This window comes from Salminus brasiliensis, chromosome 16 (genome assembly GCF_030463535.1).
Source record: "Salminus brasiliensis chromosome 16, fSalBra1.hap2, whole genome shotgun sequence".
NCBI lineage: Eukaryota > Metazoa > Chordata > Actinopteri > Characiformes > Bryconidae > Salminus > Salminus brasiliensis.
The window spans coordinates 25,804,701-25,948,879 of record NC_132893.1 but is presented as its reverse complement, the minus strand read 5'-3'; the positions used below and the strand labels follow the sequence as shown (position 1 = coordinate 25,948,879).

Here is a 144,179-nt window from a genome sequence, read left to right as displayed (position 1 = left end):
AGTCAGTCTTTCTGCCACTCAGTGGGCATGGTTGCAGTAAATTCCGCCACTGGTAATGGCATGTGCAGACCCTCTATTCCAATTATACTAATTCAAAGTTCATTGCTCTTTGAAATGGTGTGATTGCATTATTATGCCTTATATTAACATTATATGAGCAGCATAAAGAGGTCTTAAATGTTATGACAGGTACAGGGAATATCACTACAATGAACCATTTCACAAAAAAAGCCCTTCTGAATGACGCTGTTTACAGCTTAACCACTGATGAAAACCTGGTGGTGAAATTGATGGATAACGGTTCCCCTTTGAGTAAGATAACACACTGCTTGTGTTAAACGTGACACAAAAAATACACTGTTCTAAACCGGCAGCACTCGTTTCACTAAAGAAAAAAACACTGTGCGTACAGATCAGGTTAAAGCTCAACGCCTTCTTCCCTCCCTCCCCTTCACCATAGGTCCTCACATCAGCCGCAGGGCCACTTGCAGCAACGGCGTGTTGCTTTCAGCCGCTGTGTCCATGTCGCACACACTTTTTGCTGGTGGGAACCTCAGGCTTGCTCTCGACCGAATCAAGGTCACTTTTATAGTCCCGTCTTTTTCGATTGTGTGTGTGTGTACGTGCAGCAGGTGGATAATGGTGTATGTGTGTGTGTGAAGGCAGAGAGGGCTGATGAGGGCTGTGAGGGGAGTGTGAGGCAGCAAAGGGCTCAGAGCAGAGTGAGCAGAGAGACACTCTGAATGATAAATATATCAGAGCTGCAGCAGCGCTACTGATGCCATCGCCATGATAATCACTAACACACACACACACACACACACACGGACATACAATCTGAGCAGAACAAATTTTATTTTGCCCTGAAAATTTATTGCCTGACACCTAACAAGAGAATGCTTTTGCTGCTATAAATGTTTAACCACTTTTAAGGGTTTTATAAAGAATGATCTACAAGAGCTTTTTTCCATGTGTTTAATATGCAGGGGACACCATGAGAGATAAACTGATCAGGGGTCTTACTAGGGTGATTTGGGGGCATATTAAATCAGTTTAATATTATCAGAAAAATGACTTTTGGTGAGTGTGAAGAACCTTTACATCAAGTGATGAATCTTCAGACATTTACATTTACAAACATGGTTCTTAATGCAGTTTCCAGTTTTGCAGATTTTTGTAATCCTTGGTAGGTATGACAGTGGGGGATTCTCATCACAAAGTATGCCAAGTCCTGACTGATGTACTTGGTAGAACTGACTTGTCTTGAGGAAGGGAGGACACTGTATGCTCATTTTGCAACTGAAACAGCAGTCTGGTGTGCAATGCATTCTGGGATACTTGGCTGTTCCAAGTGTACATTGTGATGCATCCTCGATCACACGGGCGGTACAAGAACACATCTGGGCTTTCGGTCTGTACTTGGCTAGATGGGAACGTGGCTAGAATGGAACAGTACTTGGGTTGCCACTGATGACGTTTCACAAGTCAACTGGAACACAAGTACAGACAAGACCGCAGTTTGAGAATCAGCCAATCAACAAAATCCAGGACTGGAAACTGGCTTCAAGGTGCAGATTTAAAGATTCGGATTCTATGACATCGCTCTAAGAAGCTTTTTTTTTTTTTTTTTACCCAATTTTTCTCCTCAATTTTATATACCCATTCATGAGTACTCTCCCCCTATTACATGTTATGCTCCCAATACTGGGAGGGTGAGGACCGACATGCCTCCTCTGACACATGCACAACCACCCACTACCTCTTTTCGAACTGCCGCCAGTGCAACTTTACTGGGCAACCAACGCGCTCAGAGGAAAGCGGAGAGTACCCAGCTCTGATGCATCAGCTAGCAGACACCTGAGCCAGCCAGCATCACACTGAAGTCAATGTGTAGAGTGAGTAAGCCATCTACCCACTGGAAAAGCAAAGCTAATTGTGCTCTGTCTGGTCCTGGCTGCTGATGGCAGGCAGCACGACCCAGAATTCAAACCAACAACCCACGGGTCACAGTGGCAGTGCCTTAGTTGGCTATACCACTCAGAGCCCTGGCCATTAACATTAACTTTTAATTTATTTTGTGGAAATTCTCCCACTTTCTCCAAATGTGGTGCTGCCTATTAACCCACACTTCATAGCTCGCCATAGCACTAGTAGCAATGCACTCGACACTAAGAGGGTAAGTACTGATGCTGATGCCACTGATGCTGCATTGCTGGGCAGCCGACATGCTCGGAGGAAAGCGCCAGGTTCTCAGCCCCGCCACATCAGCTTGCCTGTGTATGCCTGTGCCAACCAACATCGACTCTGGCTGCTGATGGCAAAGTGGCATGGTTTGGAAGCCTCCAACAATATTTAGGAGGATGTGTTTAAACCATAATTTTTTTTAAGCTGACACAGCGTACAACAAATACACTCACTAATCGATGCAGCACCCTCACTCACTCATTCTCTCTCTCTCACACACACACACATATGTAGAATTACACACACTGCAGTTCCCTGACACTGGTAATCCATGCAGGCTGAAAGAATAGGGCCGCAGGTTATTTAACTGTTTACCTGTGGCCTACTCCCAGTCATATATCAGCGTCTGAGCGCTAATCTGCAGACAGATCAATACACACACACACACACACACACACACACACACACACACACACACACACACACACACTTCTCCACTTATCTTCACTCTACACACTGTTATCATCTCACTGCGTGTCTGAGTGGCCAGACTATGGAGGGAAATGGTCATTTAACACTTAACAGTTCATATAGAGAGCATCGGTTACCTGCTGTCCGAGAGGTTGCTTTCGCGTTAAGCCATTGTCGTGTAAATTTGTTCACTTTGAGTAAAAATTAACCGCTTTCCCCTTTTTTAGAGCTGGACATGACAGCTAATTACTAGCTCTGCATTGTCCCTCTTCATTAGAGGCATTTTAAGAGGCCTCATGCTACAATAGTGTGTTTTGCAGGTGGCAGCAGATCAGTCTGCCGGCTTCAGGCACTTGAAAGTATTTTGGCGTCACAATGGCCTCGTTCAAAGACAAAAGCCTGGATGCTACGAGGGTCTTTTGACAGCTCTAAAAAAGAAGAGCAGATGCACGCCGCTCTCATGCATAGCCAGGCTAATGGCTCTGAAGTATCTCCATCACTTGTTTGCATGACCCCCCTCTATTTCCCCTTAACTAAGCACCCGCTATCCACACAGTCATACTAAAGCACTTCAGCACAAAGACCCCCTTCACCTGGTTAATGAATTAAATCCGTCTTGGTAAGCAATGCAGAGCAGGTAAGCGCTTAAAGTGCGCTCGATAATCAAATGCATTGTCTGCTGTTCTAAATAGTAATGCAGTTATTACAGAAGCGTAATGAATCCTTGACACGCTTGTTTTTTCCCCCTCGCTCTTTGTTAATTAACACAACCAGAAACAAGAGAGAGCATGCAATTTCTGCTAATCCCTTTTGGGCGGCTCAGAGGTCTGTGTTTTATGTGTCTGCAGCGTGTGCATGTGTGTGTGTGTTTGTGTGGGTATGTGTGCTGAATGCTGAGCAGAACACTTCCCAGCAGCCCGTATTGGTGAAGGCTTAGCCTTAGATTGCCGGGTTCATATAGGCAGTGCTGTGGAATCAGCCAATCCGCATTTGTACAGAAAGCCTGTCATTTTTCTAGCAGATTCTTCAGCCGCAAAGGTTGTGTTTAGCAAAACAAGAGTGGATCTCTTTAGTGTTGTTAAGACAAGCAGCCCAATCCATGCAATTCCAATTTCTGGATGTGTTTTAGGTTTACCAGTAGGATTTCAGTAGTTATTCGAGGCGTGGCTGACCTCGGCATCTGAAAGCGCATCAAGATCCCAGCTAGATCTTTTGGTTAGTAGTACGTTATGAGAATGTTCTGAACTAAATTATTATTATCTGTATGTATCAGTTTTATCAGCGTTTTATTGTGTAGTATTCAATTCTTTGTATTTTTAGTATTGGCTAAAAATACAGAACTGTGGCCAATTAAGACTGCTTGTATTTTGTGTAAATTTTGTGTATATATTGCTATTTTTATTCTTAGATATTTGTTATTATCTCTGTTCATTTGAAATCTTCTTTGCTTATTTTATTTTATTTATTCTACCTTATATTCTATCCTGTTGCTTCATGTGAGTGAAACGGTTATTAAAGCATTGGATTTTGAAAACTTTGAACTTTGGCAAACTTACTCCAAATGTTTCCATAATGTCAATATTAACGTTCTAATAATGTTGTGATGTAAACCATTATTACATCACAAATGTTAAGGATGTTTCTGGAACATGATTTCTGTAATGTAACAAGCTAACCTTCCTGGAACCTTTTAAAAACATCGCTGATGTTCCTATACTGTTCTCCGCTAGTTGGAAAGGTTGGTGGTATACTTTCTAAGTTTACAACTTCTAGCTCCAATGCTGCGAGACCCTGCATCCTTATATGGGGACATTCTATTTCTGCTTCTCTGCACCATGTTACTTAATTTCTTAACTTTGACCCTTTGACCTCATACGAAGACATAGTTCAAAGTTCATAGTTTTAAAAAACGACTTCCTGTACAAAGACTAAGTTTAGATTTTATACTTGTTAGGTCCTACCAATCCCAAATAGGAGAAATTAAATTTCACACCAAGAAAAAGTCCAGGTCTCAGGACAACACAGAGAGTTTAAGCATGTAACTGTGACTTCTTAACAGCGGCTGAGACAGGAACAAGGGTTCACAAGGTCTACAGCGCAAATATAGCCATTTAACCTGCTTTCAAAATGGTGAGTGAATGTACGAGTGCGTTCTGAGTTTTAGATGTAATGTTAAAATAGTGGTAAATATAAAAAATATACTGTACTGGACTGTATTGTAAAGGTAAATTGAAGGTAAAATGTTCACTGGTTCTGTTGTAGAAGGGCAGAATATGGGGAATATGGCGATCGAGCATACTCAGTGGTTAGACCGCTGGGTTATTATTGTTTGCAAAAATGCATAGTGCACTTCATAACAACAGTCTTCCTACAATACTGCACATGTATCTTACAGCCATGCTGTTTGCACAATACCTACAGCAATGTTAACAGGACTAACTAACTAAGCTACCTATTTATGCCTACCTTGTATAGTGTTTATCTTATGTTGTAAAGTCTTAATAGCTTGTGTGTTTTAGAGAAGGACTAGCAAAGTAAGAATTTCATTGTACAGTGGAACTGCCTGTTTACTGTGCATATGGCAACATCTTAAATCTTGAATCTTATTCATCACAGGCCGGGGAAACGATATCCGTGTCCACAAAGCTGCCATTGGTGGGGCCTTGAGCAAGGTCTTTAACCCTCCAACTCCAGGGAAGCCTTAGTCTAGCAGGCCCTGTGCTCTGACCCCAGTTTTCCAATAGAATTGAATAGTAAAGGTTCTTTGAGTGATACCATAGAACAACAACTTTTGTTTTCCTAAAGAACCCTTTATGAAGAAGAAATGTGTGAAAGAATGTGAGAAACATTTAAACTGGCAGAGAACCTTTTTATCATCAAATGAAGGTTTTTTAAACCTTAAAATGTTACAATTAAACATACTTATAAAAAGAACACTGTGAGCATGTATCTAAATATGAACAAAAACTTAATCACAAGATCATGAGAGGTTTCAATTATCCATAGAGTCATAGAGCAGCAGTAATAAACATTTTAGGAGCATGTGTTTTGTGTAGTTGAGGGGCATGAAAAAGTTTGGACCTGAACTTTCCTAAGAAGTTCCCAGAACTGCTCAAGAGGAATAAGCAACAGATTTGCTAAATGGTAATTGATGGCAATGTTCCTCCAAGAGGCAGGAACTGGAATTGATCCGTCACCCTTTAAGCAGGTGAAATTTATCTGCCCTCCAACAGGTCTTATCTTTTCCCTTACAATCAATTCAAAGTCTACTTGCCCACAATCTCCAGGGAAACCAAAGGCACAAACACTTAACACCATTGCCTGTTCCAGTCTGCTGATGTGTTTATAGACACTGCACTCTCCATATTAAGCACACCTGGGTTTTTTAGGTGAAGCACAAGAAATAATCTGTTTAGCAGCGACAATCGATAAAAGTGATTCAGATAAGAGAATAATAGTAATAATATGAGGAGATTAACAGGAGAAGTTTGTGAAGAGGCCATAGTTTTGTTCCAGAGCAGCTGGAGTGTGACATTTTAAAATAAGGCTTCTGAAAGAGGATTACTAACTCTGGCTGCACGATAAGAGCATCTCATCCAGTGTAACGTGTGTTGGCATATCCATGTATATCGTCAGACTAAAAACTTGTGTTTTTGAGTATACAAAGTGCTGTACTTTTGGAGCATTTCTATTGGTCCATTCATCATGAAATTCTGACACAATATAACACAGAACAACTGCCAGATTCGCAATATGTCAAAAAGGGGAAAATGGAATTATTGGAGGCTTCCACGTGTCAAGAAGTGAAAAACATCAAAACATTGTTTGTGTAACAGCAACAATATTTAGACATTATTTGGAAATTAAAATGTTTACATTTCAAAATTTTCAAAATGTAACTTTTTTGATTTTTTTTTATAATTTGAAGGCGATTTTGTTGTAAGTGCAAGTATAACATTACTATTCCAGTGCTCAACAATCTCATGATATTCAACCAATAAGCAAGACATGGTTAAAAAAAAGAAACTATGGAAATGTTGAGATCGATACAGATGATTCTATTAAAGCTGACAAAGTGTATATGATCAGAAATGAAGCCAAAATAAAAACAATACCCAGATTACCTCTTATGGTGGTGGTGGCCAAATCCTATAGAAAGGACTTCAAAAATAGACTATAAAAATAGAAATACATAATTATTTGTCATTTTATAACTTGTTTTAATATTTTATTACACTGTAGTAATTGGATTGGATCTTGATTGAGTCAAAATAAATAAATAAATAAATAGGCCCATCAGGTCTGCTGGTATATAGCCTAGCAGAAGCCATTGGGCACTTGCTTCAGGAAAAGGCATTGAAATTATTAATACACCTCAATACCTTAATACCGAATTGTGACCAACGATGTTACAGATGGCAGAATGAGATTCAGCCGAATACAGAAGTATTTCATCGATATGAGAAGTGATGTAATACTTTTGAAAGGTGGGTTATATTGTTATGGTGTGGAAAATGAATGTGTGCGTATTCCTCATAGAATTCTAGCTGTACTGCCATTGAAATAAAGCATTTCAAAAAACGGGTAAGATGTAGTGTGACAGAGGCTGGCCTTTCCCCCTGGCTTTGGTGAAGCATTTCTCCAGCTAACGGCACTCTCTCTCACAGGTGCTGATAATGGCTGGACTGATTGCCTGAAGTGAGAGGGAAGTAAACAGCTTTGTTAGATGTCCTGGGAAAGGACATTCTGCAGACAAATCATGTAATACTGCAGAGTGAGAGAGACAGACAGAGAGAGAGAGAGAGAGAGAGAGAGAGAGACTCAAATCTTTGGGGGGCACTTGCTGCTCCAGGCCTGACAGTCCTCCATCATTACAGCTGTTTCTGTGCTGTTTTGCTTCCCCCCCACGGCACACACACAAAAGCGCGGCTGTGTTTTTCAGAAGCGTCTCTGAGGAGCTGTTTGAGGGCTGTGGGTTAGAGGGCGAGTACACAGGGATTACTCCGGCAGGCCAAGGGCAAAGTCACAACATGGGAGGAACTCCTCCTCTAACTTTAAGGAGAGGAAAGTGACTGCTGGCGAGGCAGACTCCATTAAACACTGCCCGCCTCTCTGTGCCATCATAGTTTTACGAAAGTTTCTTGTATCGCTGCTTGAATAAGAATGCAATAACAGCAGAGGCCATTCTAATATCTGTTAAACACTTATATACACTGGATAAAAGTATCTGCTATCTGCATTTTTTCTTCCAGAGGGTTTTCTACTGGATTTTGAAGCATTACTTTGGGGATTTGAATGTATTCAAAGGCAAGAGCATTACTGACATCAGGATGTTGGCTGATCACCACCCCACCCTAATCTCCAACTCCCCAATTCATCCCAAAAGTATTATATGGAGCACCAACCTCTCCAGCGCCATGCCTGACATTAGACATGATGCCAATAGGTTCATGTTTATCTGCTCCAGAGAGTTCTATTCTATTGGTAGTACTTCTCTACAGGGACTAGACAAGCTGCATGTGTGCATTTGCACATCGCTTTCAGCAATGGGTGCAACTTAATTAGCTAAATGCATTCATTAGAAGGGGTGTCCACAAACTTTTAACACTTTTTAAAATTGTTTTAGGTTTTCTTTTAATGTAATGAATAATAATGTGAGAATACACACCACCACATTTAATACTACCTCAAAAGCCTAACATTAGAATCAGGTGCAGCACATCAGCTGCAGCACATCAGCTGCAGATGATTAGATTTTAGAGGAGCCTGTCTTATTTAAACCTCAGACATTTAGTTTGTCTGCTCTTGATTGTTGAAGTTAGTGGGCTCACCAAAAGCAAAGAACTCTCTGAGGCCTTCCGAATGAGGGTTGTAGATGTTTATGAGTCTAGGAAGGGTTCAAAATAGATCTCAGAACACTTAGGAATCAGTCGTTCCACTGTCCACTAAACCATTTACAAGTGCATACAACTGCCAATATGGCTAGGTCAGGTCATCCTAGCAAGTCCAGCCCAAGAACAGACCTCAAGATGCGTAAAGAAGTGTAACAATCCGAAAATGTCATCATGGGATCTACAGGCAGCTCTTGCCACAGCTGAAGTCAAAGTACAGCATCAATCATCTGAAAGAATCCAAACGTGTTTGATTTTCACAGGAGGTGTGCAAGGACGAAACCGTTACTGTCCAAAAAAGACTAAAGTTTGCCAGATGAATCTTGCTTCTTGCCCTGACTTTGCACACTTCAGTCTTTTGCAGTCTCTTTCTGATGGTATAATACAGTATATACAATATAATATGGTATAATACAGTACTGTATAAGACAGTACATCTGCAATTTCTACAGATGGATGAGGGTCAGAATTAGGTGTCAACAGTAAGTCAACTCAGCACTAATAATTTCATCCTAAACATCCACATGTTGGACCATGCAATTTACTATACAGCGATCAGCCATAGCATTAGCACTACTCAAAGCTGAAGTGCCATCTGCCAAGGGGTGGATTTATTAGGCAGCAAGTAAACAGTCAGTTCTTAAAGGTGATGTGTTAAAAGCAGGAAAATGGGCAAGCATAAGAATCTGAGCCAATTTAACAAGGGCCAAATTGTGATGGCTAGACCACTGGGTCAGAGCATCTCCAAACCAACACTTGGGTCTTGTGCAGTGTTCCCGGTATGCAGTGGGCAGTACCTACCAAATGTGGTCCAAGAAAGAATAACCTGTAAACCAGTGACAGGGTCATAGTGTGGTCACCAAAGAACTTAAAGGATCCACTGCGAACGTCTTGGTGCCAGATACCACAGGACACATTTACAATTCTTGTGGAGTCCATGCCTTGATGGATCAGAGCTGGGATCTACTCAGTATTAGGCAGGTGGTACCAATGCCATGACCGATTTGCAAAAATGTTTCTTTAAGGGATCATCCATCAATGGTTCTATGGTTTTATGGGGAAAAAACAGCCAAGACACCCATTTTGTGTCTTTGTTATTAAGATTATAGGTGCGTATTTTTTTAGTTAGATGTTCATAGGCTTTTTCCTCATTCACTGAAACACTATTAAATGAAATCCACTCTCAGTCTTGATGAGTCTACAGGCTGGTAAACACATTTGTTCATTTTAGAAGGGACACTGTATGCCTCTAGCCCCACAAATGACTCTATCTAATGTGCAAAAAGATTACAATTACAACACACAGCCTATTTAGTGTGCCATTTGCTGCACACTGTCAAGAGCAGGCCATATTTAATTATTTTTATTCCTAAATAATCATAGCTTTTAATGATCTCATTCTGCTCTCTCATGCTGTAACGCTGGTGATCATTTCTCAGCACAAATACACAGGCCTTCATTACTGTGAGGAAGCTGGACAATTGTAGCATGTTTACAGCTGTGGATTTTAGCATGGCACTCAATGTCTCAATGCTGTTTTCATATCTTCTTTGATACGTAAAGAATATGATCTAACAAAGTCACAAACTAGCATTTCCAACAAGCAAGCATATGATTAGAAAACACTTAACATTTCAGTCTGTGTTTTTAAACCAACTATAATGGCCATTTGCTGGGCTGGGTTTCCTGAAAGCATCTCAGCACACAAACGATGCTTAAATGACTGAGTGAGCATCACACTGAACACTCTCTACCAGTTAAGGTGGTCTTAAGATAAGATGCTTTTGGCCCTGCATTTTTCTAAATTATCTCACACTTGCTGACTTGCTGATTTGTAAACTAGCATAGTGCATCCAACAATAAGGGCAGCATGCAGCTTCTTTTATATTGTGACACAGTAGCACAATTCCACACACAAATCCATTCAACAGCCAATGTGCTCATGCACATTTTAGAGAGCTCAACTTTCTTGAGGATTTCAAAGTACATTAATAAAGAATTTAATATTGTATGCTTGAAAGCAAACTAACCAGGCTGAGACGATCAGATATAGATTGTTGAGAGATGAACTTTTGATGTTCTGTCATGCATTAAAGAATTAAAATCAAGTCAGAGCAACATGCAGTTTATGTGAAGCAATGCGTTGCCTGTTTGATTATTTTCTTATACTTCCCACAGCGAAGCTATTACTACATGTGCTACCACATTTATACTTATTGTTCACCAAATATTTTTTTAGTATTTTTCCTGTTCATTTGTTGCTGTATATATAAACAGTACTTTTGTATTTGATTACCATCTGTGGTTCAGGCACCCTCAAGTGTGAAAATACAGTTTTAAACAGAGAGTAGCACACTGAGAAATGCCACCATGACGTTTAATGACTAACAACAGGACTACCAATACACTATGCTGTATATTTTGCATGACATAGTGATTTTACTTCAGTTTTGTTTTATTAATCTGGCCCAAAATTACTAGCTCAAGTAGGCAGACCCCAGGTCCCCAGGTCTACAAGTTACTAAAACATACTCTGAACATTAATTTTAAGGCTACTTTGCGGTAACATGTGTTTCGTATGCATATATGTTGGCAAATTTCCGTTTACACTTGTGCACCTGTCCAGTAAATTAAGGCCCTGTCACCATGACCAAAGGATCGCAGTCCCAGTCATGCTGCTAGCCATCGGCTGCCAGGGCCCCAAGAGAGCACAATTGGCCTTGTTCTCTCCACAGGTGGGTGGATGGCACTTTCTCCCCACATCACTCCTGTGCGATGCTGGCCGGCACTGCCGTCTGCTAGCCAATGCATCAGAGCTGAGTACACTGTGCTTTCCTCAGAGCGTGCTGGTTGCTGGCTGGCTGTGCACGTGTGTTGGTTTTCAGCCTCCCAGTGTCAGTAGCATTGCATGGGATAAGAAGAGAATATGTATAGGTTGGGGGTAACTAGTAATCCACATTGGGGAGAAAAGGGGTAAAAATAATCTGATCATAATCCAATCACAATGCGTCGTATGTGACCAAAAAAAAATGCGCAACTTGAACTTTAATCCGATTACTGAAACTGCATGTTAATGTAAGGTGTAAACAGCCCCTTTGGTTCTAATCCTACTGTAAAACTTAATCAACTAAGTTCCACTAGACAGCTTGCTAAAATTTTGAGCATCTGTAGATAATCTCGAGGGGATTATTCAAAGAGTCAAGTGGGGCTGTGTCATTTTTAAGAGATAGGGGGAGTCATGATTCATCTCGGCTTCAAAAAGGGGTCATGGGCTGAAAAACTTTCAGAAGCCCTGAAGTAGAGCATGCTCTTAAGAATGCCTATTGCTATTCGACTCACATCAGCGGAGCTAAATCCCACTCCCTTACCTCATTCTTCCCTTTGTCATGATGATATTGGGCAATCTCACAGCAATAAGAAACCTTTTTATCTCATCTGTTTTTTATCTATAGGCTGAAAGTGTGTGCGGTAGAGAGAGAGAGAGAGAGAGAGAGAGAGAGAGAGAGTATATAAAGAGCTCGCTTCATACCTTGGTCTTTACCAAGGAGCTCAACTGAGGCGCACCAGTGTTTATGATTCTACAGCACTTTGTCAGCAAATGCATATTTAGATAGCTTTGTCCAATTTGACATTGAAACAAAGTGAATTTCCCTGTACACACACACACACACACACCACACACACGCCACTCTCATTCATTCGTCCATTTCACTGTTGATTGTTTAGAAGCGTATAGATAACTGAAGTAAGTCCAGCCAATCAGTCCACTTAAACCACAGGACGTAACTCTGAATGCTAAAGAGTTGTGTTAGACATTTTGTAAATAAATGCTGTCCCCTCATTTTGCTCTGCTTGTCAGTGGCAGATCAGCATCCTTTAGCAATCCAAGAGCGCACATACGGCACATGGTTGTTCCGTTTGAGTAGCGGGCTAACGGGCTAAGTTTCAGAATGAGAAGAGTTAATGTGCGAGTGCGCTCTAAAAAATAAAGGTGTTACACAAGGTTCATTAAGCGATGCCATAGAAGAACCCCTTTTGGTTCCATTAAGAACCATTTTTATAATAGAGATGTGATCTTTAAATTGATACAGGACCTTTACACCAAGAGAAAGTTTTTTGGGTCTTTTAAAGGTTCTTCACACTCACACATCTTTATGACAAACTTGGTTAAAAAATGGTTCTTCTATGGCATCACTCAAAGAACCATTTGTAGCATCTTTAATTTTAAGAGTGTATGGTGGACCTGTCCCTGGATAAATAGGGTTGAGAGGGGCTGGCAAAATGTATAGCAACAGACTGGCTACAGTAGGTAATTGTAAACCTACAAACTACAAAGCGTAGGTGTGCCTGATTAAATGGCCAATGAAGGTACATACAAGGCAGATGGACCTGATTTAGCAGTAACACAGTGTAGGCCTCTATAGCTTAGGGAAAAGGAATAAGTCAAGTGAGTTAAGCTTTTCAACCCTGGATGTTTTATTTATTTTAGTTCGTAATAATAATGCAGTAACTACTATGAATTATTTGGTAACAGTATAGCATATTTTGTGGAGTCCTTCAGGGTTCTGTTTTAGGGTCTATTAAACTGATGTTAATTGTGAGTGGACTGCAATAATGGTGGGTGAAGAACTGAAGCATGGACTCATGTACAGAGTTTAAGCAAGTAGTTCTTTTTTTTTTTTTTTTGGTAAATATGAATCTCCAGTGTTCTGTGTGCTGAATCTTCTGCCTTTGGCACTGACAGACAGACAGACAGTCTTTAAACGCAGTGAAAGAACACCGGCCCAGGGCAAGGGGCTCTTTGATAGAAGCTCATGTTAGGAGTGAGGAAACTAGTTTAAGGGGTCCAGGCACTTTAGTGCTCAATGGGGGGGTTGACAGCAACAGCACACCACCAAACTTCAAGTGAATCAAAACCCAGAGAGCTTACATACTGTACCACCCTAGAGAAAACACTGACATGTCCCAAGACAAATCAGAGAGAATCAGCTAGCACTGCCAACACGGAACAACACAGAGCAGAACAGTGAAAAAAAAAACACCTCTGTGGAATCTCCAACACTGAATGCAGACTGAGGCAGATATTTTGACCCTTTTGAGGCATTTGAGTAAATTGATTAAACTTGCTTACACTTATAGAAAACCTGTGATGGGAAAAATGGCCTAATCTCATTTCGCTTCTATGCTGCATGATTGTCTTCCTCTTGATTCTTCTTCACACATAGAAAGACAATTTAAGATACAGCTGACAGCTTGCCTGTCAAATGAAAAATATACAAAGTTATGCGAAAGGCTGCAGAAGAACAGCTTCTATTTTTTTGTTAGATGTTCGGCCTGATATCAGAAATAAGCGGACGGCAACAGAAGGAGGCTGATTGCTCTTTCCTTCCTTCCCACTCCTCTATGCACTGTTTATCTGGATTTCCTTATCAATAGCCGGCAACCCTCCCGGGAAATAGGTGGGAAAAAGAATACTTCTGTAATTTAACAGACTTATACCCAGGAGCCATTCCACATCAGACAAACTAATGAAAAAATCACCCCCCTCCACCCCTGCCCAGCCAGCAATCTCTCTGCATTCAACAAACAGAATTTGTTTTCCTCAGTAGACAAAGTCACTCAATTGCTTCTCATCTTTATTGGAATGAATAGCCTCTTCACCAATTTGCGGCCAATCTACTGCCTGCAATATTGAGCAAAGGCAATTATGAATTGAGTACACTCCCTCTCATATCCCAGCAATGCAAAAGAGCATCTCTGCATAAATGGAGATCTCATATTACAGAGTCATTTGTGGTTAACATGAAACCAAGAGCCTGCAATCACAGTTACACAGTCTTGCTTGTCTCAAAAGGTTAGTTTGGCCAGTCATATGAGCTGAAAGATTAAAGCGACCACATCCAACATTTTTCCTATATTTCATTTTTGGCTGTACTTATGACATTTGTGTCATAAAAGCAAACAAAAACAGCCATAATTCATTTAATTTAAGAATCTTTAATAAAACCTGTTTTTTATGTTGTGCCTTGAGCAATAGTAAAACACAAGTTAAGTAGCTAATCAAACATAAAACAATAATTTTAACAAATCCAAATACAATACAGTCAAGAGTAGCCCAATTATCCATTTTTGACCACACCACCAGGTTGTAAGGTTGTTCGCAATTCAGCAACACTGCTGCACATTATATACTTGTACTAGTATCATTTACACACACACACACACTACTACACTCACTACCCTGCAAATCCTAATGAAAATCCAGGATTTGCTGGTATTTTCACGAATCCATTCCTCTTTCCACTCCACCAATGCCACTGGCAGCATCACAACCCAAAACTAGATCCACTGGATCCACCCCCATACTTCACCATTGGCAAGTTGTTCTTTTGTGAATTGCAATTTCTTTCTTTCTTCATATGTAGCTTTGCTGACGGTGGCCAAAGAGTCCCATTACGACTTCATTAGCGCACTGAACTTGTTTACAAAACTCATCTGGTTGGTTTAAGTATCCTGTAGGACACTTCCTAGGTCATATTTTGTGATGAGGTTCAGTTTCTTTCATATTACATTTATGTTCATACAAGCAACACTGCAGAGTGGAACTGTGTACCACCCATCCTGAAGGTTCCTGCTAGTCATATGGGGTTTTAATTTGTCTGCCATACCAGCAAACCAGCAGTTTTCTCTGAGATTTTATTGGTCTTCCAAATCTCATCTTGACCTCAACTGTTCGACTGAACAGACATTTCTAATAACATTCCACCATGAAGAAACTGAAAGCTGAAAACACTTGTCAATGTTCTTACAGTCTTCCCTGATATGTAAGGTTTAAAAAGTGAGAAAATATGGTTGTCCAGTCTTATCCGCAAAGGGCCGGTGTTGCTGCAGGTTTTCATTCCAGAACAAACAGAAACACAGGTGATCAGTTGTTGGCTAATTGATTAAACAAGTGAAATCAGGTGTGCTGATCGTTGTTTAGAGTGAAAACCTGCAGCCACACCAGCCCTTTTCGGACAGGATTGGACACCTCTGGCATTTTGCACATGCTACATTGATAATTTTTATATATTTTTAATGTTATGAAAGGCAGAGCAACCGTGAATTAGGATTTGCTGAATATACTGTTTTATGTCTGATTAGCTACAGAGGCTGAGTTTACTGCTTCTAAATCAAACAGAAAAAAGACTAATGTGTAATTTGGCTAGGGGTACCCAAACTTTTAGGGGCAGTGGTGGCTCAGCGGTTAGAGCGCCGGGATATCGATAACAGGGTTGTGGGTTCGATTCCCAGGCTCGGCAAGCTGCCACTGTTGGGCCCTTGAGCAAGGCCCTTTACCCTCTCTGCTCCCCGGGCGCTGGAGTTGGCTGCCCACCGCTCTGGGTGTGTGTGTGTACTCACTGCCCCTAACACATGTGTGTGTGTGAGTGTGTGTTCACTACCAGATGGGTTAAATGCGGAGGACACATTTCGCTGTACAGTCCACACTGTACAGTGACGAATACGTGCACCTTTTGCACCTTTAATTCCACCTGTAAATGCTCAGTGTTCTGACTGGTTGCCTTGTACTGAACTGTGTTTAAAAAGCAGTCTGGTCTAAAACAATCCTTAGAACTTCAGTGTGAATGGGTGGGACCAAACTGCTAATGGGAGGATATACACATAAATGCTGCTGGTGTGGCTTCACAAAAACTGTCAATTCAAAGAATGCAAGTTCATTTCCAGATTTCCATGTGCATATAGACTAAAGATAACCTGTACCAATATTTACATACTGCTTCTAAACTCTTTCATTTTAATAAAAGCATATTTGTACATGATCTGGGCCCTTTCAAAAATCCCTGAGTTGCACTGCTTACACCATCTACACTTGATCTCCAAAGCCAGCCTTGAAGTTCCGGCTGAGAGAAATGCACAACTGAGTGAACCTGACATCAACAAGACATCGCAACCTTTCTCATTACTCCACACAGTAAGAGTATATGCCAGAGGAGGCAGACGCATTTATTTTCATGAAGTTTCCTGCCTTGGATAATACTTATTACACAGAGCAGCAACATGATGAACCCACCCCCCCATCGCCCCTGCCTGTCTCCGTTCCGTCATTTTCATTAACTGCCGCAGTGGATCATTGGCCAAGCAATCAAATTCAATTCTGGAAGGAATTCTCCACCGGGGAGCAGGTCTAAATCTAAAAGTAAAGACCACGCAGGCATAGGTGGCTAGTGAGAGTGCCATTAGGCAGCAGAATCATTGCGAGGAGCTCTATTTTTGGTCACTGAGCACGTTACGTGACACAGAGTGCGCTGTTCATATATCATTCCCCAATCGGGCCGTCAGCTGGCAGGTCGCTGGAGCAACACAAAGCTTTTTCAATTAACCTGTCAGAGTCACAAATGGAAACTAATCAAACCTGCAAATCATTATTAAAATGCTAATGCAGAGGGTGTTACTCAGTTATATTCATAAGGGCTACTATGCCAGTGGGCCCAAACAGGCTGTAAGCCTCATTAATATTGCATTAGGGCTCCCGAAACAGAGAGGAGTAGGAGCAGGATGGGATTTTTTTTGGCAGGATCGAGGCACATAGGAATAGGGCACAGGTTGCTGGTTGTAAGGCACTTTTGTCTAAGGCAACAAATTATGGAAATGCGCTTATTGTCTGAAAACATCCTCTGCCTCAAATTCTATCATAATTTTACCACAAAGGGACATTTAAAAATGGTAAAAAAAAATACATTGAATAAAATTTCTTTACATCAATAGTTAAGATACATTTTTCCCTTTGTGACATAACTTAATTTTGCGAGATGGTCCACAGCCTACCACTTGGCCCTACTAAACCCTAATTCCCACTCCATCATTGCGGCAAGCAACAGTGGGCGGGAGGCACTCATTCAGTTCTATTCAGATTTATTTATATAGTGCTTTTCACAATGCGGGTCCAAGCCTCTTTTAAGCAGGCCAATGACGACAGTGGCAAGGAAAAAACTCCCTCACACTGAGAGGAAGAACCAAGACTCAAAAGGCAAACTCATCCTCCGCTGGTCCACACCAGATAGCACAACAAATAACAGAACAACAAAAAGGAGCCAGACAGAAAGAGTGAGCTAATGAAGAGCTATGGCTAATGTGAGAGGAGGTCGGGATGTTATGAGAATGTGAGTGAGTGTAGGACACATGTATAAGGGTAAAGTCTATGCTAGTGAAACAGTCACATGCACAGCTATAATGTATCTAGAGTGGTGTAAATGCATCAGTGCATGGATCCAAAGCAGGACAGCATCTAGTAGAAAGCCTTCCCTGCACAGTAGAGACAGTTACCCTTATAAATACCCTTGATTCAGGAATAAACAATGAATGATGTCCTAATACTTTTGTCGATACGGTGTATAATAGCATGCATATAGAAGCAATTATTCTATAACAGCTATTGTCTCACTAGATATTACACAAAATGAACACGTTTAGAGGCCATAAAGAACAAACAGTGGCAAGGGCATGGTAACAACACAGTCTAGTGTGTGTGTGTGTGTGTGTGTGTGTGTGTGTGTCCATATCTGTTATATTACACACCAGAATAAATAAAAAAGGCACTGAAGTAAATAGAGCTGTGGCAGTGGATGCATTAATCTATTGCTGAATTCTTCATTACTCTTAATATAAGAGAGAATCTAAACATTTGACATGCACAAGATTATTATTCACAAAATAGAGCAAGCACGTTATTCTGCTAGATTCCACTATTATCCCTCAATCCGTCCGCTAACATGAATGAATGAGAATGGATGGCGGGAGCACAAAGGAGGGCGGGAGAGAGTGGAAGAGAGCTGCTCATCAATTTGTTGCTGTTAAATTGAAGTTTATGGCTGAGCCACAATAAGAATTTATCTGGAGTGTCTGTGTAATTGGCATTTCGGTTAGAGGACACACTGCTGTGCTGCTTTGCAAATGAGACCAATGATGAGGCATTAAATCAGAGAGAAAAACAACAGGCTGTCAATGTTTCATTGAAGAAAAAGCGCTGAGGGACAACTGCCATTAAATAGCTTGAAAAGTTTATTTCTGCTAAGATACGACAGCTGCAGTTACACTCACAAAGCACTTTTTTTAGGAACACCTGTACATATATTAATGAATGCAATGCTCTAGCCAGTCAATGGTGTGACAGCAGTGCAGTCCTTACAATCATGCAGATGTACACACCAGCATCTTCAGGTAATATTCACATCAACCAGTCTTCAGAGATTCCTCAGAAAGAACAGGAATAAAAACATATGATCCATGAGCAGCAGTTGTGAGGAATTAAAGGCCTTGTGAATGAGAGAGGTTAGAAAAAGAATGGCCAGACTGTCATAACTGACAGAAAGGCTACAGTAACTCTGATAACCATACTGTAGAATTGTGGTGAACAGAAAAGCATTTTAGAATACACAATATATCAACCCTTGTCGAGAGATACAGTACAGACAGTACAGTTGGTAGACGGTGGAGTAATCTTACAGGATTTTACATAAATATGACTCGCGTTATGCAGTTCTCATGAGTGTTGTCCTGCCTGCTTCAGCAAAGTTACACAGTGCAGTTAGCAGTACACCCAGCCCAGTGCACCCAATAGCAACGAGAGAGACTGCATTCTCCTTTTTACAGATCAGTGGAGCTTCACAATAATTTTGAAAGTAAAAATGCTACGTAATGTTGCTTTAAAATAGGTAAGGCTCTTATTCACTTTACTGCAGGGTGCGCATCCATTGAAAACCCACACAGAACGCTGGCATAACTATCCAAGATTTGATCTCCCAGTTTACACAAAAAGGGGATAAATATGCTGCTATTAACTGGACATTTACTGGTTATTTGAACCTTATTCATGGGGCATACTTTGTACATGCATGAGTGTCAGTCAGATGGAAAAAACGGATGTAATTTTGAATGTAGTGGAACCTTCTCACCAACACATTTTAGCCTTCTGTGCTCTGTAAACAGGGCTAGAAACTCCATAGCTCTTATAAACTCCCACTCTTTCTTTTTCTCTGATTCCTGTCTGCTTTTGCTCCCCTTTATTTCATTCCTTTACACGAGTGCTCATTAGTGAGGGAAGCTATAGTTTGCAGTTCTTTGTGGACATGAACAGACTAGGATGTGCCTAAAAAAACGAGACAAATGGCTACATAAAGTCACTTTGCAGTTCTCACCATCACTCCCCCACCTTTCTGCTCTGCTCCACCATGTATTCTCTTTAACCTCTGGATTTTTATAGCCAGCGTGTTGCTGCTCGTCATATAAGCTTTGAGTGTGTTCTGCTACGAATAAGATGATGTGCTCTGCCACCGTATGGATGCTCATTTGTTTGGTCTGCAACCATGACAATGAAGCTCTGACTGGTCAGACTGATTTGAATGCATCTTTACAATGCAGGAAATAGAGCAGGCTCTAACTGAAAAGTGTAGGCAGTGCCGCAGTTCGTCAGTTTCAGACTCAGTGTGAAAGACATTTGTAATATACATGCATTCAATTTCAAAACCTGACATGCGTTTTTTTGTCTGTAAAAATCGGACTCAGTGTGAATAGGCCTTAAAACATGACTTTAGGTTCCCGGAGGCTTTTAGGAACAAGGTAATAAACACAACACTGACACCTGAGCAACAACTGGCATCAGTGACAGAAGACGAAATGGCAGGTTTCTCCATAGCTTAGCTGCATTTTAGACAAAACAAACACGGAATATAACAAAGAGAACCCGGACACAGATATCAGCTACATGGAATTACAATTTCTGTAAGGAAAGGTTGAAACATCAGCCTCACTGACACCTCCTGCCATTTCGACTTCAACTCGGTTTTACTTATTGATAAAGACAGCTTCCCACACCATGCTTTATTGGCTTTGCGTTGCTCAGGCACACTGCATTGTTAGCTAGATTTGCTGCGGAGAACGTTCAGCCTGACCTCTGCTGATGTTTCAATTCAATCTTGCTGGTCTAGCAGTGGATCAATGGAGGTAGAACTGAGCAATGCACATCTCTGGGAACACAACAAAGGGGGCTATCATTGTGGGCCCAATCAGTCATAGCGCTCACATAAGAGCACCTTTTGAAGCCTCAAAGCTTGGGCTCTCTTTAAAATCAGCCAATCTCTACCTCTCGTTTCATCACTCAATATTTCATATTTCACCCTGATTGGAAATGCTTCTAAGGTTACCTTTGACTAAAAAAGCTTTCAGCCCAGTGGCTTAACACCTGTACTCTTCATACACTTGAATATTTATAGGTGTCCTCGGCCTACGGAGATATTCGCACCTTCCAGGGAACGAACCTTGCTGGACCTTTACATCAATATTCCTTAACTTTAGGTGCCCACGACTGTGAGAAATCTCCTTGACAACCGGCTGGAGACACGACCCACGATCTTATCAGCCACATCCTGTACATATTTTAAGCACGTAAGGTCGTTATCAAGCGCGCCTGATGGAAGACGTACGAAGCAGCGGGATCAGTCAATGCCAGAGCGAAAAGGCAGTCAATTTAGCCATGGAGAGACATGGCTCCTGCCTCCATTTCCACTTCAAAAGATCTGCAGCAGTGAAAGCTGTTTGCTGACAAGAGCCTAGATCGGGCTTAAGTAAGCAGATGAAAGGGAGGCTGCTATAATCCTAAAAATGACCCCCTCTACAAGCATTGTGGTGAGCTGAAAGAAGGGGCTACAATAAATGCTCCTAGAATCACTCAACTCCGGCAGGGGATACCACAGATCTTATAATACATTGGCTTGTAATGATGCAATATACAGAGCAAACAATAAGAAAACCAAAGTGAAATATGCAATTTGCTGAGGGGACTACACACTGGGACCTTACATTATTCATGCACATGTACAGTGACTATAGAGGATACAGCCATTCTTCATCCTCTATATGTACATCAGTGTAACAGCATTGCAAAGAGTGCAAAATAACTGGAGACTCTTTCAGTAAGTAGTTAAAGAGCAAAATCATCAGAAAAAATCATAAGGGTACATAGCAACATGCATACACAGGGATTTATACTCACATATAATTTATGAAGATGATAAGAAACAAAGTAGTTGTATGAATACAAATGCACGAGATCTTCTAAATCTACCAAAGGGAAATTATTACAATCAAATCAAAGTAAATTATGCAATAGCTGAAGACAAATTTGCTGACCAAGCTACTCTGGGAACTCACCTTATTCATGCACATTATACAATGCCCATAGAAGATTATGCTCATTCGTTCTTTATCATTGTGATTGTATTGCAAACAGTGCCTCAACAAAGCCACTGGTGAACTCCATTCAGTTACAAGCTAAAGAGCAGAAATCACTGGGGAAATTCATACTGGTAACCACCAGCCTAATATTGTGTACATCCCCCTGATGCCACCACAACAGCTCTGACCTGTCAATTCATTGACTCCACAAGATCTCTAAAGGTGTCCTGAGAAATCTGGCATTAAGACGTTAGCAGCAGATCCTTTAATTCCTGTCAGTTGTGAGGTGGGGCCTGGGGCCTATATATATATATATATATATATATATATATATATATATATATATATATATATATATATATATATATTATGTATATGTGATATATATTATATTATATTAACTATATTATTATGTAGTTGTTAAAATAACTGTTGAGAGAAGGCTTCCTACTATATTTTTGAGCATTGCTTTGAACAAGAGCGTTAGGGATGTTACGATGTTAGATGATCACCACCTTACCTCATCCCCAAATCCCCAACTCATCCCAAAAGTGTTGAAAGGAGCAGCATCATTCCAGAGAACACACTTCCACTGCTCTACAGCTCAATGCTGGGGGCTTTATACCACTCTAGCCCTACGCATGGCATTAGGCATGGTGCCAATACTGCAAGGACTAGACAAGCTGTGTGTGTGCATTTGCATTTCTGTGTCATCAATTGGTGCAACCTAAAATAGCTAAATGCATTCATTAGAAGGGGTGTCCATGAACATTTGGACATATAGTGTGTTTTGTCTTTATTGCTGGAAGGCAAATCCCTCATATAGGTCACCTGATTCTTAATCAGTAGAATGCTACATGTGGAGAATTGTGAAGTAGGCCATATGAACACCAAGACACAAAATCTAAATGAAAAACAGAAATCAATGGTTCTGACGGAAACCCACAATCAGATAATGTGTTTGTGTTTTACATGGTTAATTCCTTGGAAATGACTGGAGGCCATTAGGTTTAACGGTACGTTGAAACCATAAAGAGCTGCATGTGGTCATTAAGGGTCCTTAGGGACATGCAGGGGCTATTGCAGCTTTTCTTCTTTTGTTCCCTAAAGAAAAGGGTGTTATCACAGTTCAGCAATGCCCATAGACCTTTCAGCATGCACAATTAGCTTTGTGGGCCTGCAATTATGGCACATAATGCTCCTTCATAACCAACACATGGCCATTATTTATACATAAATGCACATAAATACACACCCCCATTCACGTTTGTAGGACATTCTTGCAGATGTCCCATCTTTGGTTCCTTTGCGCTTCCTTATTCTTATTTTGTGCCACACTTCGGACCATATGGCTGTCAAAGATCTTGAACAAATTGCTCAGCCAGCGGATTGCTCTTTCTATCTCATAAAAAAAGCATATAATTGGGTTAGCATTGGAAGGCGAATCCCCCATGATGAATGTGCCTCTAATCGATGGATGTCTGAGACGAAAAGCCTCTTAAGGCGCATCCTGTACAGGGGAGTGGCCAACCTTTCCAGAGGTGGGGGTCAAAGTTCTCAGAGGCCAATAGATCAAGCAGGGCAAGGTGTAAAAGCACTTACTGACATAAACGCCACAGCAATATGAAATGTAATGGGTGGATTTTATCTTGTGGCTGTCTGCAGCCAAAAAGTGATGGACATGAAGATAAACAGCTTCATACCGAGCCGAGTGGAATTACAGAAAAGGGTGGACAGGTAATATTTAACGTAAGTGAAAAAACAAACACTGAGAATACAACATTTTCAGGGCCTTCAGTGAAGAACATTTGCATCAAGCTTCTTTAGACACACAGATTATTTCTAAAAAATGGTTCTTTAGGGAACCACAATTGAGGGACAGTACTATTTAAAAGAGCATAGAGTGTGTCCTGTGGCAATCCCTCAAACGAGTAAAGATATTCTGACCTTCTACAATAGATCAGTTTCATTAGACAACACAGTTTAAACTGAAACAGTTTTCCTTCTAGAGAAGACTGAAATAATTTTCCGTCCTCGCTGGAAGTCGTCACTCAGGAAAGGGGGGCAGCTGCATCACCGCTGGGGATCTTGAGGGAGGTGTGATCTATCAGAGTTTTATTCAAATGCATTTCCTGAGTAAGCACACACTCACTGAGTGGTATGAATAGCAGCGGTGACCGCCAATCGCAGCAGACAGCGGGGATCAAGCTGAGCCCATCCATCCACAGTGATTTACAGCGGACCCCAGCCAACAGCCCATTACAACCCTGTCTCTGCAACTGCACTAGGACTTACTGTCTGCTCCCTCTGGCACAGATACAGATACAACCTCTTACAACACCTGCATACAATCAGAAGCTGTACACAATGACTAAGTATTAGCATAGGTGGGTGACAAGTGGTAAAAATACAGCTCCGGATGTTTCCTCAATGCACAGTGTGTGCACCTTCAATATAAACATGTGGTTGAGGTGTGAGAAGAGATTGTATAACTGTAGGAAGGGAGAGAAAATGAAGGTGACCTTCTAAGCCTTAAAACAGAGAAGGTGTAATGATGAAACAAATTATAAATATATAATATTCAATAATAATTACATTTGTTTTTAAATTAACCAAATTGCAGAAATACTTTCATTTTACTGTTTGGTGGGAAATAAATCTTTAAAAAAACTTTAAACGCCAGTGTCTATATTTTCCTTTTTGATGTTTTGCCTAATTGGAAATCTTGAGTGACTCTTGTAATTATGTTTAAATGTCATGATTAACAGTCCAACAAAAACACCCCAAAATGAATTGGTTGCTAAATTGATTCCAAAACAAGTTTTTTGTTGTTGTTTTTGCTTCTCTTGTTCAGTCACTGTTTTGGTGATAAAAAGTTTTATCCCAACAGTATCGATTTGCTAAAGAGTTTCTGGCACTAACAAACAATCCCTATATATTTTTATTTATATTATCTGTATATTTTTTGTCTGTTGGATCGCTCTCATTTACATATCAAGTAAATTCAACAACATCAGTGTAGTGTCATGTTATTAATAGACAAAAGTAGATTAAACGTCAGAAATAGTGGCCATATTTGAGAGCCTGCGGAATAAGAAAGCCGTTAATGTGTCTTCTGAGATGATGGTGAAATAGTGGTAAATCTGAAGGAATACATTTTGGGTCTCTTTTGTTGTCAAAGATTTGGTGTAAAACCTTTCTGTGAGGTGCTTTAAGAGCCATTAAACTCTAGAATTTGGGTTCTGTTCTTTTCACTCTTCACATTTTCCAAACAGACTTTTAACATTTGAATAGAACTATTTTTAATTCACCAATTTCTAATTGAGCAGCTAATTGCATACGCTGCTATTAGTGAATCTGAATCAGTGAAGCTTCATGGGAACATGTGAGCTCGGTTCTGTAATCAGATTTAAATTATTTCTGAAATGTTCTTTGTGAAACTATTTAATGTGATGAATCGCACTGACAGATAACCTCAAACTGACAGGCACACACCGCCTCGAAACAGGTTTCCTAATCTGAATGGACAACACTGAACATTTCACCAGTTTTCTGGATTCTTAAAACCAACAGCTAAACAGGAGTGGAGGGGTTGTTAATTTCAAATAGGCAGTGTCAGATTTGTGTTTTAAAATGACTTGATATATATATATATATATATATATATATATATATATATATATATATATATATATATATCAATTTGTTAAACTGAAGAGTGCAAAGACAGACAGACAGGTTATTAGTGTTGAGTCACATGTTCATGGTATCAGAGCTGAGAACCACATATTACCTCATTTATCATCTGAGTACTGAATATAAAACTGGTAAACTACTGTTATTTACATTTAAAAGCAGAGATTAGCCCCCTAACACTCCAGGGCTTATTTCACTGTGTATTATTCAGTAACTACAGGGACTTCTGTACAAACTGGTGGAGCTATTCTTTGGTAGTAGAAGTCTGGAAGTAATAACACTTCCAGACTGCCAGCAGACCATAGGCTGTTTAAGGGGTTTAGATGTTGTATGAACAAATATTAGAAGCTATTTTTAAAGACATATGTTTACTTTTTTACTTACATTTTGAAGTAGGGACTTATATACCTTCACTTACTTACTTGCTTCACTTTAACTTTGTACTTTTACTTAAGTACAGTGGTGGCTCGGCGGTTAGAGTGCCGGGTTATCGATAACAGGGTTGTGGGTTCGATTCCCGGGCTTGGCAAGCTGCCACTGTTGGGCCCTTGAGCAAGGCCCCTAGCTCACTAGTGTGTGTGTGTGAGTGTGTGTTCACTATCACAGATGGGTTAAATGTGGAGGACACGTACACTGTACAGGGACAAATACGTGCACCTTTACCTTTTTACCTTTACTTCTTCCACCTCTGACCACCACCAAGAACATCAAGTATGACATGGACAAGCTGCTCTAAATGTCTTCGCAGAGGAGATTACAGTTATTCAGATACTGATGATGCCCATGATATGCTCATTAAAGTGTACTGTGATGTAATTATCACAATAACTACACCATGTCTTCATACTGGTTATCTCAAGTACATAGCTGACTAGCACATTTCCCTCTAAAGCCTCTCTTTCCCTGTCACAGAAGTAGACCACTAGGGATTAGCATGGCTAATAGAGATGTCATGGGGCAGCCTGCCACTTAACACATACATGAATAACTCAATCTAATTTGTTTGGTGGGAATACATTAGCATTAATGTGTGAGGCAGCAGGAATCTATATGTGTCAGCAGTTTGTGACATGTGATTGTGGGCGTAGAGTGATTTGACAAGAAGCTTTAGCCTTAGGTCAGGGATTAGCATAGTTGCTTGCACTCTGTATCCCTGTGTCTGGATTTAAAGAAGGGCTGCACTGTATGTCATGGATTGCTTCCTGTAGTCATGGTGGGGACTTCAAAGGCTCTTTGGGGTTTTTTTTGGCATGACACACATCAACTCAGAAAAACTGCTGTAGATCACAGAACCTTTTTTAAATGGTTTATAAAGCACCAAAAAGGGTTCTACTATCATTACCACATCAACGAAACCCAGTTTCAGTACCACATAAAACTTTCTGTCTGGTAGTGTACCAAAACCAACAAGAAAATATGTCAGTAACCCGATCTGAGAAATAGGAACCTTTTAGGGGGGGTAATACGATGGTAAGTTTCAAGACAGTCTAACTAAATTACAGTAAAATAATATCCAATATCCAATAATATCCAAATAGATTCTAGCTAGAAAGCTAGAAAGGACATAGTCATCACTACATAATTACAGTAAAAGGGTGGTGAGAAAAACATTCTGACACTTAAAGTCTCTTTAATGTCACGTGTTGAAGCTGAAAAGTAGGTCAGAATAATCAGTAAGTATTACTGCTTGATAGTCAGAACCTGTTTCAGTGAGATTTAGTTAGATTGTTTGGTTAGTTGCATTCATTTTATCCCAAACAATTCATACTTACTCAGTTAATAGGTAGTATCTGCTTGGCTTTTTAGTGAAATTTAGTTTAACTGTCTTGTTGTTTAAAAGAATTTCTCAGGTGAAGATGCATAATAATTGCATATTACAAACTCATAATAAAAGATATTTTTAGCATAAAGAAATGCTCTGCTCCTTCTCTATTTTGCAACACTCGTCACAGGCAAATTCCTGCACTCTGCCATCTAAACGCCACTAGCTTTCAACACTGAACAGCAGCACAGGTCGTCAACGTTCCTAAATTCAGCCATGTCACTCCACTGCTGCGTTCTCTTCACAGGCTTCCTGTAGCTGCCCGCATCAGATTCAAAACCCTGACGCTGGCCTACAAAGCCAAGAACGGACCAGCCCCTCCATACTTGATGACAATGGTCAAAAGCCGATCCGCACCAAGAGCCCTTCAAGCTTCAAGTACGGCTCGGCTCGACCCGCCATCCCTTAAAATTAACGAAAGACAAGCGTCCAGGCTTTTCTCTGTCCTGCACCAAAGTGGTTGAGCGAACTTCCCCTGGGTGTCTGAACAGCAGAGTCGCTCACTGTCTTCAAACGCAGACTGAAGAGCCACCTCTTCCGAGAGTACTTGGGCGAATAGTAGAGTGGTCTCCTAACTGACTTGTGTCTAGTAGTGTCTAAACTTAGAGGTATCTTTGAATTTTTAGCCTATTCAAACTAGCTGAGTTTTTTCTTGGGTAAATAGCAAAGCACTTTTGTAAGTCGCTCTGGAGAAGAGCGTCTGTTAAATGCCTTAAATGTAAATGTATATGAACACGTTCACTGCTGAGCTCCATGCAGTGACATGATTGCTGCCTGTTGAATGTGCTGAAGCCCAACAAAGATTTCTAAGAAAGGCTAAAACCAGTGAGCATTCTGTTAATGGTGCAGGTGGACGTTCGATAAAGGTACTGTTCAGAGCTGGATGTGACAACACAGTCACTGTAATGAAGGTCTATGAGTTTTCATTATCATCATTTTTTTTCTTTGAATAATTGTTTCAGATGTGAGTAGCTTCTCCCTTTTCATATCATATTGCACTGTGGGATAATAGTGTCTATTGTAACAACAACCTTCTGAGTATTAGTAATTAGTATGTAATTGGAATTGCACCCAGGTCCAAGTAGAACATGCTTTGAGTCACCTTCACATATTCTTATAGCACACAGTCATGTGTGAATTTGGACCATATTTGGACAGATGCTATAACACCTAAGCCTCCACCAGACAAACAATAAGAAAAGTCCATATCCTACTTATGAATTCAGAAAAAGAAAACTGTATATAAGTTTGTGAACTACAGTTTCATCAGAAACATACTTTATGGATTTTATGGGACTGATATTTGCTGTTCCACTTTGAGATTTCCAGTGTTTCACACAGCCTTTTTTCTCCTCTAATTTAGGTTGGACAGCTCATTTGGCTCAAACATCACAGGACTGTATTGGAAGAATTGAGCTTGTATCAATAAACCAGACTTTTAGCGACTGTTACAATTAGCCCCTCCATCTGCTATCATTAGGCCTGCCTATGGGTAAACTGTAAGTGTTTGCAGTCACTTCACTTACTACTGAATTGTTCTTAAACGGTAAGTTCTGGAAACAGTTTATGTTTGCTCTTGTCAGAGAGACATGTAGGTTGCTTGCTTGTATATTAGCTGGCAGTAGTATATAACAGTATTGTCATTATGATTAACAGCAAAATGTAATAGTAGTATTTTGCCCATGTTGAGCAGGCCTAGTTTAGAGGCACAAATCTAATGAGCCTGAATGAAAAGCCAAATGTGAATAAGAAAAGCAGAGCTGAATAAGCAGAAAAACATGGTGTGATTTCTTACAGCCAGTGGGCAAATGAAGCATTTGTATGCTAGCTATTTGATGCTAATGACTCGCTAGCAGTGCCAGTGATTACCAAAACCCTGCGCTACAGATGGTCAGAGTGTACCATAATCAGTACATGCAAATCTTGCTTTCTCTCTCTCTCAAATACACACACACACTTTCATTGCTTTCATGCTAAAGCTCACTGACATTTCACTGTTGCTCACTGATGAATATTCACAAATGACTGATCTGCATGACTGGGAACAGACACAGAGCAAAACACACACACACACACACACACACACACACACACGTACATTGCACCTGTATAATACAGCACATAAACAAAAACACCTGCAGCGCTGCACTACTTGACCAAACCGTGCACAAATGCCTTTGCATGACTTACACAAAAGGAGGTACTCATTAGACTCAAGTGGAGCGGTACATCTGCAGATTGCAGTAATGGCTCCGGCTGTAATGGGATAAAAATGGTGCATTCCGACTTGGACACCATGAGAATGTGTTAGGTGGCATATGTGCAGCAGATATTCGCCGTGAGCAGTGAGTGCACAAGGGAGAAAACAGGTGGTGCACCCAGCCGTTAGATACTGAGGATGTGTACTGTACCTCCATTACAGATGGATGTAAACATCACTATACGTGTCCAGTCCTGTTCACCGAATCACTGGGAGGATCACCGCTGGCCATGTTTCATCATTACTGTCCACTGGTGAAGTATAATTCTGCCATTACAGGTCTCAGATATAGGCCTCAGCCCCAGTGTATTTGGAAATGTCACAGCCATGACCATATCTATCAATCACCTTTACTACGTCTTATTTTGGCCACCTCTCTGTTCGTCCAAGCTTACATCAATCACTGCTTAGCCATCTATCTCTTTATTTACCACAGCTCTTATCCAGCCGTGCATCTTGTAGAATCTCTCTCACCTTCACCGTCATCTCTGAAATCCATCATGCATTCTACAGTTAAGCCCTTATTATTCAGCAATTAATCCTAAAGCTTATTATACAACATCTGCAGTAACTACTAAAAACTCACAATGTGGTTCAATATGGTGTCCATGTTTTTTCTAAGAGTATTTATAGGGAGCAGTGCTGCAGTATCAGCCTCAAATATACAGAAACAGTTTTACACTAGAAGTTATATTACTGTGGTGATGATTTTATTGCATTCAGCCACAAAATCACTAGTGGGGCGAGGTGCTGATGTTGGATGATTAGTTAAATAATAGGGTTGTAAATAGGCTTAGAAGATCATTTCTGGGCATTTGTCACCTCAACCAAAGTCACATACTTGCTATTTATACACCAAAGAACAACTTAAATGCATTCCTTGGCACCTTTAGGAACAGATGCCAGCTCTGGACCACTTCCATTGTCTAAAACATTCAGGCTTGCCCTCACTCAGATGTAAGACAGAAGCTGAAGCTGCCAGTTCTTACAAGGAGTCTTGTCAGCTTTGCTCTGAGGTCAATATTGATTCAGGCACCATCTATTTCTTCAAAGCCAGTGGGTAACCACACAGAGTTCAAAAGGTGGATTTACGGTGTTTGCTGGAGATCAGCTTTACACTACAAGTTATATTACTGTGGTGATGATTACATTGCATTCAGCCCCAAAATCATTAGTGGGGCGAGGTGCTGATGTTGGATGATTAGTTCTGGATCACAATGCCATGCCAACTCATCCCAAAGGTAATGGATGGAGCTCCATCACTGCAGAGAACACAGTTCTCCACATGGCTGTGGGTATTTTTACCTCTTTAGCCAATGTCTGGCTTTGGGCATGACGATCTCTTATGCCATATGCAGATACTCCAGAGTGTTCGATTCTATTGGCAATTGGACACCTGTGTGCTGAATAAGCTAATTAGAAGGGGTGTCTGGATATCTGGATGTACTAGGCCATTTTCAGAGAACATGTTGGGAATAACACAGTACTTGAGTCCTAGTCCTGGTCAAGTTCTGGTAAAACCAGTTACAAGTAAAGCCATAGATATTAGATACAGTCAGCTTCAGCGCTCTATACAAACTGCATAGATGTGAATGACAGAGCTCCATAACAGAGCAGAAGAATTATCCCTCTCCTCAAACCATGTCCTATGCTTATCCAAATGACTCTCCATTCAGCACTGTAGGGCTGGAGGATGCTGATGTTTGTGATCCATGCTCTGAAAGTGGAGATGGCAGTCTACACAATTACTAGGACATACTGTACATGTGCAGCACTTGGAAGTTTATGCCTGGAGGCCAAACCGGAGGTTTCCACTGTGTATTCTTGGAAACCAAGAGAATGTACATGTGCATCAGACATGCACACAGGAGAGACAGCAGTGATGCTCTCAACTGCCAAACATATGGGATACATATTTACACCATGCACAGCAGAACCACTACATGTAGACACTCTGCGTGCCCGTATTCCATTCATGTTGTGACCATGTGACAGACATCAAAGAAATATTGGTATTTGTGAAAACACACTGATATGCATTGCTGGCATATTTCAGGAGACTGGGTGGAGACTGAAGACATGAAGACATGACCGGAAGTCAACAGGAATGCTTGTGAGTAAAAATTGTTGGCAGTTACAGTTGCTGAACACTTATGTGGGTAGAGATAGTAAATCTGATACTGCGACTGCATTTGGACATCTTTCTACTTCAACTTATATCTACTTATATATTGAAGTATAGATACATTATATGCACAAAAGTACGAGGACACACTTCTTTAAATTTAATCATTAAATTCAGGTGTTTCAGTCAATCCCATTGCCACAGGTTACTTTAGCACCTTTGTCCATATAGTGTATAACATCAGTCATGTACATGATTTCAATGCTGATTCAATGGCCCAGTGTTTGTGGGGCTGTCTCAAATCAATACATGATTACAGCAGTGTAAAGTAGACAATAAGTGTGACCTAAATCATTCAATACCACCATACATCTCTGATTATACATCTCTGGGGACAAACATCTCTATTATTATGCTAACACTGAACGAAAAGCAATAGCCACCAGTTTTAAAGAAGCGCTAGAATGGAAAACTGTATTTAAGGGACACACTGTGGACCTCTGCTGTTCGTCCAGGATAGCAAATACAGGGATTGAAAACAGGCCACTTTCAAAACCCCCCAAAATTAAAAACACCTAGCCCTCTAGCCAAAGCTCTGTTAGCCCTAGTCAAAGCTGGTGAAACTGTAAAACGTGAAATTGACTTTGGGAGAATATGGTGTTGTTGATACTGAATAGCAGTTCATCAGTTATGGGAATGCTAAAAAGCAAAAGGCAAGGGGCAGCAAACTGACATCCACACTATTTTAAGAACTAATGCTAGCATCTGCACCCTAAAAAACAATTGTACTACTTTAGCTGACTACCAAACTGGACCTAAACACACATCAGAAGGAAAATCACCAGCTTATTCCTTTTTTACCAGTAAAACTTAACCCAAAGAAGTGAGTGGGAGCAAGACTAAAAGCTAACCCAGCTACAATTTCTTTAGCTTGCCAACAGGACCTTGTGCTAAGAGGACACAACGAGAGTACAGCAGCACTATCCAATAAGACTCAGGAATAATTACAGTGTTTTTCTTACAGTGTTAAAACCATGCTATAATATGTGGCTTCTGCAAGCCTTTGAAGGTGCCATTAACCAGCCAATAAAAGCAGAGCTTAGAGTTTTTTAAATAACAGGGTTGTAAATAGGCTTAGAAGATCACTTCGGGCATTTTTCACCTCAACCAAAGAACAACTTAAATGTATTTTTTGGCACCTTTAAGAACCGATGCCAGCTCTGGACCACTTCCATTGTCTATAAACATTCAGGCTTGCCCTCACTCAGATGTAAGACAGAAGCTGAAGCTGCCAGTTCTCACAAGGAGTCTTGTCAGCTTTGCTCTGAGGTCAATATTGATTCAGGCACCATCTATTTCTCCAAAGCCAGTGGGTAAGCACACAGAGTTCAAAAGGTGGATTTGCTGGAGATCAGCTTCACATGGTGCATCTGCTGTACATGCTAGTACTGGAATCCCCTTTCCTGAACCACAACAAATCTTGCTGTCAGGAATTTATTCAAAAACAAGCTGGGGGGTTATGGATAATGGAGCTTTATAAGGCCGGGTGCATCTCTCTGATGACCCAACAACAACATAATTAATCAGATGCCTCTGGGCTCTGAAAAAAAAGCACATTAACGTCCTGAAATGAGACAATTAAAAGCACATTTCCCCCAATCACAATTAACAACCATCCCCCAACACCACCTCTACCAAATGGGCAAAGTTCATCATGACTTTAAGTAACACAGAAGATACAAGGTTATTCATCCTTGTTCTTAATGAAGTGTCTGTTTATGTGATACTTGCAGCAAAGCGGGCACCTCGTGCTCTTGTACGAAGCATGATTAGTGCTGTATGTGGTGCGACTGATGATTTAGTGAAAACAACCTTGGAAAAAACAAAGGGGTTTAAATATGCATGCATGCAGGGTTTGCAATACAGTACGTGCTGTGCATTGAGTACAGTGAGACAGACGTAATGACATAAATTGGAATGTTCCAACGTTCTGTTGAACAGCACTCCATGGTGGTGTCTGATACACAGTGAACGCTGCTTACTCAGACAGTATTTTGAGGCAGGGAAGGTACCCAGTCATGTCCCAGAGACTTTATGTGTGTGAATCAGCACATGTGGAGTTGTACAGTAAAATTGTAATTGTAAATTACATTTAATTATAGCAATTATATTGGTATGTTGTTTTTCACAATATTCACACCGTTTTAATGCCAGATTTTTTGGTCTGATTGTATGACTCAGATGCATGGATTCCACATAGCAATGCAAAACAACTTTCTAGTGTCACAATGATACAAATACACTAGTAACACCCAATCAATCGCATGAGGTGCCACAGCAACTATTCAACACTGTAGCAAGCACTGTAGCAAGCACCTGAGACACCCCCAGACCACCTGAAATACCATAGCAACCACCTGCAATACATAAACTCCATAAACTCCACTGCAGTCTAGTAACCACCCCGGAATACCATAGCAACCACCCAGCAACACCATAACTAACACCTAGCAACACAATGGCAACCACCTAGCCTTGGACCATTCTGTTGAGTACAGAGGTGAATACAATTATGTATGCCTTTGTAGCAAACTTACTTTGTGGAGGGCAAAGTATACCATACCTTTCAGCCTGAAATGCCATAGCAACTCCTATGACAACCACCTGGATTTCACGAGCAACCACCTAACAACACCATAGCAATCTAGCAACCACCTAGCAACATCATAGCGACCACATAGCAACCACCTGAAAAACCATAGCAACCACCCAGCCTAGGACCATTCTGTTGAGTACAGAGGGCAATAAAAATATGTGTGCATATTGCACATTGTCACAAACTTACTTTGTAGGGGCAAAGTACATTGTATCCTGGATTCTACATTATTACATCTCTAGAGGAAAACAGTAAAAAAAAAATTATTTCATGCTGTTTGGTCGCTTATGTATTCCTGCAACGTCTCTCAACTCCCTGTATATGGATTCCTTTTTCCAAGCCATATTAATTTATATGAACAGGCTACAACAGGCTTCTCTCCACATTATTAGACATGGCTTCCTTTAGGAAATGACAGATTTTTTAAACATATTATTGGACTATATCTGTCTCACAGGGATTAATCTGATATGCTTATGCTGATGAGTGTTAATTAAAAAAATGTAGCCCAGCAACCTGTAATCTCCTTTATGTTTCATTAAGGCGAAGGAAACCCACCAACAATAGCTAAAGAATGGGTGAATAGGAGAATAATGGACTAGTGTTTCTGTTCTAATGGCAGCCGCTGAATCCGCAGGCCTTTGAGCCGCATGGGTCTCTGCAGAGACAATGTGGTACCACCGCCAGCTTTGAAGTCACTTGATGTGAGGATCCACTGCCACTCACAGGCTAGGTCTGGCTGTGTATTTGGGCAGAATAATGATTAAGTCAGGTTGAGAGAGAGAGAGAGAGCACAAGAGAGGGAGGTTCAGAGAGGTATTGCCGCAAATGTACTGCCTACAGAATTCCATCCATCATTCTAAGAGCAAAACAGTAACTGTGCTTATTGACATTCACACACTCAGAAAAATAAAGGTGTTAAAGGGTTCTTTGGAGTGAAAACTTACTTTAGGAGGGTTTCTTTAAAAAAATTGTAAAGAGCAAAAAACACTGTTCTGAAGTGTTGCAAATTTATGACATTAAAGGCTCTATATCAGTAAAAATGTTTTCCTAAAAAGCTCATCCAACACAGGAACCATTCAAAAACCTTCAGTTTCAAGAGAGCATAGACACAGATACAGAAATCAACACTAACATAAATAACAGTAATAACTACCCTAATGGCTAATTACCCTATAGAATGGACTGCTTGCCCAGATGGAGAACTGAACACCAGAATTCCACATGGAGGGTAGTAGTGTTGCCTACTGCTCTGTACCAGATGATGATGTAACAAAACTTTGAATCTTCAGAATAGTCACAGATTCCATGTTACAGGGTTTGCCACACATATAAATAAGCGAGCAAACCAGTCAGTTGTAGCAAAGGAAAACGATCATCAAGGGCACATGACATAATCTGACTGACCAAATTTGACTAAAAAGGCATGATAATAGGGTACCGGGCAAAGGGTAAGATCTCAGAAACCACTAACCAAGACCATCATTTGAACCATGTAGCCGTTCCTTTACATTGTGTATTATTCTGGGAGAACAGACCAATAGAAATGCTCGAATAAAACAAACTCTTATTTTACATGGATTTCTGTTTAAAGTTAATAACATGTTTGCCTTCACCTGTAAAGTAAGCATCTTACAGATACATGATTTTTTTAAAAAATTTTCGTTATATATATATATATATATATATATATATATATATATATATATATATTAATTAATCATTGGCTAAGAACATGCTAATTGCTTACATGAACACAGCTAAACTCTTAACAACTGATAGTGAACTATTATACAGTACTTTTAGTTTTTTGGTCATTCGATAATACTTTTGTGTTCCAGTTGCATTGGGTTGTGTGTTTGTGTGCGTGTGTGTGTGTGTGTATGTGTGTGTGTACTTAATAAAAACCATTAATTTAGTCTAGTTGATCCTATTTTCTTATTGGTTTCTATTCTTTCTGACAGATGGCAGATATGCAGGATTATGATTCATTATCGCGACTGAGGTTCCTAGTACTAATTGTTTTTTTAAGGGTGCGTCTATCTCAACTGTAGTTGTCATGTCTTTCTAAGACACTAGTTATTTTTTATTATATGCATAAAATTAGCTTGCTTTGTTTGATATAAGGCTTTGTCAAACATGTGCTGATAACCACACAAAGAGAATCAGATGCTTTAGCAGTTAATTACACAGTGATGACAGTAAGCTTTTACAGAAAGCCTCATTCACATACAAGTTCACAACTGTCTTTATGCTGAACAGTCTGAAAACAAAAGTAATCGATGTTCACAAGGCAGAGGAAGGCTGAAAGAAGCTGCAAATTTTTTGCAATTGCAGTTTCTACAGTTTCTGCAGTTTTTACAGAATAATGTAAAAGAAATGGCAGTTCAGGGGAACTGTGGAAGTCAAGATGAGGTCTGGAGGACCAGGACAAAACTCTCAAACAGGACTGCTCATATGTCGGTAAGACAGGCAAATTATAATATATATTATATATATAATATATATATATATAATATATATATATAAATATATTCCACAATATTTAATGGAGCAGTGAAGGAAAATTCTGCTGTTGCCAGAATTCCAGTAATGCTGTATTAATGCATGCAGCTGTTGGTCATGTACTGCTAGGAGCCACTAAATGGCATTTTATGCAAGCACAGCATTACTCTAACCATAAATTGTAAAACCCATATTATACAAGTCTGATTACAGTCTAGAACAGTACTTTGCACAAGAGCAAACAGAATACAATGGAACAGCAAACTAAGATTGAAACATTTTAAATCTGATAGAACTTCAGTATTTATGACACTGGGGCTATTTTCAAAAATCTCACTGTAGCTTCCCAGTCATTCAGCTGGCTCTCCAATGTACTGTACAGGTAAAAGAAAAAACCCCCAACAATAATCATATCAATACCCAAAGCAGCTGAACATGCGGAGATGAGGTAGTAGTTGACATCACTCAATAACCACAAAAAAGTAATGAGTAGGTAGGTATGTGGGCTTTTATTTATCTTATATATCACATATCAAAATCTGCAGACATGCAGGTCTGCCTGTGCACACCACTTTGCTTTGGCACTGCATGGAGAAGTAGATGAAGAAGTGTGCTGGTCTTTTAGATAAAGGTAGTTAAAAATCTCAATGGAATTAGGAAGCTCACAATATTGTCAGATTAATAAAATGGTTTTGTGAAAAAAAAAATAGTAGCAGATCTTGAGTAAAAATGAAGATGCAAACCAAAGCATGATACTGGGCAGGAGATTTCACTGCATGAATCCAATAATGAAGGCATGACAGTAGAAAGAGCAGACAGGCAAGTATAGTCACAGGTAATGAAAGGTAAGATAAAGAGACCATCATGAGCTGGCTATATTTAGATTTTACACAATATTATTTTGGGACACTGTTCCCAGTATGTATGGCAGTTCAAAGAGAGGAGTTTTGACAAGCAATATCTGTGCTGGATGATCAGTTCATGCTACAACTACAAAAACATTTTCCAGGATTGTTTGTGATTAATTTTCTGCCAGGTGGGCAGACAGTGACTTTTTAATAACATGGTCAGAGCAGGTACTACTGTGAGGCTCATAATACACATTATATGACTACACTGATGATCTGCTACTTAGTCTTTTAAACCCAGCATATAAAATCCATGTTACAGGTAGATTACAGTTTATTAGGCAAAACTACCATGTACATCCATTGCCAGAAATATTGGCTCCCCTGCACTTCTCCCGCCCTACACCTCCCTACCAGAATCCTGGACCACTATTCTTATGCCAACTGCTCCAGGTCTCTCAGGTTTGAAGGGTACCTTCTCCAACTGCTGATCTCTATACAGGCATTTTAGCCAAGTATATCACGCATGTCAGCATTGCTGTTTTTTTTTTTTTTTACTTAACTGCACACTTTTTAACTGTACACTTACTGGCCACTTTATTAGAAACACCAACCAGTGACTGTGGGTGTACAGTTAGACATCATTCACTAACCTGTCGACAGTGACATGATTTATTAAGGACAATGAAATGTTTATAAAAAACAGCAATGCTGCTCTGCCTGATACACTTACATATGCTGGTGCAAAACACAGTACTATACCACTGCCAGGTCAGTGCTCCCCACTCCAGCCACTGTGAAATATTGTGGAGTGGTGGAACAGATCAACAGCTGGGTACAGTTTTGGCCCATAGTGCTGCATACAGATTTTACATGGAATGTTGCATGGGGGTCACACTAGGCTCAGAGTTCAAATGCTTTAAGTAACCTGAAATGTAAGTGGTGTAACTGGGCTGTATTTGGTCCAGAATCATCTGCCATCTGGGTATGGTGGACCCCCTCTATCAGCCATTTCGCAACCTCTTTGTGGATTGAATCAAAAGCTGTGGAGCACAGGCAGTACAAAACTAGGCAACAGCCTGTTTCAGCAAAGAAAAATCAAAGCTAGCTCACACCTAAGCTTGATTTCCAGTTAACGACAATGTCCTATCTGAAGAAGACAGCAATGTCTTTTTCTACTGTGTCAAATAATCACAGAGATGTGTCAAGGTGGGACAGACTAGCCTTTGTTTTTTGATTGGTGTGCAACCAATCAGACCAGTTGTCTGTCATTCAGCAGTGAAACTGTATCAAATCCATCACTGAGAAATATGTGTGGCTTGGGACTCAAACCTCACCTTATACCAACCTCTGGAGTAAATGCTTAGAAGGTTTCTGTCAGAAGAATATTACCCACATGTGTTTAAAGAGCAGAGATGCAGAAAGAAGGGATTTCAGGATTGTTGAATTGGAACTGCCAATAATAATATTCATTTGACCACAGTCCAGTCCTATGTGTGCTTTTAGGGGGGATATTGAACCCTTCAGCAAAAACAGTAAAAAAAAAAATGCTGAGGTAGGAAGATCATTTTATTTTTTTTAATTGATATGATATTAATTCATTCTTATTATGACTTGTGACTAATAAGGTCAAAAGAGTTGAATTTCATTTCGAATTTCAGTTTGACAGCAAACCCCTAAGGAAATTACACGAATCAGCCATAACACATCACAACAGGTCTGACCCGTCGAGACACAGACTCCACAATACCTCTGAAGGCATCCTGTGGTATCTGGCACCAAGACATTAGCAGCAGATCCTTTAAATTCTGGAGGTTATGAGGTGAGGGCACCATGGACCCCATGACCCCCTTTCTTGGAGGTACTGACCACTGCATACCAAAAAAGGCCTGTCTCATATTTTGGAGATGTTCTGACCCAGTCATTTATAGCCATCACAATTTGGCCCTTGTCAAAGTGTCTCAGATGCTGCCCATTGTTCCTGCTTTTATCACATCAGCTTCAAGAACTGACTGTTGACTTTCTGTTCACAGTCCTAATATATCCCACCTATTGACAAATGCCACTGAAGATGGAGATAATCAATGTTTTTACTTCACCTGTTACTTATGCTATGGCTCATCTGTGTACATATATTTGTTTTATAACAACTATGTTAATGTATCTCAAACATCTCTTGGTTCATTTAAAAAAGCTATGGAGCTCCTGACCTACCTGAGAGGTGTAGCACTGGTTTGTCCACTGGAAGGCATCCAAAATGTCCATTTATAATTGTGTTCGACTACTCCATTCATTTGCCCAGGAGATGCCCTTAGTCAGGGTGACCTAGCAGCCTCATGCCTCATACACTTCATCCCCAGCGAGGTAGCCACTGAGCCTGTACTGATGAAAAACCTGCATGGCATCACGCGCCATCCTTCTGCCTGGATGAAGGTCAGCAAGTGCAGGAGTTCCGTTTGTGAGGGGAGAAAATGTCATAAATTTCCAATATCCCCCCCAAAGAAATGCTAGCTGTGTTGCTCAAGGTGGGGGAGCAAGGCGAAAAAGAGGATTCCTCTCCGAGTGAAGAGAAACAGACATGACATTTTCAAATCCACCCTGATCCAGTGTGGCTGAGCTGATGGCAGGTGGACTCAAGGCAAAGCAGATGAGAGGAATACTGCTAAGATATTCATGCAAAGGTGGACCTGAACTTGTCTACCCAATGAATCTGCTGGGAAATTGCTCACACAGTTACTGTCAACACTGCAAAGACGAAAAGATTATGAACCGTGCTCTGCATGAGCTATCAAAGAACCTAGAACTTCACAGCTCCATAAAAATTTCATTTCTGACAAAAGAAATGTGGGTCTGAGCAGATATTTCCTCTCAGAAGCGTAATCCCTCTACTTGAGAAGAAGAAGCAGACTCTTCAAGACTAAGCCCAAGAAGCAAAAATAACCCTTACCTTAAAGAATCTGTCAAAGCCAGCTTAGCGCTGTTTCTTGAAGATGGTATACTATAGATTTAGGAGGCACTAGACTAAATTCAATTGATTTTCAACCTCAGTGAAAGGGAAACTGAACATGTAGGGATACTTTAAAGCAAACTAACTGATTGGATGGGCTATTGTTTGCGAGGTCTCTGGGTGAAGAGACTTTCAAGCGATCTCACACAGAAATTAGACATCTGCCTGATATGGTGGCAAATACAATTAAGAGAATGCATGCTAAATGCTAAGTTAGCCATCATTACAATGATAAAATCTACTACAAAACATCAACAAGCAACTTTATTCACGTGATTTTCACATTGAACACTTTTAATGCGTCTTCAGCTTAACCACACCTTATTCAACTTGCCTGTTCGCTGAAAGTTGAAGTAGATAAGTTAGAGCAGGGAAACTATCGGCAAACTATACTAGACTCCAGCCCTCAGGTCCCCAGTAAATTGGAGCTACTAAAAAAATAGCTGGTCATTGATTTTGCAGAATTTAGGTGATCATAAAAGTGGCAGTAATAATAATAGGGATAGGCCAAATAAGGTCAAATCTAACACACAGAATATTTTGACCACCTACCTAACAATGGGAATTACCTCCCTTGGCTCAGATGACACTAGTGAGACGTTGTGGCATGGACTGTATTAGGTGATGGAAGATGTTAATTATAGAGGTTAACTGCTCCACAGTGGTGCGTCGATTGCTCTGCACCACTCACTGGAGTCGCCATTCTTCTCTGGCATCAATGGCCCGTGGGGCACCACTGTTATGCGGTTGGGAAGCACTTGGAAGACCTTCACTACAGCAACTCTAGAACAACCCACAAACGTAGTGGTTTTCGAGATGCTCACTTGGCCTAAGATGCTCACTTAGGTAGTGCACACAACACTCATCAACATCACCACTACAGGTTTGGTGACATAATAAACCTGGCAATTAACAGGTGAATTGAATTAGGTGTACACGACCGGAATTGCCCATCACTGCTCTCATGAGTTGATATCTAGGCAGAGTTTGAACTGTCTGTGGGTCACCTAAGATCCGCTGGACAGATCCCTACTGGCAACTGGATCTGTGTCTGTTTTGAGTAATTTGAGAGGGTTTGAGAATGATGCTATATAAACAATCAGCAGCTTAAAAAAAAGGTGAAGAATTTCGTTTGGTGTTTGGTTTTGAGCTTAAATCTCAGTTTCAGTTTAGTCAGGAATGATCATTTTGGGTAGGTTTTATTAGTGCTGTGATTATTCTAAATATCAATGTTACTACTATTATTTTACATATGTATGTTTTGAGGATATCACCTTATCATATTCTCATCCTCCAAATAGTCTAATTCAATTCAAATCAATTCCATTTTATTTATACAGAGATCCAGGTCCGAGCCTCTTTTCAGCAAGCTAGTGGAAACAGTGGCAAGTACTCCCTTGGGTCGAGAGAAAAAAACCTTGAGAGGAACCAAGACTCAAAAGAGGAAACCATCCTCCTCAGGTTGACACTGAATAATAATAAAAATCATAATGTCCATAATAAATAATGATAATAATAATAATAAAAGCAAGGAAAAGCAAGGAATGACACCTGAAGCCTGTAAGCGGGTGTCTTTTGTATTTCTGTGAATTAGGGCAGCACAATATGTCGCTTGTAAATTATTTTTGACATGTGGTTTTCCTGTATTCTACCACATTTCACGATCACAGTGTCTAACAATAAAATCACAGGATAGCTCAGTATTTCATCCATATCGAGCAGGCTTTCCACACAGACTCTGCAAATCTGTTGCTGCAGGAAGCGGTACGTTCCTGCTTCGTCCCAGAAAGGAAAAGGAGAAGATGAGAGGAAGCCCTCCATCCATCCGGTGACCTTCAGATCCTCACCATCAGCACAGCACACTCTCCCTCCACACACATCCCACAGCCCATCACTCGCCTTACCACTGTCTATCAAACCACCCCCACCTCCCTCTCTCTCTCTCTCTCCTTCTTTCACACACACACACTCACAAATTCACAGGCACATCAAACATGCGAAACCTTCAGCAAGGTCAAGGTAAAAGTTGAACATCTTGCTAAGTCAGCACAAGCTCTTTGCTAACGCTGTTTACCGTTTTATTAGATTAGAGCCATGATTCCAGACCTAACTCAGCAGAACCCAGGGCCACCCTGACACACACACTGACTCTCAATGGCTCCGTGCATGGATCTGAATACCCACCACAGGCCCAACAAGATTTACAGCCATTTCTACATCATGCTGACTTTCATAACAGCTAGATACTCGTGACCTTACATCTCCAGTGCAAACCGAGCTCATTACTAGCCTCACAAAATGTGAGCTGCATTTCATCTTCTCTACATTTTCTGAACACAGCGGCTGCTCTTGTGAAGTTGCAACTTAGGAGAAACCTGTGGACAATGACGATATGTATGATATATATGATGGATGAGCTCTGCATTTATTGGCTGATTTACAATCTTGCAATGGCTCACAGGAGCCACATATTATAGCATAGCTAGCATAGCATAGTTTTAGCGCTGTCACAAGAACATTGTAATTATACAATTCTAATAATTATACAATGAAGATAATGCTGCTGTCCTCTCTGTGTCCTCCTGGTGACCTCTTGGTGCAGTGTGCAGTTGGTAAAAGATGGTCATTTGCTACCATGGCTTTAGCTTTACAGCTCAGTGAGTTTGAGTAGCCCGTCCCTTTATTTTCCAAAGTCTTCCTTTATCTGATGTACATGCATGTCTCAGAAAGCTGACTGAAAGTACCTGGAATAAAACTGAACAGCTCAGTTGAGACTGTGAATGAAACTGCTAAAACCAACATTGTGTGCCATGCTCTACAGTGAAAGAAGTGCTAGTTTATTTCAAGTACATTTACATGACTTTCAGAAGCACCTACACTATACAGACTGTAAAAGTTTTGGGACACCTACTCAGTGAGCCCTTTGGAACGTTTTTCACAAATGTAGTTGTTCGGTTTCATACACCTAGGTGCTCGGTTTTAAACATCTATGGCAAAGGGACTGAATAAAACACCTGAAGTCAATGATTAAGAGGTGTGACCCATTACTTTTGTCCATATAGTGTACCATGATGAGACATCAGGGACCTTTGATATCGTACCTTCCTCCAACTTTGACTAAAACTACGTCCATCAGAGATTTTAAAATGGGATATTGCATGAAGCCAACCTACAACAATTAGGGTCACTGCACATCAAAGCACATCAAAAAGTCACAAATGTGACATTCTTGCTCATCAGTGTAGAACTTAGAGAGAAGGTGCACTCAATAATTCTATTTGAGGCTGACAGTGATCGAACAGAGGTATCCAGCCTTGTCCTCTCCAATGATGCCCCTCTTTTCCTATAATATGAAGCCTGTCACTGAACTATCAGGCCACGCTCAGATCAACCTTTAGGGTGAGGACAGCATGACATTTATCACTATACACAGCTAAGAATAAGCACATGCAGTGCTAAACATGTAGCAGCTTCAATGAAAGTGTATTTCCTTTGAATCGTTTGGGGTAAAATTGTTTAGATTCTTTCATCTTGGGCAAAATGACATGTTTGTCGGCTGAATGGGGCTAGGAGGCTAATGTAGCTAACAAGCATTAGAAAATCTATACCCTAGCAGTTAGTAATGTGCAAACCGGGAGACTAAGAATAGATAGCTAAAATAACGACACATATAGCTTCAGGCATTTGCCTTGTCTTGAAAATTATAGGAATAGTTCGGCCTAACCTTAAGATATTTTATGAAGTTTGGATGCATCCCAATTATGCACTACACACTAATACTGTAAGGTATCAACTATATACTAACCATAAAACTGTGGGTTTGAAAGGTAAGTATGTGACATTTTTAATATATTAACACGTTTGTGAAAAAGCGCTGTCATGACAACATATGTCACTGCAAGTTCTCCTGATGCCGTCCCTGCCGTTATCCGGCCATAACGGATAACGATAATTGTACCAGACGTGAGTAGCTCCTCCCTTTCCGTTTTGCGTTGCATTGTGGGATAATAGTGTCCATCATATCCACACCTGTATGTATAAACAGTGGACATCTGAGTATACTCAACTTGTATCTTACACTACATACTTCCTGTTAGTACAAAACAGGTCAGTACATCAGTATTTTGTGTACTAACCTGTCAAACCCACACTAACAAAATTGCTTCATAGATTGTATTATATAGAATAGTATTAGTGTGTATTACAAAATTGGGATACAGCTTCATGCCTTATATTTTGTATGCTCTGGAGCATGGAAGCTACAAGCTAACAAGTCATGTTAGCATACAATTAGCATGCAAACTTCGTACTTAGATCTTCACATATTTGCACCTAAAGCCACATGAAATTGGTTGTGGTTTCAGACACTGCATGACAGGGTCTATAGAAAACAACAGCACATTATAGAACTCTGCATTTCGCCCCTCCATATACTGTAGATAGCAGTATGTAATTCATCACATCACACAGCTTAAAGTTTGCTAAATATACACTACTGTACTCCTGAGACTCTTGAGGGTAAGTTCCTATCTTCTGTGTTCAAGCTGAAAAACTGAAGGAGTGTAGAAACCATAACAACAGAAGATAATGATTTCAAAGGGGGTAAAGCATGTTTGACGCTTCACAGGATTCATACCTGTAACCAAGCATCTGATAGTAAACCTTCTCAACTCTAACAAAGCCCAGGGCGAGCTCTCAAAGGAGGCAGGTGTCAATCATCCAGTTTCCTAGGCGACCAGTCCTTTCCAGATTTGAGAATGCATGCAGTGAGATGAACCTCTCCCATAATTACACCTGCTGCTCAATTCTGGGCAGAAATTACTGCTACACAACTACGTAAGACTACATAAAATATAAAATAATCTATAAAATTTGCCACAAAGGGTTCTTTGCCATAGTGATGCCATAGAAGAACCATAATTGTTTCTATGGAAAACTGTTTTTGCAAAAGAAATGTGTGTGAGAAACCTTTTAATTGATAAAGAAACCATGTAAAGGTTCTTCATACTCACAGATGCCATTAAACAGAATGGTTCATTATGGAACCAAATGTGATTCCTCTATGATATCACCCTTTGTAGCACCTTCATTTTTAAAGAAGTGGATGAATGGATATAAATGGGTTAATTATTGCTGCCCTTCAATGGCTTCCTGTAGCAGCCCACATCACATATAAAACCCTGACACTAGCCTACAAAGCCAAAAATGGTCCAGCTCCTCCTTACCTGATGGCAGTGGTCAAAACCCGATCCGTATCAAGAATCCTTTGAGCTGCAAGTACGGCTATATATATATATATATATATATATATATATATATATATATATATATATATATATATATATATAATGCATTCCTACCATTCTTCCCATTTCTTACGTATATGTGTACATTGCACTCTTTCTATTTAAATTTCAATACGTTTCTATTCTTCTTTTCTCTCATTACATCTGTATATATTTATATTTTATCCTTTTATCTTTTTGCATCTGCATATTTCATTATATTTTATTTTAATCTGGTTTTTGATCCATATATGAAAGCATTTCACTGCTAGTTGTAGCATGTATGACTACGTATGTGACAAAAAAGCTTTGTAGTTTGAACTTTAAAACATGTAACAGTCCATGTATCTCAAAATCTAAAATATGTCCATCAGTTTTGGAAAATTGATAGTGGACGTGGGGCGAAACAGATCCAAGTGGGAGATAATTGCACTTTTCCATGGCAGAACGGCAAAAATCCATGCTAATTATACAGGCAGCAGTAATGTGTGCAAGGATGGATCCAAATATTGATGAGTTCAGCTGAAGCCTGCTGATAGCTCGTCTAACATCTGGAACAATCGGTTTATTCACAGTTGATAATAATCACAAATTCATAGTTTGTACAGTTTCCTGTTTCTCCGCTCCACCTGTAAACATTACCAGACTATTGATTCTCATAGGCAGTGTAATTAAAACACTGAGAGTTTCTTGCAGAGCGGCTGATTAAGAAAGGAGGCCTTCAATTTGTTATGCACACAGATGCTGACCAAACCCTGTGGTCTCAGGAGGAATTCAGAAATGGAATGCAAAATCAAAGGAGTTCACATGCAGAGGAAAAATCGCTGTGATCTCCAACCCTGCCACCAGCAGCCCTAATTTTTCATTGTTTGTGTACCGCACATTTACGGGCATTTGCATTTATGAAATCTTTGTGGGAACTGGAGAAGCATTCGTTTAAGGTGCACTGAAAATATCATTTTAACCTTCCCCACCAGACCCAACCACTACAAATGGCTAAATTTCCCCATGATCATGATTTATCACAGAGGATGTTCTCCACATATTATTATTATTATTAATTAATCAATCATCTCGTCCCTGCTGAGTCAGTCATGGGTCAGCTCCGTGGGCCTCAGCTGTTCCTTCAGCTTAAAACGCAAAAATATCTGCTTACTGCCTAAAATACAGTCAGTCGACCATGCCTTATCTTAACAGTTCTTTATCTCTGTGGACAACACTAGCATTATCTGCAGCATTCTAAGAAAACGTGCACCAGCTACTGTGCTAATGTAAGGTCCATAATTCAACTGAAAACTCAAATATACGTCAGTTGTTTTGGAGGTAAGCTGAGCACATGTTGTCCATTACCAACTCGCCTCAAATTATGTCAAGTTGTTAAGTACTCTCAAACAAACTGCTTTTTTAAAATGGGTCTTGAGAGTCAATGACATACCATACCTGTCACAAGCTACAGAAAGCCTGTATAATACACACAAAACTTTACTGATTTAAACACAGTTTTCTATTTTCCATTTATTTTTTCAATTTTTGAGGCTGGCAGGGCTTTTCTATGTCAATAAAAACAGACTAATCTAAAACAATCAGAAATATCTCATCGCTGTGGTGCAAAAACCTTGGACCTACAGGAGAGGGAAGAAACCCTACTAATCTTCAATTTAATTTCTATTGGTCTAATCATTATGACATCTGGACATTTAAGGGCCTTTTTATTTATCCTGAGGGAAACCTGCCCCAGACCCCCTCCAGTAAAGGCTTACCTGGGATGCTTCTGTCCCTAGGCAGTGTATTGCTAACATGCAGCTGAGAGCTGTATTGGCTGATGCTGTGATGATACAGCACAGCGAGCTGTGAAACACACTTTCTCTGAGAATGTGAAAACCCATGAGATTTACATTTACGTCTGAGATGGCATCTAAGAAAATGTGAGTCTAGCAGGGAAAACTGGAGTCTTTACAGCTATGCACACGGTATAGCTATAGAACCAGATAAAAATGTGTAGAACAGAAAAAAAAATAAATAAAAAAAAATCAAGCAAACAAACAAGTAAACTTCAAACTTTAAGCATGTCTTGGCTGATTAGCTACACTAATGGTAAAGGGTGTGATTTTTAAACAGAATATTTTTATAGATTTATAAATCTACAGCCGGGAAGTGGAATTTGTGCCACCATTAAAAGACACATTTTACACAAGCTTTTCTGGAGAAGCTAAGACATACAGAACCAACACGGAAAGTGAAAGAAACATCTGGACTGAGGTAGAGTGATATTACAGTATTATACACAAATATGTATTCTACCTGATTCATCAAAGTGACCTGGTGCTGTTAGCAGCATGTTGAGGCCAGAGAACTGATGACAGTGTCAGTAAAGCATCACAATGATTTTTAAGCTGCTAGTTCAAGCTAAAATGTCTATATATTGATGCTTTAACTGCACATAACAATACCCATAATGAAAGAAGTAGCCCTGAAACGAAGCCTTTCAGAAGTCCAGCTTAGCCCCGTTCAGCTGCCAGTTCATTGCTGAGTAAGAAGGCGTGGCGTGTGGAAATGTAGGAAGGTAATGATGAATAATGTCAATCAGAGTGACGGAGGATGGCCTGGTAAACAGGGTGAAGGTTTGATGCGTCCGTCTTTGTGAGCTGGCGCTGGCTGTTCTGGGGCCTGACCTTTACCTGTAGGGAGCCAGACGTCCTTCATTAGCCTGGAGACGAAGCGTTCCGATAACATCCTGTTGTTCGGCCTCTCGGAGACTGACAGCTGGACAAAACAGCTCGCCGTCTGGAGGACTGGGCAAACAAACAGTTCCACAATGCCCCTACAGTGCCATGGCTGCAAACACCCTTTATGCTTGGGGCGGACAGCCAGCCAGGGCCTTTTGAAGAACTTGGCTTCTTCTCCTCTTTTTTGTGGGTTTATTTGTGATTTGGTTTCAATATTTCAATGCACTGGTTTATTTAGTGAAAGCACTGAGGCGCTGGCTTGCACTGTCGGTTGGGAAAAATATTCAAAAGTGCCTTCATTTGCATTGAAGCGATTAGGCTGTGGATAACAGGATGACTGTGATGTCGCTCATTTGGCTTAGATGAAAAGGTCCTGTCTCTTCAACAAATAGATGTGAAAGCTAAGATATCCACACGTAGGGCTGAATTACAATAGCTCTTTTCAATCAGACCTTAGCGTCATCCTTGGAAATAACAGGTCTTAAAATTAATGCCTTTTTAAGCAGGATCGCATCGATTTAAAAGACAGAGCTGGAATCTAAAAATTACGCCCCGCTTTTCAGATGTGTTTGCTCACATACCTGCAGGAGATTTAATTATTGTTTGAAGAAGTTAGCATAGAAAAAGCATTCGTCTTCCCATAAACTCTGAGCTTCTGAGTTTCCTTTCTTTCTCCTGAACACTCTGGCCTGTAGTAAAAGGGAAGAGGAGGCATGACATCCTTTATTAACTTATAACGATAATGTATACAATGGCTGTAACCATATAGAACTACTTCAACCATTATCCTACATTAGAGCACTACGTTGGTTGAAACAATATGTATGTAATATAAAAAAAAACGCAAAAGCAAATTATTATTATGAATTTTGCCCCCCTTTTTCTGCACTGGGCCCATAAGACCCTAGTTGCGCTGCTGCACACAGCCACGCCTCTACAGTTCTTCACACCGCTGATCCCCGCTCACCTCTGCTGTCCTGATGTGCACGTCTCTGCCTTTAATTTCAGCCATAAATCTTCTACTCCCCCACAAACCTCCCCTACCCCCTCAATACACACTCCTTTACTGCTCACCGTGTGTATGACTGCAGGAGAGTCAGAGCAAGAGGGCAGCAAGCAGAGAATGGATTGTGTGTGTGTGTGTGTGTACAGGGCTTTAGCTGATTCAGTGAATGAAGAGGGCTATGGGAAACACATATGCGCAGCTACAGCAAACACACTAGAATTACAGGCAGCAGCAGCACACAGAACATCAGGTACAGCATACATTTTACTCTAGATAAACCCTACAGTGCCACAGAGCATTTACTGATGGTTATTTACTTAATTTAAGTGTTTATTTTTATTAGGAGTATTGAGGGTATTGATGGCCTGATGCCACTCAAAAGAGAGAGAGGATACAAATACATTGATCAGCCATAACATTAATACCACCTCCATGTCACTATTCTCTTTTTCTTATCAGTTCCACTTATCATACTACTGTGTCACTGTGTCACTGTTGTGCCTGATCCACTCGTACCAGCACAGCACACACTAACACACAACCGCCATATCAGTGTCACTGCAGTGCTGAGAATGAGCCACCACCAGACAGACAGAGAGACAGATAGATACGGACGGCCGGATGGACAGATAGACAGATATACAGACAAATAGACAGATAGATAGATAGATAGATAGATAGACAGACGGGTGGACGGATGGACGGACGGACAAACAGATGGATAGATATACAGACGAACAGATAGATAGATAGATAGATAGATAGACGGATGGACAGACGGATGGGTGGACGGACCAACAGATAGATATATAGATAGATCTAGATAGAAGAGCACTAGCTCTTACCCTTGCCTAACCCCCGGTCAATTCGACCTGGACTGGAGTGTGCTCAAACTCATGACAAAAAAAAGAAAAGAAACAAAATTGGAAAATACTTCACTGAAGCTTTCATCTTGAAAACTATTACATTTTTATGGGCATCAATAATATTGATTGTGCTAAAAGTTGCACAAACAGCTCTGTACAATCACCTACAAGAAGGCTCCTGAAATCACCTCCACTGTAAATGTGTCATTAATGGAACAGAACACATGCTGTATGCAATATAATGACATTTTTATAAATGTTAGCCCTTACCTCAGCACTTACATAAATTAAAAATGCTAATATCATCACAGCATAAATGCACGAACGTATACACCTCTTATTACTACCCATCATGACCTTCAAATCAGCCATATGTTCACTTATGTAGAACATCACACTCAAACATCACCACCATAATTGGACTGCAACCAATTAGTCAATCAGATCTATTGCAAATTACCCCATTTGCAATCGATTCACCATGCTGACCTTTTCTCTTCACTAGCCAGGCTACTGAGATTCCACATATACAAGCTTAGACCCACCAAGACAATTAAATCTGTCCCAGACAGAAGCCAATCGATGCTTAAAACTGTGTAAAAAACAGCATTGAGCTGAGGAACCCGAGCAGCGCTACAGTGTATTGAACAAAGCAATCTAATGAACACATTCTTATACAGTTTATCAGCAACCCGAGAAAAATCATCTGTGGACCAACGTTCTCTCATAGTTCCACTGTATAGAACAAGAGTGCAGAAGCCCGATTTAACATTCAGAGGCTCATGAAGACCTCAATTAAAGAGATTGATTTCGTCTCGCTCCATGAAAGATGCCAAAAGGGTTTTATGAGGCAATGTCATCAACCCTGCTTCTGGAGATCTACTGTCCTACAGACATTAGCTCTAACCCTAATCGCCTGATCCATTCACTTACTGCCTTCAGAAGTCTTTGACTAGCAAACTGTGGTGTTAGAGTTGGGTTAGCGGTTAAACTGGCAGAAAGGTTGATCTCTGGGAGAAGGGTTGGTGACCATTGAACCTAAAGAACATTTTAATGTATGGATCCAGAGCTCAAAGCTCTAGCTGTCACATATGCAGAGCATATATACATGTTTTACATGTTTACATTTTTAAAATAACAAAAAGCATGTTTATTTAAGACCCATTGTCTTTGTTTCTTTACAGTGTAGATGATAGTCCCATGGCATTGCTCCACAGAGCTGTTCTGACACTTTTCTCAACATATTCAGAAACTATGATGCAAACAATGTCATTCAGAGTGGTTTGATGTGAAATTGTTAATTATAGAGACTCTTCTTTAATTCTTTACACTTTACAATTTCACTCGTCATTTTCGAATGCCATCCAATTTTTATTGCATGCTATGTTGGAATGGCTGATGATGAAGAATTGTCCACCGGGGGCACCATTAGACTCAGATAGCTCTGTTTTTTTAAAAAGTCAATCAACAGCAACATCTCACAAGTATACTCAGGCCCGCCTGATTAGAAACAAACATGGTAAGCGTAATTGTTTTTAGGCTATAATGCAATCCTGCTTGTAATCCCTCCATTTTAAAAAGTACCTGTGATTTTCACTGGAACTATAATGGATTACACTCGCTGGTTTTTGTATCCTGATTACATCACACTGTTACATGCATTCCCTTACTACCTGAGTTATAGTCTTCAGTCTGTTAGCTACATTAGCCTTGTAGCTCTAGTGCAAAACTTAAGAAGCATATTCCAGACAGTCTGTTTAGCAGGCTTAACCACAAGGAGGCGCTATAGGTACTTAGTACTAAGCTTTTAGTTCATTACATTAGTGATGCTTAGCATCAGAAGTATAAGACTGCTTGTTACAAACACATTCAAGAAAGTCTGAGGATGTCAAGAATGTCTGAGTCAGTTTAGCCACTGAACTGTACTGGAATTAAGCCTGGCAGGGAAGGCCCATTGTCCAGATATGTGGTCAGTGCAATCCACACAGATGCAGCGGCTGCAGAGCTCCTTGGTTATTACTTTAATCACTTTGCTCGGTTGGCCTGAGGTGAAAAGCCTAAGGTGGTTAATGGTGGGCAGTATTCCAATTTGCTTTCATGATAAATTATGTCTGGATACTCCATTCTGAGTATATTGTGATTAGTCAGGTCTTCTACAACACTGCAGATTTAGCTTAATTATAGAAAGCATGTAAATAACAACAACCAGCTGTAAACCAAGAAACCCGTTCACAATAGTAACAAGTGTCTGATTGGATGTCACTGCATAATGTTGTTACGTTTCCCACCCTTAAAGGAAATATGAACACAAGAGGAAAAACAGGCTCTATAGTGACTGATATTCCAGAAATGGAGTTTTTTCCTTTGGTTTTGTTGAAAAAGAAAATCCACCAATCCTCTGTGTCTACTTTTCTTCAGCTCAAAAGAAGAAAGTGATACAACAGCAGATTTACTCATGTGTGAAGTCTTGTATCAAGCCTAAACTATTTTTGTCTCTCTCTCCACACACACACACAGACATACAAACACACATCGCACTCTTTCCTCTCTACCCCCATCCTATTATCTCAAAGCACGTAGCCCTGGTGAAAAGGCTGTTGTCTGGCAGTGTGCAGGCAGTGTGCAGTAGCTGGCGGCTAGCGTTTGATCATATTTAGAGTGAGCTCGGAGGCTCGCGGCCTTCTGTTTTCACTGAGAGCACACATCCTTGCGGACGCTCTTTTGTTTGCCTGCTAAAGTGCCTGAACTATCTGTGCGCCGGTGTGGTGTGTATCTGAGGCTAGCTTACCCAGAGAGACTCTTCCTCTCGCTGTGTAATCGACCGAGCCTGAATCAACCCCTCCAGCTCCACCTGCTTCTGTCTCTTTCTGCCTCCGCTTCCCTTTGTTCCCTTCCTTTGTTAACAACATCTGGGTTTCACAACTGCTCACACTGTAGTAAAGGTCATTACACCATTACGACTGATCGCTGTCAATTAAAGGACCCATTTCATCACCGCTTTTGACTTTTTTGACATTATGTGAATTCTTCATGACGAATGGGCCAGCGCTCCAAAATGACTCGAAATACAATCTTTTTTCACACTGACTTCCACTGAAACCTCAGAAAGGTTTTTCCTTCTCCTTTTACCATTTTGGAGATACAAGGTTTTTGCATGCTACATTTTCTTGCAGTTGTATTTTACCACTAAGTTTGTATGGGTTTTAGAAACTGTCGCAAAGTATGTTTTTGATTTTTCACTCAAATGATGTGTGTGCTGGGAGGACAGATGTATGTGCTAGAAGGAGAACACTAACTGTCAGTTCTGTTACACCAGCAGACGTCTGCGATGGCTAGCATTGTGCTATCTGTGACATCACTGAAGATTAAGCTCACATCACTCATCTCCTGATGGTAAGGCCGTCCTCTTAAAATTTCACAAGCTGTTCTGTTACTGTACCTTCAAAACCGATAGATGTAAATAACTCTGGTCTGACTGGATGCCTCTTTCAGAATGCAGGCCAAAGCAGGTGGATATACTGTATGTAAATACACTATATGGACAAAAGAATTGGGACACCTACACATTACACATAAAGGAGATTTTATGACATCTCGTTTTAAATCAACAGGCATTAAAATTAAGTTGATCCCCCTTTGCAGCTCTAACAGCGGAACTCTGCAGTTATTGAGTCAGCAGAGCGTTGGCTTTGTAACTTTATGTGGTCTGTCGCTTCATGGCTGAGTTGATGTTGTTCCTTTAATAATACCCCTCACAGCTGATGGTGGTCATAGCTGATGGTGGAATATCTAAGAAGAAAAAAATTTCACCAACTGACTGACTTGTTGCAATGGTGGCATCCTATTACAGGAATTCAGTGAGCTCTTTGGAACAGCCCATTCATTAACTAATGTGTGTAAAGGCAGATGTGTGCATGGCCGGGTGCCTGATTTTATACACCTGTGGCAATGGGACTGAATGAAACCCCTGAATTCTATGCGTGAGGTGTGTCCCAATACTTTTCCATATAGTGCATGTTGCTTTTTGTGATGTCACAAAAACAATAAATTAAGAACAGGCTGTTTTTGCAGCTTAAGTTTTATGTATGGACTGTATAGACTGAGGAATGAATGGCACATTTTCATTAGCTTTTATTATATGCCCCCTTTCAATGTATGTGTGTGCTTACTGATCATCTTATACCTCATGCATTTAAAATGGCGCGTCTTAAATGGTCACCTCCTTTTGGATGGCATATAAATTAGTATTTGTGCCACATGCAGTGCAGTAGTGCAAATTCTTTCTCTGTACTTCCAGAGAGTCATACTTTATTTTTTCATAAAATAACCTAAACCTATAATCAGAAACCAACAAACTAAAATATGCTGATGAGATGATTACGATGTGGAGTCCAGTGGTGTGAACTGCTCTTCCACAACTACCTCCACTCTACAACAGCATGGGGGAGTCTGATTTGCATAATTACTCATTTTCATAATTCTTTGCATTCTTAATGAGCGCAATGGCTGGAGAAGCTTCCCAAAATGCCATTTTAACCAGTTTTTTTATTACAAACCTATTTTAACATTTAACAATTTATCATTCAACACAGATTATTTGTTTATAATGGGTTAACAGACAAGGAAGGCTTCAAGTTAGAGCTACATGTCACATATAGTTACCTGGAGACGTGCAGGTTTTTATACCACAGCAACAACTCTACATCTCCATCCTCTAGGGGAGACTCTGTATGGACTTTCCCATTTGATTTCCACCGCTCTGTCATCACACACACCTGCAACACCTTTCTGGACTCATTACTACCCTCGTATATGCACCAGTTTTCGATGCACTCTTTGCATAGTCTTGTCATGTGTTTATTCCCATGTTTGGATTCCTGTCTTTTTGACCTTGGCTGTGTTTCTGCATTATGGATCTTTTTGCTGTGCTCTTGCTCGCCTGTGTGTTGGCACTCGCCTGTTGAGATGCCCCAAGTTTGTAAATGTGACCTGCCATAAACCCTGTTTGTTACAGAATGTCATGCCTGTAATGCAATGCATTTATTATTTAAACTGGGGATGCATGGATATGGGCCAATATGATATTAGATATTTTTAAGTACATATCTGCAAATGCTAATGAACATTTATAAAATGTGAAAATTGGGACTACTGCATCAAATATTTAATATTAAACTACAGAAGTGCATTTCTTGGTGAAACAGAACGGTTGAACAGCATAAATGGTTCCCACATCCAGGCCTTAGTTTCATTTTACATGACCATAGGTGAAGCTGTATTTGCTAAGTGGTTGCTATGGTGTTGTTAGGTGGTTGCACATGATATCACAAGTGGCTGCTAGGTTGCTAGGTTGCTAGGGTTTTTCCAAATGGTTGCATGTGCACAGCAAATTTGCCAGTATTGAATCAACACTGATATTGTTACTTAACACAGTGAGTGTTAAACTTTAACACTATCAGTGTTGATTTAACACTGGAAAATTTGCTGTGTGGTATGTGTGGTGTAGTTGCAGCATAAGAAGAGTGTACAAATGCTTATAACCAATGTCCAATTAAAAAGCTGTCTGAATTACAATCTGTGCACAATTATACACTTGGAATGGTGTTGATATCTCAAAAACCGTGGGATGAATTATCTAGCCAACATCTGGCTAAAACAAATACATATTTTTAAAGGAAGAAGAAAATTCAGTGGATGACAAAACAGTTTCAGTCTGGTCTAACCATTTTCTGATGCATTCATTTTTAAGCCATATCTGTTGATAGAAACATGATTCCAATATTACAATGTCTTAATGACAGCTGATTTAATAACATTCCTACCTTTTTACAAATAAACTAATTTATATTGCTATTTACTTGTTTGTTCACCTCAGGATTTCTGCATCTATGTTTTTTGCTATGCATGGTTACCATTTCCTTTAGGGGATTAATAAAGTTTATGTTGTCTAAGCACTAAAATGCTTTTTTTTTCTAAGCTATTTAATAAAATGCCATACCCCTTCACTGTGAACCGTTCTAGTATATGATAGGGGCCAAAAACAAATGAGTCTGGTTTGCAGCCATTAATGCGTGGAATCAATGCAGCCTCCCAGTAGGTAAAGAAGAGCATTTCTAAGGAGCATGCACACCATTTAATTTCCTTTTGCTTATTACAAGCATCTAATTATGTACGTCAAACAAAAGGAGGAGCTTTACCCAGGGGTGCTTCTCCAAATCATTTGAATAAACCTTATTAAAAAGTCCAACAGTTCTGCTTTAGGGTTGAGTACCGAAATTCAGTACTTTCGTGACACCATCTGAATTACAGAACATTCTTTCGTTCCATTCCAAACACCTTAGTAGTTAATCTTATCAGCATCAGTAAACCAACAAGGACACTAGTTCCCAAATGGCCACTGTCTAAATTATATTCTGTTTGTATGTTATTAACACTTTTCATATTCCTTATGATGCTCCTTTGACTTAACCACAGTCTGTTCACAAATACAATTAGCACCCCTACTAGAGCCTCTGATCACTCCTACCAGTCTCTGTAAACCCCAATTACAGTCTATGAACAGCCCTACTACAATCTTTGCCACATGCAATTTTTACTACACACAAATAGCAATCTAGACAGCAATCTAGACAGTGATCTAGTCAGCATTCCAGTCAGCAGTCTAACCATTTATCTTGTCAGCAATCCAGCAGATGATCTAGTGAGCCAGCCAGTAATTGAGTCAGAGATCTAGCCAGTGATGTAGCCAACAATCTAGCTAGCAGTCTAGCCTGCGATCTGGTCAGTGATGTAGCCAACAATCTAGCTAGCAGTCTAGCCTGTGATCTGATCAGTGATCTAGCCACTGATCTTAACAATAATTTAGTCAGCAATCCAACCAGTGATTTACTCAGCCATCTAGCCAGCAATCTAGCCCCCAATTTAGCCAGTGATCTAGTCGGCAATCTAGCCAGCAATCTAGTCCCCAATTTAGCCAGCAATCTAGTCACCACTTTAGCCAGTGATCCAGTCACCACTTTAGTCAGTGATCCAGTCAGCAAGCTAGCCAGTGATCTAGCCAGCAATCTAGTCCCCAATTTAGCCAGCAATCTAGTCACCACTTTAGCCAGTGATCCAGTCACCACTTTAGCCAGTGATCCAGTCAGCAATCTAGCCAGTGATCTAGCCAGCAATCTAGTCACCAGTTTAGCCAGCAATCTAGTTACCAATTTAGCCAGTCATCTAGTCGGCAATCTAGTCAGTGATCTAGCCAGCAATCTAGTCTCTAGTTTAGCCAGCAATCTAGTTACCAATTTAGCCAGTCATCTAGTCGGCAATCTAGTCAGTGATCTAGCCAGCAAACAAGTAGATCATTTAACCAGTGCAGTCCTGTGATCTAGTCAGCAATCTAGCCAGTGCAAACTGAACGTGATTTTATGTATGATCTGGGACATTTGTCTGCAATCTCCAAAAGCTATGGGCGTTTGGACAATCACCAATCACCGTTTCCACCTGTTATTACATTCGAACTATGCTTGTGTTTATGGACTTCATAGAGCTGTGGGTTTTTAGAAAGCTAAAACTGTGCACCACTTTCCAGGCATTATATCAACATGCATTATTCCTACTTATACAGCACTGATACAGCATAGAGACCTTATCCAGTCTCCATAGAATCTACATCCCTTGTATATGCAGGGTATGCAGACACACGTACGCACTCATAAGTGACACACACACTGCTCTGTGCCTGGCCCGCAGCTCCAGTTCCCAGCACATACACATGCAGCATCTGCTGGGACAGCTGGCTGCAGAGTTTTTCTTGTGTCTGCACATCCGTCGCAGGGATTAGTGCGGTTCATGCAGTGCCCTCCGTCTGAACGCCCACACTCCCTTCCCTGCCGAGCCCCGTTCCCCCCCGACCCCCAGAGGACCACCCGCCTAATCCTCTCTCCCAGGACCAGACTATTGCTACTGCTCCTCCCAATACCCTTGCATGCATTCAACTCAGCCAGACTAGCTAATGAATGCTAAACGGAATGGGATGCACAGCCATAAAGACACATTTTATATGCCACCCCTAAAGGTTCAGCACAATATCAAATTCAGTCTCCTTGGCCCAAATGTAGCCGACCAGCAAAGATCAGCAGTTGGCATAATAATAATAATAATAATAATAATAATAAATGCTGTATATAAGCTTTAATGGCCTGTTGGCTATTTCAGCCTGGCAGCTTGAGTATATTGGCTATTAACATCCACATATTTGGCGAGGGGAATAATAGTAAAGTGTAAAACTATTACTTTAACATTTCCTAGCATGTTAGCATTCTGAAACTCTAGGCATGCCAGTGAAATCTCTAGAAGGCATTTTTGACTTAAGAACAACTCAGCAAGTCTGAATGGTTTTCCATGTAGTAGTAAGTCCTATGATAGAGTAAGCCTTTTTTTAAGATCTAAAACATCCATAGGCACATTTAATGGCAAGCGGATTAAACGTCTCAACCACAAGGCCAAAGAAAATTGAAGATAATTTTTAAGCACTACACAGAAGAACGGAGATCCATATATTATGCAGCACCTGGTTTCCAGTTGCTTCCAGCTTATGGATCTCTGAGGCACAAAAGCTGCTGCTTTAAGGCTATAAGGGTAAAACAGGCTAATGTGGATACACCCAGATAGTCCCAGAGATGTTTATTCTGCCAATCAGGTATTTTCTTCTCACACAGAATACTAAAACAGCACTACCTGGCTCTCACTCAATGAAAGCACAGTTCGTGATCGCCCCCTTCTGGCGTCTTCAGCTAAGAGAACTGTACGGATTGGTATGTGTGCCACTGTGAGAGCTCTGCTAAACCGCTTGTGTATGGTAGTTTCATAAATGAGATACGCTACATGTCCAATGTTTGTGGACACCCCTTCTAATGAATGTATTCAGCTACTTTTGGTTGCACCCATTGCTCTCTACGGTTTTTGCCACTGAATGCAATCAAATCCTCACAGCAATGCGTCACAATTTAGTAGAAACCCTTGCCTGGACAGTAGAGACAATTAACTCTTTTTATTACCCTTGATTTTAGAAGAAACAATGAATGAACAGGTGTCCCAATACTTTTGTCCATAAATGGTCTCTATCCTCTATATAGATATGTGCCGCATATCTAGCATACATGCTACAGAGGAAAAGGGCTGAAATTACAAGCACATACACAATATGTCCAAATGTTTATGGACACTTCATCTTCTTATTAGTAAATTTGGCACCATTAAGGTGCTTCCACTGCCAGAACACCCACATGAACCACAAAGTTTGTATAATGTACGTAGAAAGGCATTTGCAATAGAATGGGATGCTCTGTTGGAGACACACTTGAGCCAGGGTTGGTCACCAAGCATTGGGTTCTGCCATTGGAGAAATGCATTCTCTAGAGTACTGGAAGTCCACTCAATACCTGAGTGCAATCAGCAATGCTCACAGCAATGTTTCACAGTCTACTAGAAAGCATTATCCAGTCTGGGACCTGTTATTTAATAACTTGTAATATGAAAGAAACACTGGATGTACTACAGATTCCCTTACCTCCATGAAATCCCAGGCTTATTACATCCTAAAGCTTATTGTTCAGTAGCTACATGGAAAACAGTCCAAATTGTGAGAGAGGTACGGAAGCTTGGATCTTCCGGCAGCTCCTGGTCATTAATGGGGTTAATTATTGTTTAAAATAGAAAATTGTAGTTATTAAAGTCAATCATATTTTGGTATTTTATCTCTTTTTCATGTTAATTTAGATTTTTAATCATATAATCATCCTTCATGACTGTATTAGAATGAGTGGAAAGAGGGGCTGACTGTCTCTCCTCTCCAAGACTTCTTCCCACAACACTAGTATGTAACCTCTACCTGCCTCATCATCCATCTCCAGAGTGTGTGTATCCTTATATAAAAAGGAGGGTGTGTGCCCTTCATAAATAACTCTGCTGTGAAAGGACATGTTACATCTGTCATGGAGCTGAAGGCCCACAGAGCTTTTTTGACACTCTTAGTGAGATGACTAACACTTAGATAAATGAGATGCCTACTACACAAATCACTGTTACAGTCAACTGAAGTCTAAATCAGTTACGAGCAGAGCTGTGCTGACACAGTCGTGCACTGTAAACCAGTAGGCCTGTTTCACCACCACACTTCAGCTGTGCAGAGGGAAATCCACAGGGATATAATTCATTTTACACAGTATTTACACAGAACATCGAATTAAAAAGCTTGTAATGAAAAAGATGTTGATCTATTTGTATCTATCTCTTTTGTAAGATCCTCTATGGTGGTGAGAGACCATCTCAAGTAGTATATATGAAGCCTTGTAGTCATCCTGAGATCCTTAAAATAAGGTTTTATCCAACAAAAAAATCTGTTATAGTAAATCAGCCAAGCCATTTTGCAGTGAACAGCAAAAACACTCTTGGTGAACCACTACTAACATGGCATGGGGTGACATGTACTGCAATTAGGGCTGTTCAAAATCCTACCATGATATATCTGTCCATATTCACAGAGCTGTTCAAAAATTTGGCACCCACAGAAAATTCGTTTAAAATACTTCTAACTACCTTAAACTAACTCAGTGATTTTTTGAAAAAGCGAGAGCAACTTTATATTATTTTGTAAATTAACTGTTGTTCTTTACATTGTGTCAAATTAAGGATGAATGGACCAATAGAAATGCTCTAAAATGGCTTGGAATTAATATATATATATAAATATAAATATATATATATATATATATATATACAGTGAGTCCAAGAAGTATTTGATCCCTTGCTGATTTTCTTCGTTGGCCCACTAATAAAGACATGATCATTCTATACTTTTAATGGTAGATGTATTCTTACATGGAGAGACAGAATATTAAAAAGAAAATCCAGAAAATAAATCTAAGGAATATATATTAATTGATTTGTATTTCATGGAGTGAAATAAGTATTTGATCCCTTAGTATTCATTAGCAGTTCTGGCTTTTACAGACCAGTTAGACACTCCCAATCAACTTGTTACCTGACCTGAAGCCACCTGTTCTCACTAATCACTTGTGTGAAAAACACCTGTCCACAGAATCAGACAGATCACACAGATTTCAAGTCTCCAACATGGGTAAAACCAAAGAGCTGTCACAGGACCTCAGAGTCAGAATTGTTGACCTTCACAAAGCTGGAATGGGCTACAAAAAGATTAGTAAGGTGTTGGATGTGAAAGTAACAACTATTGGTGCAATTATCAGAAAGTTTAAAGAGTATAACATGACAATCAACAGACCTCGGCCCGGTGCTCCAAAGAAGATTTCGCCTCGTGGGGTGGCAATGATGCTGAGAACAGTCAGAAATCGTCCTGCAACCACTCGGCAGGAGTTAGCAAATGACCTGAAGGCAGCTGGGACCACAGTTTGCAAGGAAACAATTGGCAACACTTTGCGCAACAATGGATTCACATCCTGCAGTGCCCGAAAGGTACCCCTGCTGAAGAGAGCACATGTGGAGGCGCGCCTCAAGTATGCCAATGATCATTTGAAAGATGAACCAAGTTATTGGGAGAAGGTTTTGTGGTCAGACGAGACCAAAATTGAACTTTTTGGCCTCAACTCCACCCGCCATGTGTGGAGGAAGAAAAATGCTGCCTATGACCCCAAGAACACTGTGCCCACCGTCAAGCATGGAGGTGGAAGCATAATGTTTTGGGGGTGTTTCTCTGCCAAGGGTACAGGGCTACTTCACCGCATCACTGGGAAGATGGATGGAGCCATGTACCGCACAATCCTGAGGGACAACCTCCTCCCCTCTGCCAGGGATCTGAAAATGGGCCGTGGTTGGGTCTTCCAACATGATAACGACCCTAAACATACAGCAAAGGCAACAAAGGATTGGCTCAAGAAAAATCACATTAAGGTCATGGAGTGGCCCAGCCAGTCGCCAGACCTCAATCCGATCGAAAATCTATGGAGGGAGCTGAAGGTCAGAGTTGCCAAGCGACAGCCCACCAACCTTCATGATTTAGAGAGGATCTGCAAAGAAGAGTGGGCCAAAATTCCCCCTGGTGTGTGTGCTAAACTTGTGGTTAACTACAACAAACGTCTCACCGCTGTGCTTGCAAACAAAGGCTTTGCCACTAAGTATTGAGTGTGTTTGGCAAGAGGGATCAAATACTTATTTTCCTCATTGAAATACAAATTAATTAAAATATATTCTTTAAAATTATATTCTGGATTTTTGTCTTGATATTCTGTCTCTCCATGTTAGAATATATCTACCATTAAAAGTGCAGAAGGATAGTGTCTTTATTAGTGGGCAAACAAAGAAAATCAGCAAGGGATCAAATACTTCTTGGACTCACTGTATATATATATTGACTTTCATTGAAAGTTGTGAGAGATTTTTCTTTCTTCTGTAATATTGCTGTTTTGGAAAAGAGGAGATTATAGGTTTGAGGTACTGTAAGTGTGAGATGATGTAGGCATGCAGTTTGCACTTTGCTAACTGGAAGGTATGCACTTCCAGTGCTTGTTAGCTGAGCAATTTCATAGCACCAGTGCTAATCAGAGCAAACAAGTCTTGGCTCATTGACTGCATTTGATCTTACACCAAAATCAAAGTCTAGAATACACAGACGTCTGACATACTCTTTACATCACTGTCCCCCTAAAAAACATTTCTGTTGTGTTTCACTTTTTGACATAGGATGAATCTGCCAGTTGTCCTTTATATTGGGTCAAATGTTGAATGATGAATGGACCAATAGAAACGTTTCCATCTTTGGTGATGCAGAGTGTTTGAGTGATTCAGCTCTTAGACCTGTTAGTACAATTATACTGAACTAAATACTAGACATTAACTACTACTGTTTGTTTCCATACTCAACACATAAGCTGTTTTTATCTGGAGCTGCCCTTTAACACATGTAGAGTACAGACAGAGATTTTCTGTGGCCCCTGTGTAGAGTGTGCAGGAGGCACAGCATGACGGAAAAATGACACTGCAGAAATAGCAGCACTGTAGATGGCGAACAAGGCTACTGACTCATACGTAATGATGTCATCAACACGTCCACTGTGAATCTCTGAAAAATTACTCACATGGGCTCACTCAGACATTTGTACTGGAGGGCTGGCAGGACAAAGTCTGGTTAATGTCCAGTACAACTGATTTGGACATTTGCATTCACTCATACATAACATACAGGTAATGTCCGGAAAGGTTCTGGGTTACCGCACATGTCTGAAAGGGGCTTTAATGAGTCCTAGGTGGTGTCTGGTGCAGCTGGCTGAGAAAGATGGCAAAGTTGGCACAAACAGAAGTGTTATCTTCAGACTGCAACTGATTACATGGTTGGAGGCGATTGAGAAATGTACATGGAACATCCTGAAACTCTGCTAAGCAGACTAACGTTAGCATGTTTCACACTGTTTGTACATTGCATTATATGGTGTGTGTACAAGCAAAACACAATTATTGATCAGATAAATCATTTTTAATAGCTGCTGTCTAAGACTTTTGCACAAGGCTCAGTACGACCTTTCTACTCCAGTCTCCTCTTGTCCTGAGATGTTTTCCTCATGCTTGCTGCCTCTTACCAAATAATGATTCTCTAAATCTCAGCTAAATGAGCTAATAACATTAGCATGTTCTGCACTGTTTATATGCTTAACAATTTGGCCTTATTTGTGGTATTTCAGTCTGGTACCCTTCACTGACATGGATGAATGGCCCATGATGCTGGACAAATGCTGACCATGTGGATAGTTCTTCTACTGGTGGCCTGGCTTCTTGTTCATCTGTATGCCCCTCATGGTTTTCTTCTCCTCAACACTCCATTCTCTCTGAGGTTGTAGTAATCTGCGTATTTGTGTGTGCGTGTGCCAGCCAGAGGGTTCTTGCTGGCCAAGAACTGCGAAGTGATTAATGAACCCCGTCTGAATCTTTAATCATGGTAGAGGAGATCATTTACCTCTAATGAATAGATGCACATAAACATCCCTGAGAAAGGACAAGCGTGAGGGCAACAGCACATTAGCATAGAACAGAAGGCTACAAAGGAATGCCGAAAAGGAGAAGGCTGTGCTCCATCTAGTGCAAAATGCACAGGGCCTATGGGATTTATTGTCCAGCTGAGAGAAACTGTTATCCTTGGGACAAAATGCTAATTGGACGCTATAAAATCTTGATTATGAAAGCAAATACTTCAAGCCACGAGGGTAATATGCCAGTATGTGGAATAAGAGTTGATATTACACACACATACTACAGTCCCCAGGGGTCTTCTCCGCTTCGTGTCTTTTCTTGTATGCCTGGTGTGGTTGCAGTCCCTCTTGGCTCTCGCATGCATCTCCCTGTCTTGACAATAAATCATCATCAATGCTTGATTTTCTACCTTTCATTAAACGCTCCCATTTATAAGCAATTAGGCTTTCCAAGGACTGCCTATTCCCCTGCGGATATCAGAGCATCGTTTCCTCACTGATCCCAGAATCACAATGAAGGAGGGATACAAACACAAACCTCCATCCTGCCTACCTCCAACAGCAAAAACACCCTCTGTGAACCACTACTAAGGTGGCATGGGCTTAGGGCTGTTCAAAATCTTACCATTATATATCTGTCCATATCTAAAGGGCTGTCCAAAAAATTATGACACCAGAGAAAATGTATTTAAAATAATGTTTGTTTGGGTAGAACACATTATATTACACTCTTATATAATATTTCAGTATACAACCCAGATGGGGTCCAGATGCTTAACCCATCCCAACACTGGTCCCAACACTGACTCTGGTGGGCATCCATATGTGGAGCCAACATGGAAACTGTGGACAAAGCTTTTGGGTTCCCAGTTGGGCCACCCATACAATTCCCACACAGGCATGTTATCTGGGTAGGCGGAAAACTGCCCACTGTCTGTCCCATAAAAATATGATTCATATATCAAAACACTTACAGTCCCAACAAGCACTCACACACTTTTGATACATTGGAAGTGTGTCACATTAGTTCACATTTAAGCAAACCACAAGTGACTGCAAGACTTTGCAACAGACCCTACAAGAATCAGTGGATATGCTATTGCATGTCTCTGCAAAATGGTTATTTAGAAGAGACTTACAGCTCCCTCTAGAGTCAGTGAAGTGAAGACTTGGACAGCCTGGGCCTTTTATCAAGTCATCCACCGTCTCCATGCGGAATTCCAACATTTTTGATTGGACTAAAATCATCTGAATGACAAAGTGGTGTTTAAGACACGGTTGAATGTGGTTTGTCCCGCAACACAGTCAGTCATGGCTCTTGGTAAAGTGTGGGTGTACCGCATGGTTCAGTTTAATATTCCAGCTCCTCTCCAGGAAGCTCCTCAAACCGCAGGCCGTCTGACGCATTGCAACCAGGGATTTGAAGGCAAATGTCAACTAAGTGAAAATAAAAGCGGAAGGTTGCAGCAATTTGTGTCACGTCTCTTACAGCGCTCCTGTCTTTTCTTTATCTAGCGGCAGCTGTGACAGGCCGCGTGTATGAGGGTTTTTTTGGGAGGGGGGCGTCCCGCTGGGTAGCCCCCCTGCCATGACACTGCATGCTTCCTGCTTACACAAGATCATGATTAATAACAGCAGCGGGAGGAGTGTTCAACAGTGTCATAAAATCAACCCTCACACGGAGTCTAAACTGCAGATCAGTGAGGGCAAACCAGGCAGAGCAGGGCTGCTACCTGCTGCAGACCTCTGAGGATGTGTCGTCATTCTGTGATGAAGAACCCCGGATCTCCAGCAGGTTTTGCCTGTAGGACAAATGAATGGCGCTGTCAGAAATCACTGCTATCCCCACTGCACCCTGTGGGAAAATAGAGTGAACATATTTTGGTTTCCAGAAATTAGGACACACAGGTATCTGTTATGGTTTGGATGTCGTGTTCAAGTTCATTTCAACTTGTGTCTTAAAATAAAAGTTCACCACTTTTACCATCTTTCACACACGTTTTGTTTTCATGCTAATAAACAAAATATGAACAAATACATAAATAAATTAAAAAGTAATGGGAAGTTTAAATGATTTGTGTTTATTTACATTTGCGTTTAGGCATGTTTTGGTTGTGGTGGCAAACAGTTTGACCAATGGTTGATGTAGATTCAGGTGCATGTAGACCAATAGTGCGGGGAGAAGGCGGGATCTAAGCAGTTTGACCAATGGTTGATGTAGATTCAGGTGCATGTAGACCAATAGTGACGGGTAGAAGGCGGGACTTAAGCAGGCCAGTTTAAATCTTCACACAATCTTCACCTATTTTTATCCCAAATAGAGGGAAAAGAGGACATATGGTCACCCTAGATTAACAGAAATATTAGAAAACCAGTATGTTTGTATTTAGTAGGTCTAGTAGCCAGAGCCACTCAAAATTAGCATTTGCTATTTATGTAATATTCTTTAGCAAAGCACAGCAGCTGCTGAGATTAGATTTTAATCTTTTAAAGATCTTTTCTAGCTGGACCAGGTCAACTAAAATCCAGAAATTCAGCTCCAACAATCAACATGGCTTTTTATCTGGTCGTGTCTGCTCCTCAGTACACAAAGCAATGTGACTGCAGCTTTATACAAACAGAGCATTCAGAAAGTCACAGCAGATCGCTCTGATGGGTTTTTATAAAATGTTCCTTTTAACTCCTGTCTCCCCTAAGCAGTATCTCTCAGATCACTACTTAATCTAGAAAAACAAGATAAGTTGGAAACAGGAATAAGATGAAGTCATTCATTTGACAAATAGACTACTCACTTATATTTGTGAAGCAATTCATTTATTATTTGCTTTTAATTTCTTTATGATACACAGGTCACAGTAGCTATACTGCACTGTAATTGGTCACACATCTGGCTTGATATCAAGAGAGCATAAAAAGAAGGAGGCCAGAGTCTATCACACTTCCTTTTCTATACTGACATATGATGACAGTACTAAGAAGTTCCCCCGCAGTTCTATAGGTTTTTGTCCTTTAAGGTGCACCCATTGCTGACACAGGTTGTGCAAATGCACACACATACAGCTTGTCTAGCCCCTGTGAATAAAAAAACTGCCAATAAAATGTGACTCACTGGAGCAGACCAACCGAAAACCTATTGCCATCCTGTCTAAGATCCGCTGTGGGCTAGAGGGGTATAAAGCCCCCTATTATTGAGCTGTGGAGCAGTGGAGCTTTGTTCTCCGTAATGATGGTGATGCTTTATCCAATATGTTTGGGATGAGTTGGAGAGTTGAGGAGTTACGGATGAGGTGGGGTGGTGGTGAGCATCCCAACATCCTAACCTCACTAACACTCCTGTCTCTAAATGCATTCAAATTCTCACAGCAGTTCTCCAAGATCTAGCAGAAAGCCTTCTTCCCAAAACAGTGGAGACAGTTACTCCAACAAAAGCAGAATAAACTCATTTTATTGGCACTGATTTCAGGCGTAACAATGAATGAGGTGTCCCAATACTTCTGTCCATGTTGTTTATGTCTGTACTACTCATGCAATTATATGGACAGCTAATTCTGCTTGATTCATTATTTGACAGAAGTATCAGTGCTTGTATTTGAGGACAGGTAATGGTAAAACATGGTGTAGGTAGTACAGACCTATAGAAATGAAAATTTTCTCAGTTTTTTTGTTTGTTTGTTTGTTTTTTAGTACAACCGAATATGGAATTATGTATGTAAATATGCTGTCTAATCTATAAATAATGGGATAGCAATGGAGTGAGAGCACCCCCTCCTCTTCCAAGGTCTTGGGTGAAAAAGGTTTAGCAAAACCAAAACAAACCCATCTAATTATAAACCGAATTAATTTAGCAAAGCTTTCTGTAGAGTTCTGTATGCCGAGCTAGACAGGATCATAAATGCCATCTACTGAATAAGCCAGTGAGTGTGTTATACATAAAGCATTTCAAACACACACTAACAACTCACTGTCATTTGCAAACAAATGCAAATGCAAGTCTGTTTGACAAGAAGGGAGTTTCTATGGGTAAGAGACTCAGATATGTAATAGTGAGGCTGCTGCGGGTCGTCAAATCCTTGGTAAGCAGAAAACACACAAAGAGAGTGTGGAAATGGAAATTTGTAATCTGCCAACTGTGTCAACTGAAAACAGCATATTTACATGAGAATATATTTACCTCCACGTCAGCATGCCACACGCTATCTGAATATTAACCACTTGGAACATGGGGGAGGGATGATGGTCCTGTTGGTTTTGTTTTATTGATTTGGACTCATGCATATTCATCAAGCTTGAATATTTACTCTAATATGTAAATTGAGGCAACCCAAGACATGAACAGCTTTGCTCGTTTTTAAATTGCAATACACACATGACGATTATCACAATAACTCACACTACATTCATATTCATTAGCTGGGTTCATCAGATTCAAATGTACAAACTGGATATATATGTGTGATTTTTATAAAGCTTGATTAATGGAATCAGTTCAATAAAAATAAATAGATTTGTACTGCATTTAAGCATCCACTGAAGATGTGCCTAAATATAAGATGTGCCTAAATATACTCTGACCTGTTAACAATGTGTGATAATATATATATATATATATATATATATATATATATATATATATATATATATATATATATGTGTGTGTGTGTGTGTTATATTATCACACATCAGGAATGGGTAATATGGTAATATTCTATTGTATTGCTTGATTGTATTATATTAACTTCTATTATTACACATTTTCCTTAGCATATCATGGATACTGATTCTCATGTAACTTACCAAACCTAACAAAAACTAAATATTACAATATATATTGCATCAAAAGTGAAGCTTTACAGTCCAAGATATGTCTGGTGTCCTTAATGTAAATAACCTTTGTGATCAACTTAGTAATTCACTATCCATAAGTGTTTTCATTTTATATTATATCAAATTTAAATATTAGCTCCAAATGTAAATTTGCTTAAAAAAGTATGATTTTTTTTGGTACATTCATGTGAATTTAATGCAAAAGCTATAGAAGTTAGCTAACCTAGCTAGATCATATGACTTCCAGACCACATCAGCCACCACAGTGTCATTCAGCCATTTTATCACTGTATAAAGCCCTTGGCATTATCCTAAGAGGTCTATATCAGCTAGCTTCTGCATACTTTTGTTGCCAGAAACATTTAAAAGTGCTCAGCTAGTAAGGTTAGTTGGGTAAAATCAGTTGTTCCTTATTGTTTCCCTTTACACTGTCCATTTCCCTGTAGTTAAACTGCGAGCCGCGCAAGGCATATTTTTCCCATCGTTTCAACAGGAAAGACGCAATCACACGGCCTAAAAATTGTTTAAACAGGGTCCTTAGTCCTGCTTGGTCTAAGCTGCATTTTGAACGGAACTTTTCTTTGGGGGAAGAAAATCTTTCCTATGCTCAATTCATTTCCACGCAACTAGACCAGAGTAAACTAAATGGTTTCTAAAGTGCTCTCAGCGTGTTCACTCCTTCTGTATATTATAAGAAGATTCTGGGATTACCCAAATATAGCCCTGATGTTCTCTTGGATTGCATAGATTCAAAAGAAGTGTCCAAATACAGTTGATTACTGAACCTAAATTAGGATTATTTTACTTCTATGTTTAAAAAGTAACTTAAAACACCAGAACATGAAGACATGGAAACGGACATTAACATTTTATTTTGCCCAGTGACACATCATATTAATATACATGTATATACAAATACATAACACCTAATGTACATTTTAGAAAGTAATTCAAAACAAGCAATTACAATAATAATAATAAAAAAAGGAAAAAGCAATCTCTCTTGCACCACTCCCGTCAGTTAAACTAAAAAGCATTCTTACAGTCTAGGGAAACACACCAGGGAGGACCAACAGGACCGTTTGAATAATATCTGCATATTACAGATAACAAAATGTCCTAGCATGTACCTCCTACTCGTATAACTCACAGATGGTTTGATTATGCATAGAGGAATATGAAGAAGTTGATAGGCAGGCTGGTTATGATGTCATCTGTGTGCGCTCATTCATTCCTCAGTGTATTCTTTTACGTGAGAAAAGATGATATTTTCCTAAACTGGATGGATTACAAGCACCTAACATTGACATTCCTTTTACGAGATACAATACACAGATATTATTCCATGTTGGCAACAACCTCCGTTTCTTTTTTTGTTCTGCTATCACACAAAGTGATCTAGATCTACGGTCTTCAGAGTGCATTTTGAACGAAGATCCTTACATTATATACACAAAATGCTGTGAGACACAATCACATACACAATTTTGTTTAGTAGAGCAAATGCAGCGCGAGTTACTCTGCGACAGGGGGAGTATGAAAGGAAGGGGGGGGGGGGGGGGGAATAAAAATCCAGTTCCTTCTAAACAACTTCCATTCATTTTCATTCATTTTAGGCTTAAACCAGGTCTATATTCCTCACTTTAGCAGCTGAGCTACAAGCTAAGGCTCTTCTTCTGCATTGCAGCTGGAGTGTAAAACAAACCAAAAAAAAAGGGCATTTTAGAATGAGTCTATTTCAGGGAGGAGTACAGTAAACACAAACTGTAAGATGGTATTCAAAGAAATATGCTACTGGATAGGGGTGCATTCTGCTACTATTACTATATTAGTTTCAATATATACAGTAACATTTAGTGAATAATTGTAGAGCATGACATCTGTGAATGGCTGTTAATGGTTTTCATAGCCTAACTATGAGGCAACACATGGTGCAGTATATTACAATGTGCATGTACAAGACAATCAGTGACACACAGCTCTCTGAAGTGTCAAAATCCTTCTTTTTGTTCGAACATTCACATGACGAGTCACAAGGAAGCCAGTGAAGCCATGGGCCCGCCAGTGTTGTACAATCCAACAGTCAGACAAATGAAAAAGAAAATGCAGAGAGCGCCCTCTACCTGCAGATCACCACACTAGCACAATCATGCTGAATCATGTTCCTAGATCTGACAGAGTTCAAATCTATTTTATATACTCTCTATATCAGATTCCTTAAAAAAAGACCAGACTGGGCTAACTCTTAAATCCCTTAGCGAGAGCTTGAGATTCCGTTTTTTAGAGTCAATATCGTTGCACATTTAGAGTAGAGTCCCTCCTTTGCCAGAAACCACATAGTGGTGAGACCTTGTGTGTGTCTAAAAACAGAATTTCCACCAAGCAGGGGAAAATTAACAAAAGACAACATTACACTGAAAACACAACTTGAAATACTAGGGGGAAAAAACCCAAACCAAAAATAATTCAATATAAATTTCAAAACATAGCGTAAGTCACTAATGCCCATCTAGACTAGTGAAATATCCAGGAGCTCTCCAGTGAGTTGGTTCCTTTTGGAAGACTACGATCAATTAATGCTATTTCACAAAAGAATATAAATAATCTGCTTAAATAATTCCACTCAGATGTGTCAGGTACGGGTCAAACTCCGTATTCGGCAGCAGAGGTAAAAGTAACATGCCATGTGCGGGGCCCTGCTCAGTGACTGCATTCAAATCACAGGACACCTGTCAGTTACAGTAAACGCGTAAAAAAAGTATTGTGATCTACCGACAGCGTAAGTGTTAACGGAAAATATGCACACAGCGTCAGGGAACCTGATCGATTCCCTTCAAATCTCCATACCGTCTCATATGACATTTTGATATCAAAAGAGGGGAAAATCTAGGACAATAGCAGTGTTACAGTACATTAATAGTACCCAACTTTACATTAGTGTTGCTTGTTGCTAGTTTCAGTGTTTTTAAACGGTGTACATACCGTGTTACTCTCGAGATGTGCACACTCGGGTATCTATAATTACAGTAAACAATTTTGGTCCAGTTTTTAAAGGTGACAGACTTCGCATATGGTAGATATTCAAAACACACAACCTCAAAATGTACAACTGCTTAGTAAGCACTGTTACACTGAATACGCAGTACTACCTATCCAGACCAAAGCGTGAACTAGTGTTGCTTTGTGAAACTCAGTCTCGTCTCACACTATAATTTAATATGTTCCTCCTCACATCTCTCCTTTTCTCTCACACTCACTCTCTCACTCATACAACACAGAAATGCAGAGATAAAGGGGAAACCTGAGCTCCTCAAAAGAGGTCAGGAGAAGTGAAATGTGTGTTCCAGGTTTGATGAAAGCCTGCAGTGCCCTCCGTTTGAAATCCCAGAGAGGCAGCAGGCAGGTGGAGGATGTGCTGGGAGGGGGGGGGGAGAGAGGTGGGTGGGATGAACTCTCTTAGGGCGTCTGGGCCCCAGATCTTTTGAAGCTGCCCAGCAGGCTCTGCACGCCCTTCTTGACACTGGAGCCCACCCTGCGTGCCACAGAGTCTGCAGGAGGGCCTGGCAGGCATGAGGTGGTGCTAGGGGGTCTTGCATCCAGACACTTCTGATACCTCAGCTGGCACAACAGACATATAAAGTTAGACACACAACAACAGACACTTTCTGCTATATATATGATGAAGGCAAATGGGACATACATTTTTATAACAACTTTATTTTTCATACTACACATCACCTGTAAATCTCACAGAATTAGAAATGTCACATAGATCAGTAGACAATTATGAGAGCATTATGTCTTACCATACAAGCAGCTTGCACAGCCTCACTCAGGCTGGCAGCATTGGGCTCACACCAGAACATGTGGCAGATGAAGTCTCCAGGGCCTTCCGCCATGATGAAGGCAAAAGTGTGGACATCCTTTCCCACACCCATAAATGACAGGAACCGAACGCGACACTCTGACAGAACCTCCTCAGTCTGCACCCACACAAATGGAGGGGGGGGGGATAGAGGGAAGAAAGTGTTTCTTCAAAAAAATCTTTACTTTAAAAAAAAATTACAAGCTAATATCTTAACACAAAGTTGGTTAAAGTGATGACAAAGGCATTGTAAAAAAATATATATATACAAGGAGTAAGTGCCATGTATAGTACTCACATCTGAAACAAGGATAGTAAGAGTAGCAGATGCCACATTCACAGTCACTGAGGTCCATTTATCTTTGGCACCAAGGGCAGTCTCCAAGGCAGAATTAACAATGTCCATGCCTACATGAAGCACATCCACAGTACAAATCATGTTCAGTAACACATAACTACATAAATCCAAAGACTAAGTTGATGCTACCAAAATACATGACCTAGCCACTTTAATTCGTAGAAGAGGGGAAAAAAATTGTCATCACTGGGATCACACCAGATTGTTGTGGAAAAGGTCATAAACTGTCAGGGGTTACTGTTAGAAAAGTAAAAACGATCCGATGCTGAGGGCATCTTTTCTCAAAATGTGGACAATTAAAGCAATGCGCTCAAACAACTGTTACAGTTATTGCATCAGGGTTTACCCCTTAAATGTTTGAGCAGCAGAACAAGTCTTAGCAAGACCTACAATTTTAGTAACATGGTTTGAAAAGACCACATTGCCCTGAGGTTGAGTCAGAAAATACCCCCAAGCCAAACCATCTTCCTAAGCAATCATGACAAGGTGACAAGCCTGCATCTCTGGCAGAACAGAAAAAGCACTGGCACAGCAATCAACAGTTTCCACAAAGAGCCACATAAAACCAAGATCCTTACCTACTGGCTTTGCCACCGGCACATTACCAAGGTAGCGCACCTGGAAACGCTGGACCAGCTCATTCTTTGGTGCTGGGAACTCTGAAAGTGTGTTAAAATGTGGATGCATGAGACCAAAATAAGCTAAGAATTGTGTTTATTATGTTTGAGATTTGAACATTTTGAGCTGCCATGATGTTACATGAAATGAATCTGGCTTAGTATCATGATTTTGACAGCCTACCCTGAAATGGGAGATCCACTAGTTTGGACGGGTCAATGTTGAGCCTGTTCAGACTTGACTTTGAGGTCTTCCTCTGGGCCATAATCTGCAGAAAGATCCAGGTCAGTCCAAATTAGACAAATTTGAATGAAACTGAAAAACTGAATCAAATGGAACCCATATCCATAGAAAGTCCTCTATCTGGTATCAAACTATGAAGCGCATATAATATTGTGAAGAACATAATTCTGCTGCTTTTAATAAAAATCTCAGAGAGAATTGTTTTGAGGACTACAGTTACGCATTTCAAGTAATCGCATTGCATAATTAATGCTCACTCAACAGCAGATATACGGTTACCTTGGAACAGATGTCATGCATGCTGGTGGCAATGTTCTTGGCAGGAGTGTCGCATCGGAACACATGACACTTCAGAACATGGGTCAGCTTGTCGCGAGCCACGTATGCAAAGTCCCTGGGGTGAGAAATAAACGTAAACGTGATAAACTGCTTGAGTACATGAAAGTATATCTGAGTGCCTAGGATGAAAGTAGACAGATGGCTATGGAGAAAAGCACAAGCAGGAAATGGAAATGAAATGGAGAACGCTACTATTTCATAATGTTGAAAATTAAATAAATGTAAAGATCATGTTTAAGAGTCTACAATGACATTTTTTAACCCCCAATGACTGTATATAATGTTTAAATAACCAATACAATAATGAACATCTAATACAGCAGTAAGACTACTATAAAAATGAGACTGGAGGGGTGAAAATGAGCTGTGGCAGCATACGGTCATGACAACCACATATAATGAAAAATCGTGCACAATAATAGCAATACACTACCTCTCCCTGAGTCCCAAAATGCAGCAGCAAAGAGAGAAATCAAACAAGGTTTGAATAGCAAACAAAAGAGGGAGCACAACAAAAGAACAGCTTAGTCTAGCAGGTCAACGTAAAATCAAACAAAGCATGCTTGTAAAGCAACATTGTTTATGCAGCAACACGTATATTACTTATGCAGCTACTGTTTAACTACACAAGTAAAACTTAAAAGTGCAACAAAAAGCATGGTTACTGAGAATGCAAATACCCTGGAGCACTGCAAGCCAGTGGTGGCTTTACTACCTTTACTTTATCTACCAACTTTGATGAGCTGAGTTTATTAGGTTAGAACTGTCCCAGTTTCCCACCACTGCAAATCTCACAGAATTACTTATAGGAGCTCAGCCTCAACATGGTGTTAGTGAGAAAAGGGATAATTTCTAATAAAACAAATCATATTTAAAAATAAGGGGCAAAAGCAACATGACTAACCCTGAGTAGTACATGGCATAGTTAGACATTTTAGTATTATTGTTTAGAACAGCAAACTGCAAAAGGAGCAGGCCTTCAGAAAACAACACTAAACATTAATAGAAGCAATGTAAATCACTTGCACTCTTAAGGCTGACTTATGCCTCTGCACAGACGCACATCTGCATATCTGGGTCAGGCTACAAAGAGGATCATGTGTGGAGTTGCAACAGTATGAGAGTTTAATGGCATGATAGCCATCTCTGAAAGTATACAGTATGTATACAGTAAGAAGTTTTCTTCCTCCTCCTGACTATTAGTTTTTTTATTATTATGTGATATAGTGGCCCTAAAGGAATGAAAAACGAAGGCTTATGATTTTATCTATTTTATAATGGAAGCTTATGTAGAAAGTCTTCCTTTTGGATAAAATAAACATAGCTACACATGACGAGGAGGCTTCCTGAACCATTTTGTATCTAACTAATGATTCGTTTTATTATAGATTTATCTGCTGATTATTTCCTCCATGAATCAATTGACTGGTTTAAAAATTCTGAAAATAAATCAATTTGGAACCTTTATTATTATTATTTTTAAGTATGTCGTGTATATCTGTGGAGTTGTGCATCAAACAAGGGCTGATTGGCTCTTTGGTAATGCTCAGAATGGACTGATCCTCAGGAATGGAACTGTACACCAGCCAGAACTTGTGCTCAACATGGAGCAGTACAAGCATCATATTTATATGACTCATCCTCTAAATATTACAAAAACAATGCAGTGCGTATGACCCATAGAGTACATGTTCTCATTACATGCCAGTGCGTTGGCAGACACCTACATATATAACATGCTGAAACTCACAGATGCATCCATGTGCGTCTGCACTAAATAATAAGTCAGCCTTTAGTGAGCTAAAAACCTGTGGATAGGTATACCAGTTAAGCATTCAGCATCCAACAATTCCAAAACATTAGATTTTCATCTCCTCTCCTTTGTTTGTATGTTTAAAAACTGAGGCTCGGATATCAGACTGACCTGCCGTTGTCCCTGCCAACACCCCACACACGGATGCTGACAATAGGTTGAGTGTGGAGTAGAGTCTGTCCCAGGGGATCAATCAAATTCAGCATCTCATTCTCCAGCACCAGAAGCATGTCTTTTCCCTGGTAAACACAACCAAACGTGACCAACTACCACAACTAAGGCATCTCAATGTCTCTTTTATGGAATAAGAACACACATACCTCTCCCCAGATGCCAACAGTGTCATGCAGGTTGTGTTTGTGGTAAGACAGCTGCCTTATACAGTTATTGACGGCAATGCTGCTTTTTCCAGGTGCCATCTCCTCTTCAGAGATCTCCACCCATCCCAGAGATCGCACAGCAAAGCACTACAAAAGCATGATAGACGGTCAATGACTTGCAGTAATGTAGAGTTCTCAGATGTATTTGAGGTGTGCATACTCATCATATGTTAATAATTTGCTCCATACCTTGGCCTCTACGTCAGTGCTGTACGAATTTGGCTTCTCTTCTCCTTCTGACTGGGAACAACTGGTAATAAACAGTGAGAGAAAAGCATCCTAGAATGAGAATCCAATATGGTTCATCAAATAGTAAAAATGGCAGCAGTTCTAACAGCAGGACTGGAAAGTTATTGAGTCAGCAGAGTGTTGGCGGCTTGGCACTCTGCAACCCCGCTCTGTAACTTTACGTGGTCTGACACTTTGTGGCGGAGTTGCTGTGGTTTCTAAATGCTTCCACTTTTCAATAATATCCCTTACAGTCGATGGTGGAATCACAAACTGACTTGTTGCAATGGTGGCATCCTATTACAGAAACATGGTGGAATCAATGAGCTCTTTAGAAAGACCAATTCTTTCACAGATGTGTGTAAAGGCACACTGCGTGGCTAGGGGCTTGATTTTATACACCTATGGCAATGGGACAGAACGAAACACCTGATTTAATGAGGTGTATCCCAATACTTTATTCCATATCATGTACCACCAAAACACACACACACACACACACACACACACACACACACACACACACACACACACACACACACACACACACACACACTTTATTTTGCTGTGATAATTGTGTTGTACTGTGAGCTGCTAAGCTGTGGTCACTATGGGTGGTAACGGTAAAATTAATCAACTCCTTTCTTCAAAAGAGCCTATAATAGACATTATAGATTTGACTGACCCTGCAGATCTTTCACACAGGGCTACTCTTAAATGAAACAAGGCACACCTGAGGTTGATGGAGGCATAGCGCAGTGTAGCCCCTTCAAAATCCTTCAGACTCTGATCAGAAGTTACATCGTCTTCCTAAAACAGCATAAACAAGAAGAAAATCTAAATCAAATGTAAGCCTTTAAATATTAAAGTAAAGCGCATTAAATTGCCACACTGTATAACCAAAGCCAGCTGAAATATAATCCACCCACCTTCCACAGTTCATCGTTGAATCTATTTTGACGAGATACGCCATTCCATGTAATCTAAATACAAAACCACATGCTTTAGGCTTGACACAGAATCAAAATATCAGAGGCAGAATGAAAAAGTAAGCACTCTGGGTCCAACAGTTTGGTGCTAGAATGTTCTCTCCACTGATAATTAAACATCAGTACAACCCATTCACGTAGCATTTACACTGCTTCGATGCGGCAATGGACGCGAGTGCACTCCCCCTCTTCAGCTAGCTGCGTGTGCGTGCAAACAACGGTGCTCCGTGCATCATCCAAATGAAATCCCTTTCTGCTACATCCATTTTTAATTAAAGGTTGATTTTTGATTTACATTTTTAAAACGTTATGGTTTTAAATTGTGTTTTAAGGGGTGATGAGGCAGAGGGGATTAACACTTAACATCAGCTAATTCATAGGATATTTACATCAAACCATAATTTTTTTCCCTCTTGGATTTTGAATTTTGGAGGAACTGATGAGGAGTATAAATATCTGCAGTGTTAATCCAAGTCCCTGTAATTTAGTACTACACTACATGAAGGTCATTTAAGAAATCTCTTCAGCATTTGCAGATATTATTATATTCTTTCCCAAAACATCTATTATAATTAAAACGTAGATCAACGTCTGCTTTTTACCTGTGGCTCCTCAGAGGGGGTAATGGCAGGGGATGTGCTAGATGGTCTCTCTGGGGTTGCACCTTCCTCTAGGGGAGAAGGTGGCTCCCACTGCGTGGTGCCTGTAGGAATATGCCAGTAGTAGGTCCCAGAGGTATCCCGCACACGCATCCAACCGGCTGGCAGGTCTGTGTCTGTCTCAAACGCGCTGCGGTCCCAATAAGACTCTAATAGTCACACCAGATGGTAGTGGGGGTGGCATTAAAACAACATAAACACAGAGTAAGTACAAATGTAGAAGCCTCTGATTACTTTGATAATCCACATTTAAGCAAATTTCCAATTTCATAACAAAGGAGTTTAATTATTGTTTATTAATTTAAACATTTTATACAAAAGTATATATTATAGTTATCTTGTTGTTGTAAGACATTATTAGCCACAGACATTGAAATAATAAGGCTACAGCAAGAACCACATCCCAATGCATCAACTGCAAGTCAGAGCCTAATCTTTATTAAATATGTAGACTATTAAGTTTTTTTTGTAGTATAACAGTAAAGACCAGTGTAATACAGTTTAAAACACGCTACCTGGATCTCCATCAGGGGTGCTGTTGGCAGTGCTCCCCTGGGACAAAGACATACAGCTGGAGTCCTCATCACTGGCTCCATTCTTGCTGAACAGTAAGCATGTGTTCCTGCCTCCGCCTTCGCTGTCTTTCCTCGACTCACTGCTGCTCTGTGTCTCAGAGGAGTCTGTGTCCTTCTCTCCACTGTCAGGAGGGAAGTTCTCCTCCTCCTCCTCTTCCTCCTCCTCTTCTTCTTCTTCTTCTTCCTTCTCTTCCTCCTCCTCCTCATTCTCTTGTTTCTTGCCTCTGGGGGCCTCCGAGGTATCAATCAGAATGGGTTCGTTGGCGGTGTTCCTAACATCTACGTCAGAGCATAGGACCTCCAGGGTCTTATTATTCTCCACGTCGCTCTCTTGCACCCCAAGCATGGAGTTCTGGTTTGGGTTCATGTCTGGGCTCTCATTTTCGTTTTCATTTTCCACCAGGTTAAGGTTCTGGTCTGGGTTTCGGTTTAGATCCTGCTGCTTCTCTGCTACTTTGCGCAGCTGGTTCTGGCCTTCCTTCATCCACTTGGCATTGCTTCCTGGGACAGGGTGACCCTGCTCGTTCTCTTGATTTCTGGCCCACTCTTCCTCACGATGCTGGAGGGAAGCATCATCATCATCCAGTCCACCCATGATGCCGTTGAGAAGCTGGGACGGGGTGGTGCTGGCGTAGATACGGCGGCTCTTGGGAGAGGAGGTACAGGAGCCCTTAACTTTGCCTAACTCTGCGTCTTGAAGAGCGCTGTGGGGGCAGCGCAGGTCGAGGTTCAGCGAGGGGGGCAAACAGGTGTTCTCGTTGGCCAGGTCTGAAGAGCTCTCCAAAGACATGGCACAGAGCTGGATGCCTCTGGAAAAGATTGTCAGAAAAGCAAACAACTTAATGATTTTACTACAGTAAGAAAGTCACTGTACTTGTTTAGGTGAACAGATGTGGTGTAATAGCCTAAGCCATACACAAGTAAAAGTACTGATTCATCACTGAGCACAAATTAATCAGGCTTAGAAAATCCATCACGTAGCAGCACTGGAACTTCCAAATAAACGTAAAATATCACAGCGTGAAACATCTCTGTGCACTGTGTCTGTGCTGCTCTCCCCTGTCCATTTATCGTACTGTCTGATTTTGTATTTACTGTATTGTTTCCTTGCTCTATATTTCCACATCACACATTATGTAGTCTGTAGATCTCCATGGCCCTGGAGGACTGTAATTTTGCTCCGCTGTGCGCCTGTACACAGCTGAAACAACAAAAAGCCTCTTGCCTAACTTGGCATTCAGCATATCAGCATGATCCATTACAGATCATTACGTTTTTTTAGACTGTATTACTCCCTTTTTGACATTATTTGGTGTATGAGAAAATGGTAAAGCTCCAGAGTGAGAGGTGTAAGCAACAGCACAGTAGTACAGCTACTAAAATGGTAAGGACTACAATGCAATAGAAGAAAATGCAGATTCCTTTCCACACAAAGACGCTGGAGAAGAATTATTACCTAAAATTTGTCAGGAAAGCCCATTCCCCTTAATATAAGTTAGTAACCGAGCCAATGTAAAAGTTACTACCTACCACTATACTCTCACATTGGCCAATACTTAGCAAGCTTCTCAAGCTGATCTGGTATTAACACTGAGCTCATTCAGACAGCTAATGAGAGCTGATCTTGGGGTCAGTACTTTTAGTCTGAGATGCCTGATCAATCAATGAGGCCCAGTGTTTCGTGTGACACCGTACATTTTGTGAGTGCAGAGTTGTGGTGTATGAACAGACGTGGTGGCATGTCTACAAGAAACTCTGCTTCGTCCAGGTTTTGAGGTTTAATATTAGTGGAATGAGAAGAGAGGCTCGTCTGATTAAGATAGAAAACCAACACTGATCATCAGCTCGGTGCTGCAATCAGTGAAGGCCTGAGAATTTGTCAGTTTCCTCCAAACGGGTCGTGACTTTCAGCTCTCCAGTAGTACACACTGCTAACGTGGAAAAATGCTTCAACAGAACGACTGTTATATATATATTACTCGTTATATCTTTTAGCTACATACACATCTACCATTACTTCAGCTAGCTAAACATAGGATTACATAAACATCTGGTCAAAATGTGACTAGCTACCTTTAGTAACATCGCCCGCATAGCAGCATTAGACTGTAATGTAGCCTGTATATGGCTCTGAAACCCCTTCGGTGTAGCAACATGGCCAACATGGGCCGGTGGTCTGTCGAGTTGTCCTACCCCATCGATATGTGCTACTTAACGACTCTTCGCATGCGCAGACCAACACACTATATTTAATCAAATTAAACCAAAAATATCGATTATTTGCATCACCTTAATTACATATCGTTAGCTAGCTATCCTGTGCTACACAGTGATTCATGCTATCGGAATATCCTGCCTAGCTACCCTCCTGCTGGACGCTTTATATGGCAGCTAGCTACTGCCGGCCTATCAGAGGACCCTACGCTAGCCACGGTCTTATTTAGCTAGCTAGGCAGTTGTGCCCTATGGTGGTAGCTAGCTAGCTAAACCCAGGTCCTGAAAGTAACAACTATGGGGAGGATTTCTACCTTGTGTGTGTACCTATAGCTAAATCTACACTATGGTAGCGCGCCTTGACAAGGCAGCACAAATCGACACAACACCGTAACGCTACCTGCGCATTTAGCTAGCTAGCTAACTTCGTGCTAGCTTAGCTTGTCGCACCGGAGGGCAGCTAGCTATCTAGCTAACGTTAACTACGAGACAATCCTCTGGCCACCAGAATTAAACGCCGATCAAATGATGTTGAAATAATTAAAATACAGCTCCAAAACTGTCGAGCACTGACTATTCAGCAATGTCGGCTTAATTCTCCTAATAGTCAACGCTAGCATCGCCCTCCATGATCTCTCACTCCCACAACATAAACACGCCCAGAGCCGCTACACGAAGAACCCAAACAAACGAGGCTCAATTATCGCTTTAAAATAAAAGATAATAAACACTACAATCGCGTTAACTCACCTTCTATACAGAATACGACATTTATATCCAGCAGTTTGTAGACCCAAGCAAGTAAAACGGAAAAAATGTCCCCCTCCTCCTTCTCCGTCTCAGCCCACCCGTCTCGCTGTACTCATAGGACTGCACTAGCTAAGCTAACCATGCTAACACCGTTAGCCACCGCCTGCGTCACACCGCCCACGTCAAAGCAGCGTCAACTACCAGGGGTCTCTCTTATTGATGCGGTATTTTTACCTCCGGTTTCTTACTTTTAGATGGATTTGTTTTGCATGAGGAATAAAATAAGAGCAAATGTAGCGTAGTGTACTTCATCTTCTACCATTTAAAACACAATAAAATGTCATTCCAATTTATTTATTTATTTTTTACCTCATTTTAGTTCCTGCACATAAGTTAGGATTTATGCACCGACCGGCCACTTTCTTAAAACCAGCTCCATGTCTCTGTACTCACTGTCCATTTACCATATTGGTTCACTCTGTAGTTCTACAATTACAGACTGTAGTCTGTCATCATGCTCTGTTAGCCTCCTTTCATGCTGTTCTTCAAAGCTCAGGACCCCGCAGGACCACCACAGAGCCACACCACAGAGTAGTATTTGGGTGGTGGGTCATTCTCAACAGTGCAGTGACACTGACATGGTGGTGGTGGTGTGTTAGTAGTGTGTGTTGCGCTGGTACGAGTGGATGAAACACAGCAGTGCTGCTGTGGTGTTATAACTGTCCACTCACTGTCCACTCTGTTAGACACTCCTACCAAGTCGGTCCACCTTGTAGTTGTAAAGTCAGAGAGAGAAGTTCTGTTGCTGCACAGTTTGTGTTGGTCATCCTCTCGTCCTTCATCAGTGGCCTCAGGATGCTGCCCTCAGGACGCTGTTGGCTGGATATTTCTGGATGGCGGACTGTTCTCAGTCCAGCAGTGACACTGAGGTGTTGAGGAACTCCAGCAGTACTGCCCTGTTTACATCTTTAGAAAAGAGATTCAGCTCTTGTTTTTGAAAAATGAGTTTAAAACATTTTTTTGAAGCGCTTCACTTCAAACCCTTTTAGAGGTGACTGTTTTTGATCCTTTAAAAAATGAGTCAAACACTTTGAACCTCCTAAAAAGTCTTTGCTGAATATTTTAATAAAAAGTGATTCGAATCTTTCCAGAATAGATCCGAATCTTCTAAAGAATCGCTTTGAACTTTTTAAAAGCGATTCAATGCTTTTTAGAAGTGTCTGGAATCTCTTGACTCTTTTAAACAAAAAAAAGTTTGCAACTGTTTAAAAGTGATTGTAACTTTTTGCAGAGCCATTAAATCCTTTTCAAAAGAAAATGTTATCTCTTGAATTTTTTTCAAACCTTTAAAAAAATGTTTGGAAAGCAATTTAAACCTTTGGAAAATAACTTTCTGAAGAACTTTTTCAGATGCATTTTGGATTATTCCTACTGGTCCAATCATCATGGAATTTTAACAAGAACAACTGCCAGATTTAAGTTATATCAAAACATAAAAACAGCTAAAATGGAGTTACTAAGTTTTATGCAAGACAGGGATTAAATATTAGCTTAGAGTTAATACTGTGTCGTTCTAGTGCAGTTTAAATTCTGTGCATTTTTAAAGGCTACTGACCACGAGCACCATCATTCAGTCTGTTGCTGAACTTTGACTTTCAAGCTTTCTTCCTTTCCAACATTAGTTTTATCTGCTTAGCAACATTGTGTAGCAACCTGAAAACAATCGTTTCAAATTTATTGTCATGGTCTAACTCAACTGAATCGCTCTTCATTTAATGTTTTCGAAATTTGGAAACATGTTTACTACAAAAGCTGGTTTGTTGTGGTATTCTACAACAAAGAATGAAATACCACACATGATCATATATATTTCCCCTTACAAGTCATGGAAGTAATGTTAACTCATTGGCATAAAAATCAACAAATAATAAGATAATAATTAAATGTGTGGATGCCTATTTTTAATATTGCATAGATAAACTGTTCTCATCAACCTTTAAATAATCACAAACATTGTTGTCAAGCACCTGCAACAAACATAGACATCAAATATTGGCATTGAATACTGCTTCTAATAACACTGCCCATACAAACAGCAACATAAGCCACATCTATTTGAAAGGTCTTTGCCAGGTAGTTGTCCATCACTAGTAGCTGATCATAGACTTTCCCCTATACGCACTAAAATCATAGGTACATATCTTGTCTGCCATTGTTTGAACCTGATTAAACTTGCTGAGCTAAGACTGACTTTCGTTACAATACACATCCGTTTTAATGACTGTATCTGAGTCTTCAGGCTGCACGGAGGCACTCTGATTCCTCTGATTCACTCTGTCGTCCATGTCCACATAGTCCTGTTAAGACAGAAAATGTGATGTCATTTTAAAATATTTATATAAATATTACTGCATTTCAATCAGTCACAGAGAGATTATTGGGCATACAACATTATGCAAGAGTATGACATAAGCACGCTGTCAAAAGTGTATTATAGTATTATAGTCTGAAGGACACTCACACGGTCATTTTCCAGAATGTTTTCCAGAACTTCCACTATATCCATAAAGGAAGGCCTCAAGGAGTAAGGCTCCTGCCAGCAGTCTTTCATCATTTGGAGCCTGTGATACAAATTACAGAGTCAGTTTCTTAAAAAAAAATCCTTTTTCTGTGACCATAACTAATTTATTAAATTACATGTTATATATATTATATGTTGCATCATGATATTAATTATGTTGGTAACTTGCACCTCATTGTACTGTGTTCCACATTGACTTTTACACAAGAGAATTTGTGCAAAAAAATACCTGGGATAAAATCTCAATCCAAACACATGGCATTACAGTTCATGACACTCAGAACATTTCTTTTTCATATTTTAGAGATACAGTTTTAAGAGGGGAAATGACACAGGTAGATTATACATGATACATATTAAAACACTTCAAAATAAATATTAAATTTATATAATTAATTATATATATTTTAGATACAATAAGAGGAATGTACTGTTTCACAGGCACCATTTCGCTCATTGTAGTACATCATCTGACCTATAATTTCTGTTATTCCTTTTATTTCTGTTGTGTGTATTTGTACTAAGCCCTTGAATCTTTGAGACGGTTACTGCAAATTACAGTTACTCCCTGTATTGGAAAGCTTGCAAAGCGAACCTTCTACATTACTGCCATTCATCTCATCCCCATATGTTTTTTTTTTTTTTTAAATAATACAGCAGTATGAATGTCCGTCCACATGATATCATAGATCAAGGTGTCTGCAGGCATCCTCAAGGTCTTGTAATTTCTGAGACTTTTTAATGCCATTCAATGTCATTTAAATCATTGTTTGCCAAGAAACTGAAACTGACACGCTTGAAACCAAAACTGGGCGATCAGATAAGACATTTTTGTCTAAAGTTAGCTTATTTGGTTTTACACTGGAGCTACAGATCCAATATAATTGTCAGGCCCCTATGCCTGCCCTGGCTTTGGTTTTCACCTCCCTGCTTTGCCTTTGTGTCTTTCCTAGCTTGCCTGTCATTGTTTGTCTTGCTCTGCCATGTGCCATCTACAGACATGTAACCAAGAACAATCAGCTGCAGTGCCCATTCACAAGTTTCTAAGTATTTCAAGTATTTAAATCAAAGATTTGTCCACATTAAATAACAGCTTCAAAATCATTGTGATGATCCACTGACTTATAATAAGAACAGTGTCTCTGCACTGCACATTACACATGGCTCTGTGTGTATGTTTGGGTCAGTTTCTCTGCCCTTGTCCCCCCTACTGTTTGCAGGTGTTCCTGGTCCCATGCCAGCCACCCTTACTATGTTACTCTTGTCAGGCGTTCAATATTTGTTTCTGCATATGTAGCTCTTTGTCAGATCTTGTGCTTTGTTGGATGTGCATGTTCGAGTATGGTCTTCCTGTGTGAATTACGCAAGTTTACCTCAAGCCTTCATGGATGTGCATTTCCTTTGCAGTTCAGTTTTATTTTCAATTCTCTGAATCACAGTGTTTGCAAGTTTTGTTCTTGAAAAAAAGATCTTGAATACGAATTTAGGTGACAAAGACTTCTAATACATTTAAGCTACAGTATATGAGCCTTGTAACTCCACTAAAAAAGTAAACGGACACTAACATGCCTCAGCTGATTAACTACATTTTGGGGAAATTTTTAGATGTTTTCAGTGAAGCACACCTTGTGGTGGCCAAATTGTCAGTGATGTACCAAATGTAAAACCACTACATGAGTTACATACAAGTAACTCACAGCTATATATGGTAGTCTGTGTGCATCCAAGCTCAACGGGAGTTAACTTTAACACATGCCCCTGCTGCCTTGCACAAGCCACTCCATCTTAAAGGCCAGCACACACTTCGTAGCAGCTTTTTTTCTGAGAGGTGTGAAAAGATCTCACCACTTCTACTCACATTTCTGGCCTGCACTGATCAGGCTCACCGTTTCTGTGGCCAGCACACACATAGCGTGCTACTTCCTCCGATGTGTTTAAGTTTGGGTAGGGCAAAGTGCCTAAAGAATGGAAATGAGGGTTAGTCATGGCTGTTGAGTAGACATATATATATATATATATATATATATATATATATATATATATATATAGAGAGAGAGAGAGAGAGAGAGAGAGAGATAGAGATAAAATGCTACAAATAATATTAATTGGAATATAGTTGTTAGTTATATTCATTATAAAGGACACTTACCGAATGTTTCCATCTCCCATAATACAATTCCAAATGCCCAAACATCCCCTTTGAATCCATAGTAATCGTTCTTGAAATATTCTGGAGGGTACCACCGGGAGGGAATTCGTTCCTGCAGAGGGACACATGTCAGCCACAACCTGATGCTACACAGTCAAAATAAGCTACAGGATGTGCATGTGACCACAGTATGTCCCCATATGACTTAATGAAAAAGCATTCAACCCACTCAAACATTTTCGGATGCATGCAGTTTTCCTGTCTGTTATTTATTTATTTATTTTTATTATGAAATAATTCGAAAATAAAACATGGAGATATGCTGCATATGTAAGTGTTAAAATTCCACACTTTAATATTGGCAAGAATATTTTTGGGCTGATTTTCCCCCTTTAAATGGAGTGCAGGCACTGCCAGGGATGTTGGGCCCTGTGAAAAGATATTACACTGGGCCCCACCACGCTAACAGTTCTGCCAAAATAATCAGTTAATACATTTCCTCAGGCCCCTGTCAGTCACAGTTCCATAGAATTGCCCTAACTTTTCCACCCACAATATGGCGTCCCTAAATGTCACAGTACTACCACCACCATGCTTCACTATAAGGATGGTGTCTATATGGTGGTGATGTCCCCACCACACATACTGTAGCGCCTAGAATTCTGGCCAAAAACTCTTGGTCTCATCTGATCATGGAATTTTTACACTTCTTCTTAGTCAGGTCATTCCTGGGCTTTCTTCAGAAGTTCTGTCTTTCAGAACTCATACCTTCTTGCAACCTCCAGCTATCTTCCAGCTGTTCACAGAGACCACCGTGTAGACAAGCGCACCATTACTCTACTTTAGAACACCGTAACTTCTTTCAAAGTGATTATCAGCCTATCTGTGGCTTCACCAAGAAGACGTTGAGTTTTGAGAGGAGGCCTTTTAGTGACCCGTCAGAGTTATGAATGCAACTGAGCCTTCTGGATGATGCTTTTTGATCATTTACAGTTAACATTTACATTTACATTTACGGCATTTAGCAGATGCTCTTATCCAGAGCGACTTACAAAAGTGCTTTAAGTCAGTCTATATTAATGTATTAATATATTTAAGTCAGTCAAGTCAGTCTATATCCAACATCTATTTAGTTTTCAGCTTAGTTTAAACAGAGCACACTTTTTATCATCTTTATCATATATCTTTAAACATATTCAAAAATTAAATGCAACTATGCAATTTAGTTCAGATTTATTTATATAGCACTTTCCACAATGAAAGACTCAAAAGAGAAACCCATCCTCCTCTGGTCCACACCAGTACAACAAATAACAGAACAACAAGAAGAGCTGGACAGAAAGAGTGAGCTAATGAAGAGCTATGGCTAATGTGACAGCAGGTCATGAGTTATGAGAATGTGAGTGGGTGTAGAACACATGCTCAGTGTTAATGTGAAAGTCTATGCCAGTGAAACAGTCACATGCACAGCTATGTAGTATCTAGAGTGGTCTGAATGCATCAGTGCAATGATCCAAAGCAATGCAAGCAGCATATTTCACTTTTCATTCACTGAATACTTGAGCAGGGTTAGTTGTGCTGTAGGTCCATGGGTAAAAACATCACTGATTTCCCTTGAGCTCTTACCTTGCAGTCTTTTTTGCAGCTGCCACGTCTGCTCCATGTGCGCGCGACCTCTCGGGCCAGTCCAAACTCGGCTACCTTTACTTCATGAGGAAAACTGTGCACCATGATATTCCTCAGTGCCAGATCGCAGTGCAATATCTGATCATCACATAATAACCACAGAGACTCAACAAAAACATCATTGTTACAATACAGAGTAAAAGCTAAGCTTGAGTGGTGTACCATTTTGGAGCGCAGGTGCTTCATGGCGTGTGCTATGTGGTAGGCTGCGAGGGTGAAGAGATGCTGGAGCTCTTTGTCCAAGCACAGTCTGTTTTGATTCAACTGCAGAAAACTGCGGAGGGTCCCGTGGGCTACATACTCCATAACCAACATATATGGAGCTGGGACACACAGGGCACAATCACACACACAATATTTTGCCTCTTTATCAGACAAATGTAATAAGATACCAACCTGACATTATATGCATGAAAATGAATTTTTTTGGAACACATTGATGTCAGTTATCAGATAGAAAAAATCAGTTATGACTGACCCTAATGATATTTAATACATAATTTGATCCAATATGCTAAATTCAGCAAATAAACAGCCTCTGCACTCTAAATTTGGAACGTCAAAATGTCATTCAAACAGGGGTGTCCAAACATTTGCATATGACTGCACATCTGCAGCTATACTTTTTTGTGGAGTATTTAAATCTACATGTTTAAACATGTATAAGGTGTTATTATATATAAAATAACATTACTAATATTAAAAAATGATTTCAACCTTTTGGACACACTTTTAAGAGCTCTACAGTAAAGGCAAGTAAAAGGCTTTGAAGCGCTTTTCAGAACTACATAGAACTTTATACAACGAAAAGGGTTCTAACCGAGCTGAGCCAAGTCTTTATTGCCAAGTCTGTTCACTCGGCAGCCAACTTTGCCACGCTGCCATGCAGTAATTTCTGGTCACACAAGACCAGGCTCCTATATCTATTAATAGGGAGAGGCCAGACTCTAAACTGAAGGCCAGATTACTGTTTCAAAAACAGATTTTAAATCACTGATAAAATCTGACAAAACATCATCAATAGTTTTAGCTTTCGGCCCAAAAAAGCTTAAAGAAGTGATTTTTCTGCATGTTTTGGCTGCTCTACTTGCACAGATATCCACATCGAGGGGGCTTTTCCCACTAGCAAACAGACCCTCCTCTGCTTACGGCATAACCAGCAAGCTGATTGGCTCTTTTTGTTTAAGGGTGGGATTTCATCTGTAAACAAAGGCAATGTTGAGAATTACAAGAACTCATTTATATTTCGGCCAGTCTCCTCATTTATAACGTCTCTTGCTGAACTTGCCACTTTGACAGTTCTATGGCTGTATTTGTACCACAATAGGTCAGCCTTATAGTATCAGCAGTTATCTTGGACTGCATACAGGACTCAGCAGGTACCTTAACTAACCTCCACTTAGTCGGTCCTGGTGTTTCGTAAATGTTGTTGCACCCCAAGAACTCATTAGTTGAAGGATCTGACAGTATTAGAACTACGGCATATCACTGCTGTCCAATCAAAGACATGTATCTCCATTTTTAGTAAGTATGGTAAGCTAGTCTTAATAAAATAAAAAAAAACTATGAGTCATATCAAGAGAGTCGTATTGCATTGCTGTGAGGTCAGCGATGTCTTCTTCTGTCATACACCCTGACATATTTATAGCACTACAGATTTCAGGGTAGATTAAACTGAACAAAATACAGGATCATACTGTCTGTGATATCCCACTCCAGCAGCTGCAGCAGGTTCTTGTGTGTGCCCAGCTTCTGCATGACTGAAACCTCTCTTTCCACCTGCCTACGGTTACAGCCTAAACACACAGTAAAAAAAGAGAACGTCAGTAAACAGTCACAGTACCTCGTAGGATAGCAGAAAGAAGGTATTCTGAATGAAGCTTTGTTTTACGTCTCAAAAATGTAACAAGGGTGAAGCCATACCCTTTTTGGAGATCTTACAGGTGAAGATGTTATGACCTTTGATGGTGCCATGCATCATTTTAGCTTTATAGAACACTCCCTCCCTTCCTGCCTTAATGAGCTGATGCAAATTAAGGTCAGCTTTGTTAAACCGGCAATCCTGTGAATGCAGTTTAGAACACTGTGTTACTAACAGCAGCAATTACTAATCAGTGCCAAAGACCCCAGATCCATATATAATATTCCCTGAAGTTGCAAATAATAAAGTTGCTTTAGATAGCACATTATTTAACCTCTGGAAAAGCCTATGGCCCACCGGCGGTCCGAAAGGATTATCACAAACTTCTGTTACCAAAGAATAGCCCCTCCAGTTTATACAAAAGTCCCTGTAGTTACTGAATAACACACCGTAGTGTGTAATAAGCCTTGGAGTATTAAGGGGTTATGAGACATCTGTTGTAAGCTGTAGACATGTTACTGAAAACAGAACAGTAGTTAGGTAAGCTTGTCATCAGTGCTATTAACCTCTTACTGAATGGTAGAAAAAAATATTGATGTATTTTGCATGGCTACAATTAGGCCTGCACAATATATCATCTCAGAACCGGCATCTCAATGTGCACATACACAACAGTCACATCGCAGGAGGTGCAGTGTCATTCACATTATACTATAACTTGTTTCATACAAAAGGAAAAATTGCACTGTTCTCATTTTGCATGATGTATCTACCAGAGGCAGACTCTACCTGACCAATATCATTTGTTTTACTCCAGTCTTGGAAACACAGGGTGCATTATTAGTATCACAACATGCTGGATCACTGAGTTTTAGAGAAATTTGGTAAAAAAATTCCTGTATTTAATATTGTGCAGCTTTAGCTATGAAGTAAAAGTCAAAAAAATATTGTTTCAGTTGGGAATCTGTAAGCTAAATGTATAAAATAGTGTAACTGTTCCATATACTCTAAGGTGATGAGGGTTATTATTGGTTTATGGGATATAGTTTCATAAGAGTTTTGTAAGAGTAAGATTAAGTATTTGGTCCATATTCTTTTTTAAAAATTGTATACATCATGAGGCACTTATGAGGGTTAAAGTGTTAACGTGATAACATGATATCCTTCACCCAGATTACCATTTGTGTTGGCCTTCTCAGGGATCTTGAAGCTACCTTGGTGCTTTGGCTTTTGGCTTCGGTAGTGGAAAGTATATTTGGCCCCAGTTTGACTGTTAGATTTTGCTCAGGCGAAGAGATCTGCTGTACATGATCAGCTTCAGGGGCTGGAGGGGTCAGCTGTCCCCGTTGTTCTTCATCCTGTAGATTCCTAATGGTGCGTATCAAGGTCTTGTATCTAGAGAAAAGTACAATGTTTCCATTTCAGTTGCTGCTAATCTTGCCAAATAAAAATACTACAATCTGACTACGTAATGATGTAGCAAACTCACGTTTTCAGCCACATTAAAGCCATTCCAATGATGACAAGAAAGAAGGCAGATGCAATTATGATTATGTAGAGCATCAGGCCATCTATATCTAAAATAAATTCATCAATAAAAAACAACTCAGGATGTGTTTCCCACCCACGGACAAGTGCAGCTACCACAGACAATGGAAACTTACAGCCTTACACACCTTTTTTCTCACATTTGTCCTTTTCATTTCCTGCTGTTGTGAAATGAGATCCTTCTGTTTGACTGTAATTAAATGCCATACTAGTAGTCTGCCTTGTCCCGATATGGCCCTAGAACAATGAAAAGGAGAGATGAACAGAATGGAAAACTGACCTTTAAAAAAGTCGTTAGCTGACACATCTCACTATAGCTTCTTTAGTTGAGATTGGAAATTTATTTATGAAAAATTATTTCATAGCTTCTCAAAATGCCCTGGTTGGAAATAAGTGGTCAATTTGGCCTGAAAGATTTGGCCTCCTTATGTAATCTGGGAAACCTCTTCCAAACACAACACGGGTTGATTTCCCAGACAGGGATTTGGCCTAGACCTGGCTTCCACAGCATGCAGAATGGAGCTTCTCCCTAAGAGGGTCTTAGTCTTTTTCTTTAGAGACTTTACATTAGGGGCTGGTTTCCCAGACAGGAATTAAGCCTAGTCCTGGATTACGTTTTACTTTTAGTGAAGAATCACCATTCAGAATGCTCTGTAGTCCAAGACTTGGCTCAATACCTCTCTGGTAAATTGACCCTAGATGTTAGAACATTGCTGTGAGGATCAGAGTATAGTAAACCACAGGAGCACTATAAAGGTCAGGTGCTGATGTTAGGTGATTTGTTCTGCATCACAAATGCCACTCCAGCTCATCTCAAAGAAATGGATGGAACTTTAGAGAACACTGTTGGGGGTTTATGTCCCTCTAGCCAAAATTTGGTACTGGGCACGGTCACATTCATCAGCGTCCTATTCCCAGTGAAAATTAAACATCCTCTACAGAGAACACATTTTGAGGCACAATTATTGTTCATTTGTTATATAAAACACATATGTAAATCCATCCAATATGTAAATATTGTAGCAAATAAATAGACATGGTGCTCTGAAAGTTATTCAGCGCATATTTAAGCATGCTCTCTGTAGAGTTTGTTGACCTACTTTCACTTAGATAATGAACAAAACATTCCATTTCTATCAGGAGTGTCTAGACACAACTCTACGAGCAGTGAGTTCTCAGTTGGAGACCTGTGTAAGCATTGGGTGAGCAAACACTGAACGCCAAACTAAACTAAAATGCTGTGAAAAGCATTTTGCTATCTGAACCTACTTCAGACTTAATGAACACACAGCTTGAGGACCTTCACCCAACGGTAAAGACAAACCATATGTAAGACAAAAGACGTCAAACATACATAAAAAACAATATCTAAATTATTATTAAGGTTATAATAATGTAATATATAATAATAGCATCACAAGAAATGTAACAGACCTGCTCATTAAGATTCCAGTTAGCTCATCTCTTCCATCGTAGTCATCCGTACTTTCGTTCTGTGGTACAGCATGATATATCTCACATACAGAGCAACGAAAAAAGAGGGTCTGTCATTTCCTTTTAAGACTTCTGTCTAAAGTGCTGAATGTGCTGCATCCCTCGCTTCACAGTTCAACAGAGCTTAAAGCCCACTGATTGTGGTTTCCTGTGAAGCAAGAAAATATGCCTTTGTATTGCTGTGACAGTATCCCAGCTGACTTCTTCACATCTGAGGCCTAAAACATGGACCATGATCATATCAAGTAAAGTAACCTAGTGGTTTTGAGGGTGTTTGAGGCTGGGATGAATTTACACTGTATACGTTTTGTATAAAACCAACAGAAGCTGAGAATGCATGAGAAGACTTAGCTTGAAGGACACAAGGAGGACAATCAAAGGGGACTGTGTACCTAAATCAGTACACGCCACTTTTTTTTCAGATTTTTCTAGTGGAAAAAGTGTTCGAAATATGTGGAACACGTTTACAAACAGAAACATGAGCAAAAGCTGTCTGTAGAGGAGGGGGTAATAGTTTTTTCCTGTCTGTCTGAACATCACTTTTTCCATCTAGTCATTTTATCAGTGGTCAGAGACGTAGCTAGCTAAGTGAAGTAGTGCTAAGTATTCTGATGAGACTAAGCTGACGTACATGCATGAAAACCACATACGCTTAAGTCGCTTTTTTTAATAGTCTAGAGACACTGCAGTGGATAAAAAGGCATGGTTATGCTGCCTTCAAGTGCATTTTAATAATCAAGAGTCAAAAGAGTCAACAGAGTCAAAGTCAAAAGAGTCAACACTTAAAAATGGTTCTTGGCGTGGGTGTATGCAGTTGCAAACTACAACAATAAAACGTAGGTTTCCAGTTTGGGCCATTAATGATTAAATTTCAGCCTGAAAATAAGTGAACCCACCTCTACAAGCATAGTGCTCATTTAAGCAAGCGGTAATCTAACAGCAGTACACTGGAAATTTTTTTGGCTGTTCCTGAGTGAATACGAACCAGCAGAAAACTCTGCATCTGTTTATTTGAAACTTGTGAGACATTAACATGACATTAACATATACACCGAACAGCCATAACTTTAAAACCACTGACGTGAAGTGACTATCATTGATTATCTTGTTACAAAGGCACCTACCAAGGGATAGAATATGCATATTAGGCAGCAAATGAAAAGATGACTAATGTCAGTTCTTTAATGTGTTGGAAGACGGGAGAACATTGTGATGGCTTTACAATGGTATCCAATAATGGACGACTGGTAAACCCGTGACTGGGTCATAAGGGGCAAAGGTTCACTGATGTGCACAGGGTACCACAGAAGAGCTACTGAAGAACAAATTACTGGAGAAGTTAATGCTGGCCAGGTCTTGTGGAGCCCATGTCTCGAAAGGTTGGAGCTGTTTTGGTGGCATGAGGAGGAACTACGCAATATGAGACAGATGGCTTTAATGTTATGGCTGATTGGTGTATGTGCCTCTGGTTGATTGGTTGAACAACTTACTGGACCCTGCTTAGACTACTGCTAGTATTCTCAGTCAGTGATGTATGTAGGACTTCCAGCATGTAGTTAATCCCGCTGTCATTTCACGATTATGTTGGTGGCTAATCTGATTTGTCTTCAGTTCTGCTCAAGGAGCCCCAACCAATGGGAGCACTGGCTTGGCTGTATCTACCCGGATACCACAAGAAACAAAATCCTGATTGGACAGTTTGCTTTGGAAGAGAACATCAGTTTGGTGGGTTTAAAAAAGCTTTTTTGGAGCCAATCGCAAGCTATAAAATAAAATAGACAAGACAAGCATTTTCACCATTTGTCTTGCCATCCTAATTTGACCCTTTTCAAAGTCAGAGGTGTCAAGTAACACAGTACAAATACTGTGTTACCTTACTAAAGTAGAAATACTTTATACTTTTCTATACTTTACTGGAGTAATTCTTTTTCAGCTTTTACTTCTCCTGACATTTTCACGCAATTATCTTTTTGCTCCTTACATTTTAAAAATCCAGATAAATCGCACCATACAGAAAGTGTGAATTTGATTAATATAATAAATAAAAAATAAAAAAGTTGATAACATGCCTGTGAAGTACAATTACAATACTTACAGGCAACTACTCATCATATTTTCCGCTCCAATGAACATGTTAATGCTCAGTAGCGCACATAGATGCTCCTTTAATATATTTGATATAACTAAAATGCATTACTTTTCAATGGGCAGATATGCAGCTGAAACAGACAGCTGAGTGCATCCCATGCATTTTTTTATATTAACATTAAATAAAACATTACAGTCATTATGGCTTTTAGAAAAATGTTGTTTTGGGGAGGTGGGGTAGTGCACTCTAGGCCCCTGTGGTGCAGCCTAAACTTTTGGCCTTTGTTTTCCTTACATTACTTTTACTTTTCTACTTTAAGTAGTTTTGAAACCAGTACTTTTACACTTTTACTTGAGTAAAAAGCTCAAGTTCATACTTCAACTTCTATAGAAGTCTTTTTAAACCCTAGTATCTCCACTTCTACCTGCGCAATGAATTTTAATACTTTTGATATCTTTGGTCAAAGTTGCTGACATCCTTAAGCTTCACTGGTTAACATCCAACCCTTTGACAGATGTAGATAAAGATAACGTTCACCTGCCATAATGTTATGGCTGATCAAAAGTGTAAAATCATTATTCTATTGATTAAAATAGTCTAGTATTTATTCTAAAACATTATTCTATTGAATTACGAATTCCCCCAAATCCCTTCAGGGTTGGTGTTTTTTTTTGTGACAGAAACAGAACAGTAATATTATGTGGAAGTTCAAAATAACCCCTCCACTGAATTACTTAGGGAACCAAAAGTGGTCCTTTTTTATGGCATTGCTTCAAAGAACTCTTTTAGTGCCTTTACTTTGAGTCGGCTTTTACCCATCCATCAAAACCAAGCCATTCAATTCACACTTGTAATGCATCCTTATTACTAACACAACTTTACTTCATACAGGTTTTAATATTTCATATTCCAGTACACATATTTTCAAAAACGCTATGTACACAATCTTTGTCTTTTAAGAAGTCAGTGCAAATCATTTGATTTGAATACAACTTTACGATGAATTACATTAAACAGTTTAATGCAAACAAATTAACAAAAACATTACACTTAATATAAAAAAAGATCAATTTCAGTAGTAGATTATTAATATAACAAAACAAAATAAAAGAGAGGTCTGATAAGGGGACTACTGTGGCACTCGGCCAAGAGCCGAGAGAAATAGAGAGAATAATCGTGAACTGTTACAGACAAGGTAAAAGTCACTGATTACCTATTAGCATAACTAGCCAAGTCCAGATTATCACTCAACATAACGCAATGTAAGACAGTTAGAGACACAGAGAAGAATTCACTATAACAGGGCTGGGGTTCCACATTTGGGTAATATTTAATACTATTTAGACAAGATTTACTAATCCAACTTCTTCATGTTAAATATGTCATATAGTGGCACAATGTAGCAAGATCAAAACAATACTAAACCATTGTACTTGCTTCACTCACTGCTCTCTGACTGGATTCTCTTGGCGTACAGAATATTAACATTAATATTACAGCACAAATATACAGGCCCACGCTGTAAAATGCTTCATGTTTAGCCACAGATCGCTGGAAAGTGGAAGAGAGGCCAACCCTTTACACATTTTCTTTTGCGTTCTAAGAATAAACAAAGTGCTCAGACATTTCCTCGGTGACATGCTGACGCAATTTACCATTCTGGTATCCTGAGCGAAGACAACAATGACAGTACAATGGCACAAACTGTACTACAAGACTTGTTGGCACAGACACAGACAAAAAAAATAAAAAAGCAGAACGGTTATGTCATATGCTTCAATGACATACTTTGTAAACAAGCGTGGAATGACATTCAACATGTGGATAAAAATGTTTAGCCAAAATGTGCAACATCGCAGAATGGGACCATAAAATGACAGCAACTTAAAGCATAAAAGTGCATCCAGTACGTTTTAACATCTTATAACACAAGATAAAATGCTTGCAACCCTCCACTTTTCTTTACAAAGAAATATTTAGAATGATCAACGTATGTAATCTACATAAAATACCCATGATCAAAATAATAATCAAAAAAAAGTTAGCATGATCAATGCCACAAATTATTTAAGAGATTCTAAACAATAAATAGACTTAGTACCAACCGCATCTTTTTATACGCACACTGGTGTTAATGACGATCGTTTGTCACACATGGTTTGTACAGTATGTGACCGGCACTTACTAATTTAATCTGTACATCACAAATCACAACAGATCAACATGAACAAATTAAATATAAAAATTAAAAACAAAAAGCATAATACACTTGTGTGAGAAAGACAAACAAACAAGACAGTCCGGAGAACAGATGCTTTCTTGAATTGTCTGACATAGCAAGCCTGAAATAACTGGACAGTACCACAGTTTGGCTAAAACAGAAAAGAAAAAAGGGGGAGAGAGAGAGAGAGAAAAAAAAAAAAAGCAGCTCCTCTCAATCTGAGAGACACTTTCAAGAGCACTGAAGAGCATCACTGAAGAACGCAGTACTTCTTGTAGTCAGTTTCAAAATCCTCATCCATGCTGCTGGTGTCAGCCATCTTTTTTCCATCAGTCTTTGGCATGAACAGAGAGTAATCCACTCCCTGCTGCTCGTAGAAGAGGATGTACGCCGAGTCTGTGTCAATCTCCTCTGGATTCACCTCCTGCATTCAATAAACACACAGATTCAAAATGATGTGAACAATTAAGGGGACTGTGTGTATATACATATGTATGTATTCATGTATGTGTTTATATACTGAATGAGTACAAGACACCTTACCTTGCAGCTGCTGTCATTATAACAGTACCATTTGTCATTGGAGTTTTTGGCATATGTGACATAATGGCCTCCTCCAAGTATCCCTGAGTGACACTGCAAACATAAGAAGCAATAATTACCTTAGGACTGAAAAAGGGCATCATGTGCATTAAGCGTTTTCCCAACATCCTGCAAACTAAATAAGATCTGTAATCCCAGTTGAATGTGAAGGTAGAAGGACTTGTGGAAGGTGTGTGTGATGGGTTCAAATAAAGAAAAGTGATCATCAATCAATTTGTTACAGCCCACTAATCCCCTAATCTGTACACAGTAGGGCCAGATTAAATCGGGACTGTGCGAAATTTACTTATGACACACCAATAATGTGTCAACCACATTGAGGAATGTGGTGATATTCTGAACAATAACTAAACACACTGTTGGGCACTAAGGGGCGCTATTAACTCATTTTATGAATATAGGGCATTTCCCAAAAAACAATAACATGTGAAAGTCACATGTCGCATCAGTGCACCAGCAATACTGTATTTATATTATTTAAGGCAGAGGTTAAGAAATAACCTCAATTTGCTCTGAGGGAGGTTTTCTTTTCCACTGTCGCTTCTGGCTTACTCACTACAGGCTCAGACCTGGATCTCTGCAAAGCTACTATGTGACAATGCCCAATGCGAAAAGCATCACATGTATTTAAATTCATTTGATATCTGTAAGTATTGTTTAATATTTCATATTTAGAATGCATTTACAGTGACATCAGCACACATGATCAAATATTAAATTTTTAGCTCCTTAAAATTTTCATCAGAGACAAACTTCTGAAATTAGTCCATATTTCAAAATTGGGAATTTTAGACCTTTCATAAGCAAAAACAATAAAACAAGACTAAAGACTAAAGCCAAAGTGCAGACACTCACTGATATTGCATACAGGTCATAGACTGGCTCCAGGCAGATCCTTTCTCTTTGGTCCTGTGAGGCCTCCAGGTCCATGCTGTCTTCAGTGCAGCCGTTGCTCTCCAGTTCCGAAACAGATGTGCCATTGTCAAAGTCTCTGCTCGCGTCCTCACCCAGTGCCGAGTCCAGGCCCGTGGCTTCAGCCTCAGTCTGCGCCTCAGGCTTAGTACTGCAGGGCTCCAGCTCCAGAGGGCTTTCCCTGCCACTGTCCAAGCTTTCTTTACTGAGGGACAGCTGTAGCCTGGAATCCAGACGGGACGCCTGCTTCTGTCCCTGCTTCCGACCATCACCTTTGGGGCTGCTAGTGGGGCTGCCGCCTCTGCTCAGGGATAAAGACAACAACCTCCCAGAACCTGGAGAATCTGTGAAAGATGGACACACAAAAAAAATCCATGCTCATCAATGTTCATCAACTTTTGATCATAAAGTTTTTCTGTTCTAAACATACATTTCGGTTGCAGGGCTGACCTTTCAAGCTACTGAATGTGGAGTTTGAGGGTGGCTCTCCTACTCCAGAGTTTGGCCCATGTTCCTGTTCCGACAGCTCCTCTCCCAAACAGCTTCTCCACCCCTGCTGGCTGTGGTCTGCTTCCCGAGGGGTCAAAAATGCACTGGGATCAAAGTTATCCCTGGGAAACCGCACGATTTTCTGAGATTTAATCCAGCGTCCGTTGACAAACTGGAACCGCTTCAAATGTACAATCTGTAACAGCGAACAGTGAACAAAATGGCACTATAATGTTACCAGCACTATAAAGGTTCTGACGATGAAAACTAAACATTTCTCACATTTCATATTATGACTTATACTGTTTTAAGTAGATTAAAACACATATTCCAGTGCCTAATCCAGGACATTTGCTGAGAAAGGTGCAGTGTTAGTACCAGTATTGGTGGAAGTCTCCAGATGTCCAGCTTCTTAGTGGCCAGGCGGTGGGTCTTGCACTTGGAGCAGTAGTACAGTTCGTTTTCCCCTAGCTCTTCCTCAGTGGTAAAGGCCCTCAGACAACTGTCCAGACTGATAGGTTCTGCTTGTGCACGGCGACTCAGTTCCACACTCACATGCTCCTCCACCAGCTGCAGGGACATAAAACATACTCTGAAGGACTTTTATCACCGCTCTATAGACAATGGTACAATTAAATGAAAAGTTTGGCAAAAATCTAATTTACCCCAAATGCAGTTTATCATTTAAGACAAGTGTGGCATCTTATACATTCATTAGCGTGTCTTAGACCCTGTCTTAGACTGGTCTACAAGTCTTACCCTCTCTTGAGATGTCTGGTAGCGAAGGTGCAAGGCAGTAGGGTCCCAATCCACTGCTATACAAACATTGCCTACTGCTGCCCTGTCGTCATTACACTCTATGGTACAACCTCTGCAGAACCTGAGAGCAAGAGATTGAGGGTTAGTAGGTTACGGTTCTCCTCACTGAAGAAGCACTCGCCTGTTATTAATTCTATTGCAGTTATTTACTCATACCTGTACCATGGACACCATGCACAAGAGTTCCCATCTCCCTGAACTACACGCAGGGTGAATGGATACTGGTAGCCCAGACTGTCATCACTGAAGGAAAGGATAACAACAAAAGAAAATATATCATTTACTGTATATAGTGTGCACTTTTAGAGCAAATTAACGCTACTGATCAAAAGTACACAGAAGTTGATAAAAGTAAATTACAATGAAAAACAATAGTATAACTTAAAAAAAACAGTATGTTCACTTGCATTATCTAGCAAATTTAGTCAGGACATTTTTCTTACGCCAGGGACATTGGTTAATGAAATAAACATTCACTTGTGACTTCTACTATATACTACCAACACTGCATTAAAAATTGTTGAAACTATTAGCTGAGGTCCATAGTAGTCCAATAGTAAGTGCTGCAGCAGAATAGCCAAAGAAAGCCAAGTGGTGTACACTTTCACTAAATAAACCATTACAATCTATTCTGAGATATTACCAACATACAGCTTAGACACTGACCAGTCTTGGGCATGGTTGCTTGACTCCTGAGGGGGTAAAGGACTGGCTAGCCGGGACACTTGTGTCCACACGGTGTTGTACAAGTCTCGGCTACGTGTATCTGCTGTGCAGGGAACAATCAGTGGCATGCCAAACAGACTGGGCCGGTTTTTCTGAGAGGAGAGGAAGTATAACTCGGCACGCATCTGGGGGGGAGGGGAAATGGAGAGGGGGGAAAAATGCATAAACATCAGTCATTCTTAAAATATATAGATTTGTATAATTCTTAATTTTGTCTGTAACAAACACACTGACACAATACATTTTTAAGAACTAGCTGCAGTTCTCACCATTTTCCGGTGGATGGCAATAATGTATCCAGTGAACGGCCCGGTGGGGGGTGTCATAATATGGCCATTAGGGACACCGTTGGCAGGGCTACCATCTGTACTACAGAGTACCACAGTATTTGGCATGCCTTTGGGTATTATATCGAGCCTCAGGGATGTACCGCTGGAGACTGAAGGGCTGGTTCCATTTGCTACCCTTGAAATGGCTTCTGTTAATATAATAAGAAGCAAATGGGAAATCTAACAGCAGGCAATGAAAAGAGCAATGATCATCCTATCCTATCTTTTGACCTTGAACCTTGACGTTGCTACATTCTACATTATAACACCAGGACTATATACTTTAATAACTGCACTCATGTTGTAGACTGCTACCACCATAAGAAGAGCCTTTTCCCCCCTCCTCTTGTAAAGTTACCAAATCACATACCAGGTTTTCTTATACAAGCTATTAAATGCTAAATAACACATTAAAATATCCAAGGATAAAGAGACCTTTCAGTCTTACCCATGCCCACTTCTTTCGGAGATGAATCGGTTGAGGAGGATGCAGGCAGGGGGATTTCAAATGCACACAGGAAGCCACTCACTGCACGTCGTACTTTCTGATTATCTAATGGAAAATTCTAAAACGGAGAAGCGATCAGTGAGTCTAGGGCATAAACAGAGCGGCTTCAAGAAAGCAGGGAGTATTCTGCATGAGTACCTTAATGCAGGACAAATGGATCTCCACCAGAAGGATCTGCTCCGGCTTCAGATGGCACAGCTCACTAAGCAGAGTCTTGAGACCAGAGTATTTCTCGTCCACATTTAGTCTGAGTCCATACCGCACTGGTGTAGAGCCATCCAACCTTATAACTGCATACAGATATAATACAGTTTAAAAAAAAAAAAACAGTATATTAGACCCAATCAACAACCAACAGCGTATTTTACACTTCCATTCATACTCTAAACTACGTTGACGTAATTATGCAGTCAAAAACCCACCTATGATCTCTAGGTGCATTGAGTTGTCCATGGGCAAGGGAAGGGAGAGGAAGTTAAATGGGTCGAAGCGAGCACTGACATGCCCACAAGTTTTACACTTGACCCGAGACCTGAGTTGACCATGGAAAAGGTCAACCACAATAGAACGATTTCTTCTCAAATGATTTTCCCAAGCCTGACAAAGCACAGGAAAAAAATGAATTACCATGTGTTCACTTGGGACACTACTGAACAATATTGGGTATGCATGCGACCTCACATGTGGTGGGAGTCACTGCGGCAACACAGACTGACCTAGTGGCAGCGTTAAGGTTCAGTATGAATGCCACTAACAAAAAGCAGAACAGAAGCTGTTGTGTGACTGACTGTACAAACAGATACAGCAAAAAAAGAGCTCTCCTTTTACAGACCGCCGTAAGCTAAAGAGAAGAGAAACTAATGCATTGCTGCAATCCAAAGAAATGACTGAAATCCAGCTATCAAAATGTGTGGGAGATGACTGAGTGATGAAGTCACGCTCTAAAAACAGATGGGGGAATAAAACAAGCCCACCACTATTGCATATTTAGCAACATGCTAAGTTCAAGTAAAAGGGAAAACAAGCAAACCTCTCCTAAATGAGCCTGAAAACAGTTGAAAACACTATGTTATCAGATGAGGTTTTTATCATATAAACAGCAGCTGGACGTTCCTGGCTACACATTGCTGTCTATGGAGCATTGGTTCTTTAGAAATTTGGATAAATCACTGTCGATTCCGAATGCCTTTAACTTTAGCAAATTATCGGCAATTTTATTTGCGGTTTGGCCATTTCTCCTAATAAAAGCAGCCGTGTTGCAGAATGTCAGGCCACGCAGTCTGACTAAAGGTGTTACAATAGGAACATAGCGTCCATGCATACCCCCTACTGCTTAACATGCTTGACACATCTTACTGAGCATTCCCAGATTCTAATATATTTTACATAATAAACCTTTTTTAAATTTTCAAATTGGTCCAAATACTCTTTATCCAACTATTAAGCAACATGCACTTATCCATGGTTCACATGTTTCCCCATCAAGTTCTATCCTGTATCATTAGCCACAGCATGTTTATATTGCAAAGCTGTGAAATTCACATTGCTCAGACCTGCCTAATGGGCAAAAGCGCTTGCACAACCACCTGAGGCTATTAGGTCACAGATGTAAGATGAAACCGGTTGCGCATTTGCAATAAAGGTTTTACAATACAATACAATAAATTTACACAATACACTGTGGAAAAATTATTATATTATTATATGCAAGTTTTACTCCAAAGTCTACAAATTCACAGAGACAGTCGAACCTCAGATGCAACTTCCCAATCAGGTCTGCCATCACTGTCCTTCAGCTCCACATAAGGTTTGTCATGGACACGATTCAGGTCCTCATGAAGGCCATCTAACAGAAAGGCCAGCAGTTCTTGAGAGTCTTGCTGTTGGAATCCATCAAAACGTGGAGCATACTTCGCTATAGTCCACTAAACATGAAGAGAACAACAACATGTCAAAATACTGAATAGGAGTCAGTGACCCATGTTTTTGCATTTAAGATCTGTAAGTCAGACGTCCATTAAGCTCATTACCACTGTTAAGGACCAGCATGTTGTTACTTACGTTACTTAAATGTAATAAACTGGCAGTTTCTCCAAATGTATTCAAGAGTCATCCTCAATTAGATGATGTTCAAGTGATTTATTTTGCTTTACTTACTGTAAATAACCTGTAGGATAATTACAACACTTTCAAGAGACTTTAATTACTCTGAAATGTACAGAAGAAAGTTTGGAGACATACCCGGAGTTTAAGTGGAGCAACACTTTTCTGAGTACCACTCCACAGTTCTTGGATCAAATCACCGTAGCATTTTGCCATGTGACCACGCATCCCGATAGGATTAGTTCTGTGGGAGAGAAATTAAAATGGTCCACACATTGTAAGCTCACAACAAAATTTGCAAGATTAAACAAATTCAGCTGGGAATACCACCCAAACAAGAACATGATTATAAACTGAAGTAACAAACTGAAAAAGTTCTGTCCACATATTGGCCACAAACTGATGAGCTTAAATAACCTCTACAGAATGCTTGTGCTTGTTCAATGTAAACTCTTGTTTGACCTAATGGGATATTGTAGCTCACAACTCAATTCTTTTTTAATAATACCTAAATATAGAACTTGTTTTTCATTTCAAATAGCAAGGTGTCTAATCAGTGGTTTTTCCAACCTCCTTATTTTGGATTAGCTAAAGCATAGTTCAGCTGGGTAATGCTGGTAATTCCTCAACTTTATCTACAGATCGCTACACCTTTCAACAGCTGCCACAGATAACACAATTGTGGGACAAGCTTGGCCAATTTGTCCAAATAAGTCAGACATATTCTTTGTCATGCATGAATACAATGAATGCAAAAGTGATCGAAAGGTGTTTGCACAGAGAACACACTCACCTGTTGAGTTCATAAAGGTGGGACCCAGAAATGAAGTACTCAGTGAGGGGCTTAGTGTTGCTCACACACTGGATACTAGAGTTCATGAAGCATGTGTTGCCAAGGTTACTAAGTCCCGAGGCTCCTTTCTCAGTGGGTACTATGGAAAAAGAAAAGCCACAATTAAAAACACACAAATGCAGGCATGCAGTACATGGTACACTGTTCTTTCCTCCATGATTGGGCACCTTTGTATCTATTTATTCGGCTGCTGTTGGCCAAGAACGACATCTCCTCTGGCCAGCTCATGTCTTTGTTGCGCACTATAAAAAAGGAATCAAATATGGTAAGTAAGACAAATAAACAAGCTCAAACGTTAAATATGATAAACAATGATGACCGTGACCGTGATGACAGTGATGACCAAATGTATCTGAGAACAGCACCTTCAATAACCATATACTGTTCATCTGGGATTTTAAGGGCTTCCAGTGAGTGATCCTCATCGTCAAGAAGGGTCAAATAATTCTGTTGGCGGACAGGTTATAGTCATTTGTATGCAGTTTAACATGAATATAGTAAAACACAAGAATGTCTCATTTTAAAGAAAGTAGTTGAGATCTTGTGAGCTAGTTTTAACTGGTTGTTTTCGCCCCCAGCCAGTGCATATGTGTGTTCAATTCAATCATCACCAGCTCTCAGTTTTATCATCTAATCAGGTGTTATTATATATAGGTATTATTATAGGTGTGATGATAATTATAAATACTACTAGACTCCCATGAGGAGAGCTTTGGAGTTTTCATTAACACAGTGATTTAAACCACTACTGTTTTTAGTATTTATTCAAATTTCAGTGTTTTATTACTAATAAATAATAAATTTAGTAAATGGATGGTGTTTTAGAGTAAATAAAACACTTACTGTCCAGATAGGGATCTTTTTCATTCAAATTTTTACATAAACATTTGCACTGTACTGCATGTATTGTGTTCATGTCTGTGTGTGTGTGTGCGCGCGTTTGTGCTCGTGTTTCACAGGCCTTTCACCTCATTGATGTAGAGCCACAGTCTCATATCCTCTTCTTTTATCCGTAGTCTCTGAGACAGGTACTCATGAATGTCCTTTATAGTGCCTACTCTGCTGAAGCATCCAGTGTAGACCAGCACCCGCTTCAGAGGGGCACTGGGAGACGGCATGTTACCTACAGCACAATGGGAGAGAAAGATTCCACAAACCTTATAAAAAAAATCATGCTGACCACAAAATGATATAACGAATTTTTGTGTTTAAAGCAAATTTGTAACACGCTTACTTTAACCATCTTATAATAAACTAAAATATATTAAATAGCAGCCAGTGCATCTCTCCAACCTTTGGTATTTTGCTTTAATGTGATAAGAAAAGGTCAAAGCCAAGCCTTTCAGTACCTCTACCTAACCATACACAAGGGACATCACATGACTGCGCTCAGAGCCTGCTGGTCTTGTGACTTTCATGTACGGCCACATATGTTCATTAAGCGCATGAAAAAGAAAAAAAACAAAAAAAACAAAAAAACAAAAAAACAGAGAGCTTGCGCAGTGTTTTCACCTCTTACAGACTCAGTGTAGTTTTTGCTGATTCATGACCTTTAATGTTTCCTCTGGCTTTCCTTTTCAGATCTAAACACACCCATACAAATATTCTTCATGTGGTGAGACACTATACTATGCAAACAATTCTTGAGACCGCACCAAGAGACATTTCCATTGAAAGCTTGGCATACCTTGCTTTATGGATTGCAGGCCTTCACAAAACATACATCAAATCACCCAGATTATGGCCCATTTGCATTGGCTTGATAATGATAGTAAAACGCTGTAATTTTATCAGAAACAGCAAGCTGACAGCTGCTTCACTAAACTATAAATAAACTATTCGCCTGCTCATCTCCTTTCAAAATACTTGAGTTTCACACATCAGGAATGGTGGCAAGTCTCACTCACTCATTATGCTTTTGCTGTGCTGATCTCAGATATAACACAGTCTCTTTACTGAGGCTTTATACATGTTATTGTAATTTATTGGTTATGCTTTTTGATTAAGAGAATGAAGATTAAGCTCTATAGTTGTAGTATATCTACAGTGCTCAGCCTCACCCATGTTGATCCAGCCATTAGACTGAGGTGTGCGGGCTGGAGGCTGCTGCCTCAGGAAGAGCAGGTGTCTGGGAAAGAGTTCTAATTCTGCATTGTCCAAATCTCTTGTCCTGATCACCTGTCCAACAGAAAAAAAATCATTATACTGAAAGACTACGGAGACACTGCGATGAAAGACAGGTGAGATTTACCATGCTAATACTATACGTACCGGCCGTGGAAGGCTGAGGTTTGCACCATACCAGTGGTAGAGAGCCCTCCAGACTGGCTCAGGAACTACTTCAAAGTCCTGGCCCAGATGCAGGCTGGGAGAGCGCCTCAACAGACCCCCTTCCATTGTCAGTGTAGGGGCCTGATAGATAGAACAATAAAGTCACAATAGTAATGACATGACATATCTTCACATGCAGGACAGCACTAAAGCAGCATGACTCCTTAAGCTTAATACTCATTACGACTATGGAAATTGTGCAGTTATGAGAGTGTGGTCCCTGCACTCCTATGCAGTTTAAGGGAATATAGAGATACAGTCAATGGAGGGTGGAAAAATAAACTCACATAAATCATTTCAGCAAAGTCTTTACCAGCAATATTTGATATTCACCTTGAGAGGCTCTGAGGTAACCAGCGGCTGGTTGTCTATAGCACCGGGCCTGAGGGCCGCCATGTTTCCATCTGCCCCCAGGAAGCTCTGACTATCTGTCTCTGCAGATTCAGTTTGACGAGAGAAGCAGATATCTGTGGCAGTCGAGCTAGACGGGAGGACACCTGTACGTGAAAGAAGCCAAGAGTATGAGGAAGATGCGATGACTTCAATGGCTGTTGCTTATAGAAGCAGAATTAGAAATTTTACATGAAAACTTACTGCCACTTATGGTCTCTGATGCTTCGGATGCACTGGAGATATTGTCAGAGAACTTCTCTTCAGAAGAAGAGTGTGAGCTGGTCAAGCTCTCCCCCTGGCCACTCTGTTCCACCCCAGCTGATGATGTAGGACTTCTGCCTGCAGCAAATACTGACGGCTGTTCCACCACTATCACCTTGCTGTCCTAAAAGCGACATGTCACCAAGATCAGCTGCTATGTACATTGGACTGTACATTCAATACCAGCACTTGCCACTGGGGGGGATCTTTATCCTCCTTTAGCAGACCCACGGACCATTCTGTTGGCAAAGCTTTTCTATAAAGAATACATAAGCCGTGTTCGCGCAACTAAAACAACTGTCAGCAATGGGTGCTTCCCGTCATTCATTTGAAGTGGTGTCTGGGTAAGCATATTTCAACTGTGAACATCAAACAAGGAGGGACTTTTTGGATATAAACCATGTAACTGTGTTAAGCTTACATATTTCACATAATCCTTCCACTGCTGCCACCACTGTGTGGAGATGAGGAACCAGTAGTCTCCAGGCTGGAGACCATGCCGGCTCTCTCTCTCTAACCAGCCCCTGCACGCAGAGCACAAACCACTAATCAGCGCAGTAACTTCACACTATTAGTCTGAACACACTGTGTTACGTAGACGAGACACGATAAATAGAAAACAGAAAGACATGATATCAACCTGATGATCTGCCCTTCCTCCTCTGGAGTGGCAGGCCGCAGTCCAAGAACAATGTGACATACCTGGAGAGAGAGAGAGAGAGAGAGTGTCATAAAGAGAAAAACTAGTGCCTTAGTCATGTCAAATGATAACCCAGTTCTGGGACACAGATATCATAGTAGAAGATTAATATGCTCATGCAGAGCTGTTCATCTGTACCTGAAAGAGAAGGTTGAGAAATTCTGCAGCAAGCGCACTCTGCACACTCCATATCTGATAGTCTTCAAGCGTCAGATGGCCTTTCTATGTATCGGAGCGAAAAGACTCTTTTATGCATGTCATTAACGAGTTCAGTAACATTATTATCAGATTAGTGATATTGTGTTATTGTCAGTGATATTAAAAACAAGCAGGCTTTTTATACAAGTGAAGGAATTTGAACATGAAATATTTATATTTTCTCCATGTGTTTTAGTGAAAACAGCAAATAAATATTACATTTATGTTGCATAGGAAACACAATAATAATACAAAAATCATAATAACTACAGACTTCTGAGGGCTAAAGAAATACCAACACAAATACCTTGGTAGTGTCATGTGCTCTCAGAATGTCTTCAACAATATCAGACACGCTTGATTCCAACTCCTGCAAGAAGAGAAGAAAGTAAATATGCAGTTGCAGAGAATCTAAAAACAATAAATAATTGATACATAAAAAAAAAATTTATAAATTTGAAGGGTGTTCTACATGACACGGAAACCTAAAGCTATACAGATTTAATGCCCTTCACAGGGTCACTTACAGGGATGGAGTCTGTACGATTGTCCCTCCATACCTCCAGTAGCGCATCAACCATTTCATGGATTTCTTCTTGACACAAAACTCCATCACGATCAACATCAAACACCTTAAAACAAACTGTTCCAAAGAAAAAAGGACGGCATGAACGAGTTTTATTACTTACAGTATATTACCACAGTATAAATGTTAAGCCTACCAAGAATCCAGGTGAATTTGCTATATTATGCTCTCTAAAATTAAAGTAACTAAAACTATCTGAGGTTTAGATCTTTAGCATCAGATTTTCTAATTCAAAGCCTATTTCCAGTTACACTTTAATTCAATCTCTAAAATGCATCACTGAAACAGCATGTTCAACCACTTACACTTCTGTCTCTCAGCCAAAGGTCCTCTACAGCATGCGGACAACCCACAGGAGATCTCTTTAAAGTCTATGTGATTGTCTCTGTTCTCATCAAACGCATGGAATAAACCTAAGGGAATGAAAGGTGCACCAATGACTCATGACTCTTTACTTCATGTTACAGCTGATGTTATTGATAGGTTAACGAAACTAACTGAAAAATATCATTAAATCTAACTAGTAATCAAAGTTTAATAAAATGTCATGTCATCATACCTTCACTTATGGACGGATGAATAGGAGGAGAAACCAATGGGATAAACGTTTCCAAGTCAAATCGCCCAGTTCTTGACTGAGCTTTCAGTAACCAGTACCGCTTCTCCAGGTCAATGATGTCTGATTCTTCTACTGCTCGACATAATCACAGTAATTTATTATTTTTAAGAAAAACTAAACTCATGGCAAAACTTGATACAATATATAATGGCAGATGGCAGACCAAGTCTAGCATTGGACTAAACTGCAGTGACCCAAGTGAATCACCATAATCAATTTTGTTTAGCCTAGGATTAGGCTTAATATGATCAGTGGGGAAGTTGGTTGTATACTAATTTATCATTTGTTGAAATTAGTTCTGCTACACTGGGTAGTACAGGCCATGGTTAGAGTTGTGGTTATTTAATGCCTACAGGCTATGTGGAACTGCAACAGTGCACTCACAGTGTGTGACCCCAGCTAAGGTCTGATAGAAGGTGGGTGTGTCGCTGTCATCGGTCAGGGTCACACACACCCCGCTTGACAACAGCCAGCGGGAGAAAGTGAAAGCATCCTTGTTCTGGAGCAGCCAGCTCTTAAACTTCTCATAATTTACCTTCTCTGCCTGCCAGAGTCCAGAGTGGAGGAAGGAAAAAAACACAGAGGCAAACCATTAGTGCTTTATGCTGCAGAATCACACTCAAATTCAGAAGTTGCCCAATTACAGGAATGCTTACACGCTTAAAAAAGGGGTTCTTCGAGGGTTCTTTACTAAGAGCAATGGATTAGTTCTGTATAGTACCATGACAACTTAAAGAGCCCTCTAGATGGTTAAATGGTTATTCGCATTGGTGGAAAAAGTCAGAGAACCCTTATCAATACCATACAGAAGAATAGTTTTGAACCCATATTTGTTCTGCAAATGGAACACAACTAAACAGACGATCCACCAAAAGATCCACTACTTTACAATTATACATCCAAAAGCATTGTTAGATTCTGCTGGAGAATTTAAACTCACATAGATCCCTAAGCTCTTAGGGATTCTTTTACTATTTTACACTCAATGACTCGCGTAGGAAAAAAAAACTACACTGAATGGATCTGTTTATTCTCCCACTTGAGAAAGCAGCTAACCTCTGTAAAGCACTTCCTGAGGGAGGGATGTACTTCTCCATCCACAGCTTGCAGCATGGCTTCAATGTCTTCACGTGTAGCATAGCTGCCGGATTCACTGGCAAAAAGACTGAAAATATCTGCAAGAGATTTAAAAAAAATGCATCATCATTCATCATCATTTTGAGCTCCCCCTCTTCTTTCTCATTACTTTGTATGTCTGTAGTATCAGTTTACACATGCACAGGCTGAAAATCAACTGACGGTTTAAGGAGGTCACTCACATCTTGCCTTTTCTTCATCGCGTCCTCTTGTCAGCAGCACTAAGCCAACGATAAGGTTGTTGAAATGCAGGCCTTTCAATGTGCCACCAAATGAACTGTAGATTACCTAAAGAAGAAAGAACAGAAAGACTCATTCATGTCTAATTTTAGTAAGATAAGGAAAAATGCCTCAGAGCTTGGGCTGGTCTGGTCTAATGTAATAACATTTTGGATCAACATCTAAAAGCAGCCTTTTGATGCCCCCCCCCCCATGTAATTTTTCCATCCACAATCAAATTAGGATTTTCTATGGCTTTTTTTATAAACAGTAGTCTTGTGTAACAGAGATAACCTACAATCAGATTTGTGCTCTGGAAACAACCTACAGGAAACCTAAAATTTCAGAAATGGGCATTAATGGCATAATGGAAAGGTGGTCCTTAGCAAATCATTACAAAATAAATCATTCAATTTGATTGGATTCATTCACAATTTAACTCCTTCATCTTGCGTATTGCTGCTTTGCTCATTTTTATTTTATGAATTTGTTTCAGATATACTGTTAAAATACTATTTTAGCAAGATGTTTGCTTTGAGGTTCTGAACCTTTTTTATACATATTTGAGAAAACTGTATGTGTTACACTACAAGGATGCCTGATCCATTCTAGTGCTTCAGGAATGGTATATTTGTCCAGGCATATTTAAATGGATTAAATATAGGCTATTTTAGGTTTGACCCAATTCTGTTTTTTTAAACTAACTGAGATCAGGGAGGTCAGTTACACTCCATTATCTAGGTTCCAAATTATAAACTGTTTTTAAAAAACTGGGTTTTTATGTCAGTATTAATTAACAGCACATCTTACCACAAATTACAATTTGTGTGGCTGTATCATCTATAACAGCACAAAGATTGGATCGGTTCTGGCCAATACTTTTAAGATATCAGATTTGATCAGGTGGCAAGAGAACTGAACTGGGACAGCCACAAATGACGTTTAAAAGGGTAGGCTTGACAAAGGACAACATGCACAACAGTGCAACTAACACTGAATCAAAACTGCAAGTACAATCTAGTCAGACAGATATGGGTCCTGTAGAGGAACAGGAAGTGGGCATGTGCCGCCAAATTCATAAGAACTGAAGCATACACTGACAGTTATTTGCACAAACGCAGAAAGAGTGAAGAGTAAAACCCAGGCTGTAGGAGAGGGTGTTGAGTCATATAGTGTACAACAGCAGGCTAAATTCTAAGTATTCTAATGTACTTCTGTACAAAGTATTGTGACTTCTGCTCTAAAAGAACTGTATGTTCTGCATGTCAGCTCAATGTGACTCTGCATTCGTTGTTTAACTCTGCAAAGCAGGTTTGACAGTTTTGCTATCGAGCCTGAAACCTCAGCTTCCAGCCAAATATGTTTTCTGGAAAGAGAACAACACTGCAGAGGAATATGGGGGATGGGAGGTGTTTCGGTCATTTGAAAGTAGAGCACATTTCAGAGATACGACATTTCAGAGCACATTTCAGAGATACGACAAGATATGTGGACAAAAGTATTAGGACACCAGCTCAACAGTAACTGTCTCTACTGTCCAGAGAGGTGAGCTGGGAGTGTGCATTTGCATCTGTGTCAGCAATGAAAAAAAAAGCAGCTGAATGCATTCATTAGAAGGGGTGTCTAAATAATTAGACATTCAGTGTATGTCCCCCTCACACATTGCCAACTCTAGTTTCTTCTACTGGAAAGTTAATCTACAGGGCTTTGGAAATAGGGCAATGTTTACTGTCCTGAGAAAGCTTTTCTTATAACATTGCTGTGAGAACCTGACAGCATTCAGGCACCAGCTGCATGAAAAGTTCAAGTTCTAACAAATGCCACTCCAACCCATTCCAACGGTATTGCGTGGAGAGCCATCACAAGAGTACGCAGTTTCACTGCTCCACAGTCTAACGCAGGGGGGGCTTTATACGAGTCTAGGCACCATCTGACACTGGACATGATGTGTGGCTTCAGAGCACCCTGTTCTATTGGCAAGGCTCTTCTACGAAGATCAGAAGAGATGTGCTGTGTGTATGCATCTGAACGCCTGTGTCAGCAACGAGTGACCCCTACAGTACATTTAATTAATGAAAAGGGGTGTCTGGAAACTTTTAGACTAGGGTAGATGATTGCTTATATACCCTCAACCCCAAATACGAACATGGCATATGAATTTCAAATAACATATTAAGCCATTAATACACTATTAATGAAAAACAACATTTAAACTACAGACTTTTTCTGACTGAGTACAAATGTACGCACTACATTACAGACAACCTTATTCATGCATAATGCTGGCTACACTGCCACATCATATAGAGCATGCCCATTTTTGTACCTGTGCAAGGTTACCAGGCTCACTCTAAGGCTTTCCTCCATATTTTAAATAGTGAAAATCGGATAAATTAAACTTATATATCCTACATAATTCAAAATAATGATACAACACGCTACATAATGCGCAAGATACAACAACATTGTTACATGTTTAGCCGATATAATATAATATGAACAGCTAAAGCATAAGCAAATTAGACTAATACACAACCAACTGTGTATATATATATATATATATATATATATATTCAAGCCAATATGTCACTTTAAATGACAAACACACCAAAAGAAAAGCTGTAACATCTCTATTGTTGCTTGTTACAATGGAAACATCATGTATCCCATGATGAAGCAAACATCAAATAAGCAACCAATTCAACCCGACCGTTAAGCATCCATGGCTACTGTGCAGATGCTGGTGGAGGGTGCTTACAGGCAAATCTGCTGCAACCTGTCAAAGCCAATTATCACATGCTGAAACTCGCAAAGCCACATTCCACATTGCCAACACACATACAGGCCATATTTTAGCACTGTGAACTCGAGGAATTCACAACAACCGCTAGGACTCCGGCCTCCGGAGATACGGACCAGTCGTACCTCTGAGATATTCAGAGGAACCATGTCCCCCAGCACTTCCTTATAGAAGCATTGCTGACTCATGTAGCAGGACAATCCACATGTCCTCCTGAAAGCATCCCTCAGCCGTTTGAGCTCGACATCAGTCACTGAAAAAAAGGAGAGAGAGAAACACAGCCGATTGAGAACCTAACACAGGACGAGATGGGAAGAAAACAACACTTAAAAGACAAGCTGCAGCATGCATTGAACACAGTCTGAGGCATCAATACACAAATTATTCACACACACTCCGCACGATTTGGTCTTCCAAGCAAAATGATATAAATTAAACATCAGGCTGCATATTTTAAATCAGTGCTCCAGCCAGAGATATGCTGCAGTTGTAGAAATAAGGGAGGAGGTGATAACAGTGGTGTTAACAGTCTCCAGTGCGTTTAAGAAGCAAACACGACGTGTAACAGAGAGCTGTGTAGTTAAAGGTTATCACTGCAGGTTCTGGAGGGTTTAAGAGAGCGGAATCGCACTGACAGTAATTGCGCAATAGGTTATCCAAATGCACACACCATAAACAAGCCAGCTACCGTTAAAGACGAGGCCTGGGGGCTAAAAGGACACTTAAAGGGAAGGCAGCAAATTATAATGCATGTTATTTTAGCTGGTTTAGAGACAGTAATATAGGTTAATTCAGAGAGTAATGCGCTTCTTGTCTGTTGCTGCAGATGTTGTAGCTAGCTGTTAGCTAGCTATCCATCTAGCGCAGACGGCTAACCAGTGAGCTAAATGACAGCTCAGCTGTCTGTCTGGTTGAGAGGGTAAACAGAGGAAAGCTAAACTGACAGTGACACTGCAAAGCAACGGTGTGAGGCCCAGAGACGTGTACTAAACTATTTAAGACTAATGACGGCATCGCTTTTGTCAACAGCTAGCTAGCCAGATAGATAAGCGCAGGCTGACAGCTGACTAGCGCGCTAAGCTGCTGCTGCTGCTGCTGCTGCTGCTGCTGTTGTTGTTAGCATGCTAAGCCCCATAGTTGCGAGTGTAGCTAGCCAGCCTGCTAACAAGGCTAGCATCGTAAACATGGACAGCAGGCTTTGTTAAATGCGTGTAAGGTGCTAAACTTACCCCTCTTAATCGCCTCGTCATAAGAGAGGAAACCAATCCTTGATTCTTTGGCCCCCATGTTTTCTTCATTTCATAACATAAAGGAAAGCATAGCGCGACTTAGCTTAGCTGCGCCACCGCATACGAGTAACTGGCTCTCCGCTCTTCTCCTGACTGGCCGGACAAAACCGAGTCGTGACGTGGGAGCTAACGAGGGTCGGCGGAGAGGAGCGTAAAACAAATCACGGTGCCGCATTCAAGCCATCTCTGAATTACTTAATTAGTTAATTCGCCATCGATAGGAATTGTGCAGAGTAGCCGAAATCCAAATTCAAGTATAAGAGCGTTATTTTTTGTGGAAAAGAAGACAAGGCAGTATCTGTGTCTGTAAGCAGGTGAAAAACTACAGGGAAAGATGGAAAGCCCTGCATCTTATACTTCGGGTTCCACACAGGGTCCAGTCCGTTCCCCTCACCCCTGTTCTAACCCACTTCCCTCCGCCAGAGCCTCGCGAGGTTAGGGCCCCTCAACCACCAAATGCTTTAATCCTGCTGTGAGCAGAACACAGCAAGCGCTACGGTCTGATTCTGGCTTGATAAAGACCCAGAAGCACAATATAGCACCATGTTCATGATAATCAGACTGAGTCACTGACATGACTTAAAATAATCATTATAATGACACAGAGAGATTTCTTTTCTAATGTATAAATCCTCCTGGAGAACAACATTTACATTTATGGCATTTAGCTGACGCTCTTATCCAGAGCAACTTACAAGGTAACTCATATTACAGAGGTGGGTCAGTGTAGTATTAGGAGTCTTGCCCAAGGACTCTAATTGGTGTAGCGCAGCATAGTCACCCAGATCGGGAATCGAACCCCAGTCTCCCACATGGTGTGGTAGCTTAGTGGCAGGTAGTGGTGTTATCTGTTGCGCCACACCAACTACCTTTTTTGAGATTTTGAGCCCCATGAAAAGATATTACACCGGACCCCACAACTTTAACAATTCTATCAAAATACTCCATTAATACATTTTAAGGTCCTTGATGTCACAGGCTCTTAGAATCGTCCTAAGCTTTCCATACATACAGCACCCCCCTGCATTCAGCCAATCAAGAACCTCTGAAGGCAGAAATTTGTTGGATCAGGTTAAGTGGTTTAGGGCTGGATCTAAAGTCTGAGGCAGGATAGCTCTTCAGGAGCAGAGTTGGACACTGTGATTTTCTGGCTTGATAAAGATCCAGAAGCACAGTATAGCACCATGTTCGTGATAATCAGACCTATAGAGAAAATACATCTATATTATAACGAAATACTACAAGAACCGATAAAATCTCCACACCTAATACCTACACCCAGCCCATCATCTTCATCCACACACTAACCACCCACTGTGCACCACAGACGAAATTACATTACAGTCATTTTTCATGATTCTCTCATATTAAGTGTGGTGTACTGTAAATCTGATTGTTTAATGTAGTATATTGTCTGTTTGTGTGTTATTTTACTACAGAGTTGATTTATGGCACCGAATACAATTCCCAGTCAATCTAAACACTGAGAGGCCATCACCCATGCAACTACTGAACTGAATAAATAACAGTAGTGCAAATTGACCAGTAAAAAAGTTTATACAGGGAGAACTAACAATGTCTATACATCTATACTGCTCAATTCAGAATCAGGAAAAGGTTTAATAAAGGACAAGATACTGCAAACATGTAAAATACTGTAAAATAATAGAACTGACAGGTAAATTATACAAATGAATAATCTGTTTACATACAGTATATAAACAGAATGAATATATAAATATAATAATTAAATTTTCTATGATATTAATTACAATTACAAATGAATTATGTCTATTGTGTTCTACTTTCACATATTCGTTCAGAAATGTAATAAAATGCAAGCAGATACAAGCTAAACAGATACACGATACACTTTTGTAACCATCATGACCACTTTTGTTATTTACTGAAGGAAATAGTTCTGCAATACCGATATCTAAAAGTAATAGTTCCCCTAAACTTAATAACAGGTTGTGCCGTCTTTATCAACTACCTCCAACTGCCACCAACTGCTATGATGACTGAAAATCACATTTTCCACATCTCTTTGATCTCTTGTGTGGAACATCTCTTCCACATCTCTCATTTTGCAGAATTACAGAAATCTGTCTGACCAGGGGCAGGTTTAGTGATAGAGCCCTAGGAAAGAAAACTGGGGCCCACTGGATACATATTTTTGAATGGATAATTCCATATATTTTTTCAACTTTTGCTTTACATGCTTGGGGCAACAGGCCTGTAGGGGGCAGCAGTAACTAGAAGTTGACCAGGTGAGCCTTGGTTTCATTGACTCTATATTAAGCTGAGAGAAAGAAGCCTGAAACAGGTCACCTTAGACACGTTTTACAGAATTTATAAGGAGGATTCTGTTTTGGGCCAGGAGAGTCTTTTTTAGACAGTCAGTCATGTTGGTTAGGAGGTTCTTAGTCATCTTTGTCATCTTCATCAGTACCACAGTCACTTTTATTAGGAGTGTCAAATGTGATGGCATCATAAGAACTATTACTGCTTAATTGTCTGTTCTCACACAATTTTTGTCATCATTAACATAAAACAATCTATTAGCTTGGGCTGATGAGGCTGCATTGACATGACTTAAAATTATAATGACACAGAGAGATTTTTTTCTAATGTATAAATCAGGAGTTTCCAACCCTCCTCCTGGAGAACTACCTTTCTTCAGGTTTCCACTACAATCCAAATCTCACACACCCTATTCAGCCAGGTGCGATGCCAGGGATTTTGAGCCCCACAAAAAGATATTACACCGGACCCCACAACTCTAACAATTCTATGAAAATACTTTTAAAAAAGCTTAAAAGCTTTCCACTCATACAGCACCCCCCCTGCATTCAGCCAATCAAGAACCTCTGAAGGCAGAAATTTGTTGGCTGGATCCAAAGTCTGAGGCAGGGTAGCTCTTCAGGAGCAGGGTTGGAAACCACTGGTATGTATATTTCGGGAAAGGATTTTTAAAGTCAACACATACAGTATTTTTATAGGACCCTGGTTCATGAGGGGCCATAGGCGACGGACCCTTTTTCTAACATGCCATCTCATCTGATTAGAAACTCAGGTCTAGGCCAGTCCACTACTTTAAATTTGTTCCTTTTGACTTCGGTTTCTACTGCAAACATCAAGAAAGACCCACATAAATACGGCATTAAGAAGAATTTCTCAAATGCTTGTTAGATGTATTTATGAGATCCTCTGGGGGTATAATTAGTAACTACAGCCTTTTGTTATCCACCTCATACTCTGTTTATTATTGATTAGTTTGACCAGATATTATTTTAGTGGTTGACCATTATTTACATTTACATTTATGGCATTTAGCAGACGCTCTTATCCAGAGCGACTTACAGGGTTACTCGTATTTCAGAGTCGGGCAATGTAGTGTTAGGAGTCTGGCCCAAGGACTCGTATTGGTGTAGTGCAGCATAATCACCCAGGCCAGGAATCAAATCCCAGTCTCCCACATGGTGTGGTAGCTCAGTGCCAGTGGCTAGTGGTGTTATCTGTTGCACCACACCAACCACTCTATGCTCCATTATGAGCACAGCAATAGCGCTGATATCATGGTCATGATATCATGCACAGAAAAAACCCTCAATGTATCTCCACCTTGGTGATGTACAGTTAAAGACTTAAGCTCATGTGTTAATATACAATCTGTGCCCTCCAGCACTTCACTGGAGACTTTCTATACCACAAAGTCACTCTTAAACCACTGTCAATCTAGCTGACGTGTGTCAGCAATGGGACACACTCCTTCCAGTGTAACATACACTTCCCCTCAGCTACCATGTCAATGTCACTGCTGTGCTGAGAATGGTCCACCACCGGTCAAACAGGTCATGGTCATGAATGCAATAGGAGGACTTACAAAATAGTAACAAATACTTGCAATTCCTATCATTTTCTGGTGTTTATTAGTATCTCTGATTTGTGGTAAACTGCCAATATGTGTTTACAGACCCTTTGAATGTCGATGTAATCTGCGAATCCAGCCTATGCCTATATTCCTAATATGAATTTATGTTCTCTATGTTATTACCAGCCTCCTATATATTCCAATTAATGACTTATGTTGGACATTATCTTCTACAGGGATTTAGCGTGACCCTGTGGGTGCCAGAAAATACTTTTTGCTTGCTTGCTTTCTTAATCGTTTGCATTATTTATGCATAAATAAGGTCCCTATTGTCCAAATATAGTTTTTATGTTGCATTTTATTAAAATGCAATTTCAGATGTAAGAGTCAATAATTATAACTACAGCCTGCCTGAGTAAATGTAGCCGACTAGTAATTATGCTTACTATGCAATTTCTTATGGTATTCCACAGGGTCCTGATTTGGACTTGGTCCAGGTCTTGGTCTTGAATAATCTCAATGCCTCCAGATCTTGGTCTTGACTTAGACTCAATGTTTCCAGGTCTTGGTCTCAGGTCATTCGGGCTCAGTGTGTATGAGGTCTCGGTAAACCTTGGACTCGATGCCTCCATGTTAAGGCCTCTGCTGTGTGTTTAGGTCTCATTCCTGACTGAGTCTCACCTCTAATGGTCTCTTAAAAATAAAAATATTAAATAATCAGCACTTTTAGTCCTTCTCCCGTACCTGTGCTGATCATAGAATGCAATATGGAGATCAGTGGAGCTCTGGCGTGAGACAGACAGCATGCAGGTTTGTCACGGCCAGGAGCAGATCAGGGTGATTAGAGCAGTAAATAAAGACGGAGCTGAGAAGCTGACAGGCTGAGTGATGGGGAGCCTCTCCAGGCTCATTTACATGACTTTGTGTGGCCATCATTTCCGCTCTAATGTAATGCCAAGCAAATGAGCCTGGCGCAATATTGGCCAATTCATCGCTGCTCCACTGGCTCGGCACCACAGTCTATAAATCACACTGGGAACACATGCTCTGTCTGACAGCTAAATCAGCATGGAGTAATCATACACACGCAGACACCAGGGGCATGGGGAAGGGGGTTTAATAGACACAGGCACTGTGTGTGCAGGTGATGGTGCACATTCTGACTCCTTCAAATAGGTATAAGATATTAAAGCCCATTCAGTAGCGAGTTGTTGTTTTGTCATTGAGAGTGAATGGCTTTGTATTTATAGTAGGAGACGTCTTGCTTACTGGGAATACGAGGATGGACTGGATGACTGCGACTGCATGGGACTCCTTGTAATGCACACCAGGGGGCAATGTTGACTGTCTTTAGGGCAAGAAGTGTTGCTGTATTGCATTGCAATAGGCCTCACAATAGCCTTCCACATGCTGTGTGGCGAAACAACACCAGGGTGCTGTTACTTTCTTTTGTAAATGGGATTCTTTGAGGAAAAATGGGCATAGAACAGGGATTTTAAAAGTAGGCCTGTATTCTCAGATTATACTTGTGCTGGGGACATTTTTGAATGCTTCATGATAAATGTTGTTATTTTGTTTTGTTTTATTCTTTTGATCCAGCAGTGTCTTCTTACTTTTGTTGCTGGCCTGTTTAATAAAATGTGTTTTCAATCTCATAAATCCCTTCTGTTGGTAATTTTTAATTTACATATACTACATATTACATATTCTATACTATATAAAATATAATGCTTAAAAAGGTTGATGGTTATATATATATATATATATATATATATATATATATATATATATATATATATATATATATATATATATAAAATGTTTTTTTATTTTTTTATGAATTATCTCAGATCTCTTTTGCCTCGTTATGTGTGATCTGGACTCGTGCGTCACAAGAGGGGTAAGATAATAAGGCGGTCACTGGGAGTCCTGTCTCAAAACAAGTGTTGCTGTGTAGAGTCATGCTCCCCTGGCACTGATAAGACCTGGTATTATAAACATTACAGCAGATTTCATTACCCTCCTCAGGCCGGCCTCATGAAAAATACATGCTACAGTCGGCAGGGGCATCAGTAGATCAGGAGCATTAGTAGCTCATGTTCTCACCTCGAACAGCTGTACTGGCAAGAACAATGAGCAAACAACAGAAGGGCTGCTCTAGTTAAGGCCCGTGTGAAGGAACAGTTTTGGCCATAAATCAAATTTAGAAAGACATTTCTTTTTGCTTGCATGTAATTAAAGCTTATACTGGACTGAGTTCCTAAATCATCACTCACAGACTTGCTCAGTGTTTCTGACTACAGTAAGGTCCAGTTACAGAAGATTTCCCCAATCCCAGGTCGGGAACATCATACTGTCTATAATTTGTTGCCATATCCTGTATATTGAATTAGCCTAGTAGTTATAATAGGCTTCATTTTATGTAGTCAACAACTGAATGTCAAATCAAAATACAAGATCAATTACAGTTTATTTCTGCAATATTAATTGTCAGTTTTCACATTGAACTTGGTGAATTATAAATAAGAAAGTGAAGTGAAAGAAGTGCTTAATAACCTTGTGGTCCTGCTTGACATTATTGCTTTTAATAATCACCACAGTCTCGGACCAAATGATACATACTGGATTACAGATTGTGAGAAGCCAAAACAGAGAAGAGTCTGTCCATTCTTAATTAAAAGCTCAGTTTTCATATTTCCGCCATATAATTTAACTGTCCCCTGACTCGCTTTCTACTCTGAACGCTTTCACTCAACCGACACACAGAACTCATCATAATGCACATTGGCTAAGTAGCGTCAAATGTGACATTTACAGTACATGTGATTGGTCTGTGAGTTTCCTGGATGGCTAAACCTGTACTGTAAAGGCTAGAAAAGTTATGCCAGTTCAAATAAACTTAAAATAAAATAGTTCTCAACAGTTTATTGGTTATAGGTCCAGGTCCTATTTCCTCACCCAGATAGGACAGCATAGGACCCGGACTGCAGTGCACCTTATTAGTAGTAGCCATCTTGAAGCCTGAATCTCATTTGATTTTTTATTTATTTTATTCTGTATTTCAGTATTTCAGTGTATTTCAGGCCATGTTCTCCACCACATTGTCATTGTTCATATCCCAAATTGTTCATGTTGCCTTTTCTTAAAGTCTCATTTTGCATTGAAGAGTTACTCAGTCAGCTTTCACATGTGTGCGGCGACTGTGATCAGTTCAGTCTTGTTGTTGTGCTGTGGTGCTCTCTTTTCTCCGGGATTTGTGCTGACTCATTGAACATTGCCTTTCCTTTCAACACGAGAGATTTTAGCAATTAGGCTTGCGGCCTATGTCGAAAACTGCGTGTTGTGTTTTGCCAAAAGCCTATTACAAAATTACATTTTGGGTCAACAGGAGAAAACGTGCAAGTGATTTTGGACGGTTTTGGCAGCTGAGCCTCGGGTTTGAGTTTCAACTTGTACACAATTGGGGAAAGCTGTTTCTGTTAGCTGTCAACGTTCATTCTGTCTGTGAATATGCAAGACTGATTAGCTCTTATTCTTCCAACAATGTCTGCATGCAGTCTGTATGTGTACCTCCACTTTATCTCCGGTCCCTTTCATTCCAAGCAAATCCATTTTTGCAGTGTGTGCTTGCCAATATGTGCGTGTGCCAAAAGCTGTTTTTAAGTTCAATGTAGTTTAATGTAGTTTTGTGTTTACATGTTAAATTCCAAAGCTATGATGACTATAATGCTAGGGTGTATTTAAATAAACGGTGCTTTTATTAATGTTAATCTACCTGGGCTAACATTTTGAATTGATATGTTATGTCTGTGTCCTACTTTCTACCAGTACAGGCCATTTTTTGCTATACAGGCAATATCCTGAAATGCAGGATATGGGGATGAAGCACCACATATTGGAAATGCATTATAAAAATACAGGCCTTTGTATTTTTTCTGTATGGTTCACCCCTCTCTCGCCCTAGCCTGCTGTCTTCCCCTCCTTTTATCTCCTTCGGTGACTTTTATCTCCCCCTCTCCCCACCCGTTCCCTCCCAAGTTCCTCTTTTGACCTTGTCTGGCCCTTCTGTTCCTCCCTCGCTCCCCTCATCCCTCTTCGCTCTCCCCTTCGCTCGTCCCTCTCTCCCCGCGCTGGCTGGCTAGACTAATCGGTGTCGTCCCGTCTTGCCATCCATCAGGACTCCTCTCATTGTTTTGACGTCTAGTTAATTCTCTGCTCATGATTTATCAAATTCTTATTACCGCTCGCTGAAAGCCTCATTCATTGTGCTGATGTATGGTAATGATAGCCCCGCCGTGGCCGCCCCAATCCCCAGCTATAAGCCCATCTCCTCTCCTTGCTCCTTCCCTCCCCATGCAATATCCATTCTCTCTCTCTCTCTTTTTTCTCCCCCCCTTATTTTACTTCCTCATCTGAGCGCCTTTCTTTCCACGCATGTCCGCTCCTCTCTCTAGTGTAATTCCCTTTCTTTCTCTGCATTGTATCGTGATCTCTTTTCTCTGTGATTCATGCTGACTCTTTTATCCTCTCGTGACCGCACTTAACATAAAGGCTTGTCAAGGCCGCAGAGATGTCAAACAGCTCTTCTGATGGCTTGGGAGAGAGTCTGAAACAATCAACTCCGCTTGGGTTTAATCAGAGACGAAAGCTGAGAGCAGGACAGTGGTTCCAAATCCAATAAAGTGGATGAATATGGCAGTGGTTAAACAGCACTGTCCCGTGGGCTGAGTTAACTCAATTTTATTTACGTTGCAAGCACGTATGAGTGCACTTTTATCTCTATAAAAAGGTCCAAAAGTTATCAGGATGTCTACAGGCCATGAAACATACAGGGCTAATGGTGCTTCTGTCGTAACTCAGGTGCTGAAGCCAAAATCTCTCACCAGGAGTTGAGGAACGACCCCAGCTGAACTATGCTCAAATAAAGCAAGAGTTTGATGAAAACGTACTTAACTTTAATGTTTTCCCATTAATCTAGCCAAATGTAGCCAGGACATGCCTTGCTTCTTTAGTGTTGCATTGGAAATTCAAGGATAATGTAGCTAACAATGGACACAAGCTAAGACAAGCTTAGTGCTTATCTTACACATAGCTCCTAATCTGAAAGAAACTTGCTAGTGTTGTTTCTGCTGTTTCTGAAACTCACAGGCCAAATCCAGGCTTCAAGCTGGCTGCTTTCAATTGCTAGCTATGCAGTTGCAGTGTATTTTTAGGTAACTGTATGTCACACATGTCAAGCTTATGCAGTCATTCCACTCACCCTCCTCCATCCATTTCCTGTCAGGCCCCCCACAGCTGACCCCAAGGGTCCTTCCATAATTGATATGCCTGTAATATTACATTATTGTCTCTGCACATTTGATACACATGAGTGCTAATATTGAGCGATGGCATGTGGCTGTGTGCAATGGGAATCATATGTGGGGCTAATGGGATATGGAGACACTGTCCAAATTCAGAGAAACTTTTGACTCTAAGCTCATGTGTCACATACAGGGAAATTCTACTTAAGTGGATGGGAGAGGCCTTTAACTATGCTGTTAGTTTGCACTGGGTTGAGCATAAGGACATGGTATCTTTCTTTCTTGCATATTCTGTTACCGTCCTGGCTTTTGAGTTGCAGTTCCCTGATGTGAATTAGCCCACGCATGCCAGAAATCCATCAGAAAGCCTGCATTTTCAGCAGCCCTTTTTTACAGCTATGAAGGACAAGAATTTGTGAATGGTTATTAAAGTGTATTTTCAGCAGAAGGTGAGGACGTTGTTGCTTAATGATTTCTATGACTTACACTTTGTTTTTTCCACTGGAATCGTTAACATTGAAACACACCATTAGCACTGAAAAAACTCTTCTGGAGGGCTGTCATTTATTCCAAATGTTGTAATTGTATTATTATTCAATTGTGTTTTAAATACACAATAAATCTACACGAAAATGATTTCTGGTAATGATTTCACCCTTACGATGTCAACAATGTCAGGGATGATGTTAACACACATTTGTCCCGATTACACAAATCCGCACCCAGGTTTGATTCTAGACTCACTTGGGGGAGGGGCTCATTTTCGCTGATTTGAAAATGGTAGGGCTTAGGTTCATTCATTTTAATGCTTAATTTTCTTAGATACAAACACAAGCAGTAAAGAGCAGCGTTTCCTGCAGCAGATGGGTCTGCTGGAAGCGAACTCCAGACCTATTTTAGGAGGACCAGAGATTGGGCCGCTCACAGACTCAAAGACAGCTTTTACACTTACAACATCTCAGAGCAAGTGCTCTCAGGTCTGGGAAAATGCCCTACTAGGTTAGAAACTCAGTTTTATTAACAAACTTCATGATGCTGCTTATCATACCTGTTTTTCTTTTTTCAATTCGTTCCTCTCTCTTTTATTGATTTAAATACAGCATTTAATATGCAGAACATAATTTAAATATATGTATTTTAACAATGGCATCGACACGTATATTAGTGTGAATGAAATTACCTGTTTGAAAAATACTTGTCTATGTTTATACTGACCTCCTGTCAGTCACCACTCTATGAGACTCTCCCGAATGCCCCATTTCTCTGCCCACATGTCTGTTCATTTGGCTAGAAAAACATGGCAGAATATGGTATGCTCCCTCCATGTGCTTCTACTGTGGGTAAAAACATCAGGAACAAAACATGCTAAAACAACATTAAGTTTTTATTTCTGATATTTTATTCCATGAAGGAAGTGCTTTTCCAAAATGGAGAGAATTATTACACACAAATGGGGAGGACATTAGACACAGTGTTGGCGATGTTCTTCCTGGACAGATATGTTAACATATTTCATTTGCTGTTTGAGTGACTTCTAAAAATGAATGGAGTAGATCAGTCTTCATCACATAGAGCTGATTAAAGTAAAGATTTGGGTAAACCTCCTTCAAAGAAATATATGTAATACTGGTCAACTGCATCTAACACTGCCTACTATCCAACACAGGTTGGCACAATGGGGGCTCATTATAAAGAAAAACTGAACTGCGAATTCCCTCGACTATTCTCAAAACACGTGTTTATAAGTTTAGAATTTCACTATCAAGAAGCTACATTTTGTTGTGGGTAAGGCCACATGCTAGCTCCATTACACCTCCCAGACTCAGGAGTTTGATGCCCGCTCTGGCCAAACGCCACTGCTATGCCAAGAAGAATTTGTAGAGTACTTGGGTAGCGTAATTAGACGATAAGTCTCTTTGAAAACTTGTCCAACCTCACAACAGTAGCTATGAAGGAATGCGCTTGTAGGCGGAGCACGGATAGGTCAATTGCAGTTCTGTAAACCTGTTGATTTAAGACTTTGAATGTCAGCAGTTAATCAGAGCAGACTCAATGGGATAGCATGTGAAAGCAATGGGTGAGGCGAGAGTTTAAAAAAGATAGTCGAAGGCATAGTAGGTTCAGATTGGCCTGAACTGATTGCCTGCTGAGCATGATTGATGGCCCAATATGTAAGACTGAAAGAGAGGGAGGGAGAAAGAGAAAGAGAGAGACAGAACGAGAGAGAGAGAGCGAGAGAGAGAGAGAGAGAGCGCGCGCAAATGATGCAGGTATCGAAGGGCAGCCAGTGTCCAGGCCTCCGCTCATGATGGACGTCTCTGTCAAGAGGATGGAAAAATGAGAGAGGGCGAGAGAGAAGTACAGATGAAGAAAGAGAGGGTGAGATGAAGTGGAAAGCAGGCAGAGGGAGGGGAGGGGGAGAAAAGTGAGGGGAAGGCTAGAGTCCGGGAGGAGAAAAAGAGACAAAGTGTACAGCAGAGAAAGAAGGGGGTGGGGGATGACAGTAGAGTCAGTTCATCTTTATTAATGGAAAATGAGTGGAAGGGGAGTTATTAACAAAGAAAGAGATGGATGAAATGATGAGTGAGGAGGGGGGGGGCTGGTGATGAATGCCCCCTGCAGCAGAACGAGAATTCAATCATGAAAAAAGATGAATGGGTCAGAGAAGTGCAAAACAGAGAAAAATTGTGACCTACGTGCTTGTGTGTGTGTGTGTGTATGTGTATGTGTGTGTGTGTGTGTTGAGGTGAGGGATGAAAGTGTAACTACACAGAGCAGGGAAGAACATAAACAGGGTTTCGAGTTTTCTTGGAGCATGGAGCACAACCGGACAAGTAAAGTAAGTGCAGACGCCAGGGCTTTATTAAATTCATAACAATCATACGGTTATAGACATGAATTTGGAGGCCAATACACTCCTCCTCCTTTCACTTAAACAAGAGGTTTGTTTGAATGACAGCATAAAATAATGGCTTGCTATTTTTACCTTTCAGTTGAGTTCAGGTTTCACAAAGATGTGCACGAAGTGTGCAGAGCTTTGTCAGAAAATCAAATAAATATTATTTATCATTTAGTCAAGATGCCATATTGAGTCAGGACATTTTTGATGACTCGCATTTGCTTTGTTAGTTTAGGACAGGAGATGCTAGGATAATGTTGCTAAGACAAAACACTGGATTTGGACTGTCGCTAAACTGAGCATGGTTGATAAACACTCAATTCCTTTATTTGCATTAAACATTGGTCAAAAACATGTGTCAACACGTTTAGAAAAACAAGTAAGACAGCATGGATAGCTTAATGTGGCAGATTTCGTTGCTTACACTAAAAGCAGTAGTATTCCTGAGCGAGGAGGGGAGAAAATATTCTAATAAATGGTGTCAGTGTGCTGGTGCGGCCATCCCTGCATTGTCTAATATATTCATTCTAATAGGCAGGGTGGTCTGGTAGGTTTTCACAGGAGTTGTCCTGGCCACCTCAAATGTCTTTAGGTACTTATGTAACATGCACAGCCAGCGTCATTTGCTGGTTACCTGTGCAACCGTGGCGCTGAACGCTATGAACAGAATGGCTACTGCTTACATGAAGATATCAGAATGACAAACTCAGTCTTCATCTGCTCATTTATGCTCTGTCCAACCAAAAAAACTCAGAATAGGACTGAAGACAGTGTGACAGAGTCCTGAACTGAAGAGAGGATTCAAAAGTGATGCTGAGTTGGCTTTTTCTTGCTGAGCAGGTAATTATTTTATTTATAAGACTAGCTACTAAAACAGGCAGTCAGGATGTCATTACTGTAGATTCTGTGTGTACTTGCATTACAGTGTAGTACAGTGCAGCTGTATTACCTGTATAACAAATTAGCCAGTTAGCTTGCTAACACTGTTTTTGGCCTCTGTTGTGGCTGACTGAGTAGAAGCTTTATATAGCTACTGGAATACAGTGTTTCTCTGTTGCTCAACTGTTTATTTTCCATATCGTTGCACCTCAAAAATAGCCTTCAGGCTACTTTTCCCCCAGTTTGTTGGATGTAATTGCTCCCTATGTACTTCATCATAAATGAACCAAACAGTATGCTCAAACCAAGTTACTATTGTGGATATACTTTTGTGCATCTGTATGGATATACTATTGCCCATAAGAATGACAACAGTAGCTATATCATTTTTTGACTGGGCTCTCTTTGAACACTCCACTCTAAACTACACCACTGACTGAATCAATGTAAACATGCAATGATCAGAAATAGAAAAAGGAAACTGCCCCGCAAGGCACATTTTTAAAGTACTCTTCCGCATTAACGGTGCAATTACACATTCTCACCAGAGAGGTCTCTAAATTCCCAAATCCACAAAACATACAGATAATTGCTTTAAAGCAACACTATGGAAAATTACAGGATTTCACACAAATATGACAGCGTTATACAGTCCTCGCAAGTGTTATCCTGCCCACTCCTCCACAGTTACAGACTGCAGTTAGTAGCCTGTCGAGCCCCTATTACAAGTCAGTGGAGCATCACCATGATTTTGAAGCTGATATTTTAAGATAAAAATGCTACATAGTGTTGCTTTAAATTGGAACGATTACTCCTAATCCTACTGTACTTACTCTACAATAACATATTATTAGTAGTATTTCACCCATGCAGGAAGTTCCTTATTCTTTTTGTTTGGTATTTCTTCACATGGCAGTTTGCCAAGGCTTTCCTGCATTGTGAACATTTAACATGACTCAAACACCTAGTATCTCCTCAGTGCTCAAGTTACTCTCTTCCTTCCTATCCTCATCCTCGTCTCCTCATCACTCAGCCTGATAACTGAGCCCTGCATATGATGTTCTAGATAACACAGGCCATAATAGTCCACTTTAACCAAGCACCCTGCCCTGAAACTCAACACCCATCTCATACATGCTTTTGGCTACAAGAATACGAGAACCAGTTCACTATATATCACTAAATATGAAAGCAATACTAGCAACTGTCTTGTCTTGTCTTGTAAGTTATTGTTTTATTATAGTAGATACACTATATGAACAAAAGTATTGAGACACCTGCTTGTTCATTATTTCTTCCGGAATCAAAGGTATTAAAAAAGACAATTGGCTGGAGCGCCATCACTACAGTGAACACAGGTCCACTGCTCCACAGCTCAATGCTGGGGGCTTTATTACCCCATGCACAAGCCTGGCATTAGGCATGGTGCCAATAGGTTCATGTTTATCTGCTCCAGAGGGCCCTATTGTATTGACAGCAGGGACTAGACAAGCTGTGTGTGTGTAGTGGCACATCTGTATTAGGAATGGGTGCACCTGGCTAAAGGCATTCATTAGAAGGGGTATATTTGGACATATAGTGCCCATACACCCTATATATATATATATATATATATATATATATATATATATATATATATATATATATATATATATATATGGAGAGAGAGAGAGAGAGAGAGAGATTAAAAGACAAACTGACCTCTAAAAGGCATAAATGTAAAGATGAAAACTTCCTTTAGCATTTTTTCGCAAAATAAATTGACTGGATTTCATGAAAAGAACACCTCTCCAACTGTTAAGCATGGGGTGGATCAATCATGCTGTGGGCTCGTGTTACAGCCAGTGGCACTCATAACTCATAACATTTCACTGATAAAAGGAGGAATGGATTGAATTAAATTCCAGCAAATGAATGGCTTCTACTGCAGAATAATGACCCCAAAATCCTCACCACACCTCAAAATCCACAATGGACTAGCTCAAGAGATGCAAGCTAGAGGTTTTGCCATAGCTCTCACTGTCTCCTGACCTCCTTGTTCAGTACTACGTATGCAGGGTGCCCTAATGTTTCCTTTTTTTGTTATTTTAAAACTGTAAAACCTGGCAGGAAAAAGTCATCTTTCTTAAAAGTCTACAGAACATCAGGTCAACTTTTACTCACATATCTATTTACGGTAACAGATCATTTGACCAGGGTTGCCCAAACCTTTGCAGGCCACTGTAAAGGTTAGCCCTGGTTTTACCTCCATTCAGGATATTTTTGTGCTAAAAATGTCTGAAAACAAACAGACACACACATACACACACAGGCTCATTAAAGCGAGTGTTGGCTAGTGACACATGATGCATGGTGCTGGAGGCATTGATCCTTTCTCCACAGGAAGGTGTCTGAGTGGAGATGTATGAGCGGCGGGCGCACTGGGCAGAAGCATCACTCAGGTGCCACGCTAATGGAGAGGCTAACGTACACGTACAGACGCACATGCACACAGCCAGTGACAGATGGCTTGTCAGGGGTCTGCGTGGTTATTAGATAGCTGCAGTAATGCTTGACCTCCTTCGCTCTGACGCTTGTCCTTCATCTGCCCCCGAGGAAGAGAAGAGCCGTGGGGAGGCAGAGAGGAAAAAAGGGACAGGGAGACGCTGCAACACTATCAGACTGAACATCCATAGTGGATAGGTCTTACTGTCAACATGTGGAGGACAGGAGTAAAAACAGTGACAGAAATTTGCAGATAAATGGATAAAATTTGCAGATAATGGAGCAGATAAACATGAAATTTGTTGTACCTGATTGGACTACCTCACCTCACATACTGGGTATTTTTGCTGTCCTGCAAAATTTTTTGGTAAAAATAAAAAATCATGTGACAGGGATATTAAAAACTTCATCAGGATGAAGGTGACTTCATCGTCACCTTCATGTATCAGCAGCAACTGCTTTTGACTGCGGCCACGGATTCTAAAGACTGCCCCACCACAGCTCACAGACACCAGGGGGCAGATGTATCAAGCTTTTGTGAAAGCACAGTACCTCAAGAAGTGGGGCAGCGCTGTCAAATAGCACCTTCAAGATTGATGAAGGAGGGAGCACAAGGTGGTTTGTGCTGATTAAATGGAAGAACTTTTGAACTGTCTGGTTTTGTGTTGTCTGCCTGCCTGCGTACATTCTTTGAGTAGACGATGACCGATGATAATTGAATGCTTGGATCACTGTGGGCCGGTTTTCCCAGCACAACTTAGTCCTAATCCTAGGTTGCTCTGTTAATCCTATATACAGTGGACAAAACCTAAACTTATTGTGTATTCTGGGAAGTGGTCCATCGTGGCTTAGACTGTAGAGTGCGTGGGGTTACACATCCACTTTATAATACTAAATTCTGGAAAAGGAACAGTCTAGTAGTTGAAGCAATCCAGGCCAAACCCCAGCGATAGGTTTCCAGTCCAATGTCGTCCATTAATTTCTGCAGGCTCCCAGGTTTCCATACTCAGAGCCAGGGTTTAACATTTAGGTTGCATTGCATGGCAGCGGAATTGTGCCAAGAATGTTCCTCCCCCACATCTATTGCATGATGTACAACTCTGTAGTGAACTATAGTTTTGATATATATATGTGTTTCTTTAAGTATTGATCATTGGAATAGTCATTTATTAGTGTCATCTCACTGTCTTTAGTCTCCAATGGGTCCTAAAGTTAAGATCACTGTTTTTTTTTATTATTACACTGACCTTATGACCTCTAACAAGGCTTAAGCTAGTATTTAATATGTAACAAATCTATAAAGTACTAAAAAGTCCATATGACAAACTGTTCTAGAGTGAAATTAAATAACTGACTGTACACGATAAACACTATTCAAATTTAAATGTAAATGTTGATAGTGCAGTTTAGATGTTATCTAAACTGCAAATACGTTCCAATTTGAATTCATAGTGGTTGTAATGTCCTAACCGTAAACATTTTCAGCATTTTAGCCTGTCTATTCATTTTGAAGTTCACTGTTAAAAGGAACTTTTGGGAAATCCTCAATTTAAAACTGTGGAGGGATCGCTTAAGGTGCTTTGATGAATCTTCAAGAAAATGTTTTTAATAAAAAAAAAAGTTCCTCAAAGCACCTTAAAAGGGTTCCTCCTCAGTTTTAAACTAAAGAACCTCCAAACGTTCCTCAAGGATTTGATACTTTTAACAGTGTAATAAGGAGCAGTGTTACTGCAGACCAATGATTGTAGAAAGCATAGACACTGTGGTTCCATTGCCTTACCTTCTATAGAAGCCAAAATTGTGCGCCATGTTGTCAAATTTGCAACCAGATTCTGTGCAGTAGAGCACAGAGGCAGAACCAGACTTGCCTACTCATTTGGTAGACCCGCACCCTTCTCCCAAAACAAGAGTGTAAGATTGCCTTCAATGAGTTTACAGCGCAGCCTAAAGGACCAGAAGCAAAAGATTATTCCCCCTGGATTCCCAGTTTGTCCACAAAGTGTAATGTTTCAAGTAAAAGTGCAGCTCATGTGAGTTCCACTACAACTCAGCTACTCCATGTAATGAACAGAAAGGAGGAAATGCAGGCACTGCAGGTGACCAGTCTCTTCCAGCCAAAGCTGTCAATCATTTCATCCCTAGTATATAGGAATGTATAACCCCGTCTTTATGTGATATAGCAAAATACGGTTTTCACTGATTTCTGGAGAAAAATAAAAAATGTGCCTACAACAAAAATGTGTCTGAAAAATTAGACACTGGAGATGGAAAGATAGTATAGAGGAGGAAAATGAGATGGAAAATGGGCTGTTTTCTCATTGAAACATATTGGGATGGGTGGGGTTACACATCTTACTGCAACCAGCCAGCAGAGGCACTAGACGTGTGGTGGCTTCACTTTTGAGAGTCGTTGTGCCGTCCATATAAGCCACTGCTGCTTATAGTTATAAGAGAAGATGTGGGGTAAATTATATGTGCTTTTCCTAGCCACCATGGGGCATAAGATCCACACTGTCCATCTGAAAAGAATGGCTGAGATATATATTTCAGAGGTTCCTGAGTGTTCCAGTTGGCACCAAAGGTAGTTCTATACTTTGAAGCCTGAATTGCCTTTTGTACTCCAGCATGGTGCACCCAACGGAACCAAGTTTGTTTTTGGTACAGAAACCACACAGACCTTAGAAGTGGCTTGTCGGGGGACAAAAACACAAAAAAATGTAGTCTTGGCCCTTTTAGGATACAACCCAAGGACAAAGGAAAAAAATGTATGTGGTGAAATGTTTTAGGGCATTTTTGCCCATTTTAAATATAATTGTGTGTGTGTGTGCACATTTGTGTTAGCATGTGTGTCCATTTAGGTGTGTGTGTTTTTGTGTGTAAAGTGAGACAGCAGGAGGATCAGGGTTGGAATGAGAGGTGCTGAGGAGAGAGAGAGAGTGAGGGAGAGTGAGAGAGACAGATCTTTCACTGTCACCGGGCTCTCCGGCCTGCCCCTGCCACCCAGCTGTCACACCATCAGCCCAGACTGACAGCTCGCCTAAGACTGGGGATCAGGTGTGTGTCACACACACATTTACACTCACACGCCCTTCAACTGCTTTGGCAGATAAAAGTTTGTGCATGCAGGCTTGGGGAAACAATAGTGTGAAATGTCAGATGAAGATACAATAAGGGGACATGTGGTCTGACAACATAATTAACAAGACCGGGTTTTATTTGTGTTTCTCAGGCCTCTTTATGTGGGTTTGTTGACTGTTCTCACACTGGCTAAACAATTGACGTTTTAAAGACCTAATAAACTTTAAACACAGACATTACGATCAGGCATTTCAAATAATTCCACAGTTAGTCACCACTCGCAAACCTGCTGCAGGACAGGCAGCATGTAGGCCTCCTACTTAACTTAACAACAGCAGCTTTCCAAGGGCTTTAGGGCCTTTGATTTTTAATCTTTATTGTGTGCAGTCTTGTTTTGAAGAAATGTTTTTAACATGAAAATGAAAGAAAGTTGCAAAATTCTGACTTAAAGCTGTTTTCCTGAATAATTCCTATGAAATACTGAATCATTTGCGCAGGGTTTAAGACATTAAAAGGGCCGTTAAGGACCTTTGTCTTATTTTATGTTTTCCCACAAGATCCACGTATAATTTGTATGAGTTTTGTACTTAAAGCAGCATTATGAAGAATAAAGAGGCATGTCTTGCTCTTGGGCACCTCCTACAGTCGGGAAGTGTAATTTGCACTTTGAGCCACATCTAAAGGACATGCATTTCTGAAAAAATAGATATAGAATCATCACAAAAGGGAAAGAAGCATGTGGACTGAAGTGAACTCACAAATATGATTACGCAGCGTTACGCAGTTCCTGTGAGCATTTTCCTGTCCATTTCTTCAGACAGTTAGCAGCACTTTGAGCCTGGAGTAGCAACGGCAGTGACACTATTCTCCCTATTACAGGTTAGTGTTGCCTCACAGTGAATTTGAAGCTGTTATTTTAAGGTAAAAATGCTACATACTGTTGCTTTAAATGGGTTGTATTTATTTGTATGTGAATATTTTATAGGTTGTTTTTGTTACTGTGTCTTTAAACCACATATTTCTAAATGAGCCGTGCTCTTAGTGGCTAGCCCGTACTGACTTTATTCAATCAACCGTCAAGTAACAAATACTTCTTTAAGAGTCATTTGCAATATCTTATAAATAATATTGTTATTGCTTTTTAAATTCTTATTTATATTGTGTGTATATAGTGTAAATTACATTTTTTTTAACTGAGTGTCTATTGCTATCCCTTTCTGCTGTGACACTGAGAATTTCCCCACTGTGGGACTAATAAAGAATTATCTTATCTTATCTTATCTTATAATTGCAACGTGAAAGTTAAGCTGCCAGGAAAGGTGGATGAACATTTGAGAATTTATTGTTAACATGCTTCTGAAAATTTAGCTTTCATTAAACAGACCATTTAATAAAGAAGGCAGAATCTATGAAATGAATGAAATGTGCTGGACTGAAAGGGGACAGGACAACAGCTGAATGTCCAAATCCTGCCTAAGTGGTTGGTTCAAAAGGAAGACTCTTCCAGCATCTTTACAGCTTTCTGTTCTTTGGCCTGTCTCTCCTGGATAATGTGTGAGTGAGCTCTTTTCTGCTCCTCTGGGGGAGGGGGGGGGGGGGGGGGGGGCGAGTGAGGGAGATGGAGATTGAGTGAGAAAGGTGTCACTGTGGGAGGAAATTCAGGGCAGAGTGTGCCTGACAGCTGAGTACTATTAATCACAAAGTCACCTGGGAGAGCGAGACAGACAGACAGAGAGAGAGAGAGCGAGAGAGAGAGATGAGCAAGAAAGTAAAAGACGACCTATCCTTTACTTGAAGAAGACGAGTTCACACTTACCTTCCAAACCACACCGAGACATTGATTAAACATTTGTGCCTCATATGTGTCTCTCTCTCTCTCTCACACACACACACACACACACACACACATATCAGGTCAGTTAGCTAGCAAAAAGAGGCATGATGGATCACTGACAGTAGCTGTTCAGTGGCCGACCTCTTTATTCCTTACTGTCTGTCAGAAAGTGTAATCTGTCTCTAAATGTGTGTGTGTGGTTTTACAGTAGGGCCAGGCTTATATATGGGTTTACTAATACAATAAGCCAATATTAGAGGAAAGCTTCATCATTAGCTAATCTCTATTTACCACATCTGTAGCATATGGTAAAGTAGCAAGAATTGTAGTTTCAACACATTTCCTTCAAAGAACAAAAACCCCATTGATTTAAACCACACTAGGAATCGAAGGTAATGGGCAGATGCGTTAGGCCGAACTGGTGAACTATGATGATGTTCAGCATAAGCATAACATAGCAAACTGTGCATGCCTCCAGGGTACAGCCAAAAAGCATAACATTTGCTAGTATGGTCCACGCCCATGGAGCTGGAAATTAAAAAATTGTATTATTTGAAATCAGCAGAGTAAACCCCAGCCTCCTCTGTAGAAGAGCTAAGGAGGTAACACTACTAATAAGTAGTAGTAGAGCTACACCTATGGTACAGCAGTACAGTAATACGGAGGCAACCCTAATGTTGTTTGGTTTTTCATTATTACTCATTTTTGAAGTCACGCAGATGTTTACAAACAAACGTGTTGCACATCTGCTGTGCTGTGTTACTACATGGTCTGATATATTAACAGGAATTGGTTTTACAAGGCTAATCTACTTACAGTCAATGCATCAAGGCAATATGTGCATATGTGTGGAATGAGAGGGAGTGTGTAGAATAATTAGTGTCTGAGGGAGTATGGGACTGCAAAAAGTTTGGGAACAACTAAGGTAAATAACAGAAACCAACAAAACCAAAAGTATACAGAACGCTGCATTGATAATAATAATATTAATAATATGAGAATAGGCAATCACATATAATAGGCAAATGCTGACGATCTAAGTTACAATAGCCCATATAACTCAATATCTTTTTTCCCTCTTTAAAATGAGCATTAGCATTGGTAACAAACCAATGTTCTCATTGACTGGGCTCTACTCCACAGTGCAGGCATTGAGAACCTCTCAGCGCCTGAAAGAGTCACATTTATGTTCACACACTCGCGGCAGCTTGGAATTGACCCGTGTGGTTAAGAGTGGGCAGCAGGAGGCAGACAATTTGAACTACAGCACTGTATCATTACGGCCTTGCTATAAATCCATTACATGACCCACTTTAGAAATAGCACATGTACACCAACCCTGCAGAGACAGCGACGTAAAACACAGCTGTTACTGCAAACAACACTGATGCCGTGAAGCAGAGCTCTTCATCGTAAAACTGGACCATGCTCAGTCGCACAGTAGGTAGTTAATTTTGCGAGGAGTGAAAGGGACATCAGTGGATTCCAACCTTGAACATTATCCGTTCGCAGGCTTATATGCATTAGATCCTATAAGTGGTAAAGAATCCTAGTAAGATCACGAGTGGTTTCAAGAATGTACGAAACAGCACATATAATATGTCCAAATATTTGTGGACACACCATCTAATGAATTTAGCATTCAGCTACTTTAAGTTACACCTATTGCTAACACAAGACTTTCTGAAGCAGATAAACATGAACCTATTGGCACCATGCCCAATGCCAGGCATGGGCTAAAGGGGTATAACCCCACCCCACCCTACCCCCCCCCCCCAGCTGTGAAGCAGTGGGACTGTGTTCTCTGGAATGATGGCACTCCTTGTAATATGTTTGGGATGAGTTGAGGAGTTGAGGAGATGAGAAGCTGCCTCTAGCTGACTCTAGCTAATGCTTTTGTCACTGAATGCAATTGAATCCTCACAGCAATGTCTAGCTGAAAGCCTTAGCTGAACAATAGAGACAGTTAATCCAACAAAAGCAGGATCTATAAATGTCTTCAGATGTCTTCAAATGTCTTTAAATGTCTGTTTAGTGAAGAACAGACTCGTTTTGGCGCTTGTTTTACCAAATAAACATGTGTATGCAAGTGTAAATTTACTATGAATTCCCCACATTTCAGTGTTAAATGAGACCATAGAGCCCCTGTCTACTGGATTTAAATATGTCAACATTTCTTTTAACATGATATGCCACAGAATAAGCATTTCCCAGTATCATATTCAGTATGTATTCATAATAATGGTGTTTAATCGTGGCTAAATGCTTTAAAAATCCACCTAGAACTTCGAGGGTATGTCAGATCGCAGAATGATTGCCAGTATGTGCAAGTATATGGCCGGTATGACTTGTGGTATGACTTACATTGATGAACACAGGTGTTTTAGGGATGTACTGTGTGCTGGGGGAACAGGTTAGATTAACTGTTGGAATTATCTAGTTTAATCGAGGTAGCTGACGGAATCATATAGTAAACTCTGATCAACCAGAGGACAACAGTAGAAAAAATAGACTGAAAAATCTCTTGACAGAAAAGACCAACGTTTTTTCTCGGCCAGTTCAGTGTAAATTCATCACAAGCACTAAAGATAATGGAAGACAATGAAGGAAATGAGAAGACAGTGGCTTTTAGAGGATTACAGTAAGAGAGGAAACTGTGTTCAGTGTGTTGTACAATATATTCTCAATAACTTACGATTTCTTACAGTTCTTAGAGTTTGGCCAGTATGTGAGATTTAGCTGCAAAAATAAAGTAAGACATTTCTGAGCTTAATATATATTGTGGGTGGTCTTTATGTGTATATGTGAGAGAGAGAGAGAGAGAGAGAGAGTGTGAAAATGTGTATGCATGTGCACATCAGGCCTGCTTAGGTTACTTTTAACATTAACTCTACATTACAGTTGATTCAAGCGTATTATTTCAACTGTCATCGCTGCAATATTTTCCTTGCCGCAGCCTTCAGCTGTACAAACCCAAACCTGCGAAGAGGGGAGAGCTCACCGAAAAATCCTTCCAGCACATAATAACCAGTTTATTCTCTCCCTGCTCCTAACCGTCATTCATTTCAACCGCGTGTCAGCGGACCACACTCAGGCTCCGAGCGGCTAATGGAAGAATAAGCGTCTCAATGGCGAGAGGACAAGAAAAACTAAACACAGAGGAAATTAAAGGTCGGTGTAATTATATAATCCAATGCTTTGGAGTTGTGCTCGTGACAACCGCATAAATCACGAGGTGATCTGTTGTAAAAACAAGGCCATGGCCTCCGTCATCAGAGGCAAAAAACTCAGAGGGAAGTGATGAGTGGGATAATCCTGTCGAAAGTATGGGCCTATGTGAAGAAAGAGACATGACAAAAAGACACACACACACACAAACTCACACACACACTTATTTTGTGAAATGTCAGGACTGAGTGTGTAATAATAAATACAAATACATAGTTATATATACATATACCTTAATCCAGTGATGGTTGGTGATCAGGTTTGACTAGTATTTGCTATGACAGGGACAAAATATGCAAAGTAAAGGTAAGAGGATGAGCAGTCACCAGGCATTTCTATTGGCTGTGCTAACTGAGTAAAAATGATCATATAGGAAAAAGAAAGGGGAGTACACTTCAAACATTTTAGAAAATATGAGCCAATTTAAAATAACAACAGGATTTTGGAAACAAGGAAATCCTTTGGCCACCAGGCTCTAAAACAGTGTTATCAATGGTATTCATGTGACAGGAAATGTACGAGTGATCAAGGCTGCCCCTTGAAATGAGCTAATGCTAAAGCTAACACTAGAGCTGATTGCTGCATCTTTTTATGTTGGAGAGGAATTGTCATATTTATCAAACATCAGTGAGAACAAAGCAAATTATTACATTCATATAAGTGCATTAGTATTTGTCTTCACACAAAATTATGTAATCAGATATTTAAAAAAAAAAAGAGGAGGGATGATTTTATGTATTATTTTTATTTAACATAAAATGCATAATTTAGTTACATTATTTAATTCTGCATTTTAATGTTTTTATTTTTATTTTTTTCATTTTTTTATATTTAGTTATGGCCAAGCCTGCCTTTATCTGAGCTACATATAGCTTTTCACCAGGGCAGGCCCAAATGATTAGTCCTGTTTTCTCAGGTTGTCCAACAAAGTTTGGACACTTTTGTCCTGAAAATGTACAAAAACAAGCACACATAGACACACTCTCATACACACAGTTCTTTCACTGCAGAAATGCAAGGCGATCACTGTCCTTATCTGTGAGTGGAGAATGATGAGGTTACATGGTGAAGCCAATTGCACCATGTCACTGTAATGAGGTTTGTAGCCTCTGTGGGTCCGGCACACACTCGCACGCACACATTTGCTCACACACATACATTCAGAGATGGCAGTGAAGCGTGGGACAGCGTGAAGGCCTCGCCACTGTCCCTCTCTAGCACTCTGCACACATTAGCCCCAATGACAGCTAGCACTGATTTATGACTCCAATTCTGCTCAACACACACTCACACTGTGTGTAGGAGTGTGTGCGTGTGTGCATGTGTGTGTGTGAGTGTACTCCCTGGAGTGATTGATTATCCTGTCTGTCCTGTCTGTGATATTTTTGAAATGTAATCTCTCTCAGTAACCTAAACCTCACTGTCCTCTCTCTCTCTCTCTCTCTCTCTCTCTCTCTCTCTCTCTCTCTCTCTCTCCCTGTCCTTCTTTCTCTATCTCTCTCTCTCTGCCTCTTTTTCTTTATTTTCTTCCTCTCTCACCCCATTTCTTTTGTCTCTGTCCTAGCTCTCCTCCTTCATCTCCTTTTATCTTTACGTCTTCTTTCTCTCTCTCTCTCTCTTACTTTGTCTCTACCTGCTCTCTCTCTCTCTCCTGTCTTTTCTCTCCCCTCTCTCTCTCTCTCTCTCTATCCCTCTCGTCTATCTCTCTCGCTGTCTTTCTCTCACATATCTTGTGGCAGAATGAGCAGCGAGTGTTTTGCGAAATGGAGGCAGCACAGAGAGCGACTCTATTCACACTGTGTCGCTAACAAAGAAGCAAGGCCCTAAAAATATTACCGCAACTTTGCTCCGTTTGACAAATTCATAAGAAAAATTACAAGGCCCATCAGACTTTGCAATTAATTTTTCATTACTTAATCACTATAATATTCTCTCAACGTGAGAATAGCCCTTCGTCATTACGGGTGTCGTGGAGATGCAGGCCTGCATGAAATGAGGAGCAGGAAGTGCTTTTAAAAGAAGATGAATGATGGAGCGTTGCAGGAGTCGTTAGCCCTGCCATCCCCCCACAGAGCCGCATGCTGACACACACTTGTAGACTTGGCTGCTCGCTCTCGCTCTCTCTCTCTCTCTCTCTCTCTCTCTCTCTCTCTCTCTCTCTCTCTCTTTCTCTCTCTCCCTGGTGCCACTGATGATAAATGAAAGGCCGGCCGTGCAGTGGGAGCTTGCAGCACTTAGAATAATGCCTGTTTAAGCACACTCCTCAATTACACTGCGACTGTGCCCTACACAAAGCAGACAGCGCTGGGCGGGTGTGCAATGCCGCCAGCCTTATCGGGGGGTGGGGGTTGGGGGAAGTGTGTGTGTGAGTGGGGAGGGTCCCCTCTTTTTACCAACAGATATGCTGTATATTGAATCCATTTGTGCACACCACCATCCACTGACCTTGCATGACCAACAGAACTTTGTGCTGTTTATCAGGGTGTTTGGTGTTGTAATGCTCAGGATTAGCTCCTGACAGGAGTAACTCCCATTAGCAATGGACTACATTTTGTAGTGACTGCTTGTTCCTTGGCATCATGCAGCCCATATTTTTTTATGGTGGTAAAACTGTACCCTTCAACTGCCCCTCCCTGAAGCACACACACATAAACACTAAATTTGAAATGTCAGTCTTGCAAAGGTCTGACTAGCAAGCTAACCTGCCTAAAGAAGTAATACAAGAGATTAGCAAACACTTCCTAATGTCTAGCAGCTTATATTAGCCATGATACACACAAATTTGCAGGTCGAGTGTCGAGTGGCCAAAAACATGCAGGGTAGCTTACCTGAAGAAATAATACAAGACTTTAGCTTAAAGCGCTAGCTAGTGCTAGCTCACGTTAGCCATGACACAAGCAGAGTGTCATTTTGGTGGACAAAAACCTAACAAGCTAGTAAAGATAGTCCAATCAGTGTTTTGGGCCTTCAGCCTAGCCTGTGAATTTCTATGCAGAACTGCACTGTGTAGCTCAGAGTGTCATTACAGATGCTGGCTAGCTTTGCTATGTTCTGATACTCACTGCACTGGGCTGAGTGATGCACTCTCGAGAGGGGTATCTGGTCAGGGGTGAAATGTCTTTACTCTCCTTCCTCCAAGGAGGCGCACTAGTTTTACACATTCTATAAACATAAGTTTAGATCAGATATGGTCAAACGGATTTCTACACTGCTTTAATTGGATTCTGAAGCCACTCCCAAAATATGGATCATATTATCTGACCAGCTCTCTGGATCAGCTAAATTATCAGCATATTTAAGATGAAACTCAGCCAATACTGATAGTCAGCCAATTATTTGATGTCTACAAACTAGCTTACCTAAAGAAATCAAGAAATCAGTTCAGTTGCTGTCGGCAGGCTAGTACTTTCTTGAACTAGCAAGTCAAGTGGCATTTTGGTAGCTTACCTGGAGAAATAGGTACCATTTTGGTCAGAATGAGTGTTTTTATGGAAAGATAAATATCATATAGTTTTACAGTGTACCAATACATTAGGCAGGTTTGTGGTACAACAAATCAGAGATTATCATACAGACAGTGTGAAATGCTCCACATCATAAATTAATCAGAGTAGACACTGTAAAACATATAATACAGAGATTAGTTGGGTTTCAGTATGTCGTACTGTTAAAAGTATCCTTGAGGAACTTTTGGAGGTTATGCCATTAAAAACTGTGGAACCTCTTAAGGTGCTTTTAGGAACCTTCATGAAAAAGGTTTTTAGAAGAAAAGGTTCCTCTAAGCTTACCTTATGAGGTTCCACCATAGTTTCAAATTAAAGAACCCTTAAAAGATCCTCAAGGAACTTATACTTTTAACAGTGTATGCAGTGGACTATTACCTGGCAACAGCAAAACAGCAATCATGTACAACAGTTACACTTTCTAACCTTAAATATATATTTTGTTTTTTAAGTTTTCAGCAGGCAAATGTTGCACACATATAGCACATCAATGTAAATCTATATAATTTTATGTGTAGTAAAAAATATATATTTTGTTGAGTTTTTTTAAATGTTTAAAGTAAACTTCACAGCTTATCTGTTGCAACAGTTGGACTTAACAAGTTTGTAATCCACAGAAGTGTGTTTGTTTTAGTAAGAAATCTACTTGTCGGGCCTGTGAATCAATCAGAAGGCCTGCCCAATAATGCTAAGCAAGAGATAGCAAATACACCAGCCACTAAACACATCCTTCACATCTACCTTAGCGCCTACAGCTAAGTTATCAGGCTGCACTTCAGACACGTCCACTCAGCTTCCAGTAATTCTTCCCCCGCCACAGGTTCTCTAGCTGCAGCAGGCCACTCATTAAATCAAGGACCATTATTCCAGCTTTTATAGGAAAATCACTACCGGCAATTTGCTAGCTCTCGTAAAAAAGCTGGTTCCAGGTAGTGCTTGTGGGGGTCCAGTCTTGCACCATGCCGTGCTTCATGGCTCGCTGTAAAACTACAGGCAGCAACAGGAGCAATCATTTCTTTAGCCGGACACTAATTTGGGGAAGGAGATTTTGTCCCATATCTGCTTTCAGCAATAAAAGACAGGACAAGCAGCATGAGGGCCGGTTCATGACTACTGCGGACACGGATGCTGCAAAAGATGCGCAGCCAAAGTAATGTAATTGCGGGGGAACGTAC

General features: G+C 40.3%; 3 protein-coding genes across 4 annotated transcripts; all 3 read right to left on the bottom strand.

The window, feature by feature from the left end:
- Nucleotides 1-70,233: 70,233 nt before the first annotated feature.
- apbb1 (amyloid beta (A4) precursor protein-binding, family B, member 1 (Fe65)) lies at nt 70,234-82,547 on the bottom strand. The gene is made up of 14 exons (XM_072658545.1): nt 82,419-82,547; nt 79,395-80,263; nt 78,823-79,028; nt 78,161-78,214; nt 77,965-78,041; nt 77,193-77,253; nt 76,944-77,090; nt 76,735-76,862; nt 74,751-74,865; nt 74,412-74,496; nt 74,189-74,269; nt 73,551-73,660; nt 73,194-73,370; nt 70,234-73,005 (listed from the first exon to the last, which is right to left on the bottom strand). The coding sequence occupies exons 2-14, from the start codon at nt 80,242-80,244 to the stop codon at nt 72,844-72,846; spliced, it is 2,253 nt and encodes a 750-aa protein (XP_072514646.1). The 5' UTR covers nt 80,245-80,263; nt 82,419-82,547; the 3' UTR covers nt 70,234-72,843.
- Nucleotides 82,548-84,188: 1,641 nt separating this feature from the next.
- LOC140536681 (fibroblast growth factor receptor homolog 1-like) lies at nt 84,189-93,761 on the bottom strand. 2 transcript variants are annotated; one of them, XM_072658632.1, is made up of 12 exons: nt 93,678-93,761; nt 92,372-92,480; nt 92,185-92,272; nt 91,874-92,090; nt 90,758-90,896; nt 90,532-90,630; nt 88,997-89,157; nt 88,775-88,912; nt 87,149-87,260; nt 86,858-86,957; nt 84,940-85,039; nt 84,189-84,775 (listed from the first exon to the last, which is right to left on the bottom strand). In XM_072658632.1, the coding sequence occupies exons 2-12, from the start codon at nt 92,448-92,450 to the stop codon at nt 84,659-84,661; spliced, it is 1,350 nt and encodes a 449-aa protein (XP_072514733.1). In that variant the 5' UTR covers nt 92,451-92,480; nt 93,678-93,761; the 3' UTR covers nt 84,189-84,658. The 2 variants fall into 2 exon arrangements, with proteins under 2 accessions (XP_072514733.1, XP_072514732.1); XM_072658631.1 differs by having other exon boundaries at nt 88,775-89,157.
- A 2,942-nt stretch (nt 93,762-96,703) lies between these two features.
- LOC140536602 (ubiquitin carboxyl-terminal hydrolase 32-like) lies at nt 96,704-116,044 on the bottom strand. Its single transcript, XM_072658506.1, has 34 exons — nt 115,863-116,044; nt 114,759-114,886; nt 111,797-111,902; nt 111,534-111,652; nt 110,862-111,021; nt 110,418-110,549; nt 110,164-110,271; nt 109,800-109,915; nt 109,580-109,642; nt 109,213-109,296; nt 109,015-109,076; nt 108,796-108,898; nt 108,315-108,498; nt 108,054-108,217; nt 107,661-107,801; nt 107,450-107,567; nt 106,358-106,512; nt 105,755-105,836; nt 105,557-105,631; nt 105,330-105,468; nt 104,675-104,780; nt 104,185-104,358; nt 102,856-103,030; nt 102,572-102,723; nt 102,374-102,491; nt 101,866-102,074; nt 101,537-101,721; nt 101,027-101,113; nt 100,811-100,931; nt 100,430-100,621; nt 100,013-100,247; nt 99,506-99,906; nt 98,591-98,683; nt 96,704-98,471 (listed from the first exon to the last, which is right to left on the bottom strand). Exons 1-34 carry the CDS (start codon nt 115,918-115,920, stop codon nt 98,298-98,300), a joined length of 4,719 nt encoding a protein of 1,572 aa, XP_072514607.1. The 5' UTR covers nt 115,921-116,044; the 3' UTR covers nt 96,704-98,297.
- Nucleotides 116,045-144,179: the final 28,135 nt, after the last annotated feature.

Coding starts and splice junctions, on each gene's coding strand:
- LOC140536681 (XM_072658631.1), bottom strand. CDS start 92,450: ATGGCATTTAATTACAGTCAAACAGAAGGATCTCATTTCACAACAGCA. Junction 90,897..91,873: donor TGAGAAGGCCAACACAAATG/GTAATCTGGGTG, acceptor CTGCATTCACAG/GATTGCCGGTTTAACAAAGC. Junction 85,040..86,857: donor GATCAGTGCAGGCCAGAAAT/GTGAGTAGAAGT, acceptor TTTGTATCACAG/GCTCCAAATGATGAAAGACT.
- apbb1 (XM_072658545.1), bottom strand. CDS start 80,244: ATGTCTTTGGAGAGCTCTTCAGACCTGGCCAACGAGAACACCTGTTTG. Junction 77,254..77,964: donor TATGCCTCCATCAACCTCAG/GTGTGCCTTGTT, acceptor GTTTATTACCAG/TTGTTCCCAGTCAGAAGGAG. Junction 76,863..76,943: donor CTGTTGGCATCTGGGGAGAG/GTATGTGTGTTC, acceptor TGTGTTTACCAG/GGAAAAGACATGCTTCTGGT.
- LOC140536602 (XM_072658506.1), bottom strand. CDS start 115,920: ATGGGGGCCAAAGAATCAAGGATTGGTTTCCTCTCTTATGACGAGGCG. Junction 104,359..104,674: donor TTGCTCCACTTAAACTCCGG/GTATGTCTCCAA, acceptor CTTCATGTTTAG/TGGACTATAGCGAAGTATGC. Junction 101,114..101,536: donor AGCAACCATGCCCAAGACTG/GTCAGTGTCTAA, acceptor CCTTTCCTTCAG/TGATGACAGTCTGGGCTACC.